Below are 131,782 nucleotides of genomic sequence, written 5' to 3' on the forward strand. Positions count from 1 at the left end.
TCAGATTACAACGGGATCTTGATCAGATGAGCAAATGGGCTGAGGAGTGGCAGATGGAGTTTAATCTAGATAAATACAAGGTGCTGCATTTTGGAAAAACAAATCTGAGCAAGACTTATAAACGTAATGGTAAGGTCCTAGGGAGTGTTGCTGAACAGAGACCTTGGAGTGCAGGTTCATAGCTCCTTGAAAGTGAAGTCACAGGTAGATAGGATAGTGAAGAAGGCATTTGGTATGGTTTCCTTTATTGGTCAGAGTATTAAGTACAGGAGTTGGGAGGTCACGTTGTGGCTGTACAGGACATTGGTTAGGCCACTGTTAGAATATTGCATGCAATTCTGGTCTCCTTCCTATTGGAAGAATGTTGTGAAACTTGAAAAGGTTCAGAAAAGATTTACAAGGATGTTGCCAGGGTTGGAGAATTTGAGCTATAGGGAGAGGTTGTATATTAGGGCTCTTTTCCCTGGAGCACCGAGGCTGACGGGTGACCTTATAGGGGTTTATAAAACCATGAGGGGCATGGATAGGGTAAACAGACAAGGTCTTTTCCCTGGGGTGGAGGAGTCCAGAACTGGAGGACATAGGTTTAGGTGTGACAGAGGAAAGATATAAAAGAGACCTAAGGGGCAATTTTTTTCCCAAGAGTGTGGTGCATGTGTGGAATGGGCTGCCACAGGAAGTGGTGGAGGCTAGTATAATTGCAACATTTAAAAGGTATCTGGATGGGTATATGAATAGGAAGGTTTTGGAGGGATGTATGGGCCATGTGCTAGCAGGTGGGACTAGATTGGCTTGGGATATCTGGTCGGCATGGACGATTTGACCAAAGGCTCTGTTTCAGCGCTGTACATCTCTATAACTCTGTGGTGATAATTGCTTGAAAGCAATGTTGTATGGACTTTAATGATGATGCAATTTATGATCCTGAAATAGCACTGAACTTTGGAAATCTATAGCATGACCAAAAGAAGCTCTGGGGTCTTATTCCAGCAGGTAAGGAATTGTTGTGAGAGTATTTCTTAATCCTTCTCATACGTCTTAGCAGTCTATTGTGCTCTGCTTGCCATTCAAACTCCTGCCAGATTGAGAAGGCAATAAAAATGAAGATTCAAAATGTTTTTACACAGAAGAGGTAATTAGATAGGTTTCTTTCAGTTAATAACATCCTGAAAGACACAATAGTTATAAGTTTAAGACTTAACAAGTTGTACGTGCAAGTTGTACGTAAAGCAGGCCAGAGAGCAACAAATGATTCTGGACCTATAGTCTCCAAGGCTACAGGCATTTCTGGTTTGTTGTCGAATTATTGATTAAGATTGATCTTTTCAGGTTAGTCATCAGCTCTATAACTATGTGAGTATCAGGGTGGTAGAAGATGAACTAAATGGTACAATTTCTTATATTTCTACGATAACAAATCCCTCTCTAATTTGAGTGTGGGTCTACTTATAAAACATGAAGGGCAACAGTTGAAGAAAGCAGCTCACCACCACCTTCTCAAGTATAACTAGGGACAGGCAATAATACCAACGATTCCCATGTCCCATGACAGAATTTAAGAAAATGCACGACCCGTTGCATGTTCCACTGTTCTTAGTAAGAGGTTGAGTTTGTTGGCTCAACATTTCAAGGTGAAAGAGTTTGTGCATTTTGCCCATCTGCCCTGCCACTCCCTCAATAACTGCTCAAGGACCAACATAGAAATTCATAATTACAATTGGCTTACAATTTTGTCTGCTTGCTATTTAATTTTTTTTCTTTTGTCTTGTTTTGTATCTTCTCAATCCACACTTTTATACTATCTCATGTTTTACATTTTATGTTTCTGAATTTTGTTTGACTCTAATTCAACCTACTTATTCTTTCATCATTCGCTCTGTCTCTCTTTAACTGGCTAAGACCAGTGGTTCACTTTGCTCAGTCTTATCTCCTTGACCAGGGAAAGAAATAAGATCATAAAATGCTGCACTGAGGAATTCCTGAAACATTGAGGTTTTTTTTTCACTGATTAAAGCAATAAGACCACTGAGCATGATGCTCGTGAGGCATTATATCATTGATATAACTTGGAGATGCTGGTGTTGGACTGGGGTATACAAAGTTAAAGTCCAACAGGTTTATTCGAAGCTGCACTTTGAAAGCTAGTGCTTCCAAATAACCTGGACTATAACCTGCTGTTGTGTGATTTTTAACTTTATCATTGATATCACTGCACTTGTTTTCAGATCAATATTCCAGCATTTTGCAATGTAAGTGTAGCACAATATAACTGGGGAGCAGAAAAATCTAAGTACTGTTTCTTGCTGCCAAACCCATCACTGCAACAATTTCTGGCCCTTCATCAACATTCCTGTTTACATTGAATTGGTGGATGAAGGCTAACAGATTATCTTAGGGATATCTTACCTTAATATTTAGTGGAATGGCATAGAGAATAGTGAGATAATAGGTGAAGTTGGAGTACAGGAGACAGAAAGGAAGTCCAAAACAGAATAAATGTGTATTCATGTAAATGCATTGAGCATAGTAAGTAAGGTCAGGGAGTTACAGATACAGATTGCAATGTGAAATGCTGATACTGCGTCAGTTATGGTGACCTGGCTCAAGGAAGGACAAGACTGGGCATTAAAGAGAATCAGGAAAAATAGGGAAGGAAGAGGAACAGCAGTAATGGTTCAGGAGAACATTGCATTGCTGGAGAAGAAAGATGCTTCAGAGGGATGAAGTTAATTTGTCCAGAGCTATGGAATAAAACAGGTACAATTACATTGCTTAGTGTGGTCTATACAGCACTAACTATGGAAAGGATGTAGAGGAACAAATCTGCAGGGTCATTACAGAGAAATGCCAACATTAGAGAGTAGCTATAATGGAGGGCTTCAAGTACCCAAATATGGACTGAGGTGCTGATAGTGCAAATGGCAGAAATGGGCAAGTGTTTCTAGGTTGTGTTCAGGAGCGTTTCCTAGCACAGTATGTGTCCAGTCCAACAAGAAAGGATGTGTTATTGGATCTGATCCTTGGAAATTAAGTGATCATTGTATTATAGGTTCAGGATAATGGTGGAGAATGATATGCAACAATCTGGAGTGAGAAACAATCAATTGGCGGAGAGCTGACATTAATGGAATAAGAATAAAGTTGAGCAGGATCGATTGGAATAAGAGGTAGGCAGGAAAAACAGCAAATGAACACCTTCACATACCATATGTTTTAGGTATAGTTGAGATATATTCCATTTAATGGAAAAGATCCAGAGCTCACTGGATGACAAAGGAAGCAGAAATTAACACTAGAAAGAAGTAGCGTGCATATGACAGGCGTAAGACAGGAAATTCAATTGAGAGCCAACAGGAATTCTGAAGGTATGAGGGAAGATGAAAAAGCAAATAAGAGAAACAGAGATAATGTATAAGAACAGACTAGCAACTGAAAAAAAAAAGGTAAATCCTGAAGTCTTCTATAGTCATACGAACAGTTACAGACTGGTTAAAGTAGGACTACAGCCAATCAGAAGAAATGGGATTTTCACATGGAAGTAGAGGCTGTATCTCAAGTGTTAAATGAATACTTTGTGCCTATCTTCACAGAAGAGGATGCTGCCCAGGCCATGATGACAGAAGAAGAAACTCTTACTAGAAGAGATAAAATTAATAAAGAAAGGTACTTAAAGTTGACAAGGCAATGGGACCAGATGAGATATATCTAAGGATTTAGAAGGAAGTGAGAGTAGAAATTGTGGGGACACTGACCATAACCTTTCAGCTTTCCTTGGCTCAGGGAAGGTGCCGAAAGACTAGATGATTGCAAACATTACAGCCTTGTTCAAGAAAAACTGTAACAATTACAATTACAGCAATTACAGACCGGTTAGTTTAACTAAAGTGGTAGGGAAAACCTCCAGAAATAATTATTCAGTAATCACATAGAAAAAGGTGGGTTGAATAGGAAAAGTCAGTACAGGTTTCTAAAGGGGAAATTGTGTTTATTAACTTGCTGGAATTTTTTGAAGAGGTAACATAAAGGATCAATGAGAGTAACGCTGTTGATGTGACATTTATAGACTTCCAGAAGTTCTGATATGGTGTCACACAACAGGCTTGTGAGGAACATTGTAGGTCATAGTATAAAACAGACAGTGGCAAAATGGATACAAAATTGGGTGATTGATAGGAAACAGAGAGTAACAGTCAATGGTTATTTTTCAAATTGGGGGAATGTTTATAGTAGAGTTCCTCAGTACCTTGTATTGCCATATGTATGATCTGAATCATGGTGTACATAGGACATGTGCCAAGTTTGTATATGGCATTTGGACGAATTGTAAATTGTGAGGAGAACAATGTATGGAACTCCCCAAAAAATTGACGAAATTATGGAGTGGGCAGATAGGTGGCAGATGAGGTTCAATGTAGAGAAATATCATATGATGCACTTTGGTGAGAAGAACATTAAAAGACAAAATAAAATACAATTCTAAAGGGGGTGACGGACCAAGGGACTGAGGTATATATGTACACAGATCATTGAAGATGGCAGGACAGGTAGAGAGCACTTCATAAAGTATACAGAGGTCTCAATTTTATTAATAGGGGCATAGAATACAAGAGCAAGGAGATGATGCTGACTTGTGCAAGGTAGTTGTTAGACATCAGAGGGTGTACAGTTCTGGCCACCACATTATGGGAAAGATGAGAATGCACTGGAAAGAATATAGAAGTAATTTATAAGAATGGTTCCAGGATTGAGAAATTTCTGTTATGAGAATTGATTGAAGAAGTTGGGACTGTTCTCCTTGGACAGAAATAGGCTAAAAAATGACAATCTAAATTTTCAAAATCGCGATTGGGTTGGATAGATGGAAAGAGAGAAGCTGTTCCTGTAAAAGAATAAGTTACCCTGAAAAGGTAGTGGGCCTTCTTCTTGAACTACTAAGCAGGTGTATAAAGTTGAGCCACTCACTGTATCAGTTCAGAGAATAGTTTGGTGTGGGGCTATCATTATTTGCGATCTACTGTCAGTACTAACCTCGCTGAACCTGATCCTGTAATAGGCACATACTGGGGATAAAGTGGAAGGGCGAAATTATTGATCATTTGTCTGCTGGATAATAAATGTACATTGAAGCTTGCAAATAATTTAGTTAATGCTCTCTCAAGCATTCTAGAGTATCTAATGGCTTGACACTAGTTAATCAGCTGCAGAGTCATAAAACACAGAAACAGACCTTCCGGTCCAACCAGTCCATGCCGACCATGTTCCCAAACTAAACTAGTGCCACTTGCCTTCATTTGGCCCATATCCATCCAAGATTTTTCTATTCATGTACTTATCCAAATACCTTTTAAATTTTGTAACTCTACCTGCACCCACTACCTTATCTGGCAGTTCATTTCAAAATACTCTCTGTGTCAAAAAGTTGCTCCTTTTCAAGTTTCTCTTCTCTCATCTTAAAACATGCCCCCTAGTATTGAACTTCCCATCCTAGAGAAAAGACCTTCATCATTCACCTTATCTATGCCTCTCATGATTTTATAAACCTCAATAAGGTTACCCCTCAATCTCCTACGCTCCAATGAAAGATGGTCCCAGCCTTTCCTGTCTATTTTTATATCTCAAACCCTCCATTCCGGGCAACATCCTGGTAAATATTTACTGAACCCTCTCTGGTTTAATATCTTCCTGTAACAGGGTGATAGAATGGTACCCAATAGTCTAGGAGAGGCCTCACCAAAGTCCTAACACCTTTACTCTGAGCAATCACAGCAAGCATGCCTTTTTAACCATTCTATCTACCTGTGATGAAGCTGAAAATGTGTTGCTGGAAAAGCACAGCAGGTCAGGCAACATCCAAGGAGCTGGAGAATTGACGTTTCGGGAATGAGCCCTTCTTCAGGAAGGAGGTTTCCTGAAGAAGAGCTCATGCCCGAAACGTCGATTCTCCTGCTCCTTGGATGCTGCCTGACCTGCTGCGCTTTTCCAGCAACACATTTTCAGCTCTGATCTCCAGCATCTGCAATCCTCACTTTCTCCTGTGTACCTGTGATGTGAATTTCAAAGAATTACGTACCTGAAACCCATGACACTCTGCTTCTACAACACTACCCAGGGCCCCATCATAAATTGTATAAGCTCTAGGCTTATTTTTATTACCAAAATGCAATGCATCACATTTATCCAAATTAAACTCCATCTGCCACTCTTCAGTCCATTGATCCAATTGATAAAACTGGATAACCTTCTTTCCATGTTTATCTTTCAATTATTATTGATGAAGCAGTGCCAACTGAATGAAACTGTGGACGTCATTTCCCTTCTCTGGAATACTGAAACCAGTGACAGTCACAAACCAAACAGTGAAGATGGAATCTTTTACTCAATGTTAACCCAGGCAATGTGTCTACCTACCAGATCACTGGAAAAATAGGCTATAGTGGGGGTTTTATTGTAAAATCATACAAGAGGGATAAAGAAAACTTGTATTCTCATCCTAGCAAAGATTCACAAAGTTGCAGTAAGACATGCTGATCTAACAATAAATAACAGGCTAGTTTCCACCCAGATTCCTGAAGCACCATTGAATGTCATCAGGTATAGAAGAAACTGGCTTTGCATATTCTGCTGTTGAGGTTTCGGTGTTGAGCTTGAGGTAATAGCCAGGCATGTAAGCCACCAGACGTCCTGAGACGTTTAAGCATATAAGGTGAGTTGCAGCCACTGTGGAAATAAGGACAGAGTAAACATTAATCCCAGCTGTATGGAACGCAGAGTGCTCAACTGAAAATAACATACAATAAGAATATGAGGAAAGGCAGAGAAGAACACTTCATTTGCACCATCCAACCTTCACCCTGCAATGAAAAATACTCAATATACCAAAACCATCAAGTAAGACTCTAGTGCAGCCGCAATTTTGGTCGCCATACGATAGGGAGGATGTGGAGGCACTGGAACGGGTGCAGAAGACGTTTACCAGGATATTGCCTGGTATGGTAGGAAGATCCCATGAGGAAAGGCTGAGGCACGGGGGCTGTTTTCATTGGAGAAAAGAAGGTTTAGGGGTGACTTGATAGAGGTGTACAAGATGATTAGGGGTTTAGATAGGGTTGACTATGAGAACCTTTTTCCACGTATGGAGTCAGCTATTACAAGGGAGCATAGCTTTAAATTAAGGGGTGGTAGGTATAGGACAGATGTTAGGGGTAGATTCTTTACTCAGCGAGTCGTGAGTTCATGGAATGCCCTGCCAGTAGCAGTGGTGGACTCTCCCTCTTTATGGGCATTTAAACGGGCATTGGATAGGCATATGGAGGATAGTGGGCTAGTGTAGGTTAGGTGGGCTTGGATCGGCGCAACATCGAGGGCCAAAGGGCCTGTACTGCGCTGTATTTTTTCTATGTTTCTATGTTTCTAAAGCTTTCTAAGACGCTCTAAAATGTATCTCATGGTAAAATAATAAATCAAAGGAGCTAACTAATCAGTTAATCCATCAGAAAGATTCACCAAAACATTTTTAATGGAGTTTCTTCTTAACATTCAAAGAATCAGTACCCCTTATCCTAATCCATTTAAATCAACCCCGTTAAGTAGCCAGTCACATTTCACAACCCTGGCACCAGCAGCAGTGTGAACTATTTGACACACTAAGGAGAGAAATTTTAACAACCCACACTTTCAGTTGGATTCCCACCCACTACATTGATTTCACTACAGAATGGCACCTGCAGACGGAGGCTGAGTCACCACCTCCCTAATTAGAAAACACAACTCAACATGTAAAAACTGACATGCCAGAATAACAGTACTAATGGCGACACGGTGGCTCAGTGATTAGTACTGCTACCTCATAGCGGCAGGGGCCTAGGTTCGATTCCAGCCTTGGGCAACTGTGTGGAGTTTGCGCATTCTCCAATGTCTGGATGGGTTTCCTCCAGGTGCTCCAGTTTCCTCCCACAGTCCAAAGATGTGCAGATTAGGTGGATTGGCTATACTGACATTGTCTGTAGTGTTCAGAGATTTATAGGCTAGATGGATCAGCTGTAGTAAATGTGGGGTTATGGGATACGGTAGGAATCTGGCTCTTCAGAGGGTTCGTGCAGACTTGATGGGCTGAACAACCTCCTTCCTCACAGTAGGGTTCTATGATTCCATGATTCTAATAGATAAGGGGAACTGGTGAAAGAGATCTGCCAAATTCATGCTGTTCCCAGACATGGATTGTATGTGCAATGGGCTTCAGTGCTGCTGTGATCACAAGTTAATGATAAATAGGAGCAGCTATTAGTTATTTAGCCCTTTGGGCCTGCACTGCCATTCAAAAATACATGATGGGTTTGATTATCACCATAACTGCTTTTTCCTGCAAGTCCCCAATAACACTGGAATCCATGGTTGACCAATAATCTGTCTAGCTCAGCACTGAATAGCATAAATGATCCAATCTCCCTGCTCTTTGAGGAACAGAAGTCCAAATGCCAACCATCCTCTGACAGAAGAAATTTATTCTCATCATCTTAAATGGGAAATGTCTTATTTTTAAACTGCATTCATAACTCTACATTTCCCCTTGTAGAGAAACATTGTCCCAGGACTTACCCAGCCAACCCCTCTCAGAATTGTATATATTTTAATAAGATTAGCTCTCATTCTTCTTAATGCCAATGTATATGGATCCAACCTACTAACCTTAACCTTTTCATCACAAAACAGCCCTTTTATTTGGGGGATGCAAGGAACCCTCTCTGAACTGCTTCGAATGCAACGACATTGCTCCTCAACTAAGCACACCAAAATGGCACATAGCACTATAGGTGTGGTCTCGCTGTGCTGTGCAACTGTAGGAAGGCTTCCTTACTTTTATATTCTATCCTCCTTATAATGAAGGCCAAAACTGCATTTCCTAATTACTTGCTGTGTCTGCATATTGGCATTTTGTGATTCATGTATGCAAATATACGAATCCTTCAGTATATATCATTTTGCATTCTCTTCCCATTTTAAAAAAAATCTGTTTTCTAATCCTCCTGCCAAAGTAGAAAACTTCACATTTATCTATATCCCTTTACAATCACTTTATATCCTCCTCACAATTCTCCTACTTGTCTTTGCATTGTCAACAAATGTTATTGTGATAAGATTCAAGCCTTCATTCATGACATTCATATAAACTGTAAGTAATCATTATATTTTTTGCACCTGAAAATGATCCACTTGTCTTGAATGCCCATTTCCTATTGGTTATCCTTCATCCATACTGATATATCACCCAATACTGTGAGCCTCCAGCTTCTGCAGTAACCTCTTGTGTGACCCCTTACTGAATGCCTTTGGGAAACCCAAATATACTCCATACACTGGTTTCCCCTTTATCCACCTTATAATGTCCCTCTCACAAAACCATACTGATGCAGCCTGATTGTATTATGATATTCTAATTGTCCTGCTGTTCCACCCTTATTAATGAATGCTAGCATTTTGCCAATGATAGATATTAGGCTAACGAGCTTTAGTTTGTTGTTTACTATTTCCCTCCTTTCTGAAATAGTGTTCCAACCAGCTAGGACTTTTCCAGAACATGGGGAGTTTTGAATGATTATAAAAAATGCAGCTACTGTCTCTGCAGCCATGTAGTTACAAACACTAAAATGCAAATCATCAGGTCCAAGGGCTTTGTCAGCCTTTAATCCCATTAGTTAGCCAATCAGATTTGCTCTAGTAATTGTGTTTATTTCCCTTTTCCCACTTTATTTTCTACTAATCTTAGAATGCTTCGCATATCTTCTACCACGAAGCCAGATACAAATATTTCTTTCAAGTTTCACAAGATTTTGTGCTAAGAACTGTCCCAAATGCGGTGCTCCTTCAGGCACTTTTTCCCAAATTGATTTATCCAATCATGAAAAGTAAAATTGCCCATCAGCATGACAATTCCTTCTTCCAAGCCCTGTTATTTTTTGAATCATACTTTGCCCTAGAGTATAATTGTTGTCAGGAGACCTATAAGCTACTTGCATCCATTACTTTTGTCCTTCACTATTTCTTCTATCCACTAAAACTGATTCTACATTGTGATAGAGACAGTTCTTCTGTAACACGATGATTGCGTTGTTGTGCAATCCTGCATAACAGAAAAGTCTTGCTTTAGAAAGAGCACTTAAAGTGTTGACAATGTAATCGTGCTACAGCCAACACATGTTTTAAAAGTTTGCACTTTAAAACAGTGTCCCCAATTCATCAATCACAATACAGCGAATTTGAGTTAATGAAATGCATGTTATAGCGGACAACCTGTACTCCAAACCAAAGTCATTGCTCTCTGCTGTACTCGTTAATAGGCTTACTCCACCATGATGATGCTGTCACTTTAAAAAAATTATTTTGTCCTTTTTTTTGAAGAGGTCATAAAGACAGAGGTGCCAAGGAGTCTCGGGAGTTTAACAGTTTAACAATGGAAGGAGAGTGGCCAGTTCTCCCACTTCAGTTTCTCTCTAGATTTTTTTTAGCTGCAGCAGTCACAAGATATTAGAGTCCAGAAATGTTGCAAGCTTTGTACATGATTCCTCTAAAATCTCTCTCTAGATGTTGTTCCCTTCTGCCTGTAAGAATCTAAGTGTTTGAATTTAAATTTTTGGCAAGGGGTGTGTTTATGGGATGTTACTATATTGGAATAGTTAATTAGTTAAGTTGCTCTAAATTCTGCTTTATTTTGTTCCTGTTTCAATGGTAGTGTTTAAATAAATTCTGTTTTGCTTAGTCAGTGGTTTGACCAGTTGCATCACACCTAAAACACCACTTCACGTCTGTCTTTAAAATAAGATAAAAATAAAGTGTATGCTCAAAAATATTTTGAGGGGGTTCTGGCCTGGTCCATAGCATCAATCTTTTCTGTCCTTCCAAAATGTCAAATTCTCTTAAATAATCAAGTATCAGCCATGGTCAGTTTGCAAACAACTTGCAGGTGTCATCCACACACCATATTCTGTGATAATTATGAAAGGGAAATGAAGGCAGTGCATAATACCTTAAAAATCTTGAAAAATGTATATCCAAGGATGCATAGGTCAGGATTTAAAATGCCCTAGAAAGCCACAGTATCTTTGTGTCTTTGGTGACTTGATAGAGAAATATACTTGTCATCCGAGTTGCACCTACCTCCAGGACACTGAGTTTAATGATTCCATCTCCATCTTTATCAAAGGCATGAAAGGCTCCTGAAGAACAAAAAGGAGTCAATGAATACATACAAACATATAAATGAGGAAGAACCGTTGGCAACTTGGCCCTTCTTGCTGGTTTCACCATTTGATAAGATTATGGTTTTAACCTCAACTCTACATTTCTGTACATCCCTTGATAATCTGTCATCCTATTAGCAATCAAGATTCTATCTACCTCTGTCCTCAAAATATTTAAAGATTCTGTATCCAGAGAAACCTTTCACGAGAAAAAATGCTTCCTCATTTCTGATTTAAATGGTCAACCCCTTATTTTTATACTATGACATTTAGCTCTAGATCCTCCCACAAGAGGAAACATCCTTTCAATATCCACCCAGTTATATCCCCTCAGAATCTTATATGTTTCAATTCAGTCACTTCTGACTCTTGTAAATTCCAGAGGATACAGGCGTAGACCGACTAGCTTTTTCTCACAAGGTAATCCACTCATTCCAGGTATTAGTCTAGTAACATTCTCTGAACGTCTTTGAATGCATTAATGTCCTTCTGTAAGTATGATGGCACAGTACTCTAGTTGCGGTTTCACCAATGACCTCTATAAATAAAGCATAACCTTCATACTCTTGCATCCAATTCCCCTCGCAATAAACCATAACATTCTATTAGTGATTCATATACTAATGAATCCAGATCTTTCTGCATCTCACACAACACCAGGTTATAGTCCAACAGGTTTATTTAGAAGCACTAGCTTTCAAAGCGCTGCTCCTTCATCAGGTGGTTGTGGAGAATAAGATTGTAAGACACAGAATTTATAGCAGAAGTTTACAGTGTGATGTAACTGAAATTATATATTGAAAAAGACCTGGATTGTTTGTTAAATCTCTCATCTTATACATATGAAAGAACTGAAACCAACTAAAAGATGAGAGACTTAACAAACAATTCAGATCTTTTGCAATATATAATTTCAGTTACATCACACTGTAAACTTCTGCTATAAATTCTGTGTCTTACAATCTTATTCTCCACAACCAACTGATGAAGGAGCAGTGCTCCGAAAGCTAGTGCTTCCAAATAAACCTGTTGGACTATAACCTGGTGTTGTGTGATTTTTAACTTTGTACACCCCAGTCCAACACCGGCGTTTCCAAATCATTTCTGCATCTCAGAACTCTGCAAATTCCCACCATTTAGATTATATTGTGTTTTTTTAATTTTTCTGTCAAAATGAATAATTTCACACTTTCCAACATTGTACTCCATTTGCTAAATCTTTGCCCACTCACTTAACCAATCTACATCCCTTTTGTAGACTCCTTATATTATCTTCAAAACTCAGCTACCGATTTAGTTGACATACTTTTGATCCCTTCATTCAAATCATAAATAAAGACAGTGCTTTTCTTAAGAAACAACATCAGGCATAAACTGATTTTAACATTGGCTAAGCCCAATAATTTTGAGAAAGCAGTGTTAAACATCAAAGTTTAAAATATTGATTAGTCAGAGTTCAGTCATATGCTTTTCTGGTCAGATTTATTTAGCTCACGCACCTCCAACACTATTGGTTCCCCTATGGTCAAGTTCTCACCAATTTACCTTTAAGTAACATGTAACTATCAGATATTCTCTACTTCCACTTAGCCTCAGGCATCTCTTACAGACCCTATTTGATAATATCACAAAGTAATAATCCAGACGCTAAAAAGGGAACCAATCTTGGCCTTTATGTTTTAGAACCAGACCCATATAGACATCATTCAAATATTTAAAAGATGTAAAAAGATCTTCTCTTTGAATGTATAACAGATATAACTTCTGTTCCTTGTCTAATTTGCTCCTCTGACTCCTAATGGAATACGGTCCTATAACTGCAAGTTACAACTACCTATGTATAAGCCTAACCAGTTGTGCTTTGAAAGCTGTTCCTTTATTGAGCACTGAAAGAAGTCATCACAACCAAATCCTAATCTGTCCTCATCCAGGAAACATGATAATGGGAACTTGGGGTCATGGTGGGCAAACTGTTTGGAGGATAAACACAAACATGGACTAATTGGTCAAACTGCCTGCTTCGGGTGTTGTAATTTATTTAATCCTACAGTTTTCGAATTGGAATCTGCTAACTCAGTAGAGATCAAGAATCAACATTATGCCTCATTCATTTTATGGCTCAGTTCCACATGTATCAGTTTAATGAGGACTATAGAATTAGTTAATGCAGGGTAGTTTCAAATGTCACATTGTTCATCACCACCTCACCACTTTGTACCCATTGCTCTCTGGGTCATATGCCGACCCCTAGCTGAGAAGGTCAAACGTGTTGACTCTGAGGTCTTGCTGGCATCATTCAGAATCATGAAAAATGTGACTGCCCAAGGACTGACCTTTCTACGTCTCTACTCATCGTTACCCAAAAATATGTAACCAATGTGAGAAATTATTCTCTGGTGGCTTTGTAATGTGTACATGGTTCATGACTAAACCTGAAGCCTGAAATATAACCCAGAAGGATGTTCCATGTGAGGAGCTGTTTAGAAGCGGGAAAACTAGAAGATCAAATTCTGGAGCAGGCCACAGTATTCTTTTGTATCCTGTTCACAGGCAGCCTGATTGATGGGATAAAGGCCTATAAGAAAAAAGATCATCTGCAGCAAAAAAGCAAACAAAGAGTCCAATGTGTCCAGCAGGGGGACAATACAAGAAATCATAGAGGAGCAGGGAATACTGAAGACAGGGCTATTCTAATTGCTAGATATGGTAAGGCCGGAGTTGGGTTGATTGGTAGTCAGGGAGATACAACTGCTGGTCGGGGGATTTGGATTGAAGCAGGAGAGAGAGCAATGATGGTTGAGTGGTGCAGGTGGTTGAGGATGGGACAAGTAATAGGAATATGAAATGTTGGGTGGAGAGAAGCACACAGATCATGAAGGTGTGGCTGCCTGGGTAGTTTGTTGGCCTTGAATGGTGGAGGAATGTCACCATGAATATCTGGGGGAGGCGGCGGGGTGATGGGGGCATGATTAGGAATGACAGCAACCTCAACACCAGGAACAATATGAGGAGGTCTCCAGGAAAGGTGGATATAATCGATAACAAATGATGGGATATCCTTAGGAATATTAGGGGAACTCACAGAACAAAGTGGAGCTAAATTGGGGATCACTGAATAATGCAACCATAATTATAAATAAAAATTCCAGTTTGCTATATTTTCTGGATCTTGAGAGAAAGGGCTTCAGTCTATCTATGTGGTGCTGATTATAAATCCAGATCATAAAAGTGTTCAACCCAGTGCACCATATAGACTGCAAAGATTCCTTATAACAGAGGAAAATTCATTCCGGATAGTGTTGCACTTACTGAACATTCCCTCCAGTCTCACAAGACAACAGATAAAGCTGTCAAAGTCCAGATTCATATCTTCATTGGCATAGCGCATGGAAATGATCTCGTAAAGTTGGTTGTTCAGGTGGAAACCTGAAGAACAAGACAGAAAAAAAAGTACTAAATTCTCAGGTAGGTCTTACCAAACACTTCCCTCCAGTTCCAGAAAACTGGACCAGCCATGTAAACACTGTGACAAGAGTCGGTCAGAGACTGAGAATGCAGACAGCCTTTCCACATCTACAAAGCAGCAAGGAATCCAGTGATGGAATACTCATCACTTGATGAGTTCAGCTCTAATAGTACTCAATAACCTTGACAGCATCCAAGATAAAATAATTTCTTGATCAGCACCAACATCGGAAATATTTATGCCCACCACCTCCAGTACACAGTGGCAGCAATGTATACCACATGCAAAATCCACTGCAGCAACTCCTCAAGCCTCCTTTAATAGGACATTCTAAATGTGTGATCTTCATCATCCAGAAGGTCAAGGACAGCAGATGCAAGGAAACACCACCAGATGGCCTCTAAGCCACACACTGACCTTATTTGCATATCTGTCACTGTTCCTTCACTGTTACAGGATCAAAACTCTGCAACACCCTTACTATAGGTGTAATACGTAGACAGTACCTTCCAAATCCATGGCCCACTTCCATCTAAAATGACAAGGGTATCAGATACATGAGAATACTATCACCTGGAAGATCCCCTCTGAGCCACTCAACATCCTGACTTGGAAATACATCACTGTTCCTTCACTGTTGTTGAGTTAAAATCTTGGAATTCCCTCCCTAAGGGAATTGTTTTCAATCTACAGCATATGGACTGTAGCAGTTCAAAAAGGCAGCTCACCACCACCTTTTTAAGGCAACTAGTGATAGGCATTCAATGGTGGCTCAGACAGCAAAGCTCACGGCCTATGAATGAACAAAAAAAACCCGTTCATTAGTCAAACTCCCATCGATAAATAAGCCTGATTGACTCCCACTCACCTGCATCATTCACAGCTGTGCGCATTTCATAGCTGTCAATTACGCCAGAATTATCCTTGTCATATTCCTTAAATATTTCCTGCAAAGAATCAGAAATCATAATGAAAACATATCTTTGTGAGCATGAGGCCAGAAATACAGTTACTCGATCATAGCTGATAAATGAGGTTGTGGCACAGTTACTGGCTCTGATTTTCACCATGACAGAAAGCAACCTTCCTGCAGCAATAAATGCCAGAAGGAATCAAAATCCCAAGTCTAGCTCCAAAATCTGGCCTTTCTTATATTTGTAAAGCTGGTATTGGGACTGGGATTGGAGGTAGTACATGCATTCCCAGTTCCTAGGGGCAACTGGCCATTTAATTAGGATTTGGGAGTCCTTGGTGTCTAGACCACAGGGTATAAGGTGGTATTGATGGGGCATGGAGTGAGTGTGCGAGAGCCAGCGGGATATTTTATGTTTTATTAAACAATGAACACAAAACTGAAGCCCCAAAGCAGGCTTTCTGCCCAGCTGAACTAGGGAACTGAGCAGCCTCTTCGGGTTTCTCCTTGTCACCCAGTTCAACGCATTATCCAACATCGTTGTGGGACCAAATGTGGGAACAGCAGGCAGCCATTTCAGAAATCTGGCTTTGCAGAGCTAGGATATCTCTTGCTTCTGCACATCTGGCACAGGGGAAACAAAACAGCTATTGTATCATGTCAACTGACAGTAGGGATAAATGGGGAACTCAGATTGGCAAACTATTATAGAAAGCACAAGAGCAAGTGTTGGGGCCTTAACAAGATACAACATACAGAAATTACTTGGATGGGAAAAGATTAAATATGTGGATACTAAAATTGCTGATGACACAAAAATAAATATAGAAATAAACTGATGTATGCACAAGAAGTGTGCAAAGGGATTTAAATAGGTTAAGTGAGTGGGCTAAAAATTGTTTGATAGAGTGTAATGCAAAAGATGTGAAGTAGTGCTATTTGACAAGAAGAAAAGCAGCATATTATTTAAATAGAGATAGACTGCAAGACCAGGAGGGACAAAGGTGTCCTGGTACATGAATCACAATAAATTAGCATTCAGGTACAGTAAGTGATTACAAGACTAGAACTGGGAGACAGAGCTCAAAAACTAGGGAGTGTCCTATTTAACATGATGACAAGGTGATTTGTTTTCTTTCTCAGAGATTCATTGATCTGTGATATTCTCTTCCCCAGAGAGCAAGGGCTGGTTCATTGAAAATATTAAAAGCTGCGTTTGACAGATTCCTGCCTGATCAGGGAGTAAAAGGATATAGGAGTAAGACAGGAAAATGAAGTTGAAGCCACAAACAGATCACTCAATCTTATCGAGTGGTAGAGTTGAAAGCCTGGAAATACTCAAGCTCCTAATTCATATGTTCATGATGAACCAAGGCTAGAATAGTTACTGGATTATATCTCAGGAACTGAAGCCAGAATATCGTCACAGAATCATAACTGAGAGACTGACGACAGAATACAGTTTCTTAATTATGTCTGAGGAACTGGAGGCAGAATATGTGATGAGATTGAGGTCATGAATATTCACTATCATATTGGGACTGTCACAGTTCAGCGCCAAGGATTAGCCCCTTTGCTCCATATTGAATGACCACAATCCATTTTTAATTTATTCGTGGTTTTAAATTGCAATCGCACCAACTAACAGTTCTAAGTGATGCTAATTTGTAATGATGCTGTACCTTGAATCACCAGCTGATCTGGCTGACAGTGCATGCTTTAAAGGAAGTGGAGTGCAAATCAGACTTTTTTTTGGTATATCTGGTCAGATTGTTTCATACATGGATGAGGCATCAAGGTGTTAATTCTCTCATGCTTTATGTTTTAAACTGTTCACACTATTAGAGAAAGTGTTATCTCAGGTGGACAACCCATTCAACAGCTGAGTGTGTGATCGCGCTACAAAGTGTCATATTGCCCCATTTAAACTTAGAAGGTTGTAGGTTCAATCCCTGATCTGTGCTGTAGGCATGACTACAGATTCAGGCTTGGCTGTGATAATGGAGACAACAGTAGAGACATGTGTGATGGTGGTATTTGAATTGCTGATGTCTGTGAAATAGTATGCTCGTATTATGGAGGGATAAACAAACATCAGGCAGAAAAAAGAAGAGCCTGAGGACAGCCCTGGTTACATGCTGCAGACATTAAATCTAACTCCACTGGAAATCTAAAAGCTAGGTAAATTATTTGCAATTGGCTTTGATCAAGAACTGGCGCACAATGTTGTTTGACCTCAGTGACAGTGAAGAAGGGGCAAGGGTCTTGGCAGGGGAAGACTCGTAAATCTGGACTACTTCCTCCACTGCTGAGTTGCCTGGGTAATGCGATAAATCATTAGAAATGGGTGGCAATGAATTATGACTCCATATAGTTCTACAATTATAGACAGAAGCTTGTCAAATTTTTGCTTAACATTTCTACAAGTCCTGTTAGCCTAAGTGGGCAATACCTGACGGCATTATGCTTTGCAAATACTAATTTTAAAGATGTTGAACCCATTTTAATTCAGACATGATACACCATGATATAAATACCATAAACCCTCCAGCGCTTCATACCTGCCATTTCTTAATCTTATTCCAGAGCTGCTTAAACTCCATCAAATTAAGCTTTCCAGATCCATCTGTCTGCCATCGGTAATGTTAAGGAAGACAATGAAAGATAATACAAAATAGTGGTTGTCCAGCAATGGTAATGAGATCATTCACATTTGACTTCTGATGGAACAGTGTCAATATTACCTCCAAATCAGTACATATTGTTCTTCAGAAAATTGACTCTGCGGCCTATTACATTTACTGCTAGACTTAATTTGTAAGTATGAAAACAAATGAACATAATTAAATAATAGCAGTCGGTATTAGATTGGTGCATCATCAGTTTATTCCTCATGTCTGTAACAAATTGAAAGTGTTAGCCTTATTCCAAAATAATAAATTAATCAGACCTTTACCTGATTACCTCATTATAAGGAAGCTATTATTGTCCTTGACAAGAGGTATAGGGGAGCAATGAAGATATTGAAGAGATCAGGAATTTATCATGCAAGGAAACTGAAAAATTTGGCTTTGGTTTCAGTAGAAAAGAGGAAGCCACATGGTGAACTGATTGACGTTTTCAGGATTATTGACAGAACTGACAAAGCTGACTTTGTTTTCAATGGTAATAACTTTGCATTTCAGTGGATGATGCAAGTCAAAATAAGTTTTCAGGAAGAAGAAATATCTTTGCTGCAAATTTAATTGTGGCTTTTTCAGGTCTAATACTGTAACATGGTCAAGAAAATCATTCAGGCTCCCTGAATCTCAGCAAAGTTACAGTGAGAGATGCCTCAAGAAAATGCTCAGTACTTTAAAAAGACAAAGGAGTTGTGAAATAAGTAACCAGGCAAGATCATTGAAGCCAATTGTTAAAAGTAGGTTTAAAGGACAATGTTTAGATTAGATTAGCTTACCCACAGTGTGCAAACAGGCTCTTCGGCCCAACCAGTCCACAGTGACCCTCCAAAAAGTAACCCACCCAGACCCATTTCCCCTCTGACTAATGCACCTAACACCATGGGCAATTTAGCATGGCCAATTCACCTGCCCTGCACATCTTTGGACTGTGGGAGGAAACCCACGCAGACACAGGGAGAACATGCAAACTCCACACAGACAGTTGCCCAAGGCTGGAATTGAACCTGGGATCCTGGTGCTGTGAGGCAGCAGTGTTAACCACTGAGCCACCATGCTGCCTACTAGAAAGAAAAACAATGGCAAAGGTAGATCAATAAAACTGAATTATTTTAGGGGAATTGTGATATTCTGCCTGCTCTTGTTCCCAAAAGGTTTAACAAACATTTGCAGATTAACTCTACTATTTCAGGTGACTGCATTATCATTAAAAGCTGTATCTCATGAGTACATTTCCAATAACTGCTGGTGCTCTTCAGTAAAGTTATATCTTAGCAAATTTTAAGGCAAAAACTGTTTTAGTGAAAACACAACAAACAGAAACAAAGTTAAAGGCAAGGGATCAGAGAACTTGGTTAAATTTTTGATATGAATATAAATTTAACTTAGCCTTGACTCAGTGCTGAGTTAGTTGATCACAAATAAGCAGTGCAATTAGCTACAATCAGCATCAGTCCTCAGTCGTGGAAATGGGACTGGTTTCTCTTTCTTTCAATTGTCACCCAGTAGTTTCTGCAGTAATTGAATGAATATGGAAATCAGGTGAGGACTGCATCGTGGAGAAAGTGAGGACTGCAGATGCTGGAGATCAGAGCTGAAAATGTGTTGCTGGAAAAACGCAGCAGGTCAGGCAGCATCCAAGGAGCAGGAGAATCGACGTTTCGGGCATAAGCCCTTCTTCAGGAATGAAGAAAGTGTGCCAAGCAGGCTAAGATAAAAGGTAGGGAGGAGGGGGGTTGGAAATGCGATAGGTGGAAGGAGGTTAAGGTGAGGGTGATAGGCCGGAGTGGGGATGAGCACGGAGAGGTCAGGAAGAAGATTGCAGATTAGGAAGGTGATGCTGAGTTTGAGGGTTGGAACTGAGATAAGGTTGGGGGGAGGGGAAATGAGGAAACTGGAGAAATCTGAGTTCATCCCTTGTGGTTGGAGAGTTCCTAGGCAGAAGATGAGGCGCTCTTCCTCCAGCCGTCGTGTTGCTATGGCCTGGCGATGGAGGAACGTGGCTGAAGAGCTTCTGGGCAGAGGAGATGACCTGGGGTGTGCTGTGAGAGAGGGATTCACTGAAATCTTGCTTTGTGTCCTGCTGTGATATGCCCTACAGTTCACCAATTATACAAGACTCACATATGAATAGCAGCCATTTGGCAAGACACTGAAGACTCGTCAGTGCCTATTGAACCAATGCAAGTCAGCTCCATCAGAGTGAAAGAGGAGAAAACAAGACAAACAAAGGCAAACCAAAAAGAAAATTGCGTTGATACATAAGCTAACTCCAAAATTTTGATTTACATGCAAAACTGAGGTCAGCTGATCCCTTCTCCAATAAAATGGTACTGAGAACAATTGTATAGCACCTATGGTTATCCAGCCTGGAAAATAACTGTCTCAATATTGGCCAACAACCTAACACAGAACCTTTGCATTTCAGACTGATCATGCACTGTTCCCTTAAGTCTTCAAAGGAGTTAAAGACACACCTCTAACCAACTTACATCATTGAATCCTCAAGACATTTTGTTGAATTTGAAGTGAAGGTAAACATGCCTTAGACAATCACCTAGAAAAAAAATGAATGTAACAGAGAAGAAGAAAGGATACATCCATGAGGGCAACCATACTACGACAAGACTCAAGACTGAACCCTTCGGTTTTCATTTTGTCTGAGGACAAAGAACATCTATTACTCACAATCAGTGAATTATGCATCAAAAAAAAAATTTAATATTATGGAAAGGAATGAAAGGGGAAAGGAACAGAGAACAGTAGGAGTGCAAACCTCCTCTCATAAAGTCTGGAGTATCCCACTGCCTATATGTATTATAGTGACATTCCTATACAGTTTGCAGGTTCTTTGAACAGTGCACCTTGAACCAATAATACATTAAGAGGCCCCTTTTCAGTCACAAAATGACACATCTCTTAGGCAGTCAGGAACTGAATCCAGACCTATTGGCTCAGAGGTAGGGCACTACCAATGTTCCACGGACTCTTTGGGGGAACCTTAATTGTTCATTTTTTTTCCACTGATCAACTTCTTTGCCCTCTCTTCTCGCCTGTCCAAGTCTTTCTTCAGTCTGCCCACTTCCTCAACACCACCTGTCCACCCACCTATCCCTAGTAACAATGCCCTCTGTTTTTTTTCATTTAGATCGTTAATGTATTACATGAATAATTGTGGTCTCAACATGGACCCCTGCTGAACTCCACTAGTTGTTCACTGCCAAACTGAAAAAAAATCCCTTTGTCCTCACTCTCTGCCTTCTGCCAGTCAGTCAATCCTCTGTCCATGCTAGTACCCTGTGACTGACTGACTGACTTGCTCCCAAATGTTCAAAATATTGATATCTTTTTTATCAAGCTTTCAGTCCAAATATCTGAATGATGAGGCAGAATGACAATACAAAACAAACGGAAACAAATCCCACCCTCTAAATCCCACTGCATCACGAGATTAGATTAGATTCCCTACAAGTGTGGAAACAGGCCTTTCGGCCCAACCAGTTTCCACCGACCCTCTGAAGACCCATTTCCTTCACCCATTTCCTTCTGACTAATGCACCTAACACTATGGGCAAAATGTTCCACCCTATGTGCCTAAAACCCCATAGAAACCCATAACAGCAGTATGAGACATACAATTTTGGTTGCCCTGCTATAGGAAGGATGTTATTAAACTGGAAAGGGTGCAAAAATGATTTGCATGGATGTTGCCGACAATGGAGGGTTTGAGTTATAGGAGAGGTTGGATAGGTTAGAACTATTTTCCCTGGAGCATAAAAGGCTGAAGGGTGGCCTTTCAGAGGTGCATAAAATCACAAGGCATAGGTAAGGTGAATAGCTAGGTCTTTTCCCCAGGGTAGGGCAGTCCAAAACTAAAAGGCATAGATTTAAGGTGAGAGGAGAAAGATTTAAAAGGGACCTGAGGGGCAACCTTTTCACACAGAGTGTGGTGTCGATATGAAATGCGCTGCCAGAGAAAGTGGTAGGAGCAAAATTACAACATTTAAAAGACATTTGAACAAGTACGTGGATAGGAAAGGTTTAGAGGGATTTGGGCCAAACACAGGCAAATGGAAATAGTTCAGTTTAGGAAACCTGGTTGGCATGGATGAATTGGGCCAAAGGGTCTGTTTCCATGCTATACGACTCTATGATGATGTGACTCTAGACTCACAACCCAGAATAGATGTCATCGTTGAAATGAGGGATAGCCTACAGATCCATCACCTGCACTACCTAAATGCATCGGTTCAAGAGGTGGCTCACTAGCCTTTCACAAGGACAGTTTCAATGGGCAATGTCTCCAGTTCCAGCCAGCGCTGACCAGATATAATAGATGAAATAAGTGAATTAGAATGTCACCAAAGCCACCATGCAAATGAAACATAGTTCAACTTCCGAGGTAATGTTGCATACATTTGGTATTATCGCACACAACTTTATTCTACCAATCAGGTTTCTGGTTTAATCGGTACTTACGTTTTTTAACAACACGGTTTAGGATATTCTTCAGTTCCAATGCAGAGATCTGCATGTCCTGTGGCGAACAAAATAAAACACTTACATTTTGTTACAAACTTAAGTTCAGAGTTTGTCTTTCCTCCACTACAACTCTGCAGCATTTCTTGTTACTTTGAAACAATAATAAACTTTCCTTTAGGCCTGTTAGTTATGAAAAACAATAATTTGACAACATCTGCCACTTGGGGGAAATATTCAATAATTCTATCGAGGTAATGACAAGAATATCAGTCGAGTGACAGCAGTAGTACCTCAATCAGTATCATCAACTGATGCAGGGGTGACTGCGGATTTCTGCAACCCCATTAAGATTATGCTGTTAGTTAAGATTGCCTTTCCATTTTATTTCTATCAAGTCTAACACCTCATATTTCATTACATTACATTTCATTAAGCATGTATTTGCCTATTTCACCAGTCTATATCATCCTGAATTCTGTCACTACTTACAACATTTCTGTCTGTCATTTGAAAACTTAGATGCATGCATCACTAATATATATCATAGAACTCAATCAAGTTGGTGAAACATCAATTGTCTTTTTAACAATTCTTAGCCAGATGTTATTTGTCAACACAAAATTTTCCAAGTGATAATCAATTTATCTTGAAATTTTGACTTTAAAATTGCCCCGCCAATGAAATTAGGTTGATTTGTCAATATTTGCCAACTTTAACCTGCTCCTCTTTTCTGAATATGGGTGTAACATTTGCAGTCCCCAGGCCTCTGGGGCCACTTCCATTTTGAGAACCAGGTTCTGGCCCCAACCTCACTGGAAGGAAGTGCTAATAGCAGTCATTATAACTTACATCTCCTGAAATCTGTTCAAAAATACGGCGGAACTGGAGGTCTTCCTCAGTCTCCTTCTGAGCTATTGTCGACAAAGGCTGACAATGGAAAGAAACTTAATCACTTAGCATCTCAGAAAAGACATTTGCATCAAAAGCCAATTGCAGTACGTGTAAAAATAATCAAAGACAGCAACTAGTATGAGCAGTTCTAATATTGTTATAAGCCTGCAGTGTGCCCTGTTGACAAGCCTGTAATGGCTGGTTACTCAAAAGGCCTCTGATGGTCAGATCTGGCAAATGCTGATAGTCAGCATACCAACAGGTAACCCCATAGAAGGCCACTGACAGTTCTATTCAATAATTCTTTTATTGCACTAGTTTTAAGCAGTCAGAAGCACGTTTATAATCTGACAGAAAACATTATTTGCAGTGTAAGGTTAATATTCCAAACCAATCAAAACACTGGGTTAATTTAGCTGCTCATGTTTCTCATTTTTAACTGCGCCATCTACAAAAATCCAGGCTATGCTGCAGATCAGCTTCAAATCACCATGCGCCTGCTCACTGATAGTTTGCTTTCCTCAAGCCGAAGTATAGATAAGCATGTAACCTCTTTCCCAGCATGCACAAGCAGAACTGTTCTAACTGCATTGCCTTAAAGATATTATTTATTCATTGAAATCCAGCTTTTCAGCCATAATAGAAGATTACTATTTGTATTTCTATCACATCTGACTGATAAATTCATAAGAAAGGATTGAAGGATGTGCAGTCAATTCTAAATAAGGAAATCTTTCATTAAAAATTCCCTTTAACAAACATGCCTCATAATCAGGACCATATAAAGGAACATTCTGGCAATAGCCCTTATGTTTAAACTCTAACCACATTTGCTGTCAAATGTGAATGTATCCTATCAGAAGTCAGGTTCTGTTGGTAATATGGTGTGTGTGTGTGTGTGTGTGTCCCTCTTTTCCTAGAATTCAGCTTTATTGCTGTGACTGTCTCTGTAGGAGTCAGATCCTGTGATGAGACTGTCGAGCTGTAGGGGGTAAAGGCCCTTTCATGTGATAGTCTTCCCCTAGGAGTAAGGTCCTACTAGTTATTTCCTCTCTCTCCAAGAATCAGGTTCTCTTGGTGAGGCTGTCACTAACTAGGAATGAGTCCCTGTTGGTGACACTCTATCTAGGAATGAGTTCCTGTTGGTAAGACTATCTAACTAGGAATAGGTTCCTGCTACTGAGACTGTCTCTATCTAGGTAATATATCAAAAGGTGAGACTGAATCTAGAAATGAGTTCCTGCTGGTGAGACTACCTCTCTCCAAGTCAGGTCTCAGTGGTTTAACTGTCCCTCTCTAAGAGACTAACCTGGTGAGATGAATTAATTCCCCCCAGCCCCATTTTCTTCCCATACATCAAGCACCTTCTCATTCTTTCCCATTTGTTCATTCACAGATGCATTTCGAAATCCCCATATTTATTTGGACCACAATTTCTATCCTCAAAGATAATTCAAAGATATGAGTTTACCCTGAGGCTCTTGAAATCTATCATATACCACTTTGTGTGTCAGGATTTTCAGTCTCTCTACTATTTAAAGTCCATTGTAAACGACAAAGAGCAGTGCATAGCATATTTCACTGATTTCAGGCTATTGCAGTCCAAGCCATGCGAGTACATGGAAAAACCTTGGCTTTTCTCATGTCTTCTGCTTTTTTCTCCTTCGCCGTCCTCGAGTCTATAGTGTTCTTACTTCTATCAGAAACAAAGATGATTGGCTAGAGGAAAGAAGGAGTCGTTACATATAATGAAATGGAGATTGCTAGAGATGCAGTATTGTTTTGACAGGTGCCTTGAAGTACAATGACTCGAGTTCTGCTTCAGTTGATTTAGCAGAATGAGCAGATGACCCATAAGAGCAGGAAAGTGCCTTCATTGATCAACATGCATTGAGCTGACTGGTCTTAACCAGGCAGTTCTGGAGTTGACTATCACTAGCTTAGCACTGGGGAAAATTGGGAACCCCTGACAACCCTCATCATCCAAATTCACTTTGGTGAGGTAGTGAAAGGCACCTGATCACTGCAGTACCTGACCCACAGAAGAAAGGATCAAGTACTGAAGGGAAGTGTCAGAAAAAAATTAACTGAAAATAAACATACCCATTTAAGAAAGACAGCCACATTTCAGGTGAGCAAGCGATTTCTTTGAGGTGGTTGAACACCTTTAGAGTTTTCTCTCCTCCTGCCTCTCAATATTGAGACTCAATGCTTCTCCTTCCTAAGCAAGAAGCTATGTTCTAACAGTACTGCATGTGTGCTTAGGCCACAAGACTTATAGGACCAATAGAAAGCTGCTTTAGAGAAACCAAGACTTGACTCCAAATCAGAGATTAAGTGTGTTCCATGAGGAGGGAGGCATTATAGATAAGGTTTTATAAAGATGTGCATGTTATAAAACAAAGACATTTACAAGCATGCACTGCAATCTGGAAACTTCAGCTACTTTCTGAAATATGCTATTAGGTCCCCAGCATAGTTAACATGGAAGTTGACATAAAACTGAGTATTTATTTCCTAGTTCTGATCTCCTTGTAACCACGACTCCATAATGACTATTAGATCATATCTGTAAACTTGTATTTCTGCCGGTAATTAATTAATTTTGTCCCAAATACCATGTGCATTTAAGTAAACAGCCAGTAATTTTGTCTTTTTAACATTTATCCCCCTTTGGACTCTATTAACTTCTGTTTTCTTTATGTGCACTCAGTGTCTCGCTGCCCGACTCTGGGTTTTATTATCCAAATAGCTTCCCTGTAATTCTGCCAGTTCCTTTTGATTTGAAAGCCCATGTTTCCCCTCTCTCAAACCATTCCCCCCCTATCTAACTAGTTTAAAGCCCTCTCTACAGTCCGAGATATTCAATTCACCAGGACATGGTTCCAGCACAATTCAAGCAAAGCCCATCTGACCAGAACAGCTCCATTCTACCCTAGTACGGCTCCATGAACCAAAAGCCATTCCACTCACACTAATCTTTGAGGTACATATTTAACTCCTTGACTTTACTTACCCTCTGCTAGTTTGCCCATGGCTTAGATAGTAATCCAGAGTTTATTACTTTGGAGGTTCTGTTTTTTAAATTTACCTCCTGTTTAAGATCTTTCAGCAATACCTCATTCTAGTCCTACCAATGTCATTGGTACACACATGGATGAGTTGAGAGTGTGGTGCTGGAAAAGCACAGCAGGTCAGGAAGCATCCAAGGAGCAGGAACTTTTGACATTTCAGGCATATGCCCTTCATCAGGAATAAAGAAGGGCTTATGCCCGAAACGTCGATTCTCCCACTCGTCGGATACTGTCTGACCTGCTGTGCTTTTCCAGCACCACACTCTCAACTCTGATCTCCAGCATCTGCAGTGCTCACTTTCTCCACACGTGGATGACGACTACTGGATTCTTTCCTTCGGCCTCAAGGAGATGTCCTTAGTCCTGACACTGAGAAGGCAACACATCATTTGGGAATCCCGTTCACTGCTGAAGAGTATCTATTCTTCTCATTATACTATTACATATCACAACAACATTCCTATTTCCTCCAATCACTTCAATGCTTCCTTGCATGAAGGTGCCGTGGTCAGTTTGCTCATCCTCCCAAATGGCCCAACTCTGGTCTGCACAGTTTGCAAGAATCTCATAACTGTTGGACAACTTCAGGAAATGAAATTCCTTGACAGTCCTGTCCCTGATCACATTACCTAGTCTGAGTGGTGTGATTGCCCTCTGGAGCAGGTAACTTTTCCCTTCCCTGATCTGGCACAATATATGCAGTTTAGATTCCAGCTCCTCAACTCAGATCCAGAGTTCCTCAAGCTGGAAACACAGTGTTCGCTCTGAATCACATCGGTGTTCAGCACTAACACACATTGTAGCAGCAGCACAAAATGGTGGGGGGGGGGGGGGGGTGAATTGTATCAGAAAATGATTTATTAACAAGAATCCTATGAGTCCAACTCCAGAATGAAACCTGTCCAAAACTAATTTGAAACCAGGCTTGAAAGCATACAGCTGGGACTCAATTTCCTAGCAGCATGCAAGGATGTACCACTCAGTGGCACTCATTTCTACTGTTTGCTAGCGAACAGAAAGTCCAAAGTTAGCCATCCATGGGCCAAGTATTTCTAAGCTAGGCCATAAAATGGTATTTGAGGAAGAAAATCATAGTATTTTGAGAGGTAGGGACAAAGTCATATTTTGGGTTTTGGGTTGAGGTGTCTCTAGAGTTAAGGCTCTTTGGGTTTATAGTCAAGGACAGAAAGAGAGTCATGCAGTGAGTGAGGGAGTGAGATAGTTGAAAAGAGTTTCATATCAGGAGAGGGAGGGAGGGAGGGGGATACAGGGAGAAAGAGAGAGAGAGAGAGAGAAGGGAACGAAGGGAAGGAGACAGGAAGACAGAGTTAGACAAAGGAGAGGAAAAGGGGATCAAGCGAGAGAGAGAAAGAGAGAGTCAGACTGTTGGAGAGAGAGGGAAGGAGCGAGAGAGACAGTCAGACAGAGTGAGAGGGAGTGAGGGAGGGAGCGAGATAGCTGGAGAGAGATTCAGACCAGGAGAGGGAGGAAGCAAGAGAGAATCAAACAGAAGGGAATAAAGGGAAAGAAGGAGGAATAGACAGTCAGACAGAGCGTGAGGAAGAGGGGATTGAGCTAGTCAGACAAAAATGGAAGCTGCTTCAAATCACAAAATCAAAAATGTCTTTTGTAGCTGCAGGTTCTTGCACAGGAAAATGCAGGCAGTCTTGCTGTAATCTATGCTTTGATCCCAAGTATGCTGAAGGCAGATTTGTTTCTGTATTGAATGTATCCTATGCTCATGAGGCAAAGGTATCTTACCCAGTTGCAAAGTAGCAACCTCATCCACAAAACTTTCTGTGCTCCTCATGATTAACTGACAGCATTGCCCTCAGTGAACCACACTCTTCTAAAAGCTTTCAGACATCATATTCCAACAAAACATACAACAGCAAAGAATGGGACAGCTCACATACCTGCAGCTGAGCCAACAGAAGATGATTGGGCAGAAACTCTCTCCAACAGTCTGATTCTCTCTTTCTCTCTCTTGCTCGATCCCCTCTTCCTCTCCTTTGTCTGACTCTGTCTTCCTGCCTCCTTCCCTTCGTTCCCTTCTGTCTGACTCACTATCTCTTTCTCTCTCTCTATATCTCTGTCTTCCCCTCCCTCCCCTCTCCTGGTCTGAAACTCTTTCACTCAGAACATGAGAGAAAAAGAACAGGAAAAGGATACTGTAGTTACATTCACACATTCAGCATCGACACAAATCCTGTGCAACTTGAATACTTTTAAAATTGTTGAGGTGCATTATCAGATGAAATACATTTCATGGAGAGTATGGCAGTATTGTTTGAATTTTCAAGCCTGCGGTATTTTCAATCCAAGATTTGATTTATAGGCCACAAATTATCTGTCTAATCGAAACTGGGCCCAACTAAGAAAAGCACCTTACTAGTTTTGGAAACATTTCACTACTTCAGAAAGAGGTTAAAATACTGTTATTGACATTACAGGACCCAGATTAGCACTTCTGTATGAGGTTCCCCATTGAGAGCAGTGGGCACCACATCAGTCACCAATAACAGTCACATTAAATGAGTAGAAGCAAAGTAGGAAATGGAACCAATCCAATTTAAATGCTCACTTCTCCATTCTACAAATAGAGATTTATAATTTTACTGACTGCCACCATGTGTTCAACAAGTTAGTTCTAAAGGAGCTATTTGTGTCAGATTAGAATCCCTACAGAATGGAAACAGGTCCTTCAGCCCAACAAGTCCACACCAACTCTCTGAAGAGTAACCCACCCAGACCCATTCCCCAACCCTATATTTAGCCCTGACCAATGCACCGCACACTATGGGCAATTTTGTGTGGCCAATTCACCTGACCTGCACATCTTTGGATTGTGGAAGGAAACCAGAGCACCCAGAGGAAACCCATGCAGACACAGGGAGAATCCACACAGACAGTGTCCCGAGGCGGAATTGAACCCAGGACCATGGCGCTGTGAGGGAGCAGTGCTAACCACTGAGCCACCATGCCACCCTACCGTGTCTTTGGCATTCAATGTCAAGTCAAGCTTCCACATAAGCTACAGATTGTTAGAATAACTCAGCCTCACCCACTTTGTGTTTCTCAACCCCAGGTACAACATTTACATTTTCCGATGGCTTTGTCGAGTGGGACTGAGCAATCATGTTGATGTTCCATTGGCTTATCCTGAGCCATTGTTGCAGAAACAAATGTGACAAAGAATCCTCACAGCCAGTAAACAGAGGGAATTTTGATCCATCAGTTTGGGCTGTATTCTAACCAAATTCGAGAAATGGTAGCACAGAGAGGAAATAAAGGAGAGTTGCTGTTCAGGAACATAACATACTTGGCAAGCAAATAAGCCATTCAAAGATACATTCCTCAGGCTTCTCCCATTCAACTTCACTGCTGTCACTTCAGAAAAGGTTTGGTGGAAACCACATTGCCATTCATAAACAGTGGAGCAAGAAACACCCCCACAGCATTTTCTGGTTACAAGACCAAATTTTAAAAAAAGTTTTAAAAATGTGATCTTTTGGGACCAAATTTTAAAAAAATTTTTAAAAATGTGATCTTTTGGGAACGAAGAGTTCTTGGAAAACCAGAATACATAAAATGTCACAATAAATATCTGCTAAAGCAAAAAGATGAACACAATTAAAGATGGTACAAACCTCAGGGTTGTCATCTACGATGTGGCTCTCAGTTTCCCTGAAATTAATAAATTACGTATACAGTTATTGTCAAAAATAAAACCTTTACATCTAAATTCTTCAAGCCATAAGTTGCAGTTAACTTCAATGTCCCAAGAATGCATGGTGGGTTTGGCTGGGATTTATAAACAAATGCAGGATCTGGATTGGCAGGAATGGATAAATAATTGTGCACTGCCAACATCTGTGTCAGTTCACCTATCGTCCCAATCTTGAGTAATTTTCATTGTCATGGTGGGCAGCCAGCAGAGGCCAATTATTGATAACAGTGGGCCTCCATTCCTGCCAATAGGGATTTACAATCAGCAATACAGGTGGCCCACAGTGGACTGGATCATGCCTATAACAACTTGACAGGCTCAGGGTGTGAAATGGGGGGGGGGGTGATGAGTCATGAGTCACATAACATTCCATCCAAACCATAATGGCTGGATGTCCCATGATGGTTCTGGATTAGTGGTGCTGGAAGAGCACAGCAGTTCAGGCAGCATCCAAGAAGCAGCGAAATCGATGTTTCGGGCAAAAGCCCTTCATCAGGAATAAAGGCAGTGAGCCTGAACGTGGAGAGATAAGCTAGAGGAGGGTGGGGGTGGGGAGAAAGTAGCATCGAGTACAATGACTGAGTGGGGCAGGGGATGAAGGTGATAGGTCATGGAGGAGAGGGTGGAGTGGATAGGTGGAAAAGGAGATAGGCAGATAGGACAAGTCCGGACAAGTCATGGGGACAGTGCTGAGCTGGAAGTTTGGAACTAGGGTGAGGTGGGGGAAGGAGAAATGAGGAAACAGTTGAAGTCCACATTGATGCCCTGGGATTGAAATGTTCCGAGGCGGAAGATGAGGCGTTCTTCCTCCAGGCATCTGGTGGTGAGGGAGCGGCGGTGAAGGAAGCCCAGGACCTCCATGTCCTCGGCAGAGTGGGAGGGGGAGTTGAAATGTTGGGCTACAGGGCGGTGTGGTTGATTGGTGCGGGTGTCCCGGAGATGTTCCCTAAAGCACTCTGCTAGGAGGCGCCCAGTCTCCCCAATGTAGAGGAGACCGCATCGGGAGCAACGGATACAATAAATGATATTGGTGGATGTGCAAGTAAAGCATTGATGGATGTGGAAGGCTCCTTCAGGGCCTTGGCTAGAGGTGAGGGAGGAGGTGTGGGTGCAGGTTTTACAGTTCCTGTGGTGGCAGGGGAAAGTGCCAGGATGGGAGGGTGTGTTGTAGGGGGGCGTGGACCTGACCAGGTAGTCACGGAGGGAACGGTCTTTGCGGAAGGCGGAAAGGGGTGGGGAAGGAAATATATCCCTGGTAGTGGGGTCTTTTTGGAGGTGGCGGAAATGTCGGCGGATGATTTGGTTTATGCGAAGGTTGGTAGGGTGGGAGCATTCTGTCCTTGTTATGGTTGGAGGGGTGGGGTCTGAGGGCGGAGGTGCAGGATGTGAACGAGATGCGTTGGAGGGCATCTTTAACCACGTGGGAAGGGAAATTGCGGTCTCTAAAGAAGGAGGCCATCTGGTGTGTTCTGTGGTGGAACTGGTCCTCCTGGGAGCAGATATGGCGGAGGCGGAGGAATTGGGAATATGGATAGCATTTTTGCAAGAGGTAGGGTGGGAAGAGGTGTAATCCAGGTAGCTGTGGGAGTCGGTGAGTTTGTAAAAAATGTCAGTGTCAAGTCGGTCGTCATTAATGGAGATGGAGAGGTCCAGGAGGGGGAGGGAGGTGTCAGAGATGGTCCAGGTAAATTTAAGGTCAGGGTGGAATGTGTTGGTGAAGTTGATGAATTGCTCAACCTCCTCGCGGGAGCACGAGGTGGCACCAATGCAGTCATCAATGTAGCGGAGGAAGAGGTGTGGAGTGGTGCCGGTGTAATTACGGAAGATTAACTGCTCTACATAGCCAACAAAGAGACAGGCATAGCTGGGGCCCATACGTGTGCCCATGGCTACGCCTTTGGTCTGGAGGAAGTGGGAGGATTCAAAGGAGAAATTGTTAAGGGTGAGGACCAGTTCAGCCAAGCGAATGAGAGTGTCGGTGTAAGGGTACTGTTGGGGACGTCTGGAAAGGAAAACACAGAGGGCTTGGAGGCCCTGGTCATGGTGGATGGAGGTGTAGAGGGATTGGATATCCACCGATACTCTCATTTGTTTGGTCGAACTGGTCCTCACCCTTAACAATTTAATAATAATGGTGAGACTATCTTGAGACAAGTTGAGAATAATTCTGGCGATATGTAACTTAAGTTTTCACCATGGGGGCACATAGTGTCAAAGACAAAACTTAGGGCAATTTAAATTTGTGATTACGAAATACTGTATCACATTTCTTAGAAACTCTTTAATCCACTTAACAAAAGATAGACCTTTTTATTACTCAGTTGTGAGTGTCTCTGACTAGGCCACCATTTATTGATTTATTAATGTCAAAAGGGCAGTTAAGAGGCAACCACCCATGGCTATGGGTTTACGGTCACATTAACTCCAACCGCGTAAGGAAGGCAGATTTCTTTCCCTGAAGACATTAGTGAACTAGATGGCTTTTTAACAACAATCATCAGCTGCCACCATTAGGCAAGCTTTTTAATTCCATCTTTTTACTGAATTCAAATTTCAATGTCTGATATGGTTGAATTCAAATCCATGTCCCCAGAGCATTAACCTGAGCCTCTGGATTACTAACCTAGTGACAATATACTACTTGGCTACTGCCTTTCACATAGTGAAGCACAAAGTCTGATTTTATATTGCAGACACTGCACCTAATCTGTACATTACAAAACTGCTCAAGTAACAGAAAGGAGAACCATTAGTTGATAATTTTCTTCAGATGGTGCTGACCAGTGAAGGAATGTTTGCCAGGGGATATTGGGAAAAGTCCTTGCTCTCTTTCTGAACATGACAAGTATCACTCTTCTATTGCAGGCCAATGATTCAGGTGAGTGAACTGCTGACAAGACATTCTCTTTGTAACACACTGTTTACAGAGTCGAGAGTGTGGCGCTGAAAAAGCACAGCAGGTCAGGCAGCATCCGAGGAGCAGGAGAATTGACGTTTTGAGCATAAGCCCTTCATCAGGAATAGGTGTTGTTTACAGAGTCACAGACTAACTATGGTGTAGGAAGAGGCCATTTGGCCAACTGTCTGGACACATGCCCAGTGAGAGCTGACTTACTCTGACAGGTTTGGTTTTTCTGAGAAGACCCTCAGGACGAATTCCCCTTCTTGGTGAGGATCATATGTTGAAGGGACAATGACATATTCCCCTGGGGGAAGGCTGAAACGTTGCGATACCTCACGCAGGTTGATATATGACTTAGACCTGCACTTAGACGCCCGGTAGAGGAAGAAATCTTTGGGAAGGTGTTGTTTATTGCCTTGCATCTAGAAAAAAGAAACAAGTGAATAATTCTGGCAGGAATAAGAAGTCCAGTGTCCTTGGTTAGCAGGAATAGTTAGGATTCCAATACAATCCCCATTCAATCCATCCCACCCAAAAACACATTGCAAATACCTGAAGAAATTGGCCAATCAAACATGCATTTCGGTATTTATCTCTATTAAAGATTCTTCTTAGTTTTATCTCCTTAAAATCATATCTGGCAGCATTTCAATAGCCCACGGGTTGCTCTATTTCTGGTGCAGACATTTAAATTGTTAAATATACCACTACTCATAAGGCCTTCTCTAAATATCCTGAATTGAGCCCATTTATCTGTTTATGATAGTCATTCCTCAATCCAATATACATTATTGTCCATTTATCACAGCTTAATTTCATTTTGTTCATATCTGAGCAATTATATTAGTACTCTAAAACTTATTTCATATTTTTTGCTGTACCTTCTGATGCTAGAGCTATCCAAATGTACGTTTTATATTTGTTTGTACAAATGATGTGTTTATAAAATTATTGCTTCACATGATATAAGATTACAAAGCAGGATTTCTCCAGACGCTTGTATGAAGAAATTAACAGAAAATAGTCACTAAAATTAAAACATAATTTCCAAGGATGGTTAGCTAACGTCAACTAGGCTGCAAATGACAAAAAGCACAACCATTTTAGAAAAGGCAACACAGCAAGAAAGAGCAAACCAGGCACAGCAAACCAGGAACTGCAAACAAGACAAGAGAAAACAAGTCACAGAAAATATGTTAAAGCAAATATTCACAACTAATGTTACAACAAGGGGAGTGTCATTAAAATAAAATGGCAAACAATGCATTAAAACATGTTACCCCAATCCATGACTATCATCTGATTGCTCATTTACCTCTTTGGGCACCTTTACAAAGAAAAGAAAAAATGTCAAACGAATCAACTCCACACAAGTCAAAATTTGCACACACTAAGGTTAATTGACAAGTTATTATCCATATGTGTGTGTGTGTGTGCGCGCGCGCGCGCGCGTGCGTGCGTGTGTTGGGGGGGGGGGAATCTGTACATGTGTGGTTGCAAGGAAAAACTGCCCTGAGTCTCTACACTTGATCAACGCCCAGTGACTCAGTTACAAAAAACACGCATGGACTGACAAGTGAGAACAAAATCAACTGAGCTGTGATTTCCTCATCCCAAAGTGAATTGGCCTCTCTTATCACGTTAAGAGTAGAGGGGGTTGATCAGATCAGGTTGAAGTTCTGGGGTAGTTGGTTTAGAATGGGAGTGGTCATGTTGGAAAGTAGTCAGGTCAAGGTAGGAGGTTGTCAGTTTATGTTGGGAATAATCAGGAAATGGTCACATAGAGGGTGGAGAGTGTCTGGAATGGGCTGCCAGAAATAGTGGTGGAAGCAAGTACAATGTTGTCATTTAAGATGCATTTAGACAGGTACATGGACCTGGAGGGATATGGACCAAATGCAAGCAAGTGGGGTTTGTGTAATTCTGAAAACTGGGCAGCAAGGGCAAGTTGGGCCAAAGAGCCTGTTTCCATGCAATAGACCTTGATGACTCTCTGAAATAAAACCTCCGTCTAACCTGCAATAAACCTGGGCCAGTCTGATCCTCCTGAGGTCCTAAGTCTGTATTATAGATCAGTGCTTTCTTATCTGAAGCATGTTTCCAATTATATTTTGTGAACAGAATATTTTGGTTTAGGTTTCTTTATAGTTTAAGGACCATGGTTTTTTTTTTAAGTTGTGGACTGAAGTGAGAAAGAACTGTGTTTTAGAAGGATGGCTGCAAGCTTTGAAATGAAAGTAACTTGACATCCATGGCAAACATATCATACATAACTCTTAGAGCATACAGTAATTAAAGTAGTTGTAGACAAACAAGAGCTGAGGATGCTACTAGGTGGCAATAGAAGTTGATTGATCTATGGACTGGTGACCAGTTACAAATGATAAGGGCTTTTTCCTTGCCAAAACCACATGATTGGTTCTCAGCTAACTAAACTGCTTGAAGCTGGATGCAAGTTACAAAGAAGGGATTTGAACTCCACAAGCTCAGAAGCTGTCTCTCTGTTCTCTGCAGTCAAAACTCACTTTACTTCTGAAGAAAACCAGTTAATGTTTCCTTCAACGTTTTCTGCAGGCTATAATTGATAAATCGAAGACAGTTTACAAGTGAACCAGCCATCCCATGCCTCTTACAAACCAGTGGAAATATTTGGTGGAAGCCAGGAAGAAACCTTCAGATCAGCAAGAACAAAATCAACCATAAAAACAAAGAACTACAGATGCAAAAACAGAAATTGCTGGAGAACTCAGCAGGTCTGGCAGCATTTGTAGGAAGAAAGCAGAGTTAGCATTTCATGTCTTCATTTTCCTTCCCATGTCTCCGTAACTCTTGGTCCCTAAGTAAAACAAAAATATTTCTACCTCAGCCTTGAATATATTCAATGAGCCAGTCTTCACTACTCACTGTGGAAGAAAATTCAAAAGATCTGAGAGAAGAAATTCTGCCTCATCTCCCTCTTATCTCCTTATTTTCAAACTGTGTCCTTTTGAGTGGCAACACCCTCACACTGTTTAACCTGCTAAGCCCATTTAGAATGTTATGATTCAAAAGGATAACCACTCAAAATTCCTCACTCCAGTAAGTAACAGCCCTGCCTGCTCTGCTTTTTGTAATAAGAAATTCCCTTCATCCCAAGAATCAACTAGTGAACCTTCTCTGAATTGCTTCCAATGCAATTATATCCCACCTCAAATAAGGATCGAGCAGATGTGGAAAGAATGTTTCCACTAGTAGGAGAGATTAGGAACATGTGCACAGCTTCACAGTGAAGGGACGACCCCTTAGAACTGAGATGAGGAGGAATTTCTTCAGGCAGAGGATGGTGAATCTGTGGAACTCATTATTGCTGAAGGCTGTGGAGGCCAAGTCATTGAGTGTATTTAATACAGAGAGAGATAGGTTCTTGATTACCATAGGGACCAAGGCAGGAGAATGGGGTTGAGAAACGTATCAGCCATGATCAAATGGCAGAGCAGACTCAATGGTCCGAATGTCTGGGTTCTGCTCCTATACCTGTGGTCTTAAGGGGAGCAAAGTTGTAAACAATACTCAAGGTGTGGTCTCACTAAGGTGTTGCACAGCTGAAGTGAGACCTCCTTTTATATTCCATCTTCCTTATGTTGTAGTTTGTAGGACCTTGCTGTCTGGCAAATATGCTGCTGTTTTTCAAATTACAATAGAGACTGCACTTCAAAAATATTTCAGTGGTTATTCACAACTCTTTGAGGTTATGAAAGATTAAATATAAATGCAATTCTTTTGATGACAGCACATTTTAATCTATGAGAACAGCCACTACCTTCCTCATTCTGCCTGAAATTTAATGAACAATGTTAAATATTTACCAGGTTGATGCAGTGGCATAATACTAGAGTCATAGAGACAGGCCTGTTGGCCCAAACTAGTCCATGCTGACCATAATGTCCATCCATGCTAACCCCATTTCCCTGTACTTTGTCCATATCCTTCTAAACCTTTCCTATCCATGCATTTGTCCAAACATTCAAATGTTGTTAACATACCCGCCTCAACCACTTCCTCTGGCAACTCATTCCATATGCGTACCAACTTCTGTATAAAACAGTGCCCCTCAGGTTCCCTTTGATTCTTTCCCCTCTAACCTTAAACCGGTGCCCTCTAGTCCTTGATTCCCCAATCTTAGGAAAAAGACTGACTGCATTCATCCTATCCATTCACCATCTTATACACCTCTATAAGGTCCCCCCCGCAGTCTCCTATGCTCTGAAGAAAAAAGTCCTAGCTTATCCAACCTTCCCCTATAAATCAGATCATTGAGTCCTGGCAACATCCTTGTAAATTTCTTCTGCACTCTTTCCAGTTTAATAACATCCTTCCTATACAAAGGTGACCAAAATTGAACACAATACTCCAAATGTGGCCTCACCAACATCCTGTACAACTGCAACATAACTTCTCAACTTCTATACTCATTGCCCTGACTGATGAAAGCCAGTGATGCCAGAAGCCTTCCTCACTGTCCACGATACCGCCTACTTTATTGTCATCTACAAACTTACTAATCATGCCTTGTATATTCTCATCCAAATCATTGATATAGATAACAAACACAATTGGTACAACACTGACCCCTGAGGCACTCCACTAGTCATAGGCCTCCAGTCCAATAAGCATCCTTCCCCTATTACCCTCTGCTTCCTACCATCAAGCCAATTGTGTATCCAATTTGCCACTTCTCCCTGGATTCCATGCAATCGAACCTTCTAGAGCAGCCCACTATGTGGAACCTTATCAAAAACCTTATAGAAATCCATACAGACGACATCTACTGCCCTGCTCTCATCAACCTTCCTGGTCACTTCGTCAAAGAACTCATAATAAATTTGTGAGGTATGGTCTCCCACACATAAAGCCATACTGACTACTCCTAATCAAACCCTGTCTTTCCAAATGCATGTATATCGTATCTCTTAGAATCTTCTCAAATAACATACGTACCACACATGTTAGGACTTACTGGTCAACAGTTCCCATGTTTTTCTTTGCAGCCTTTCTCGAATAAGTGCATAACATTCACTAACCTCCAGTCTTCTGGGACCTCACCTGTGACTAACGATAATGCAAACATATCAGCCAGGACCCCTGCAATTTCTTCTCTAGCCTCATGCTATATCTTGGATATATCTGGTCATACATTCAAATACATCCAACACATCCCCTATTGTGATATGGAGTGTTCCCAAGATATCAGCAAGTTCCCAAGTCTTCATATCTTTCTCAACAGTAAACACAGTAGAAATATTCATTAAGGGCCTCGTCCACCTCCTGCAGTTCTACACATATATGTCCACTTTGGTCCTTGAGGGGTCACATTCTCTCTCTAGTTATTCTTTTTCTTTAAATATACTCAAAGACCATCTTAGGATTCACCCTAATCTTCTCAGTCAAGGCTATCTAGTGCCCCCTTTTCATTCTCCTAATTTCCTTCTTCAGTAAACTCCTGAATCCCTTATTTACCTCCAAGGATTCCCTTGATCTCAGCTGCATGTACCTGAGCCATGCCTCCTTTTTTTTTCGGTCAAAGCTTCAATATCTCGTCATCCTAGTTTTGCTCTGTCAACCTACCTCTGAATACTTTATGAATATCCCAAACAGTATCTACCTCATAAATAGCAAATCCAATGGTATGGAAGTTGACACCCATCCTGCGTTCCTTCCGCCGATTCTTTTGCATTAGAGCAACAACAAATGTGCAGAGGACCTCGGCAACTTCAGGATCATCATCCTCCTCACAGAGTTTCAGTCGGTACTGAGGATTCGTCCAGAATGTGTCTTAAAAGAAAGAACAGTATGTGCATTTATAAAATCATCAACAGCATGGATAGGACGACTAGCCTATTTTCATTTTCCTAGAGTGGAGGTGTCAAAAACTAGAGGACACAGGTTTAAGGTGAGAGGGGAAAGGTATATAAGGGTCCCAAGAGGCAACTTTTTCACACAGAGGGTGGTGTGTGCATAGAACAAGCTGCCAGAGAAGATGGTGGAAACAGATATAATTACAACATTTAAATGGCATCTGGATGGGTATATGAATAGGAAGGGTTTAGAAGGATATGGGCCAAATGCTGGCAAATGGGACTAGATCAGCTTAGGATGTCTGGTTGGCACGAACTGAAGCGTCTCTTTCAGTGCTGTATGATTGCATAACTCACTAACAGGCGGGAAAGAGATTGGTCTATGGCTGATCTGTACTTGCAGTGTCTAAAACTAAAGAGAAAAAAGGAAACGAAGGGATAGGAAGCAATAGTAAGCTGAAAGAAAGGGGAGAGTCGACACAACTAGAGAAGACCAAGAAAAAGAAAACAGTAAGATAAAAGAAAATAAATGAAAAAAGGGCATAAACATATTGAGAGAACAAAAGAAGAAGAAACACAAAGAACAAACTCTAAGAGTATGGGAGAAAGACGCCAAAAGTAAAAAGCAATAAACCTGGTAATTTATGAGCAGACACAAAAACAAATCAATGAACACTTTAGACTGCTATAAAACCAAGTATTTTCAGGAGTGGAACAGGTTACAGCCACCCAGGTGGGGGTAACAAGTGCCTCCAGCACATATTTGATTCTGACTAGCGTCTGAAATAAACGGATGAATGATCATTGTATATCATTGCTATGAAGTTCAATAGCAAGATGAATGCCTTCTAAATATGGCTGCAGCATCTTATCAGGATAACCAAGGTTGGGCAATAAATGCTCTCTTGGTCACACCACATCTTAAAATGAAATGGAAGAAGTGATAGATAGATGGAAGAAGAGAAGAGGCAACTATTGATAACAGAAAACATTCAGACCGACCTGGATAATTACGGCAGCCCCCAGCTGAACAGCCTTTTACCCATCGTCCTTCATTGATAGATACTGTCCATTTATGGAGCTTGTCATCACCCAGTGTATCTGGTGTCAGGTTACAAATCTCCAGCTTTGTGAAATTCCTCTTAAAATCATCAAAAGACATCCTGCATATAGCATAATGAAGAAACTATCACAAAAACATGGTTTCTGATCTTTTAGTTACTATGTACAGTTCACAATGTTTTAATGATAACATGAGAAGTAGAGAACATTACTGTCTCCAACTAAACAGATCAGAACTTCCCAAGACTCAAGACTCCCTAAACATTCCCCAATGGAAATTATATATCAGAGGAGGTGGAGGCCCAGTTTAGCTTCTTGGTGAACTCATCTATATTCATCACCTTTGACATCAGTCTTCTCTTCTATATCCAAGTAGCTATATCACACATACCTGATTAATAATAATCAGGGAACAGAACTTGAGTTTAAAGCAAGACAGGACCAGCCAAAGTGGGATCATGGCCAGGGTCTCTAATGGAGGGTTAACATGAAGGCAGGTGAAGCATGATGGAGGGAGGCTCAGCAGGTAGGTCCAGGAGGAGGACAGAATGGTTAAAGGTAATAAGAAATAAGGCAAAAGATCAAAGACTCTAGATAGGGTGGTAGTCAGATATTCTAAGGTGTTTAGATGAAGGAACTGGGTAATGTTAACAGCAATTAATATTAAGGGTCAAAGGCAATGTGAGGAAGCTTGAGAGTAAGCGGGGACAGGGGTGTGGAGGTGGATGAGTTCCAGCTACAGTGTCACTGAATTAGTGTCCATTGACATAATTGCTAAGAAAGTGTTAGCTTGCTAGAGATCAGGTGTTGTCAAGAAATTTTTAACCTGTATCAAGTAGGTTGTTACAGATAAGGTCACTGTGTCACCGGAGGAGTTTTTGATTTGTCCATGGGAGAAACATGTATTCCCTTGGTCAACTGCAGCTTCTCTATGAATGAAAGCCAACTCAATAGAGGTGTTCATATCATTGCTCACTTTTTTCCACAGTTCACTTGTGGATTTGCAATGATGGAGGAGAACAGAGGAGGGCTTTGGTCACATAACAAAGGACCTCAAGGCTGACAGAGGTGGAGGCTAGGAAGAATCAAACTATCCTACTGACGAAGAGTATCAACATGTCAATGTATGCTCAGCTCTTGCATCTCTGCACATCTCAGGACCAATGCCAGAGACTGACCTGGGACTCCTACGAGAAGAGTTTTAACCTCACTGATTTGGAGGGAACCCCATGCCAGTCACTCTGAGATAGCTGTGCCTCTAACCTTTGACAACAGTGGATATGTGACATCTCCAAGGCTGCAACACATCTCCAAGGGGCCAATGAATTTACTTGTGAAATAACTCCACGGAAGCTGGTATCCCATTACCAAGTCATCCTTAACTTACACGTGCACAGTACGTGGGCTCTGATCAGCAAGCTCGGAGCCAGTCCCTCAAGTGAGGAGAATCTCTGAGACTCCTGTTTTTTTTGTTCTTTTTCTTCTCTTTTCTTTTTCTTTTTTACCCCCACACTACCACTTAACTGTGGTAGTGCTTATTTTTTTCCCCCAGCACCCATGGTGTGTGTGTGCAGGTGTGAGACACGGTGAAAGACACAAGGTGCACGAACCTTTATTCGATTTCCACCACCAGGAAGAAAAGAAACACCCAAGTGGCCAGTGACAAGCAGTGCCCTTCACATCAAAGGGTAATGCTGTGTGATCAAACAGTGAAAGGGAGGGAAGGGAGAGACTCCTGTTTATATCTGGCAGCCAGGACTCCCTTACTGGCCCAGGTTAACAGCCTCAATCAGGGAACTCATACTCAATGAAATCCCCTGGCAAACCTGGTTCTAATCAATACAAGGAGAAAGTGAGGACTGCAGATACTGGAGATCAGAGCTGAAAATGTGTTGCTGGAAAAGCACAGCAGGTCAGGCAGCATCCAAGGAGCAGGAGAATCGACGTTTCGGGCATGAGCCCTGAAAAAGGGCGCAAGCCCGAAACGTCGATTCCCCTGCTCCTTGGATGCTGCCTGACCTGCTGCGCTTTTCCAGCAACACATTTTCAGCACTAATCAATACAATTTGATTCACAACACTCTGAGGGCCAGACCATAACAGCAGTTAGCCTCAGGGTTATTATATGGTTTATATTGATAACAGCCATCTGTAATTGTAAATCAGAATGGGTATCACTCCCTTATGGTTCAAGTTATCTGTAGCCACTAGAAAAGAATTATGCAAGGTATGTTTATTTCCCAAGGTGTTCTCATGATTTTAAGGAAATCCCAACTGTCACATCTAATTAAGGTCTCTGTCCATGTGTAAGGTTGGATCTTATTGACAAAAGCTATTCCTTCAGAGTGGCTCATGATACCAATGGGTTATCCCCATAGCCTTGCAAAGTTGAATTACAATACAGTAGAAGGATTGACAAGGGAAATCACAGACCAGAACATAATATTGCTCAAAATGTGAGTCTGATGCCTTTAGCAGTCTGCACAGATTTACAATATGTGCCACAGAGATGTTCAGGATTGACATTGTCAGCTATAACTTGCATAACATGGCACTATAAATGGAAGAAAATTTGCCTCTGATGGGAATGATAGGGAGGAATATGAGGAGGAAATTAGAGATTTCATGACAGTTCTTGTTGGCCATGAATAGATTGTTTTGATCACAAGCATCTACCTGACCACCATTTCCTTGTTTGCAAACCTTTGCCTACTCGGATTGTGTCTTGACCTCTGGAGCTGTATCATTCACTATGTCCTCTACTCCCTAGAAGACCAAGTGGAGTGGACTTGGCCACACAGGACATAAAGAGATGGCAATGACACTCACATTTTCAAAGTCATAATTTCACTACTTGCTTGTATCAGTGACCTTGGCCAATCTCCTTAGTGTGTCATTTATGGAGAGGTCTTCAGATGCTGCATGTTCAACCATTCTGTGCTGCCTTTAAAGTACAAATTGTGCCACATACTACATCTATTAAAGACTGACCTCCAACATGTCACATTATTGCCTACACAGGTAAGCTGTCCCTCAGTTCTCTTTGTTTAGCAATATCTGCCACACATGATGCATAACAGTGCAATATACAAGCTGAGGTGGATGCCCCAACAAATGCACATAATGCATAAAATAGTCTAATGAACAAAATATATTGTGATATATTGTATGTACGTATTATATACATATCCTAACAGGATCTCAGCACTTGTTCCATAATACAAATTTTTTGTATGTCTTGGTGTGACGTCAGCAGCTGATGAGGCAAACTGCTGAGAATAATCTGTCTATTGTATTATTGCACGTGGGAATTGTGCTCAGCTCACATACTTGTAGCTTGCAATGTGATTGGGTGCATGGCAGTTCCTGACATGTAAACAAAAATGGCAATCACTTCTTGTCCTGTTAGGAGCAAAGCTCTGCCTTTTAAATTAAATGGTTTTATCCTCACCAGAACTCTCCATCTTCTTTCATTTGATGCTGAAGTCGTTGCTTTTGTGTCTTCTCAATCTCAGACCACTCCCGGGCCCTGGAACAGAAAAGAAATTCGATCATCAAGCCGGGAAAAGCCATAAACTCAAGAAATCACCGTGTCCACCGCATGCTGTTGAAATGGGAACTAGGAGCTGCCATGTAATGTTGCACGTTCCATGTTAACTCTGGGCAAATATCATTCATGGACTGACGGTGATTGCTTCAAAACCAAGAAAGAGCATCATTGATGAGCCAGATCATGGCTTTCTCCAAATAGGATACACCTGGATTTTTCAACATATGTAATAGGCACTTGACAGCCTTTCCCTTCCCTAGTCAAGGGATATAATGGCAAATATAGTGGCAAAAACTAATCACGACTGCCCGACAAATAGGATTTGTAACCTTATGTTACCAATACTACTCAAAAGAGTTATTTGTTTTTTCTTACATGATCTGAGGTCAAAAAGCACGCGCTGCATTATCTAGTTTTGAGTATTAATCACAGATACTCCAAATACAGTACATTGTACTCACATATACTCGTAGGATTTCTTTAGCTAATACTAATAGATACTTTCAGATTATTTTAAATTGACGGATATTTTCAAATCTTGTTCAATATTAATTTCAAATCCAATAAAAATATCAAGTCCTGTTTAATTATTACTCAAAACTGCATGTTATATAGATCTTTTGAATAGGTTGTGTTGCTGAATCAATTGCAGCTCTCAATTTAGCTCTTCTATACCTATCCCAAACTGGAAGAACAGGAGTACCATATGTGTTGTACAGCACTTGGGCAGGACCTTCCATTTTTACCAGATATTCCAATGGTCAGATAATTTGTGCAGACTAGAATTTTGCGTCAGAACCCTGTAGACTCCCTGAAGCAGTTGACATTGTGAGAATTGCCATGGAAATTGAAACTTCCACAAATCCCCTGTACATCAAACCCTCTGAAAAAGCTATTAAAAGTTGCAGAATTCTGATTCAATTAAGCTTAGTAGCCACTGCAACTTCTAGGAGCTGTTAAACCCTTGAATGAGTGATAGGAAAAGAGGAAAGATGGTGTTTTTTAAGGGATGATTTACAATTATGGAGTAAAGTTGTAACATGCATGACTTTAGGGAGGAAGATCCAGAAAGGTCTAAGGTAACTCAAATCACCGAAGATGAAGGGGATGGGGACTAAAAGGTGTGGAGAGACAAAAGTATATCTGGAACTGGAGGAAGATAGAGGCAATCCGAAGCAAAAGTCCAAAGTAGCATTTTTCTGAATGACTTCAAAGAAAATATATACTTATCACTCCAGGATCCATTCCACTCCACAGCTCCCCATGGATTCCTCAAACGCAGCAACTTCACATTCTGACCCTTATAAGAGACCTTTTGGCAAAATTGTTGTTTATGGAAGAAAGACCAGAGACAAACACAGATGAATAAATATAAACATACAAACCTGCATTGTACACTGTAGCCATTTCCTCTCTAATCAATCTCTTTAACCCAGTGGACCACCAGTAATCCTTTCCTATATCCCTATATTCCGTTGTTATTTTTTCCTGCATCCTAGCATTCCCTCACCATTAATCTCTGCACTCCGGTATCCTGATGTAAGCACTGAATGTGTTCCAATATATTATTCCTAATATCACATTGATTTCCCTCAATTACTCCATGTATCACAATATTCCCTGTAATCACTCTCTGTAACCCCACTATCCCTGTATGTCACTTTTCACAATTCAATGCATCCTTCAACCATTCCTGCACCACAATATTCCCTATAATCACTCCCTGTTATTTGAGTATCCCCCATTTCACTCTCTGTACCCAGTGACTCCCTTCAGTCACTTCCTGTGTGTCTCTGGAATTCCCTCACAAATCATTCCATGGTCTTCTTCTCCTACTACCCTTGTGTGAACCTTCCTATGATATATATTCTGCTCATTTTCATGTCAAATGACTGAAAGTTTGAAAACTTACTTCATCCACATTGGTTACAGAATAGGCGTGTCCTCTGACCAAACCGCTGGCTGTTCGTGTTTCAAACTGCTGAGGTACAAAAGACTGTGAAAACAGGAGAGTCAGTCAGACTGTGCTCATGGTGTGGCACTGACACCTAGCTTCCTCAGAGAAAGGGCAATATAATCTTTCTGCACTGCGACACAGCTCATTGCTCCCCTGCGTCATTTCTAGGTTATGACAGAAATCCAGTCAAAGCTGCCTATTCTTATCAAGATTGGGTTTCCTTCCTCCCCAATACCCCAACTCCCCAAGGAGCTTATCCAATAAGTTGTTAAGTGTACCATGCCAGGAGAGCTGGTATTTTGCTCCTTCCCTGATACTGTGAGATAATGTCAACTGTGACAGATCAAGCTACTCCCTTTTATTCTCTGAGCCCGAGTTGATAACAGGAAATGTTAGTCAGTTTTCCTGACTTACAGTGCGACTTGACGACGATATGTATTAGGTCAGGAAAGGAATGAGCAGTTTTGAAATATTCCAGCCGCTTAACAACTAGTCATCGTTCACAGTCTAGGTTCAAATATAAAACAATCACTGAGGCAGATTCCTGGACAGCAGTCAAGGCTCAAACACCCATACCCTAACTGTTAATACTGTTAGACCTGTCTCCCAGCTACCAACATCGAATGACTTATATTGCAATGTGAATCAATGTGGAGGCAGAAGGAAAGTGGAGGGGAAAACATTTTTCTCTATCCCCACCTAGTTCCGCAACCCCCATGCCCCACCCACTGCCAAACCTCTACACCCTGTGCTGTAGGAAACAAGCTCAAACCAATCATTTGTCTGCACTGAACTGCTGTGTGAGCACACAGTACTCAGACACAGCCTCACAGAAGCTCAGTGATTTGCGCCAAACTGACTGCATGCAAAAAGCAACAAGCCTTGTGCTGACATGCAGGTATTCCCATTCTTCAGCAGGAGATTCAGGGAATGCATGCTCATCACCCTACTATCCACCACACCATCTCTCTCAAATTCCTATTTTATAACAAGCACTTTAATCGAATGGCTGATAGAGTTTAAACTTACCACAAATATTTCAGGACAGCTATGAGCTGTAAAATGGCAACTAGGTACAGATAGATACAAATACAGCATCACATTAGCATCTTTAGCTGTATTTTGGTTATGCAAGGACTGTACCTTTTCATTTTTCTGTATTTTTTATTGTAGACTGAAATGGGAAAATGACTGTTTTAGAAGGCAAGGACTGTTGAAGCAAGCAACCTGAAACGCATTGTAAGCATTAGTTGTACAGCTGCTTGTTCAAATAGTGGGAAAGTCTAGAGCCAAGGGGTGTGTACAAATGAAGCTTCAGCCACCAACAAGTAGCCCATTGGTCTGTGGACTGGTGAACAGTTATCAACGACAAAGAACTTTTGCCTTCCACCGGTTATATGATTGGCTCCCAGGTAGCAGAACATCTTGGAGATGTGAGTGTTTGGGGAGAGGCTATCAGAAGGAGCCTTTCTAAACGGAAGGAGCTGTCCTTTTCACTGCAATAAAAACATCACGAAGCCTGAAGATAGCCAGTTTATTTTCTCTCAGCAGTTGCTGGAAACCTTTTAGCCAGTAAGTCAGAGACTTTACAGCTGTGAACCAACTCTTCTGTGTCTCCTGCAAAGAAAGTCCTGAGAATGGATAATCTCAGCAGACTCTGTGGACAGGGACAATGGAAATGTGTTCCCAGGCTTTCCCTCCACCCATAACACCCATTCTTCAGTTTGTATGTGTGTAGAAGGGACGTTTATAAGGGAGTTATAGTTTTAATTACTTGATATATGTTAACAGTTCATAATTGTTTACCTGTAATTAGAATAAATAGTAATGCTTGTTAAGTGCAGAAACCTGGTCCATGTTTTCTGTCAATGTGGATGTAGAACATGAGTAAATTGGAGAGTTCTGCACACTTTATAAAATCTTAAGCTTTTATGACAACTGTAAGGGGCTTGACTTCTGGTAAACTACCCAGTATTATGCCAGTGGGGCATAGTGATGTGCATGTGCATTCTGCCAGATTAGCTCAGGACAGCACAGAACTCAAGCTGCCATCTGACAGAGTTGGAGGCCTCTGCTGTCATGCTTCTTGTAGTTGCTCTAAGCCCAGTCATGAGAAACACACATTCAAAATGGGGGCAAAATAATGCTAGACTGACAGGAATAAAGGGGTTCTATTGTCCAGTGCGAGTTAGAAAACACTTTTAATTTGGATTCATCAGACACCAATCGAATGTACATCAATCAGCATCAGCACAGTATTTCAGCATTCCAACTCAGAATGCTCCCTTTCATAAAATTCACAGTGATTTCAAATGCTACTACCTTCATCTAACTATGCAATCAAGACCTAGTCAGGAATTTTAGTTTCGCAAATTTGTAAATCAAATATTTTAAGCATAACCACAGTTGAGATGTAAACAGTAGTGACGATGCTTGCTCTGTAACATCGTGGGGTTCTTGGAATAAAATATTCACAAGGATTCCCCCAAGTTCCAAACATAATTGAAACACTTCTCCACCAAACTTCTACAAAAATTATATCACCAGATTTGGACAACTCTAGAAGAAACTTATTTCTTGTTTATTCGGGTAAGGGTAACTCACTGTGTAACTGTAAAGTTCCTGTTTATTCATTAGGGTAAGATTAACTATGTTATTATATGACTTCATATTCAATCGTGTAGATTTACTCACTGTTTCACTGTCCTGGTCATTCAGGAAAATTAGTCAATTATTTTAATCAACTTGCTTCGACTCTTATGACATACATCGAGGGCATATAGGGCTCGAACCTGGACCTTCTGGCCCAGACTTTACCACAGCGCCACAACAGCCTGACAGCAATGTTAGTCATGCCAATTAAACAAATGCATTGTACGGATAGTAATTAATTGCTTCAAATCACAATTGCCTCATTTGCCATACAAACCCTGACAGGAAAGTCATCAAAATTCTTGATCTGATCATCAACTTTGGCCTTAGATCCATCTGCAGCGAATAAACAGCGAGACAGAAACCTCTGGATCTGTGCTTCTTGCATAAAACCAGTCCCATGAAATATACTTTCCTGGAATATCAGACAGCACCACAATGAGTGGTAAGGAACGGAGAAAGCGGGAAAAACAACAGGAGACAGACAGAGATGGGAGAGAGAGATACAAAAAGCAAAAGAATGATAGAGAGAGTGAGACAATATGTGAAAGAAAAGCACATAAGAGCATGAGAGATAAAAATAAGAATGCAATGGAGAGATAACTGATTTGAAATGGATAAACTAGTACAGATAGGATTTATTTTAGTTACTATAACAAACCCAGAATGTCTGGGCAGTAATATTTACTTTTCTTTCATGGAATGTGGACATCAGTGGTAAAGTCAACATTCTGATGTCCAGAAAACAACAAATGCTGGAAATCACAGCAGGTCAGGGAGCATCCATGGAGCGAGAGCAAGCTAATGTTTTAAGTCTAGATGACTCTTCATCAGAGGTGAAGCAAAGTGTGAAGGGGGAACATTTATGCAATAGTTTGGGGGAGTGGTGGTGGGGCAAGTAGGGGTGTAGGGTGCTGGTGGAGAAAAGATGTTAGCAGTTTACATTAAGAGATCAGAATGTGAGAATGGCAGAATATTGGTATGTCTCCTGCCAGGCTTCAAAGAATGGGAAGTGGGGCGGGGGAGGGGAGCACATGATAACAAGCTAAAAGAAATGGTTCACAATTTAAAGATGTTGAACTCAGTGTTAAGTGGGGAAGTCTGTAAAGTTCCCAGCCTGAAGATGAGATGTTGTTCCTCCAGTTTCACTGGTACATTGCAGCAAGCCGAAGACAGTCATGTGGGCATGCAAGCAGGAGACTGTGCTAAAATGACCGGCTACTGGAAGGTTGGGGTCCTGCTTGTGCACAGACTGGAGGTGTTCCACAAAGCAGTCACCTGTTTTGGTTTCTCCAATGTAGAGTAGGCTCCATTGGATGCAGCGAACACAATACACAGTTTGGAGGGGTTACAGGTGAAATGTTGTTTCATCTGGAAAGACTGTTTTGGCACTTGAACGGTAAGCAGGGATAAAGTGAAGAGGCAAGTGTTACATGGGAAGGTGCTGTGGAGCTGTGGGGGGAGGGAGTGTGGGATTGAGGTTATGGGTTGGTGTTGGTGGCTGTGGAATGGGCTAGAGTGTCCCGGAGGGAAAGATCCCTGCCAAATGCATCCCATTTACAGTGTATATATCGCTGGTCAATGGTAACCCCCAAAATGTTGATAGTAGGAGTTTAAGTGATGTTAATGCCTTTGAATTTAAGAACAGGTGGTTAGGTTCTCTCATGATAGAAATGCAAATTGACTGACACAAATATTACAAATGTTTAACTGCCCAAGCCTGAATCTTGACAAAGTCCTCCTGTACATAAACACAGAATATTTCACTGTCTGAAGCATAAGATTCAAAGAGAAAGATGATGGCAAGCCACATAGTCATAGCAAAGAAGACTTCACTGCAGTGAGACAGAAACCAAATGAGTAACTTGGAATTGGGTCAATGAGGGAATTCGGAGCAGAGGGGGTAAGACATGTTTTAATTAAGATATACTGCAAGTAATAAAGCTCCAGAGTAAAAGGTGAGCTGTAGAAGAATGAGGAGTGGATCAAGAGGACGACTGGCACAGCAAGTCATCACAGCATGATGTCACAAGTGCAGGGAAAGATGGTGATTGGTAGTAGGTTGATTAGTCAGTATTTCAGATCTTTAAAGTGAAAGTTAGCATTTAGTTTGTCATTATTCTCAAGAAATGTTTTCAGTTTCTCTGAGAAATACTTTGTCAGGTTTTTATAGTAAGTTCACACTTATTCTATGGGTAACAAATAGATTTTAGAATTACAGGATGGCATATCAGAGGACTAAGTGAAATATATATCCTAAGGGATGTGTGAAATCAAAGACATATATGTCCCAGACAAACACACCTACAGGAAATGTCACCAGGTGCACAGGCTTGAACTCCTAGTTTTGGAATCTGAGCAATGGCTGGAGACATTTGTACCTGTAGGGAGGTGATCACATTGCAGATTAGAAGCGTATGGGGAGAGGGGGAATGGGTGATTACTAGGCAGTCTAAGAGAATCAGGCAAGGTAGTGCAGTGTTCCCTTGACTTTACCATGCTTGCTAAATGATATTTCCTCAGGGAAATGCAGCCAGATCTAAGTCCATGGCACCATGGGCAACTCAGCTGTAAAAGGGAGGAGACAGCAGAAAGGAAGAGCAAACACTTTTGGATTTTCATAGTCAGGGGATCAGACACATGTTTCTGTGGCAGAAAATGTGACTCCGGAATGGAGTGTTGCCTTCTGGTGCCAATTTCAAGGATATCTGGATTGTAAGACATCCTTTTGGGGGAAGCAGATCACCCAAAAGTCATGGTCCACATTGGTACCAATGACATAAGCATGAAAAAGGATGAGATCCTGAAGGCATTTTTCAGGGAGTTAGGAAGGAAATGTAAAATGAGGTATTGCAGAGCATTTATCTCAGGATTGCTCCTAGTGCCACCTCCATGTCAATTTAAGAACAGGAGGATTGTCTGATTGAATACATGGTGGGAGAACTGATATAGGAGAGAAGGCCTTGGATTTCTGAAGACTGTGGCCAATTCTGGGTAGGTAGGACCTGGACAAGCTGGATGGGTTACACCTTAAGAGGACTGGGGCAAATAAACTTGCAGTGAGATTTGCTAGTACTGTTGGGGTGGGTTTAAAATACCTTGTCAGGAAATATGAAATTGGAACGAAGTAAAGTTGGCAACAGGAAGTTGTAAAACAGAGATCAGAAGACAGAAAAAAGAAAGCTAAGTATTGAGTACGTTTCAAAGGCAGAATGATGTCAAAAAGATAGAGTTAAGGGCACTCTACCTAAATGCGCGCAACATTCACTACAAGGTAGATGATCTAGAAATATATGGTTATAATCTAATTGCCATTACTGAGATATGGCTGCATGGTGACCAGGACTTTGAACTGAATATTCAAAAATATTCCACATTTAGGAAAGATGGGCAAGAAAGAAAAGAAGGTGAAGTTGAAATTATAATAAGTACATTGGTACATTAGGAAGGGATGATCTCAGGTCAGAAGAACAATGCGTGCGATGTGTTTGACCTGAATTAAGGTGCAGGAAGGGACAGCACATTGACTGGAGTTATTCATAGGCCACCAAATAGTAGTGGTAATATGGGGCATGGTATTACTCAGGAGATAAGAGAAGCACTTGGCATGGGCAGCACTGTTATCATGGGTAATTTCAATTTGCACATAGACTGGGTAAACCAACTGAGCACTAAAGTTGTGGAAGATGGGTGTCTGGAGGCTTTCCGGAGCAATATATTGAGGTGCCAACTAGTAGACTTGGTATTTTGTATCAAACACAACAGAATGAGAAAAGGGCTAATTAACAATCTTGTTGTAAAAGAACCTTTAGGGATGAGTGATCACAATATGATATAATTCTATATTATGTTTCAAAATGAGCTAGTTTATTCTGAAACAGGGGTGTGAAATTTAAATAAGGGAAATTTGAAGGCATGAGGCACAAATTGAGTTGGATGGTTTGGGAAAATATATTAGAAGGCATGACTGTCCTGAGGCAACAGAATAACCTTTAAAGAACCATTACATAACTTACAGTAACTATAAATTCCATCAAGGTGCAAAAATTCCAAAGGATCAACAGAGTAAGTTCAACATTGCATAAGACCAAAAGAAGAGAAAAGATATAGTTTCCAAAATATAGCAGTAATTCTGAGGATTGGGAGATTTTAGAATACAGCAAAGGAGGGCAAGGAAACTGATTAAGAGAGAATAGAGAGTGAATGCAATCTAGCAAATAGACAAAAAATGGACTGTAAAGACTTCTATGGGTTCATAAAAGGAAACTTTTGTCAAAAAAAACTTACAGGCAGAGTCAGGAGAGCTTATAATGGTAATAGTAAAATGGCAAAGAAGCTAAAGGGCATGGATAGGTTGAATAATCAAGAACATTTCCCCATGGTAGGTGGAGTCAAAACTAGATGGCACAGATTTAAGGTGGGGGGGGGGTGCGGGGAAAGATTTAAAAGGGACCTAAGGGACAACTTTTTCATGCAAAGATTGGCGTTGTATGGAATGAACTGCCAGAGGAAGTGGGGGAGGCTGGTACAATTGCAACATGTGAAAGGCATCTGGATAGGTATGTGAATTGGAAGGGTTTGGCAAGATATGGGCCAAATTCTGGCAAATGGGACGAGATTAGTTTAGGTTATCTGACTGGCATGGATGAGTAGGACCTAAGAGTCTGTTTCCATGCCGTACATCTTTAGAACGCTAAATGATTGCTTCATGTCTGTTTTCAGGCTGTTTATAGAGGAACCAAAGATTCAAGAGTTAGGAAGTGTGAGGAGTTAAAGGAAATTAGTAAGACGATTGTACTGGAGAACTTAATGGCACTGAAATTTGATAAATCCCCAAGACTCGATAGTTTGCATACCAAAGTATTGAACTAGGTGGTTATAGAGATATTCTGGATTAGTGGTGCTGGAAGAGCACAGCAGTTCAGGCAGCATCCAACGAGCAGCGAAATCGACGTTTTGGGCAAAAGCCCTTCATCAAGAATAAAGGCAGTGGCCTGAAGCGTGGAGAGATAAGCAAGAGGAGGGTGGGGGTGGGGAGAGAGTAGCATAGAGTACAATGGGTGAATGGGGGAGGGGATGAAGGTGATAGGTCAAAGAGAAGAGGGTGGAGTGGATGAGTGGAAAAGGACCTAGGCAGGTCGGACAAGTCCAGACAAGTTAAGGGGACTGCGCTGAACTGGAAGTTTGAAACTAGGATGAGGTGGGGGAAGGGGAAATGAGGAAGCTGTTGAAGTCCACATTGATGCCCTGGGGTTGAAGTGTTCCGAGGCGGAAAATGAGGCGTTCTTCCCCCAGGCGTCTGGTGGTGAGGGAGCGGCGGTGGAGGCGGCCCAGGACCTCCATGTCCTCGGCAGAGTGGGAGGGGGAGTTGAAATTTTGGGTCACAGGGCGGTTTAGTTGATTGGTGCGGTTGTCTCGCAGATGTTCCCTAAAGTGCTCTGCTAGGAGGCACCCAGTCTCCCCAATGCAGAGGAGACCACATCAGGAGCAACGGATACAATAAATGATATTAGTGGATGTGCAGGTAAAACTTTGATGGATGTGGAAGGCTCCTTTAGACCTTGGATAGAGGTGAGGGAGGAGGTGTGGGCACAGGTTTTACAGTTCCTGCGGTGGCAGGGGAAAGTGCCAGAATGGGAGGGTGGGTCATAGGGGGGTGTGGACCTGACCAGGTAGTCACAGAGGGAACGGTCTTTGCGGAAGGCGGAAAGGGTTGGGGAGGGAAATATATCGCTGGTGGTGGGGTCTTTTTGGAGGAGGCAGAAATGTCGGCGGATGATTTGGTTTATGCGAAGGTTTCTGGATGGAAGGTGAGCACCAGGGGCGTTCTGTCCTTTTTACAGTTGGAGGGGTGGGGTCTGAGGGCGGAGGTGTGGGATGTGGACAAGATGTGTTGGAGGGCATCTTTAACCACGTGGGAAGGGAAATTGCGGTCTCTAAAGAAGGAGGCCATCTGGTGTGTTCTGTGGTGGAGCAGATACAGCGGAGGCGGAGAAATTTGGAATACGGGATAGCATTTTTGCAAGAGATAGGGTGGGAAGAGGTGTAATCCAGGTAGCTGTGGGAGTCGGTGGCTTTGTAAAAAATGTCAGTGTCAAGTCGGTCATCACTAATGGAGATGGAGAGGTTCAGGAAGGGGAGGGAGGTGTCAGAGATGGTCCAGGTAAATTTAAGGTCAGGGTGGAATGTGTTGGTGAAGTTGATGAATTGCTCAACCTCCTTGCGGGAGCATGAGGTGGCGCCAATGCAGTCATCAATGTAGCGGAGGAAGAGGTGGGGAGTGGTGCCGGTGTAATTATGGAAGATCAACTGTTCTACATAGCCAACAAAGAGACAGGCATAGCTGGGGCCCATACTTTTGCCCATGGCTACCCCTTTGGTCTGGAAGAAGTGGGAGGATTCAAAGGAGAAATTGTTAAGGGTGAGGACCAGTTCGGCCAAACAAATGAGAGTGTCAGTGGAAGGGTACTGTTGGGGACGTCTGGAGAGGAAAAAACGGAGGGTTTGGAGGCCCTGGTCATGGCGGATGGAGGTGTAGAGGGATTGGATATCCATGGTGAAGATGAGGCGTTGGGGGCCGGGGAAACGTAAGTCTTGGAGGAGGTGGAGGGCGTGGGTGATGTCTCGAACATATGTGAGGAATTTCTGGACTGGGGGGGATAGGACAGTGTTGAGGTAGGTAGTGATGAGTTCAGTGGGGCAGGAGCATGCTGAGACAATGGGTCGGCCAGGGTGGTCAGGCTTGTGGATCTTGGGAAGGAGGTCGAACCGGGCAGTGCGGGGTTCCCGGACTATGAGGTTGGAAGCTGTGGGTGGGAGATATCCTGAGGTGATGAGGTTCTGTGTGGTCTGGGAGATGATGGTTTGGTGATGGGGGGGTGGGGTCATGGTCGAGGGGGCAGTAGGAAGAGGTGTCCTCGAGTTGGCGTTTGGCTTCAGCGGTGTAGAGGTCAGTGCACCAGACTACCACTGCGCCCCCTTTATCCGCTGGCTTGAAGGTGAGGTTGGGATTGGAGCAGAGGGATTGGAGGGCTGCGCGTTGTGAGGGTGAGAGGTTGGAGTGGGGGAGGGAGGTAGACAGGTTGAGGCGGTTAATGTCCCGGCGGCAGTTGGAAATGAAGAGGTCGAGGGCAGGTAATAGGCCAGCGTGGGGTGTCCAGGTGGATGCAGTGTGTTGGAGGTGGGCGTAAGGTCCTCGGAAGGTGGGCGGGAGTCCTGATTGTGAAAGTAAGCTCGGAGGCGGAGGCAACGGAAGAATTGTTCGATGTCACGGTGTGTATTAAATTCATTGATGCGTGGACGGAGGGGGATGAAGGTGAGTCCTTTGCTGAGGACTGATCGTTCATCCTCAGTGAGTGGAAGGTCTGGAGGGATGGTGAAAACTCAGCAGGGCTGGGAGCTGGGATCTGGTGTGGGTGTGGAGCTGGGAGTGGGGTCGGAGCCAGTGCCTGGAGTGGGTGTGATGGTGGGGGGAATGGGGGTGGAGGCATGAGCAGGGGTAGTGTTCCCCTCGGGCTTCTGGGGGGTGGGGATAGTAACAGTGGGGTCTGTGGAGGGGCGTGTTAGCAGAATGCAGGTGAGTGGCGCTGGTGGGGGCGGAAGTGGTGGTGATCATGGCAGTAAGGGTGGCGGGAGTCACTGAGCGTGTGGCATCAGAGATGATGTGAGGGGCGGAAGTGGCTGTGGGAGTGGCCATGATGGGGGCGGAAGTGACATCATCACTCAGCGTGGGGGTGGTAGCTGCATCAGCCGCATGGCTAATGGAGTTTCCGAGGCCAGGGGAAGCTTCTGGAATGTTTGAGGAGCGCTGGTTATGGAGGTGGGTTGATAAAAGTTTGCTGTACTTACAGTTTTTGATGTTTGAGATGGAATTGAAATACTGTTTGTTGAGAGTATGAATTCTCCTGAGGATGTAGTACAGAGTGGGTCCTTTGCAATTCTGAGAGAGTGTGGCCCTCAGCTGAGGCAGGGCTGACTGTAGAGAGGTTAGGTGCCGGCACATTGCTGCAAGCGTGGAGCGGAGGATCTTGAAGGAGAACTGTTGCTGGTGTTTTTGAATCTGCAGTCTGTACTGTTTGTCCTGTTCGGGTCCGAACTCTGCTGGTTTGAAGGTGGTCCGGAGTCCGTGTGGGATGAGTTGGTTACAGAGGCATGCACTGAGGAAGCAAATGTGGCTGTGGTAGCGAGTTTGTTTCACGACATGGTTGAAGAGCTTCAGGGCAGAGGAAATGCCCTGGGAGTTGCAGTGGGAGAGAGACTCCCTGAGATTCTTGTAGAGAGAGGAGGAAAACTTCTTCAAGGCAGGCATCCTTGCAAGAGGATTCGCAGTAGGGTTAAAATCAACGAGGTAAAAACAATAACTGCAGATGCTGGAAACCAAGTTCTGGATTAGTGGTGCTGGAAGAGCACAGCAGTTCAGGCAGCATCCAACGAGCAGCGAAATCAACGTTTTGGGCAAAAGCCCTTCATCAGGAATAAAGGCAGTGAGCCTGAAGCGTGGAGAGATAAGCTAGAGGAGGGTGTGGATGGGGAGAGAGTAGCATAGAGTACAATGGGTGAGTGGGGGAGGAGATGAAGGTGATAGGTCAGGGAGGGGAGGGTGGAGTGGATAGGTGGAAAAGGAGCTAGGCAGGTCGGACAAGTCCGGACAAGTCAAGGGGACAGTGCTGAACTAGAGATAATTGATGCATTAGTGATTGTCTTCTAAAATTGTTGAGGTTCTGAGTTATTCCTGTAGATTACAAGATAGCAGATATCACCTCACTATTTAAGTAAGGAGCAAAGAATAAAACAGCAAAATGCAGACTGCCAGCCTTACATCAAGGAGTAGAGAAAATACTAGAATCTGCAGAAAGGATTGTTCAAAATAGAAACCTGGATGATAGTAACTTGATGGGGGATAGTCAGCATAGATTTGTGAATGGTATTTGGTGAATTTGTTAAGAAGTTTTTGAAAATGTCACAAACAAAATTGACAAGGGAGAGCTGATCGATGTGGCATACTTGGACTTTCAGAGGAGGCTGTTTAGAAAAGTTAAGTTAAAGGGATAGGAGATAGTGAACTAGGATTGGCTAACAGACAGAAAACGAAGAATAGGAATCTCATGTAGGCAGGCTATAACTACTGAAAGTGGTATAACAAAGATCAATACTTGGACCTCTGTCCAATATATTTCAATATGATTTGCAGCTGGGGACAAAATATTCCTAAATTTGTGAATGGTACTAAGTTAGTTGTGAATGTGTGCTTTGAGAAAGCTGTAAAGTGGCTTCAAGAGGATTTGGACATACTTGGTCAATGAATACGAACTTGGTCAATGGAAACTAATGAACCATTGGTAGAAGAAATAGATATACAGAGTACTTCTTAAATGGTAAGAGACTATTAGTGTAATAGTGTCATTGTTGGTTAGTCAATGAAGGCTAACATGCAGGTGCAGCAAGCTATTAGGAAGGCTAATGGAATAGCACTTTTTGTTGCGAGAGGATTTGAGTACAGGATCAGGGAAGTCTTGCTTCAATTGCATAGATGCATAGTTAGACCACACTTGGACTAGTGTGTGCAGTTTTGGTTTCCTTAACTCAGGAAAGATATTATTACCATAGAAGGCGTACAATGAAAGTTCGCCAGACTTGCTCCCAGGATGTTAGGACAGCCCTCGAAAGAGAGATTGGGCAAACTGAGACTATATTCTCTGGAGTTTTGAAAAATTATATGTGATATTGAAATTTACAAAATACTGGAAGAGATAGCCAGGTTAGATGTGTCTGTTGGTTCAGGAATTTAAAGGCGGTCAGCAGATATAATTTAAAAAAGGAGATGACACTTAGACTGAAGATGAGGAGGAATTGTTTTACACAGAAGTTTGTGAGCCGTTTGAAGTCTCTACCACAGAGGGTTGTGAAAACTCTGTTTTTGAGTAAGTTTAAAATAATAATTAACAGATTTCTGATTACCAGTGGCATAGTTTGGACAGAATAGGTATAAAGCATTGAAGTGTTCAATTAGATATGACCTTATTGAATGACTGGGCAGGTTTTACAGGCTGAATGTCCTATTCCCATTCCTAGGTTTCAGGATATTGCACAAATGAGAGTGAGTGTGGAAGTTTTGTGAAGGTTTGTAGCTCAGGTTGAGGTTTAGGGTGTAGGTTTGCTCGCTGAGCTGTAGGTTTGATATCCAGACATTTCATTACCTGGCTAGGTAACATCATCAGTGGCGACCTCCAAGTGAAGCAAAGCTGTTGTCTCCTGTTTTCTATTTATATCTTTCTCCTGGATTGGGTTCCTGGGGTTTGTGGTGATGTCATTTCCTGTTAGTTTTCTGAGGGGTTGATAAATGGCATCTAGATCTATGTGTTTGTTTATGGCGTTGTGGTTGGAGTGCCAAGCCTCTAGGAATTCTCTGGCATGTCTTGGCTTAGCCTGTCCCAGAATAGATGTGTTGTCCCAGTCGAAATGGTGGTTTTTTTCATCCGTGTGTAGGGCTACGAGGGAGAGAGGGTTGTGTCTTTTTGTGGCTAGCTGGTGTTCGTATATCCTGGTGGTTAACTCGTCAAAAGAAAGAACAATGGAGAACTACAAACCTGTGAGAAAAACCACCATTTCGACTGGGGCAACACATCTATCCTGGGACAGGCTAAGCCAAGACATGCCAGAGAATTCCTAGAGGCTTGGCCCTCAAACCACAACGCCATAAACAAACACATAGATCTAGATGCCATTTATCAACCCCTCAGAAAACAAACAGGAAATGACATCACCACAAACTCCAGGAACCCCATCCAGGAGAAAGATATAAATAGAAAGCAGGAGACAACAGCTTCGCTTCACTTGGAGGTCGCCACTGATGATGTTACCTAGGTAGGTAATGAAATGTCTGGATATCAAATCTACAGCTCAGCGAGCAAACCTACACCCAAGAGAGTGAGTGTGATAGCTGACGAAAACAGTAGGAGTGAACAAAACTGTGAGATAGAAATAACATCAGCAGTAGTGATAGAGTGGGAGATATTAAAAAAAAAGACTAAGTACAACCTGCTACAGCCAGTGAAAGAGAATGAGACAAAGAAAAAGACACAAGAGAAAGCATGAGTGCGATTAGGATATTAAAAAAGAAGACAGTCAGGGGGAGAAAAGGGAACAAAGAGACAGGGGTTGGATGGACCACAAATTAAACTTGCAAAAAGATGAAGGTGGAGAAATATAAAAAAGGTTAGAAAATCAGGCAAACCAGCTTTATAGCTGGATATATTTAGGGATTGATAAAATTTCTACAACCCTGTGGTAACCCTGGTGAGATCAACTGGTTACGATCATTTTATGCTGCTGTAGGACTGTAATTTGTCAGGAGCACCAGAAAGTGGTAAAGAGATACTAGCAGTCCACTCCACAACAGGTGTTTCTTGCATACTAGGGAAAAGACAGGGAAATCAGGACACAGGACTGGATAGTGATAAAGGAGAGGAATATCAGGATTTCTTTAATTATGACTTCCTCTTCAGCACAAATTCCAAATGTGTGCAACATGACTGTAAATATATTTGTTTGAGTAGATATCAGCAGAAACTGAATGAGCGTTGTAGACACATAGCAATGTTTTTCAACTTGACTTCCAGACTGGGCACCTCAGCTGTGTTAAAGTAGATATGCACTGCTTCTGAATTGTGTTGTTTGTCCACCCAAATAGCTTGTGCATATTCAATCCCCAACACATAATTCACTGTTTCCAAAACTTGCCTCATATTGGTCTGAATAAACATTCCAGTCAATGATCAAATAAATTACCAACTTCACTTCACAACTCCATATTCAACCTTTTCAGGAGAGGATGGCCTAGTCAAAACCATGTTAACTCCTGTTCTAAAATGGTGCATCAAAAATTGCCAGACGATATCAGTAAGTTTTCAGCTATCAATGGTAATACACCAGATTTTACTCACACTTGGGTGCTTTAACACAATTTACCTTAAATCACAAATCACAGTAACACACAGCAAAGGACGTAGTGTCTGAGATATCATATGGAGGGAGGGGCTGATAATAACATGGAGAGAAGAGGGAATGTAATATTACATGTGATATTATATGTGATATCACATATGGGGAAGTCTTATATCACAGGGGAGGAGAGGAGGGTCAGAAATCTCATAGGGAAGGGGGGGGGTCTAATCTCACACGGGATGGGGGTTCTGATATCACATGGGGATTATTGTCTCACATTTATGGAAACCGCTCGCTGTAACTAACCAACAATATCTGTTCGCTTATTGTTTCTAATATCTCTGTTTGAAAGCTGATGACTTGTGATCCAAAGAGTGAAATATTAGCGGGTGTACTGTAATAAAAAATCTCTCAATCAGTCTGTTTTGGCCACTTTACCATCCAAGTAGGCACTTCCAGCTGGAATGATCATTTGGTGTATATATGTAATGACAGAATCATTGAGAAAACAGCAGCACCAAGAACTGGCATGCCAATATTTTACCATTAGAGAGCACACTTACATCAATTGAACAGCCCATAAGGGAGCCTCGCTCTGTTGCCTTCTTTAGGATCTTGAACAGATCCTTAGGGGCATCCTTTATCTCAAAGAATTCAGTAACACCACCAGTGAAATCTTCCATGGCTTCTGTAGTATTGCCACCTTTCAGTGCTTCATAGGATCCATGCAGCCTGGGTGATAGATGAATAGGACAGAATTAGAGTGAAAGCATAGCCTAGTATTTCTTACCAAGTCAAATCCCAATTATCTGACCTTTGCTCTTAATAACACTGATTCCTTGCAGAGGTAGGGTTCCAAGAAAAACCTCCACTCTACAGAAACCTACCCAGTCACCCACGAAATGAGCATTGGCAGGTTAGTAAATAGCACAGTTGATTAATCCTTTTTATTTCAAGCATAGCCTCTGAGACCAGAGAGTTTGGGAGACATTAAACTTGAGTCTGAGCTCAGGCAGCTTTCTTATGAAGTGGGGACAAGGGTATTGGGGACAGTCATTTTAACTGAAGGTCAACATCAGGGAGAATCCGGGTGAAAACCAGCAATGTTCCTGGAAATTCCTGAACAATTATGATAACTCTGAGACAGTTGAACCATAAGGTGCGAGTTTCTCTCAACCAATCAGCAAGTTTTAACCAGCAACACCAACATCAGATATTGTGGCTCACTGTGACCGAGAACGAGCGTGAAGTTCACCCTAGCAACTTGCACTCACTTAGCGTATGCTTTCTCCAACAGAGCACTCCAGAACTCATTTCGCTCAGCAGATTTGGTAAAAACCAACTGGTTATTGAACGTGGGAATTCGGTCATCAACAATGACATCCACCCAGTCACCAAAACGCCAGAACTGCAATGAACAATGAAATAAGGAGAAGAGGAAGATTTAGTAGTTTCACCAAATGGGAAAGAACTTTTACTCCTCGCATCATCAAATATGACATTTAGTCTAATTCGCTCAAAACACCAACAACCTTATTGAGACTATGTTGCAATGGAGAAAGTGAGGACTGCAGATGCTAGAGAGCAGAGTCGAGAGTGAGGTACTGGATAAGCACAGCAGGCCGGGCAGCATCCAAGGAGCAGGAGGAATCTCTCTGATGAAGGGCTAATGCCCGAAATATTGATTCTCCTGCTCTTCAGATGCTGCCTGACCTGCTGTGCTTTTCCAGCACTACGCTCTCAACTATTTTACAATGGATACAAATATAAAACAGTCACTAATAAACCCACTGGGAAATTCAGGAGATCTAGGTAAACATTTGAGGGAGAAAAGAAGAAGGTATATTGAATGTGGAAATGAGAAGGAATGGGGGAGAGGTTAAGTTGGAACTCAAAAAATGGCACATTTCCCCTGTCCTCAGCAACTGTCAGATGGGATGCAGTTCCACGAGTATCTTTGTAGTTATGTCAGTTAAACCCAGGTTTTGTATAATCTGAGTGGCCAACAGCTGCCCCTTTCCACCAGACTCCATCACATGCTTAATGTTGCCAATCCATTTTCATTTCCAATTCATGGCTAGTAAGTGAGGAAGTGACTCCAGTTTCCCATCTTCCAAAAATGGTAAACAGACAGTTTTGACAAGGGATACAATGCAATTTTACATTCGGGCAGCAGAATGGAAACTAACTCAGGAGGCTGACTGCATGAGAAAGTTCTTACTGGAACTGTCTGAGTTTTATAGGAGGTGAGCTGCAGTTTGTTGCAAAATGTCTAGTGAGCTAGCAGTGTTCCTATAGTTATCTGAAAATTCCAGGATACTTAACCAAACCTTTTAGGTAATTTTAATTCAATTTTCTTCAAACCTCAGGTGTCAACTGAAACTTGAGAAGATCTAGACTTAAATTTTCAGCAAAGCCATTGCCACATGGCAGGACAGGAATCTGCCAGGTGAGGAATAGGAGGTGTAAGGGGAAAGTGAAAAAGTGGGGGACCAGTGTGACTATTTAGAACTGCAAAATGCGGAAAATCATAAGTGCATGATTTCAATGACTGGACATTCCTCTTACAGCAATGAAACAAATAATTTGCCCACTGACACAGGCCTTGCCCTTTTAGGTGTCAGCAGTAGCTCCGAGTACTGGAAGATGTTAATGTTTAATCCACACAGTTCTATTCATGCTATAGTGATATTCAGGGTGACTTAGAGTTAGCAGAAGGTCATCTTTCTCGATTGAATTAGTTGTGCAATTTAACTAAATCATCACAAATCTGATGTCCATTTAAACATTTTGATTTCATACGATCATCCTTAGTTCTGAAATTTCAATCGACTCATGACATTAACAGCCTTTTGGTACAAAGTCTTTCAGATTTTCTCAACATGTCGCACAAGTCACTTCCATAATGACAGTTGGAGAAAAACAGACCAGACAACTATGCAACTACCATAAGTACACAGCACCCACAAATATCTTTGGATACCTCATCCTTCTCTAGGGAATATAACCTGTCTAGGGGAAAAATGCCTGGCTTATCACTGTCTGGCTGTAACTCTGTAACAGGCCTGTATGTTCCCTGACCATCTGGATAATGTGCCTGATATTCCATATCTTTCTGTCTATCTAGGAGCTGTGCCTGTGTACACCCATCTTTCTGGAATGATGTGTCGGTTACTTCTCTGTCTGTCTAGAGGGTTATTTTTCTGTGCATTCACCGTTGCCAGGTAGGGATGTGTGTGTACTCTCTGTCTGTTTGTTTTACATTGAGAGATGTGTCTGCCTTCCATGTCTGGGCGCAACATGTGATTGTCATGGACCAGGGACGTCACTAATAGAGGTCAGAGAATGCCATCCTGTGGGAGAGAGACCCATGGAAACGCTGGGAGAGAGGGTAGAGTGTTGTGCTTGACAATTGAAGACTGAGGCAGAGCCTGCCGATGCTGCTCCACTGAATCTAACAGTAACTTGCTTGTTTCTATAAATGTCACCCTAATGGCAAACAACAATACCTGAAAGTGGAAGATCCCAGCATAGTTCTCTGTAAAGTATTGATCGCGAGGGATGACCCGGTACAGCAGCTTCTCATTAAGAGTGAGACATGCAATGGCAGCCAGGAACCAGCAGTCACCTGGTTAGAAACAGAAATCATCACTGTCCATCTGTCCAAACCCAAAATTAGGGCTAAAGCATCAGAGTAAGTTGAGACTTGACATGGAAACTGAAGTATGATTGGGACAAACATGTGACTTTTGCCCTTTGGTTTCCAAGATTCTCTGTCACTGGGGATTTTCTCACATCATATCTGGCTGTGTTGAAGGTTATTTAATAGGGATGGATCATTCTATAAAAGGATGGAAGTCGAAAAGTGTGGCGCTGGAAAAGCACAGCAGGTCAGGCAGCATCTGAGGAGCTGGAGAGTCAATCAGGCATAAGCCCTTCATCAGGAATGGGGGGTGGGGGTGGTGGGGGGGGGGGGGGGGGTGTTTTTAAGGGACAAATAGTGGGGGAGGGGACTGGGGGTAGGTAGCTTGCAAGGCGATAGGTAGATGCAGGTGGAGGTGATAGTGACAGGTCGGAGCAGATAGTTGGGAAGGAAGATGGACAGGCAGGACAGTTCAAGAATGCAGTTCAGAGTTGGAAGGTTGGATCTGCTATGAGATGGGGGGAGGGGAAATGAGGATACTGGTGAAATCGATGTTGATGCCATGTGGTTGGTGCTTCCCAAGGTGGAAAATGAGGCTTTCTTCCTCGAGGTGCCAGGTGGCAAGTATTTGGCGGCAGAGGAGGCCCAGGACTTGCATGTCCTTGTCGGAGTGGGAGTGAGAGTTGAAGTAGTCAACCACAGGAAGCATGTGTCCCAGAACTGTTCTCTGAAACATTCCGTGGATTGGCGTCCTGTCTCGCCAGTGTACAGGAGACTACATCAAGAGCATCAGGTACAGTAGATGAGCTTTTTGGATGTGCAGAAAAATCTCTGCTGGATATGAAAGGATCCTTTGGGGCCTTGGATGAGATGGGGGGGGGGGGGGGGGCGGGGAGACGTGAGAGCAGGTTTTACACCTCTTGCGGAGGCAAGAGAAGGTGCTGGGAGTGAAAGGTGGGTTGGTGGGGGGCATAGACCTAATGAGAGAGTCGTGGAGGGTATGATCTCTGTGGAATGCTGATGGCGTGGGGAGGGGAAATATATCTCTGTTGGTGCCATATGACTGAAGGTGGCAAAAATGGCATTGGATGGTGCATTGTATCCGGAGATTGGTGGGGTGAAAGGTGAGGACCAGGGTGGGAGACAAGGAGTGAGATGACAATAGTCTTTTTTCCAAACTTCCAATCCAACCTGGAGTTCAAACAAACTTATTACTATGATAATCAGTGGTATTATGGTCAGAGTTTCTAGAGACAGTAAAGATATCCCAGTTGTTATCACAGACCCACACTCTAATCAAAAGGGCTATAACAAGATCCTCCCCTGATGTCAAGGCGAGATAAGTGACCGAGGTGCTCACCTTTAGCATTAACGTTAAGGGGAGCCACATTTTACTTTACATTGTCAAGGACGCATTTTAACCTGAGGCACTTCATGATTGAGGCAACATCATTGGAAGGCATGTTGTTATTGCATTGGGAGACAGCAGGTAGAGGGCAACACCAGGCTAGCAACTGAACACCTTTACAGTTGTTGAATCTTAGTGAAGAACCACACAGCCTATAATCTTCAACACCCTTTCTCTTATCATGTAATCTCAAGGGGTTCATGTTCACCCATTCTGAGTTTATACAATTCATTCATTCAAGCTCAGCACAATAACAAAGACAAGTGATGAAACAGGATGAACAGGATACTGAGAATCAAACAAGACAGAAGTCCCTGGAGCATTTTCCTGCCTTCTGTTTTCTGCTCCAAAAGTCATTTGTTTCCACACTTATCAGCTGTGATACTTTCATCTAAAGGAACGGTGGGAAATTCACAGAACACAATGTTGATGGCAAACTGCCAATAGGTGAGAATGCACCACTTACTCACTGGAGTCAAGGGTAAGAACACACAGACCTGAGCAAAATGCTCGCACAGCTTGTACAAACCCTGACACATGAATACTGAAAACGATATTGAAGGAATATTGTAGCTTAATGCAGACCATCTGATCAGTCTCCAAGAATGTGTGGCTTTTGAGTTCTCATTCGCATTAATATAAGGAAAGCTTTTTTCTTCCTTGTAGACATCAGTGGAACATTTAGCAAATATTTTGGAATATGTTGTAGCACACCACTCAAGATATTTTATTTGTTTGTTTGTGGATCGTGAACATCACTGAACACCAGCGTTTAATGTCAATCTCTGACTACTCTTGAGGCAGTGGTGGTGTGCCACCAATTTGAATTGCTGCAGTCCCTGAATGAAGGCACTCCCTCAGGACTGTTAGTAGTGACTTACAGGGTATTGACCCAGTGGCAATAAAGGAGCAACGATATATTTCCAAGATGGATCAGTTAGAATGGATCAAGAAGTGATTGCATGCATCTACAGCCTTGTCTTTCCAAGTGACAGAGATTGTGTTTGCAAATGCTGTCAAATAAGTTACTGTTTGCTGAATTACACCCTCCCTCCACTTTGATTGCCTTTGTCGCAAATAAAACCAACTGTTACCTCTGGTACTTTAAGTCCAAATGATATACACTTGGAAGGATAGGCTCAAAACTAGTTTCAATGCTAGATCTATCAAAAGCAGTATCAGGACTTGATTTATCTGCAAAAACTGACTTTTATTCCAGGCTCATTCTGAAATACAAAGGTAATTATCTAGCTTTGTTTGACTAGTGCAAACTATCCTCCTTAAACCAAAATCCCTTCCCCTCCATTCTTACTTTCAAATCTAAATGTGAGGAGCTTATGAATTTGTTTGTCACTAAGATTCAAACCATCCTCTGCTCCATCCCTCCCTTCCAATAGTCAACCTGACTAAATATCCTCTAAAGCTCTGACCTGCAGTAGTTTGAATTCATATCTTCAACTAGTTCCTGCTGTGGCTCTCCTTATGATCTTCACATGCTCAGTATGTCCAGGAGATCCATATCCTGCTCCTTCGATTCTGATCCCACAGGTAGATAGGATAGTGAAGGCGGCATCTGGTATGCTTTCCTTTATTGGACACAGCATTGTATATAGGAGTTGGGAGGTCATCCTGTGGCTGTACAGGACATTGGTAAGGCCATTTTTGGAATATTGTGTGCAATTCTGGTTTCCCTCCTATCGGAAGGATGTTGTGAAACTTGAAAGGGTTCAGAAAAGATTTACAAGGATTTTGCAAGAATTGGAGGATTTGAACTACAGGGAGAGACTGAATAGGCTGGGACTATTTTCCCTGGAGTGTTGGAAGCTGAGGGGTAACCTTATAGATGTTTATAAAATTATGAGGAGTATGGAATACAGTAAATAGACAAAGTCTATTTGTCTTCGGGTTGGGGGAGTCCAGAACTAGAGGGCACACGTTTAAGGTAAGAAGGGAAAGATTTAAAAGGAATCTAAGGGGGAACTTTTTCACATAGAGTATGGTGTGCATATGGAATGAGCTTCCAGAGAAAGTGGTGGAGGCTAGTACAATTACAACATTTAAAAGGCATCTGGATGGATATATGAATAGGAAGAGTTTAGAGGAGCAAGTGCTGGCAAATAGGACTAGATTAGGTTTGGATATCTAAATGGCATGGATGAGTTGGACCGAAGGGTCTGTTTCCGTGCTCTCCATCTCAATAATTCTATGACTCTAACTGCAGATCAAGCAACTTCCCTGCCTGTATGCATGTTAGTTGATAAGGTAAATGCACTTCTCCATTCAGGACCAAGCCTTTCTCATTTAAAAATGTTATCATCACCCATCTCCTCAGAAATTCAATGGCTTCTCCTCCTGTTCCCACAGTTACCTCTGGTGTGTCCTGAAGATTTATCCTTGGCCCCAACCTATTTTTCCTGCTCCTACATCCTGTTCCTCAGTAACATAATCTGAAAACACAGCATTGGATGTTTCCAATGCCTTCAACTCATTCTACGCCCACTTTGAGCAGAGTTTCGGTGTAGAGGTAACACCTATTCTGACAAGTCCCGACCAAACTATCCCAACAGTCACTACATCAGAGGTCAGATCAGTTTTCCTTTGAGTGAATCCAAGGAAAGCGATGGGACCAGACGGAGTACCAGGCCGTGCACTCAGAGCACGCGTAGATCAACTGGCAGAGGTCTGCTCGGACATTTACAACCTCTCCCTGCCTGTTTCAAGAGATCCAACATAATACCTGTGCCTAAGAAGGCTCATGCAGCGTGTCTCAATGACTACCGCCCAGTGGCCCTAACTTCGGTGATCATGAAGCGTTTTGAAAGGCGGGTCATAGCATTAGTTAACTCTAGCCTCCCCACTACTCTTGACCCACTCCAATTTGCCTATTGGACCAACAGATCAATGTCAGATTCCATATCACTTGCCCTTCACTCCTCCCTAGAATATATTGACACCAAGTACAGCTATGTAAGAATCCTACTCATTGACTACAGTTCAGCCTTCAACACTATTATCCTATCAAGACTAATTACTAAACCGAGTGATCTCAGACTAAGCCCTACACTCTGCAACTGGATCTTCAGTTTCCTGATCCACAGGCCACAATCAGTGAAGATTGGGGACAATATTTCATCCTCACCAACACTCAACACTGGAACCCCCCAGGGATGCATTCTCAGCCCCCTATTGTACTTACTGTGTACCCACAACTGTGTCGCCAAATACCAGACTAATGCCATTTACAAGTTCACTGATGACACCACCATAGTCGGTCAAACCTCAGATAGCGATGAAACAGACTACATACTTAAGGTGAAAGACCTGGAAAAATGCTGCACTGAGAACAAACTAGCTCTCAATGCCAGCAAAAGCAAGGAACTCATTATTAACTTTTGACAAGATGTTACTCATGTCCCCTTACACATTAACAGCACAGAGGTGGAAAGAGTGGGGAGTGTCAAGCTCCTAGGAGTCGTCATCCACAACAAGCTTTCTTGGACTCTTCATGTGGACACACTGGTTACAAAGGCCCAACGACGTCTCTTCTTCCTCAGGCAGCTGAGGTAATTTGGCATGATGGTGAATACCCTTGCCAACGAGAGCATTCTGTCTGGATGTATCACTACCTGGTAAGGCAACAGTACCATTCAAAATTGGAGATGGTTACAGAGAGTGGTGAACTCGGCCTGAACAATCACAATGGCCAACCTCCCATCTACAGAATCTATCTACCAGGCCCGCTGTCAAGGAAAGGCTGCCAGCATTCTCAAAGATCCATCCCACCCTGGCAATGTTCTTCTACAACCTCTACCATCAGGGAGGAGGTACAGAAGCCTGAACACATGCACCAGCCAGTTTTGAAACCGTTTCTACCCTACTGTTGTTAGAATACTGAGTGGACTCATAAACCTGTGTTTTTGTTTTGCCGCTGTTTGCCTATTATTTACTATCTACATGACTTAACTCTGTGATCTGCCTGTGTAAGCTTGCAAGACAAAGCTTTTCACTGTGCCTCGGTACACGTGACAATAAATTCAAATGAATTCAATTCAATTCCACGTGTGCACTGACAACACACAATTCTATCTCTAATATGGTTGGCCTTTAGTTCAACCTGTTAATGAGGGTGGTACTGTTGTCATCTGGAATACTGACCTCTACCTTGCAGAGGCTGAGGGCAAACTCTCTCACACTTCTTCCTGTCTCCCATGGACCTAGACCCCATCAGTGAACTTCAACACATTGTTTCCAGAAGTGTAATTGGCCTCACCTCCTTCTGGAAATCCTTCATCTTGGAAATTATCACCTTGGAGTTGTCCGAATATGACACAGTCAACTTTTAACTTCTTCCCAAATTCCACAAACAGAATCCTCTAGTAGACCCATCATATTGGCCTGGGCCTGCCCCAGTGAACTTCTTCCTGCTTATCTGCATTCGACTTTATCACCTCATCTACAATTGGTCTCCCTCATACACCAGGACAGTTTGAGATGCTCTCTGCTTTCTTCTTGAACTGAGGTCAGAATAGTCCAGTTGGTTGATTTTGTTCTTTCAATAAGCAATTTTCTTTAATCTGTCTTACCTCCTCCAAATAAAAGGTTCAGTCATGAGTATTTCCATGGTCCTCAGAAATGTTTCTCTTTTTTATGGAGTTTGTGAAACATACCTTACTTCAGTCTTCATGCCACTGTCTTATTTTGTCCAGGACTAAAAAAAACGTCAATTTTCTCTTCCAGTTTCCATCTTTCTCTCACTTTCACATAATCCATTTCTGACCCTTTGCTTTTCCTTGACTTTTCTGTCTCCATTTTCAGGGATACTAATATTCCTTCTGAGCCTATTGACTCTTGCAGCTATCTCTACTCTCTTCCTTATACTCTGCTTCCAATAAATGTTCTATTTTATTCTCCAAGTTTCTATGTTGCATTTGTACCTGCCACATCAGTGTTTGCTATATGTCCTTGTTATTAACCCAACTGACAACTTACTCCCAGATTGCAACCCCACACTGCTTGGCAGAGCTCAAATGTGTCCGACCTATTCTCTTCTGCCATTATCCCTTGCTTTCCCTACCAGAACAATGACAGAATTCCCCTCATCCTCACTCTCCACCTCCACATTCAAAAGGTCATCCCTTTCAGTATGATGCCATCACCAAACACAACTCCCCCCGCCACCCCCCCCAACTTTCCTGTCAGCATTTCCTCCATTGATATTCTGGGCCACTCCTGCATCTTTCCCAGCACTTTGTCCCCCTCTTCTATCTCTTTCCTAAGCAATTACATGAGATATAATCCTTACTTCTTTATGTCCTGACTCGTCATTGTCAATGGCCCCAAACTCTCCTTCCAGATCAAACAATGATTTCTCTGGGGATACCAACTCCATATTCATTTGGACAGAAGAAGGTGGATAATAAACTTCCCTGAATATCTGGTCACTAAGTTGCCAAATTACATAATTAGTTCTGGAAAACTAATGCTTGGTAATGTAAATTTTTCAGTAGAAACATCCTTTGAATTTTGACAAAGGTCAATAAAAGCCAATGTAAAGTGTATTATTCTGTTTTTAATATTTTGGCATTTTGCGGTATGTTATGTGAAATGTGGCAGGAAATCTCCTTATTTGGCTATAAATTGATTTGCAGGATTGGCCAATTAAGTTAGAGGTTATGAAGATCATTTCTTAGAAAAACAATACTTCCTTTAACATTTATTTGTTTTATTAAAGAACCAGCATGGATTGAATCATCAACATAACTTGAGTTTTTAAATCGACAAGAAAGCTCTCAATTTTGATGTTTCAGCTGATTTCAGGCAGAAATAAACATAGAACATTACAATGCAGCACAGGCCCTTTGGCCCTCAATGTTGCGCCGCCCTGTTATACTAATGTGAAGCCCATCCCACCTACACTATTCCACGTACGTCCATATACCTGTCCAATGACGACTTAAATGCACTTTAACTTGGCGAATCTACTACCGTTGCAGGCAAAGCATTTCATACACTTACTATTCGGAAAAGAAAGCATCACAGGATTCCAATACCTGATCATTATCTCATTGTAACAGTGATGAGAGACTTCAGTTATATGGACAGACGAGAGAAGTTCATATTATTTCTTTTTCTGAAAAGGAAGGTTTAAAAAGCTGTTCAAAGTTATGAGACATTTTGATATGATAGATCGGAATAGTCTTTTCATTGGCAAAAGGATCAAGTAATCTCATGGTGCAGATTTTCAGTATTTGGCAACAAAATTTTGGAAAGATGAGGAATTCTTTCTTACTCAGCAAGTCATCATGATCTGGAGTGCAAAGTTTGAGAGGGTGTGAAAGCAGATTTAAGTATAACTTTAAAAACAGACGCATATAAAATTTTAAAAAGAAATGGAGTAATTATACCCCTCATTTAGAAAACCAGCACTGGCAGAATTGGCGAAATGGTCTCCTTATGTGTTGTATCATTCTATGACTGTAGTAGCTTTTGCTGAAGATCCTGCTGATGTCTCTGGCCAAGTGCTTCTCTTTTCTGGCTTCAGTCCTAATCCTGAATGTGCTGATATGAAGTATGCACAGAATGGAGCTCAGATGTCAAATGGAGCTCAAGTAAAATAATCCACCAATGCTCACTGTCTGCCCTCACACATGAGGAATAGCCACTTGCACCACATTTAGAAAGACATTAATTACTCAAGAATAATACGCCAGTAAGTGAAAAACCTATAAGATAAAGTCAGAGATACCAGAAGGAATCTATGTAATTTGCGAAATTCTGAACTTGGTGAAGGTGCTCAACACTGAAATGGAAGAGTGAAACCAAAGTCAAGGAATGCAAGTGGGTAATGAGGGTAAGTCATATCTTCAGATTTATCCCACAATCAATGGGAAACTATTGTCTCTCATACTCTCGCAGGATGTGAAACAGGACACTTGCTCATCAAATTGCTGTGACATTTTAACTCAGTAAGAGGCACCATCTGTTGGATTTTCCAGAGCTAATCATTCTTCTAATATTAGCAGCAACATGCAATAGGCTGACACAGGGAGCTAAAAGGATAAAATGAATGTGTGGACTCCTTCAAGTTTCACAGGCAGAAAACATCCCAACAACCTTTGAAATGTCGACATAGTCTCTTCAATCACTAACTATTAGTTCATTTAGACTTTCACAATCTCTGCTGATAACAAAATCTCTTGTTCTCTGCCTTACAATTCTTATTTAGTCTTATATATCCTGTCCCTTGCTCTATGGCCTACACTCCATAAATACATGATGTGGAGGTGCTGGTGTTGGACTGGGGTGGACAAAGTCAAAAAACACACAACACTGGGTTATAGTCTAACAGATTTATTTGAAACCGCAAGCTTTCAGAGCCCTGCTCCTTCCTCAGGCAGCTAGTGCAAGAGAATACATCACACACAGAATTTATACATAGAAAAATCAACTTATGCTAATGTATTGAACAAAGCTAGATAACTATTAAGTGTCTAATCAGTAAGAGTGGTAATGCAGGTTTCAATTGAGTCGTCTGTAATTCCCAGAATTTCTTTCAAGTTACTACCCCAAGATAACTTGAGATTTTATCAGTATTAAGGGGATATCTCAGATCAGACAATGCATTTTAGGTGTGAAGCTCTGTTTCAAATCTGTTTGTGTCTGAATCTGGAGTCAGACTGGTTTTATTTCCAAAGCAGGAATTTATAAAATGCCACATTGACTGACTGTCTACAGATCGTGGGCTTTTTGAACAAAATAGAATATAGCTGCAAATACAAATCTGTAAATGCAAATTCACTCCATTGATTTATATGTTTGTGCACATATGTGTGTGTGTGAGGAAGAGAGAATGCGTGGGTGCAAGTGGTGTGTGAGAGAGTGTGAGGGAGTATATGTGTGTGAGCGTGTGTGTGTTTGAGATAGTGCACACTAGTATGAGGGAGTATATGCCTGTGACAAAGTGTGCGTGAGTATCTGTGAGTAGGTGTATGAGAGAAGGTCTGTGTGTGTTAGACAGAAACACACACACACACATACCCATATACTCACATCCACTCCCTCTCAAGCATACAAACACACATGCACAGACACATATATAAATTTATGGGTTGAATTTGCATTTGCAGATGCATTCCATTTTGTTGAAAAAGCACACGATCTGTAGACAGTCAATGTGGCATTTTATAAATTCCTACTCTGGAAATAAAACCAGTCTGACTCCAGGTTGAGACGCAAACACCTAAAATGCATTGTCTAACCTGAGATGTCACCTTTACACTGATAAAATCTTAAGTTATCTTGGGACAGTGACTTGGAAGAAATTCGGGGATTTACATATTAATCAATCTAAACCTCATCTCCATTCTTACTGAATGGAGATTTAATAGCCATCTAGATATTTTCGATATATTAGCATGAGTTGTATGACCCTTTGATCTTTTACTATAAATTGTGTCTGATGTATTCTCTCTCACTAGTTGCCTGAGGAAGGAGTGGAGCTCTGAAAGCTTGCAGTTTCAAATGGATCTGTTGGATGATAATTCATGTGGGTCTTGACTCTGTCCATAATTACAACTATAAGTCCTTTTCTACCTACACTCTCTCAACAGTAATCAAATTGTTCAGAAAGCCCATTAATTTTTCCCAATTCAATGAAACCTGGAAATGAAAACAGAAATGACAGAAACTTTCCACGGGTCAGATAACATCTGAGAAGTGTAAAAGAGTTACACATAGTTGCAAAAGAGAGTTATGAGTGATTCTTGTGGAGTTGTAAAGATTTTGTGAATTTTAAAAATGATGGGATCAGGGACATCGAGGTAGGCAGCTAGTGCAGGAATGTTTGTGGATATACCCATTTCAAACAAGTATGCTGTTTTGGAAAATGTAGGGGGTGATGGATTCTCAGGGGAACGTAGCACGAACAGCCAAGCTTCTGGTATTGAGACTGGCTCTAATGCAACAAGGGGTATGTTGGGTTCCAAGAGATCAATTGTGTTAGGGGATTCTCTACACCCAGGTACAGATAGACGTATCTGTGACCAGCAGCGAAAAAGCAGAATGGTGTGTTGCTTCCCTGGTGCCAGGATCAAGGATGTCTCAGAGAGGATGCAGAATGTTCTCAAGGGGGAGAGGGGCCAGCAAGAGGTCATTGTCCACATTGGAACCAATGACATAGGAAGGGAAAAGGTTGAGATTCTGAAGGGATATTACAGAGAGTTAGGCAGGAATTTAAAAAGGTCCTCGAGAGTAGTAATATCTGGATTACTCCTGGTGCTCCAACTAGTGAGGGGAGGAATAGGAGGATACAGCAGGTGAATGCATGGCTGAGGAGCTGGTGTATGGAAGAAGGATTCACATTTTTGGATCATTGGAATCTCTTTTAGGGTAGAAGTGACCTGTACAATAAGGACGGATTGCACCTAAATTGGAAGGGGACGAATATGATGGCAGGGAAATTTGTGAGAGCTGCTTGGGAGGATTTAAACTAGTAAGGTGGGGGTGGGGGTGGAACCCAGGGAGATAGTGAGGAAAGAGATCAATCTGAGACTGGTACAGTTGAGAACAGAAGCGACTCAAACAGTCAGGGCAGGCAGGGACAAAGTAGGGCTAATAAATTAAACTGCATTTATTTCAATGCAAGGGGCCTAACAGGGAAGGCAGATGAACTCAGGGCATGGTTAGGAACATGGGACTGGGATATCATAGCAATCACAGAAACATGGCTCAGGGATGGACAGGACTGGCAGCTTAATGTTCCAGGATACAAATGCTACAGGAGGGATAGAAAGGGAGGCAAGAGAGGAGGGCGAGTGGCATTTTTGATAAGGGATAGCATTACAGCTGTGCTGAGGGAGGATATTCCTAGAAATACATCCAGGGAAGTTATTTGGGTGAAACTGAGAAATAAGAAAGGTATGAAACCTTATTGGGATTGTATTATACACCCCCTAATAGTCAGAGGGAAATTGAGAAACAAATTTGCAAAGAGATCTCAGCTATCTGTAAGAATAATAAGGTGGTTATGATAGGGGATTTTAACTTTCCAAACATAGACTGGGACTGCCATATTGTTAAGGGTTTAGATGGAGAGAAATTTGTCAAGTGTGTACATGACACTTTTCTGATTTAGTATGTCAATGTACCTACTGGAGAAGGTGCAAAACTTGACCTACTCTTGAGAAATAAGGCAGGGCAGGTGACTGAGGTGTCAGTGGGGGAGCACTTTAATTCTATTAGAGACCATAATTCTATTAGATTTAAAATAATAGAACATAGAACATAGAAGAATACAGCGCAGTACAGGCCCTTCGGCCCTCGATGTTGCGCCGATCAAAGCCCACCTAACCTACACTAACCCACTATCCTCCATATACCTATCCAATGCCCGCTTAAATACCCAGAAAGAGGGAGAGTCCACTACTGCTACTGGCAGGGCATTCCATGAACTTACGACTCGCTGAGTGAAGAACCTACCCCTAACATCAGTCCTATATCTACCCCCCCTTAATTTAAAGCTATGCCCCCTTGTAATAGCTGACTCCATACGTGGGAAAAGGTTCTCACTGTCAACCCTATCTAACCCCCTAATCATCTTGTACACCTCTATCAAGTCACCCCTAAACCTTCTTTTCTCCAATGAAAACAACCCCAAGTGCCTCAGCCTTTCCTCATAGGATCTTCCTACCATACCAGGCAACATCCTGGTAAACTTCCTCTGCACCCGTTCCAGTGCCTCCACATCCTTCCTATAGTATGGCGACCAAAACTGCACACAATATTCCAGATGCGGCCGCACCAGAGTATGGATGGAAAAGGATAGATCAGATCTAAAAGTTGAAGTTTTAAATTGGAGAAAGGCCAATTTTGATGATATTAGGCAAGAACTTTCAAAAGTTGATTGGGGACAGACGTTCACAGGTAAAGGGACGGCTGAAAAATGGGAAGCCTTCAGAAGTGAGGTAACGAGAATCCAGAGAAAGTATATTCCTGTCAGGGTGAAAGGAAAGGCTGGTAGGTATAGGGAATGCTGGATGACTAAAGATATTGAGGGTTTGGTTAAGAAAAAGAAGGAAGCATATGTAAGGTATAGACAGGATAGATTGAGTGAATCCTTAGAAGAGTATAAAGGAAGTAGGAGTATACTTAAGAGGGAAACCAGGAGGGCAAAAAGGGGACACAAGATAGCTTTGGCAAATAGAATTAAGGAGAATCCAAAGAGTTTTTACAAATACATTAAAGGACAAAAGGGTAACAAGGGAGAGAATAGGGCCCCTCAAAGATCAGCAAGGTGGCCTTTGTGTGGAGCAGCAGAAAATTTGGGAGACACTAAATGAGTATTTTGCATGAGTATTTATTGTGGAAAAGGATATTGAAGATATAAACTGTCATGAAATAGATGTGACATCTTGAAAAATGTCCATATTACAGAGGACGAAGTGCTGGATGTCTTGAAACGGGTAAAGGTGGATAAATCCCCTGTACCTGATCAGGTGTATCCTAGAATTCTGTGGGAAGCTAGAGAAGTGATTGCTGGGCCTCTTGCTGAGATATTTGTATCATCGATAGTCACAGGTGAGGTCCCGGAAGACTGGAGGTTGGCAAACGTGATGCCACTGTTTAAGAAGGGTGGTAAGGACAAGCCAGGGACCTAAAGACCAGTGAGCCTGACGTCGGTGGTGGGCAAGTTGTTGGAGGGAAACCTGAGGGACAGGATGTACATGTATTTGGAAAGGCAAGGACTGATTAGGAATAGTCAACATGGCTTTGTGCAAGGGAAATCATGTCTCACAAACTTGATTGAGTTTTTTTGAGGAAGTATCAAAGAGGATTGATGAGAGTAGAGCAGTAGATGTAATCTATATGGACTTCAGAAAAGCGCTCAACAAGGTTCCCCATGGGAGACTGATTAGCAAGGTTAGATCTCATGGAATACAGCGAGAACTAGCCATTTGGATTTAGAGCTGACTCAAAGGTAGAAGACAGAGGGTGGTGGTGGAGGGTTGGTTTTCAGACTGGAGGCCTGTGACCAGTGGAGTGCCACAAGTATGGGTGCTGGGCCCTCTCCTTTTTGTAATTTATATAAATGATTTGGGTGTGAGCATAAGAGGTACAGTTAGTAAGTTTGCAGATGACACCAAAATTGGAGTGTAGTGGACAGCGAAGAAAGCTGAAAATGTGTTGCTAGAAAAGCGCAGCAGGTCAGGCAGCATCCAAGGAGCAGGAGAATCGACGTTTCGGGCATGAGCCCTTCTTCAGGAATGAGAAAGGTGTGTCCAGCAGGCTAAGATAAAAGGTAGGGACAGGGACTTGGGGGAGGGGCGTTGGAAATGCGATAGGTGGAAGGAGGTCAAGGTGAGGGTGATAGGCCGGAGTGGGGGTGGGGGCGGAGAGGTCAGGAAGAAGATTGCAGGTTAGGAAGGCGGTGCTGAGTTCGAGGGATTTGACTGAGACAAGGTGGGGGGAGGGGAAATGAGGAAACTGGAGAAATCCGAGTTCATCCCTTGTGGTTGGAAGGTTCCTAGGCGGAAGATGAGGCGCTCTTCCTCCAATCGTCGTGTTGCTATGGTCTGGCGATGGAGGAGTCCAAGGACCTGCATGTCCTTGGTGGAGTGGGAGGGGGGGTTGAAGTGTTGAGCCACGGGGTGGTTGGGTTGGTTAGTCCAGGTGTCCCAGAGGTGTTCTCTGAAACGTTCCACAAGTAGGCGGCCAGTCTCCCCAATATAGAGGCGGCCATATCGGGTGCAGCGGATGCAGTAAATGATGTGTGTGCAGGTGCAGGTGAATTTGTGGCAGATATGGAAGGATCCCATGGGGCCTTGGACGGAAGTAAGGGGGGAATGTGGGCGCAAGTTTTGCTTTTCTTGCGGTTGCAGGGGAAGGTGCCGGGAGGGGAGGTTGGGTTGGTGGCGGGTGTGGACCTGACGAGGGAGTCATGGAGGGAGTGGTCTTTTCAGAACGCTGATAGGGGAGGGGAGGGAAATATATCCCTGGTGGTGGGGTCCGTTTGGAGGTGGCGGAAATGACGACGGATGATACGATATATATGAAGGTTTGTTGGGTGGTAGGTGAGGGCCAGTGGAGTTCTGTCCTGGTGGCAATTGGAAGGGCGTGGCTCAAGGGCGGAGGAGCGGGAAGTGGAGGAGAAGCGGTGGAGGGCATCATCAATCACGTCTGGAGGGAAATTGGGGTCTTTGAAGAAGGAGGCCATCTGGGTTGTACGGTATTGGAACTGGTCCTCCTGGGAGCAGATGAAGCAGAGACGAAGGAATTAGGAATATGGGATGGCATTTTTACAGGGGGCAGGGTGGGAGGAGGTGTAGTCTAGGTAGCTGTGGGAGTCGGTCGGTTAATTGTAAATGTCCGTGTTGATTCGGTCGCCCGAGATAGAAATGGAAAGGTCTAGGAAGGGGAGGGAGGAGTCTGAGACGGTCCAGGTGAGTTTGAGGTCAGGGTGGAAGGTGTTGGTAAAGTGGATGAACTGTTCAACCTCCTCGTGGGAGCACGAGGCAGCGGCGATACAGTCATCGATGTAGTGGAGGAAAAGGTGGGGGGTGGTTGCCAGTGTAGCTGCGGAAGATGGACTGTTCCACATATCCTACGAAGAGGCAGGCATAGCTGGGGCCCATGCGGGTGCCCATGGCTAATCGTTTGGTTTGGAGGAAGTGGGAGGATTGGAAAGAGAAGTTGTTCAGGGTGAGGACCAGTTCAGTCAGTCGAAGGAGGGTGTCAGTGGAAGGGTACTGGTTGGAACGGCGGGAAAGGAAGAAGCGGAGGGCTTTGAGTCCTTCGTGATGGGGGATGGAGGTGTACAGGGACTGGATGTCCATGGTGAAGATAAGGCGTTGGGGACCGGGGAAACGAAAATCATGGAGGAGGTGGAGGGCGTGGGTGGTGTCCCGAATGTAGGTGGGGTGTTCTTGGACTAAGGGGGACAGGACCGTGTTGAGATATGCAGAGATGGGTTCGGTGGGGCAGGAGCAGGCTGAGACAGTGGGTTGGCCGGGGCAGTCAGGTTTGTGGATTTTGGGCAGAAGGTAGAAACGGGTGGTGTGAAGTTGTGGGACCATGAGGTTGGAGGCGGTGGATGGGAGATCCCCTGAGGTGATGAGGTTATGGATGGTCTGGGAGATGATGGTTTGGTGGTGGGAGGTGGGGTCATGGTCAAGGGGGCAGTAGGAGGAGTTGTCCGCGAGCTGCCGTTTAGCCTCAACGGTGTAAAGGTCGGTATGCCAAACTACTACCACGCCTCCCTTGTCTGTTGGTTTGATACTGAGGTTGGGGTTGGAACGGAGGGAGTGGAGGGCTGCACGTTTCGAGGGTGAGAGGTTGGAGTGGGTGAGAGGGGTGGAGAGGTTGAGGCAGTTAATGTCGCGGCGGCAGTTGGCTATGAAGAGATCGAGGGCGGGTAAGAGGCCAGCACAGGGTGTCCAGATGGATGGGGTGTGTTGGAGGCGGGAGAAGGGGTCATCAGAGGGTGGGCGAGAATCCTGGCTGAAGAAGTAGGTGCGGAGGCGAAGGTAGCGGAAGAATTGTTTGACGTCTCGCCGTGTGTTTTCTCGTTAATCTGAGAGCGTAGGGGAATGAAGGGGAATGTACCTGTAGGATATGTGGAATAGTCCATCTTTCGCAGCTACACTGGCACCACCCCCACCTTTTCCTCCACTACATCGATGACTGTATCGTCACTGCCTCGTGCTCCCACGAGGAGGTTTAACAGTTCGTCCACTTTACCAACGCCTTCCACCCCACCTCAAATTCACCTGGACCGTCTCAGACTCCTCCCTCCCCTTCCTAGACCTTTCCATTTCTATCTCAGACGACCAAATCAACACGGACATTTACTATAAACCGACCGACTCCCACAGCTACCTAGACTACACCTCCTCCCACCCAGCCCCCTGTAAAAACGCCATCCCATCTTCCCAATTCCTTCGTCTCCGCCGCATCTGATCCCAGGAGGACCAGTTCCAACACCATACAACCCAAATGGCCTCCTTTTTCAAAGACCGCAATTTCCCCCCAGACGTGATCGACGATGCCCTCCACCTCCTCTACTTCCTGCTCCTCCGCCCTTGAGCCACGCCCCTCCAATCGCCACCTGGACAGAACCCCACTGGTCCTCACCTACCACCCGACAAACCTGCATATACATCAGATCATCCGTCGTCATTTCCACCACCGGCAAACGGACCCCATCACCAGGGATATATTCCCCTCCCCTCCCTTATCAGCGTTCCGAAAAGACCATTCCCTCCGTGACTCCCTCGTCAGGTCCACACCCCCCCACCAACCCAACCTCCATTCCCGGCACCTTCCCCTGCAACCTCAAGAAATGCAAAACCTGCGCCCACACCTCCCTCCTTACTTCTCTCCAAGGCCCCAAGGGATCCTTCCATATCCGTCACAAATTCACCTGCACCTCCACACACATCATCTATTGCATCCGCTGTACCCGATGTGGCCTCCTCTATATTGGGGAGTCAGGCCGCCTACTTGAAGAACGTTTCAGAGAACACCTCTGGGACACCCGGACCAACCAACCCAACCACCCCGTGGCTCAACACTTCAACTCCCCCTCCCACTCCACCAAGGACATGCAGGTCCTTGGACTCCTCCATTGCCAGACCATGGCAACACGACGATTGGAGGAAGAGCGCCTCATTTTCCGCCTAGGAACCTTCCAACCACAAGGGATGAACTCGGATTTCTCCAGTTTCCTCATTTCCCCTCCCCCCACCTTGTCTCAGTCAAATCCCTCGAACTTAGCACCGCATTCCTAACCTGCAATCTTCTTCCTGACCTCTCCGCCCCCGCCCCCACCCCCACTCCGGCCTATCACCCTCACCATAACCTCCTTCCACCTATCGCATTTCCAACACCCTTCCCCCAAGTCCCTCCTCCCTACCTTTTATCTTAGCCTGCTGGACACACTTTCCTCATACCTGAAGAAGGGCTCATGCCCGAAACGTCAATTCTCCTGTTCCTTGGATGCTGCCTGACCTGCTGCGCTTTTCCAGCAACACATTTTCAGCTCTGGTCTCCAGCATCTGCAATCCTCACTTTTCCCAGCGAAGAAAGTTACCTCAGATTACAAAAGGATCTTGACCAGATGGGCCAATGGGCTGAGAAGCGGCAGATGGAGTTTAATTCAGATAAATGCGAGGTGCTGCATTTTGGGAAAGCCAATCTTAGTAGGACTTATACACTTAATGGTAAGGTCTTAGGGAGTGTTGCTGAACAAAGAGACCTTGGAGTACAGGTTCAATGGTCCTTGAAAGTGGAGTCGCAGGTAGATAGGATAGTGAAGAAGGCTTTTGGTATGCTTTCCTTTATTAGTCAAGAGTATTGAGTACAGGAATTGTGAGGTCATGTTGTGGCTGTACTGGACATTGGTTAGGCCACTGTTGGAATATTGCGTGCAATTCTGGTCTCCTACTTATCAGAAAAATGTTGTGAAAGTACTACCACCTGATGAAGGAACGTCGCTCCGAAAGCTAGTGTGCTTCCAATTAAGCCTGTTGGACTATAACCTGGTGTTGTGTGATTTTTAACTTTGTACACCCCAGTCCAACACCTGCATCTCCAAATTGTGAAACTTGAAAGGGTTCAGAAAAGATTTACAAGGATGTTGCCAGGGTTGGAGGATTTGAGCTATGGGGAGAGGCTGAACAGACTGGTGCTGTTTTCCCTGGAGCTGAGGGGTGACTTTATAGAGGTTTACAAAATTATGAGGGGCATGGATAGGGTAAATAGACAAAGTCTTTTCCCTGGGATCGGGGAGTCCAGAACTAGATGGCATTGGTTTAGAGTGAGAGGGGAAAGATATAAAAGAGACCTAAAGGGCAACTTTTTCACACAGAGGGTGGTACGTGTATGAAATGAGCTGCCAGAGGATGTGGTGGAGGCTGGTACAATTACAACATTTAAAAGGCATTTGAATGGGTATATGAATAGGAAGGGTTTGGAGGGATATGGGCCAGATGTGGGAAACCTGAACTCATCAGCCTCATTTGTACTCAGTGCTTAGTTCAAACAGACCCCATGTTTTATTCAAGCAAGGACCTTATCTCAAAGTGTGGGAATTTCAGATTTTTAGAATAGATGTACATACTCATGAATGGTGCTTAAGGTAAACAAAACTATCTAAACTCCAAATTTGTTTTAAACTCCTGTATTTTAACAATTGAAAATAAGTAGACTGCCCAAGTCAATGAGTTTTTTAAAAAAAATCTGTGCAAGCAGGTTCAATCGCAGTTTGTTGATATAATCCCAACTGCTCTAATTATAACTTTATTACTGCTTGATTGTCTTCCTCAATTAATGGAGAGGGGTTGTAAGTTCACAGTTTGATTGACAGCTGAAAGATGCTAAAGGATTAGCTAGCTGTCTTTGGTGTGAAATATTGATTATAAATTTTTTATTTTATAATGGCTTTAATATTTGAGTAGGTTTAAGAACATTTAATGGCCTTTTATTGAAGGTGAGCTTTTCTTTATATAGTGACTTCTGTTAATAGTTATTTAGAACTTCAGTTTACTTCATCTTTGCATGCCTCCCAAGGATACTAAATTGGCATGGGTGTAAGTGCAAAGGGTGGTGTTTAACAGCATGGATTAACACTTGTTGGCACCAAAACACAAAGGGCTAAAAGAGACCATATCGCTGGATGGAAGTTTGTTGTCATTAAATTGGAAGAGGGTTATGAGTGGGCAAAGGGAGTAGGTGAGTCGAAAGGTTTGACATGGGTTAGCATGGATGAGATGGGCAGTGGGTGGAGGTGATGGGGAGTGAGGTGTGAGATTTAAAGAATGTAATATTTAATAAAATGAAAGGTGAAGACAGGAAAGCCACTCACTGGCTTCATCAAGACATAAGCCACATGATAATAGGGTCCCAAACATTCACCGTTTAACCAAAGTAAATTCCCTATAGCTCTGAACATGTCTTGAGGAACAGTTTTAAGTTTAGCCCACTGTGTCAAAAAGTCATTAGGGCACAAAAGAAGGTCAATAAAGTGCACACCAGCTATCTGAACAGCAATCCAATCAGATCCATTTCACAGTTCTATCCCCTCAACCCTGCAACCTTTACTCCCCCCAAGCACATATTCCAAGAATAAAATGTTCTAGTTGCGACCTAATCAGGACCTTAAAAAGGGTTCAATATAACTTTCCAGATCAATATATCCAGCTATGAAACCAAAGATCCTATTTGCTTTGCTAACAACTCTCTCAATACTTTCTGCAACGTTCAAAGATATATGCACATGAACTCCTCCTCTCCCTACCTCCCTTGTATGTCCTTCCTCACCAGTGCCTCATCCAATTGGTCTTCTGTCAATGTGCATCACCTTTTAGACTTCTCTTTATAAAATTCTATTACCATTTGACTGTCAATTCTGCTAACCTACCTGTTCTATTGCAGTTGACTGGTGTCATCCTCATGATCTGAAACACCTTCAAATTTGGCATCATTACCAAACTGCATCATTTCACTCCATATTCCAGTATCCAACTCACTTATATGTATATTTTGAACACGCTGTGTTCCCAGCACTAACGTTTGGAGAGCACTATTATCCAATTTTCTAGTCTGAAAAACTACGACAGAAGTTTTAGTCTCCATTCACATTTGAAAATATTCGTTTGAATGTTTGTTCCTGTTACATTTTCACACCAATGAATTTGATCCTGATGTTTTAAACTTAAATTCAGCACACAGTAGTCTGATCGGATAATTGTCTAAAATGTCAATCCGCTAGGCAGACTTGGTTTACTGGCAGCGATGTCTGATGGGTGATGCTTGTTGAGTTAAAGGAATTGCGTCGAAATACAGAATAATACTGAAGCCAACCCCCTTTTGCTTCTGAAGTACTGACAACTGGGCTCTTTCACTTAATGAATTTCATTGCCATTTCTATGCCCAACTCTCCAATCCATCTATATTCTGCTGCACTCTCTGATAGTCCCCTTCACTATTTGCTACTCCACCAATCTTAGTGTCTTCTGCAAACTTGCTAATCAGACCACCTATACCTTCCTCCAGATCATTTATGTGTATTACAAGCAACAGTGCTCCCAACACAGATCCCTGTCGAACACCACTGGTCACAGTTCTCCATCTTGAGAAACTCTCTTCCACTACTACTCTCTGTTTCCTGTTGTCCAGCCAGTTCTCTATCCATCTAGTTAGTACACCCTGGACCCCATGCAACTTCACTTTCTCCATCAGCCTACCATGGGGAACCTTATCAAATGCCTTACTGAAGTCCATGTATCTGATATCTACCCTTCCCTCATCAATCAACTTCATCACTTCTTCAAAGAATTATATTAAATTGGTAAGACATGACCTTCCCTGCACAAAACCATGTTGCCTATCACTGCTAAGCCCATTTTCTTCCAAACGTAAATAGATCATATTTCCCGTATCTTCCCCAGCAGCTTCCCTATCACTGACATCAGACTCACTGGTATATAATTACCTGGATTATTCCTGCTACCCTTCTTAAACAAGGGGACAACATTAGCAATTCCCCAGTCCTCCAGCACCTCATCTGTGTTCAAGGATGCTGCAGAGATATCTGTTAAGGCCTCAGCTATTTCCCCTCTCTCCTCAGTTACCTGGCATAGATCTCATCAGGACCTGGGGACCTGTCCAACCTAATGCCTTTTAGAATATCCAACACTTTCTCGCTCCGTATGCCGACTTGACCTAGAGTATTCAAACATCTATCCCTAACCTCAGCATCCGTCATGTCCATCTCCTCGGTGAACACCGATGCAAAGTACTCATTAACAATCTCACCCATTTTCTCTGATACCATGCATAACTTTCCTCCTTCGTCCTTGAGTGAGCCAACCCTTTCTCTAGTTACCCAAGTGCTCGTTACATATGAATAAAAGGCTTTGAGATTTTCCTTAACCCTGTTTGCTAAAGATACTTTATGACCCCCTTTAGCCCTCTTAATTCAAACAATAAACAAACCCAAGGCATTTCTTAATTATGTAAGACTATATTTACATACATTTGAGCACCGGGATAATCTGATAACTGAACGGACCCTCATTGTATTTCACTAGAAAGAGCTTAGATGATGATCTCTCTCCACTACGCCTTTTGGCAGCTGCCCCAAGCTTTAGTGTGACCCTTAGCACGTTGTCCTGGACCTTGGAATGTGCCAGTCTGCAACACTCGGTCGAAGTCAACTCCTTGCTCTGGAAGACCAACAAGTTTCAGGCCGACCAAAGAGCATCTTTTATCAAGTTGATGGTCCTTCAGGCGCAGTCAATATTTGTCTCAATCTGTGTCCTAGGGAAGCAGATCAGGCTCATACTGGCTCTCTGTCAAGTGGATTAAATTCAGTTCTTGATTTAGTAAATCCCAGAGGGATGTGTGCCAGCATTTCACATTGTTTTTTGATGTAGACAAGTGCAACAACCAGTTGGCCTAGTACAGTATTGAACAATTGATTAATCTGATTCATTTGTATTGACTAGTCAAAAGGGAGGGCTCCCTTATTCCCTCAAAAAATGTAGAGGGACAGAATGCCTTCAAGGGCTGTCCTGATTACACTTAGTGTTGGAAATCCTACTCCAGATCTTTAAAGTATCTTCAGTTAAATATTCCAGCCCTCTACCAATGCTGTTTTGCTCTAATTATCCACCTTGTTTCTGAAATTAATGCAGAAACTTGAGAAAAAGCATGAGCAAGCCTGTTTAGCAGATCACATGTGAAAATTCACACCCTATATATCTCCCAGTCTTTTCCCTTTCCTATTCCTCTCCTGCAGGCACTCATTTGCATTACAGTATGTGACCCACAGGTTAAACCACCACCAGCCATGGTCTGGCAGGACTATGACAACTTTTCCTTTACCTATAGTAAAGCTCTCCCAGAAACCTTGCCCATGATGCCTTGTGTAAACGCTGGCTGGTTATGTGACTGAGGCAAAAGAGTCAAGCACAATCAGTTTAACCCATTGTCACAGCTTATCAAATGTGGAAACCCTGGCTGCTCCTTCATTCTCAAATCCAGAAGCATCCAAATTAACTGTATCTATCCTCCTACCCCATTTATGATCACCTAAATTGAACCAGGACTTTCCTATTCTGTATGTTTCAGTGCCAATTCATAATTATTCCCCTACTTGGTCAGTAGAACACACACAAATTATTTACAATTAAATTGTTATTGAACTAGCAATCCAGAGGTCTGAATCAATGCTCTGAAGTTATGAGTTCGAACCCACATTCAATTCATTAATCTGGAATAAAATGTTAGCCTCATTAATACTGACATGGAACAACTGGATTGTCATTAAAATCCCAGCTGGTTAACTAATGTCCTTCAGGGAGGAAATCTGCTGTTCTTCCATAGTGTGGCATATGTGTGACTCCAGATGTGGTTAACATTAACTTCTCTCTGAAATGGTCCAGCCAGTTATAAAGGGTAATTAGAAATGGACAATAAATGCTGGCCTATATAAAATTCATAAACCAAAAAAAAACTCTCTCACATTGCCTTAAATCTCTTCCACAGGCACTGACTCTTATTGGGGTCTGATTCTGTGGGTACCTGCCACTGACCTTACCATCATGGTTTCAAATTCCTGGTTTCCATAGCCCCTAGTGAAATTTAAGATTGATTAATTAATAAATATGGAGTTGATCATGAAATTATTATCAACTGTCTCAAAAACCCATCTGGTTCTCTAACATCCTTTCGGGAAGGCAGTACGTTGTCCTTACCCGATCTGGCCTATATGTGACGTCTGAACCACAGTAATGTGATTACGCTTAACTGCACTCCGACAGGTCATTCAGTTCAACGGTGATTTGGGATGGGTAGTATAAACAATCAGCACAAGCCTGAACATTTTCCAGGTTTTTCCTAGTCCCTGCTCTTCAGCTAATTCAGGCTACTTTCAATTATCAACAAGTGACAGTGCTGAAAACCAAAAATATTCATTAACAAGCTGCTCACCAATGTACAGCTGGGGTTTGAAGAATCGGCTCAAAACTCTGTTGTAGCTTTGGTCAAAACATGAAGAATAAGAGCTGAAATTCAGAGGGGAGGTGATAGTGACTGGTGTTGCCATCTATGACTACTTTTCCACTTCTGTTCTTGGAAGGTATACAGGCGTCACTAGTCAATGAGAATTGTCCATGAGAAGATGACATCAAAGATCCCTTAGGAGACTGAAGTCAATAGGAAGTAAGGGGGAAACTCCCCACCCAACACAAAGGTTGTGTAGTTGATCGTGGCCAATGATTTCAGCCCAGGACATCACTGCAGGAGTTCCTCAGAGTCATATTTGAGGGAGAATCCCCTTCACCTACTTCATTAATGACCTTCCCTCCAATATTTGGTCTGAACTGAGATGTTTGCTGGTGACTACACAATGTTCAGTCCCAACCACAACTCCTCAGATACTGAACCTGTCTGTGACTGCAGGCAGCAACACCTGAACAACATTCAGGCTTGGGCTGATAAGTGACACTTCCCCATGATATCCAGTGACATTACCATCGCCGAATCCCTCACCATCAACATTCCAGGAATTACCATTAACTAGAAACTGAACTGGACCAGTCAAATAAATACTGCGGTAACAAGAGCAGGTCAGCGACCAAATTCTGTGATAATTAATTCAGTTCCTGTCTACCCAAAGCTTATCCAACATGTTCAAGGCTTGTCACCATGCAAAGCAGCCAACTTGATCAGCAACCAACATTCGTTCTCTTCACCACCAATTCACAATGGCAACAGAGTATGCTATCTACTAAATGTGTTGTAGCATCTTACCAAGGCCGCTTCAACAAATCTAAACTCATGAACTCTATGACTTTGAAGAACAAGGGCAGCAGATACACAGGAACATCACTGCCTGCACGTTTTCCTTCTAACCAACACCCCATCCTGCTGAACAATACTGCTGTTCCTTTATTGACATTGGTCAAAATCCTGAAATTCCCTTCCTCACAGCACTGTGGGTGTCCCTACATTCCAAGGACTGTAGCAGCTCGAGAAGGATAATTTGGTAGTAAATGCTGCCCATGCTAGTGAAGCATATATCCCATGATTTTTTTCTGAAAAAAAGATGGATTGCAATGGTTTAGAAAGATAGCTCGCAGCCGTGTTCTCAAGGGCAATTAGAGAAGGGCAATAAATTGATCGTCCAACTAGTGATACCCCCATCATGAGAATGATTGCAAGAAAGAAATATTCTGCTGCTGATGGACAGAGCATGTTCAATCTGAACACAGAGAATCCAACTGGCAGCACATCTTATTGTTAGGACATGGTCTGCTGAAACAATAGCCTGTACAAAGGTCGGCAGCTTGCTGGGATGCAGCTCCTAATGGGCATTGTTCCAAAGCACTGACCCGCGGCTCAGCACCTATCTCACACAATGTTATTTTATGCTCGTCAGCATTCAACAGCTCTATGGATTAGTCTATGGAGAATGAAAGAACTCCTCTGCTCTTATATCACACATTAACCCTTCAAAAACTGTCCTATTTTTCTTAATTGATTCCTCCAGGATACCTTCTACAGGGGGGCTGCTGCTCAGATATCAATGGCCAGTGTTGAAGTGTGAATCTTCATCCCAGTTTTGCTTCTGTTAACACAGCATGTTAAGGAATGACCTCGAGTAGACTTTGCACAAGCAATTGCAAGCAATCTCTGCAAGATTAAAAATCACACAACACCAGGTTATAGTCCAACAGGTTTAATTGGAAGCACACTCGCTTTCGGAGCGACGTTCCTTCATCAGGTGATTATGGAGGGCTCGATCGTAACAGAATTTATAGCAAAAATTTGCACTGTGATGTAACTGAAATTATACATTGAAGAATTGATTGTCTGTTCAGCCTTTCATCTGTTAGAATACAGTGATAGTTTCACTTCTTTCATGTGTAAATCACAAAACCCTTTTTTTTAAAGTTGCATTCTCGGGTTAGCTGTTAACAATGGTGATAGCTAGACAATATGTTGAAGGTGTTAGCCCCCTGTGTTCTCTGTCTATGACCTGATGTTTAGATTGATTCTAATCTAAAAAGTGAGATAACAGAGTTTTACATAAATTCATGCAGTTTTTGAGCTCAGAGTTCTACATGAATGTATGCAGTTTAAACTAGGATACTTGCATTTCCTTGAAGCAGTACTTGGGGGATATTTTACAATCATCTAAGAGGACAGACAGGGATTTGGTTTAATGTTTCAACTGAAAGACAAAATCTTTGATAATGCAGTACTCCTTAAGTTATTCTCTGGATTGTCACCCTTGATTTTGTACTTAAATTTTACAGAAAAGCCTGATACCAGAATCTCTGACTCAGAGACAAATGTGTCACCCAATGAACCCAGTTAAAAATCTAGATGAAACCTCTAATTATAGACTAATATCACTGCATCAAGTTCTAATAAGGTAAGTATTAAAACATCAGTGGAGAGAAATCACGGTTAATGTTAACTCTCATTTCGCTCCACAGATACTGCCAAACCTGCCGAGTTTTTCCAGCAATTTCTGTTTTTGTTTCTGATCAACAACATTCGCAGATCTTTCTGTTTTTATTAAGTGTTAACTTCCTGACTATTAAACCAGACAGGCTGCTGCCAGCCGCTATTCTCCACTATCTACCCTCATCATTACCTGAAATCATCCAAATAACCCATGTCATTCTGTACAACTACGGTCACTCCTCTTCTGATTCCCCCCATGCTCACCATTCATCCTCTTGGTCCTGCATCCTCTTTCAATCTTCCTGACTCCCTGTACTTTTTGATGACTCATTCAAGGCAAGTGCTACAATTGAAATTGCCCAATCTTCAAAGTTGTTCCTCTGTGAGCTGCCAGAATATATAATTTAGCTGTCATTAGTTCACTGGTTAAACTGTAATGAGGCCTGAGGTTTAACATAAAGTGGTCCCTGGCCTATCTGTGCCATTTTGGATTCGGGTAAATTTCTAAATGTGTTTTAAATCCGCATATTCCTGCAATTTCATCAACTAACTGCTGATTACACACATTTCCATGAAAAGAGGATCTCAAACTACCAGCTCCTAGTAATTTATCAAAACTAATTAGTAACCACATGTAAGTGGCTTCCAAGTGGATATCGAGAAAATAGCCTGCAAGGGGCTACTTGGAAATGTAAAAGAAGAATTGCATAATAAGACAACTAATCAGTAAGCTGATTATACCCATTCAAAACTTGATCTCAGCTACCAATATAAAGGATCATTTCATGGAAAACGTAATATATTTTATCATATGACAGTTCTTGGTCAGAAGTGGATTTTTGGAGCAAGGAACATGGGGAGAAGACCAGCAGAGCAAACTGTATCTCCATCTTCTAAGGAATCCAGAAGAAGGGGAAGAATTGTTATCACAAAGTGACAAAGTGGGAAATCATGTCTCACAACCTTGATTGAGTTTTTTGAAGAAGTAACAAAGAAGACTGATGAGCGCAGAGCAGTAGATGTGATCTATATGGACTTCAGTAAGGCATTCGACAAGGTTCCCCACGGGAGACTAATTAGCAAGGTTAGATCTCATGGAATACAGGGAGAACTAGCCATTTGGATACAGAACTGGCTCAAAGTTAGAAGACAGAGGGTGGTGGTGGAGGGTTGTTTTTCAGACTGGAGGCCTGTGACCAGTGCAGTGCCACAAGGATCGGTACTGGGCCCTCTACTTTTTGTCATTTACACAAATGATTTGGATGCGAGCAGAACGTTCAGAACATTCAAAACGTTCAGAACGTTTCAGAGAACACCTCTGGGACACCCGGACCAACCAACCCAACCACCCCGTGGCTCAACACTTCAACTCTCTCTCCCACTTCACCAAGGACATGCAGGTCCATGGACTCCTCCATCGCCAGACCATAGCTACACGACAGTTGGAGGAAGAGCGCCTCATCTTCCGCCTAGAAACCCTCCAACAACAAGGGATGAACTTAAATTTCTCCAGTTTCCTCATTTCCCCTCCCCCCACCTTGTCTCAGTCCCAACCCTCAAACTCAGCACCACCTTCCTAACTTGCAATCTTCTTCCTGACCTCTCCGCCCCACCCCCACTCTGGCCTATCACCCTCACCTTAACCTCCTTCCACCTATCGCATTTCCAACACCCTTCCCCCAAGTCCTTCCTCCCTACCTTTTATCTTAGCCTGCTGGACACACTTTCCTCATTCCTGAAGAAGGGTTCCTGCATGAAACATCGATTCTCCTGCTCCATGGATGCTGCCTGACCTGCTGCGCTTTTCCAGCAAAACACTTTTTCAGCTCTGATCTCCAGCATCTGCAGTCCTCACTTTCCCCCAGGACATTGGTTAGGCCACTGTTGGAATATTGCGTGAATTCTGGTCTCCTTCCTATCGGAAAGATGTTGTGAAACTTAAAAGGGTTCAGAAAAGATTTACAAGGATATTGCCAGGGTTGGAGGGTCTGAGCTACACGGACAGGCTGAACAGGCTGGGGCTGTTTTCCCTAGAGCGTCGGAGGCTGAGGGGTGACCTTATAGAGGTTTACAAAATTATGAGGGTCATGGCTAGGATAAATAAATAAAGTATTTTCCCTGGGGTCAGGGAATCCAGAACTAGATGGCATAGGTTTAGGGTGAGAGGGGAAAGATATAAAAGAGACTTAAGGGGCAACTTTTTCACGCAGAAGATAGTACGTGTATGGAATGAGCTGCCAGAGGATGTGGTGGAGGCTGGTACAATTGCAACATTTAAGAGGCATTTGGATGTGTATATGATTAGGAAGGGTTTGGAGGGATATGGGCCGGTTGCTGGCAGGTGGGACTAGATTGGGTCGGCATGGACAGGTTGGACCGAAGGGTCTGTTTCCATGCTGTACATCTCTATGACTCTATGGCCACACAGTGAAAATTTAGCTTCCATCACCACGACATGAGCCAGACCTCAGTTGATTGGGCCATAGCCATGCACTCTTATGTGTAAGAACAAAAAGACCTGAAGGGACCCGAGTGGAAACAGCAGCCAAAATGATCACGTCAGCCAACAAATTGGTAAATGTCTTCCTTTTCAACTAAATCTTGTAACAAAATTTAATAATCTATAACCACCAGCTTCATTTAATTACCTGCCTTTCAGTAGCAACATATGAATAATGTGCAACTTTATCAGACATCTTATCTTTGTGATGTACAGCTAACATTGGTATCTTTGTTGTCTCTACAGAGATTCTTGGTAACATGGTGATGCTGGAGAGAGGACTTTCCATTCTGGCCATTTTGATTGTACCACATTGGCAGAAGAGATGTTTCCATCGACTGGGTATCTTTTTTTTTTAGCCATTACTATTCTCTTTGGTCTGCGTACTTGGCTCCCCACATGTCAAAGTCCTTCCTTTGAATTGTTTGACACATTGGATCCCTGAATAGAATGCACTGCTGTTTTGGTTTTAACCCCTTACCCGGCAAAGATGAGTTAATTCGTCTTCACCCAATTTGTCTTTTTCAGAGTGTGACAAGTAAGCTCGTCCAAAACATATAATTCCAAAAAACAGCCACAGACGAGTTTATATGTCAATTCTTGGCATTTCTGGGCCCTTCTCAGCTAGAAACGAGTATACTCGGTGACTCATACGTCTGGTAGCTGTCACTATCCCCACCCCCCAGAACCCCAAGGGGAACACTACCCCTGCTGATGACTCCACCCCCATTCCCCCCACCATCACACCACTCCAGTTACAGGTTCCGCCCCCACTCCCAGCTCTACACCCACACCAGATCCCAGCTCCCAGCCCTGCCGAGTTTTCACCATCCCCCCAGACCTCCCCCTCACTGATGATCAGTCCTCAGCAAAGGACTCACCTTCATCCCCCACCGTCCACGCATCGAACAATTCTTCCGTCGCCTCCGCCTCCAAGCTTACTTTCACAATCAGGACTCCCGCCCACCTTCCGAGGGCCCCTTCGCCCACCTCCCAACACACTGCATCCACCTGGACACCCCGCGCTGGCCTATTACCTGCCCTCGACCTCTTCATTTCCAACTGCCGCCGGGACATTGACCGCCTCAACCTGTCGTCCCCCCTCCCCCACTCCAACCTCTCACCCTCACAACACACAGCCCTCCAATCCCTCTGCTCCAATCTCAACCTCACCATCAAGCCAGCGGATAAAGGGAGCGCAGTGGTAGTCCGGCGCACTGACCTCTACATCACTGAAGCCAAACGTCAACTCGAGGACACCTCTTCCTACTGCCCTCTCGACCATGACCCCACCCCCCATCACCAAACCATCATCTCCCAGACCATACAGAACCTCATCACCTCAGGAGATCTCCCACCCACAGCTTCCAACCTCATAGTCCGGGAACCCCGCACTGCCCGGTTCTACCTCCTTCCCAAGATCCACAAGGCTGACCACCCTGGCCGACCCATTGTCTCAGCATGCTCCTGCCCTACTGAACTCATCTCTACCTACCTCGACACTGTCCTATCCCCCCTAGTCCAGGAACTCCCCACATACGTTCGAGACACCACCCACGCCCTCCACCTGCTCCAAGACTTCCACTTCCCTGGCCCTCAACGCCTCATCCTCACCATGGATATCCAATCCCTCTACACCTCCATCCACCATGACCAGGGCCTCCAAGCCCTCCGTTTTTTCCTCTCCAGACGTCCCCAACAGTACCCTTCCACTGACACTCTCATTCGTTTGGCCGAACTGGTCCTCACCCTTAACAATTTCTCCTTTGAATCCTCCCACTTCCTCCAGACCAAAGGGGTAGCCATGGGCACACGTATGGGCCCCAGCTATGCCTGTCTCTTTGTTGGCTACGTAGAGCAGTTGATCTTCCATAATTACACCGGCACCACTCCCCACCTCTTCCTCCGCTACATTGATGACTGCATTGGCGCCACCTCGTGCTCCCGCGAGGAGGTTGAGCAATTCATCAACTTCACCAACACATTCCACCCTGACCTTAAATTTACCTGGACCATCTCTGACACCTCCCTCCCCTTCCTGGACCTCTCCATCTCCATTAATGACGACCGACTTGACAGTGACATTTTTTACAAACTCACCGACTCCCACAGCTACCTGGATTACACCTCTTCCCACCCTACCTCTTGCAAAAATGCTATCCCATATTCCCAATTCCTCCGCCTCTGCCGTATCTGCTCCCAGGTGGACCGGTTCCATCACAGAACACACCAGATGGCCTCCTTCTTTAGAGACCGCAATTTCCCATCCCACGTGGTTAAAGATGCCCTCCAACACATCTCGTCCACATCCCGCACCTCTGCCCTCAGACCCCACCCCTCTAACCGTAACAAGGACAGAACGCCCCTGGTGCTCACCTTCCACCCTACCAATCTTCGCATAAACCAAATCATCCGCCGACATTTCCGCCACCTCCAAACGGACCCCACCACCAGGGATATATTTCCCTCCCCACCCCTTTCCGCCTTCCACAAAGACTGTTCCCTCCGTGACTACCTGGTCAGGTCCACGCCCCCCTACAACCCACCCTCCAATCCTGGCACTTTCCCCTGCTACCGCAGGAACTGTAAAACCTGTGCCCACACCTCCTCCCTCACCTCTATCCAAGGCCCTAAAGGAGCCTTCCACATCCATCAATGTTTTACCTACACATCCACTAATATCATTTATTGTATCCGTTGCTCCCGATGTGGTCTCCTCTACATTGGGGAGACTGGGCGCCTCCTAGCAGACCGCTTTAGGGAACATCTCTGGGACACCTGCACCAATCAACCACACCGCCCCGTGGCCCAACATTTCAACTCCCCCTCCCACTCTGCCGAGGACATGGAGGTCCTGGGCCTCCTTCACCGCCGCTCCCTCACCACCAGATGCCTGGAGGAAGAACGCTTCATCTTCCTCCTCGGAACCCTTCAACCCCAGGGCATCAATGTGGACTTCAACAGTTTCCTCATTTCCCCTTCCCCCACCTCACCCTAGTTCCAAACTTCCAGCTCAGCACTGTCCCCATGACTTGTCCGGACTTGTCCTACCTGCCTATCTCCTTTTCCACCTATCCACTCCACCCTCTCCTCCCTGACCTATCACCTTCATCCCCTCCCCCACTCACTCATTGTACTCTATGCTACTTTCTCCCTACCCCCACCCTCCTCTAGCTTATCTCTCTCGCTTCAGGCTCACTGCATTTATTCCTGATGAAGGTTTTTTGCCTGACACGTCGATTTCAAAGCTACCTGAACTGCTGTGCTCTTCTAGCACCACTAATCCAGAGTCTGGTAGCTGTGTCTCTTCTGCCTCAGGCATTGCAAGAAGCGTCGATGCACCCCTTTTGGGCACACACTGTCATTCGGTTTTTTCTGTTTCTTTTTTACAAATTATGCCCAGATGTCGAGATCAGAAGATGACAATGAGTATGTACCTTCTATTAGAAGCTGGATACATCAGATGAGAGTGCAAGCTTGTCTGATAAGTTATTTCCATAATCAGCATTAAAAATACTATAAAAAAAGCAATAAAAAAACTCGTCTGAAAATGAAACGTTTTCTCCAAAAAAAGTCGCCGGGGAAGGGGTTAAAGTATTCATGCAATATTCCTACATTCACTTTTCTAACCAAGCTTTTCATCTGTTTAACTTGAAACAGCAGATGAGTGGTGCTGTAAAAGATATTGTGTTTTGGTTTCATACTATCCGCAAAGTAATTTCAGGTATTCGAAATCTTGAAGCAAGAGCTTACCCAAATCTCCTTGACAGATATCAGTTCTTGAGGCTCCGCCAATGATGAACTTTGGATTCTCACAGATTTCCTGACAAGACAAGACACGACACAATTAGCTGAGCTGGTCAACAACTGAAAATGGTTTCTTAGTTCAAATACTTCACTCTCCACTTTGGTAAAATTTCATGCTTATTAATAACATGGCCACCAAATATATTTATTTCCTGTCATATGTTCTTTGTTTCTCACTGAGACACAAATTTAAGCATAATTGGCACTGAGATTGTTACTAAAAAATATCATGAGTTGCGTCTAAAGGCATTTTTAAATACCCTAAAATCACTAGGTATATCAACATGATTGGTGTTCTTGATGAATGCAACTAACATTTGTAGAATAAACTCAGTCTGTCAGTAAGAGGACCAATATCATCAATGTCAATGATCAGTCCAAAGATGTTATGACCCCTTGTAAATAAAGATCATTGAAATGACCAAAAGGACCAGCTTTTTTGGACTCAACAGTTCACATAAAAAAATTCATCATGTCAAAAAATACATATGTGTCCATTAAGGCCAATGCTATAATCAGCCAATAGTCAATAATTTAGCAATAAGTTTAATGGACATAAATTTAAGCTAGACCCAAAAAATGTTATCCATGGTTTAGAGTATGCTTGAAAAAAGTACCTGAAGGGTTAGCTGATTTAATTTCCAAGTTTATTATGGTAGAAACAGGTACCACAATTACTTTAGTTAAAATGAAAAGATACTTTTTATCAAATGTATGAACAGGTGAATTAAGGAGGTGAAGGACGCCATTTGGTCCTGAATCTAGTCTACCATTCAATAACATTAGCGTTGATCTGATTGTAACCTCAACTCCATATTCTCGCCTATCTCCGATAATTTTTCACCCCCTTGCTTATGGTAGATTCTACCTCTGCCACAAATTTATGCAAAGACTCTGCTTTCACCATATTTTGAGAAACAGAGTTCCAAAAACTCATGACCCTCTAAAAGAAAATAAATTATCATCTCAATCCTAAATGAATGAACCATTATTCTTAATTGGTGGTCCCCTAGTTCTAGGAAATATCCTTTCCACAGACCCCTCAGGATTTTGCAAGTTTCAATCAAGTTTCCTCTCACTCTTCTAAACTCCAGTGGTCACAAAGCTAGCCTGTCCAACGTTTTCCCCAACGTCCACTTAGGGTACTAGTCTCGCGAAACATCTCTGAGCTGCTTCCAATGGATTTGCATTCTTCCTTAAATAAGGAGACCAATACCATTCACACAGTATGTGGTTTCATCTTATATGGCTGAAGCAGAACAAAGACATTCAATGGCCCTTGCAATAAACAACAGCATTCTATTAGCTTTCCTAATTTCTTACTATACTTGTACACTATCCTTTAGTGATTCTTTCACTTTGACACCCAGACCCCTCTGTATCTTAGAGCTCTGCAATCTTTCACAATATACTTGTTTTATTCTTCCTGCCAAAGTAGACAATTTCACATTTTCACACTCTTACTGCATATTCCAGATTGCTGCCCACTCACACAATTTAGCTACATACCTTTGTAGCCTCCTTTCATTTTCTTCATGACTGACTTACCTTTGCATCATCAACAAATTTAGTAACTATGCATTCAGTCCCTTCCTCCAAGAAATTTTTATAAATTGTAAAATGTTGAGGTCCCAGCACTGATCCCCATGGCACACCAATCATTACATCTTGCCAAACAAAAAAATATAATTTCCTGTTAATTAGCCAAATCCATGTCTTCTTCAGTCAAGCTACGCCAAAATATTACCCCTCTACTTCATGAGTCTTTAGTTTGTAACAAAATTGGTGTGATGCCTTATCAAATGCCTTCTGGAAATCTAACTGCAGTATTTGTTTCCTGTATTCACATGTTCCTTCTTCAAAGAACTCCAATAAATTGATTAAACATGATTTCCCTTTCATTTCACTCTGCATCATTACCTTGAATTTTCTTAAGTGCCCTGCTAATAATAACAAGTTCTAAATTTTCTGTATTACAAATGTTCAGCTAACGGATTCACAGTCTTTCTTCCTTGAGACCAACATCACCATCTTCTCTCGGCTGTATTTAAAATGAACCTGACAATCATTTCCTTCACTAAACAGTGCTACACATAGGTGTGCCATGTCAGGGGCTTATTTCCATCAAGGTTTTGAACAGTGAGGGATGGATTGATTTGAAGTGTGTACATCCTGAATGGTCTTGGCAGGCTGGACATGAAAAGGGGTGAGTTACTAGAACTAGGGAACATTGTTTAAAGCAGCTATGTCAACCTCCTTTTAGGATATGTTGAACATTCCTTGTTCCAGTTCTACATGGACAACCTCCCTCACTTCCTTTTCTGGTCCATTGATGACCATATTGGTGCTGTTTTCAGTGCTTGCTAAACAAGTTAAGCCATGAGCTCCAAGTTCCTGCAAGTCATCTGACCTGGAAAAATACTGCCATTCCATCCATATTGTGGCACCCAAACTCAGAACTCCCTTATAGCCAACGTAACAGTTCAAGAAGATAGTTCATTGCCTCTTCCCTAAGCCAATTAAGGATGCTGGCCTTTACAGAAGCATTCGCATTCAGTGAACTAAGTTTTCTTAAAAGTTGTGGTATTAAAACATGAAGTGCTAGAGATGCTCAGGAAATCCAGCAGCATCTTTGGAGAGAGACACAGTAAAGCTTTTCAGAGTAATGATTCTTCTTCAGCGTCTGCAGCATTTTGCTTTTATCCAAAAATTATATCTTCCCAGATGATCGTGTCGGATATCTTGTGAGATTTGCCACCATTATTAGTATGTGATATTGGGTAATGGTCATTTGCTGCCAATAATCCCTGTTTGTGTTTGTGCAGTTTCGAGCCTATGAAGTGATTAATGGTGGTTAATGGTGGCGATTACACCGCCATAAAATATATTCAGAAGAGACACTGTTCTTAGATAACAAGGTGTATTGCACAATGAGTACAACCCCATCTAGTTTGGCATGATTACAGGATGCTAGGGTGCTGTCACAGATACATCTGTCTCCTCTGAAAATGAGTCTGGAACTCCTTGACTCCAACCACAGTTTATATGTGATCTGCGTGGCATGGGTACAACCACCATACTAACAATAACCCCTTCAGAACCATTACATTACACAGGAGTAACAGTGAGTGGTCCCACTTGTATACAGTGTGAGACTGTATTATACAGACTGTCTTTCACTTACAATAACTGTGAGTATTTGCATCCCATCACAGCACTGCCCGCCATTCACTTATAGTATCTCTAGCACTCCCAGCCTTACTCCCCTATCACGGTGCACGGATATTTATAGTACTCATGCTTTCACCCTCCTATCACAGAATACAGATTTCCCTTTACCTCCAGTGTGAGTGCTCCCACTTGCATGAATTCTCAGACCACATAGATTGCTCTTCAATTATAGTAAACGCAAGCTCTCTCACCCTCACTTACCCATCATCGTGCATGCTGGACTTCACATACTGTAACACCCAATCACCCATCACAGAGCACCGACGCACTCTCACAATAACTTTAGGGACTCCACCTCACAAATCCTATCAGGCAGGCTACATACACGAGAAAGTACATTTGCTTGGATCCCTACCTTTGGTCGTTTCCACAGTATGTTCTTCACTTTTGTGGACTTTTGTCCCAGTTCTTTATACCCGAGGGACTCCACTGAGGCTGGAAACGTATCATCTTCAAACAGAATATTTTTCTGCAGGCAGTCCCGTTTCAGTGTTACAAAGTTCTGCTCATTAAATTTGATGGGTTTGTGAATCGACCCTTCCCCCTCCCGCCTCTGCCTTTCACGTACTAGGCGGTCACAAAAATGCCCGGATGGTGTGTATGGCATGGTTTCTAGCAAAAGGTGTTTACTTGGATCTCTATGAGCAGACAGAGGGCTAATGAGGCAGCAACTACCACACTCAGCAGCAAATGATATCAGCTGGTACGTTACAATACCTTCAGAGGACACACACTCCTGGCATAAATCCAGGCTGCTCATTCCTGATTGGATGGGTTTCAAAAAACGTCACACCTGCAGAATCTACACAAAAGACAATGTCCCTCAGGCCATTGGCCGAGGTACAATAGAGAAATAACAAAAAAAAAACACACTGAGGGACTGCTGAGTTACAACAGCCAGAAGGGTTGTGTCGATAATGTTAGTGAAGAATAGGAAGAAAAATAGAGATAAACATCTTTTTTCTGTGTCCATAGAGCTGAAAGAGGCCCTACCTCAGCAAATGGCATTCACATTTAAAGCTGCATTCAACAGGCTGTGTGTGTGATTTTAATATAATTGAGATGCAAGTCCATTGAATCATGATCTTATGGGCCTGGCTGGGCTGTTATGACCTCAAGTGGTGCAGTATTTCTCCCCCATAATTCTAGTCCATACATTTCTCAATTCCTGTGGAGAGTTTCTCTCTCTGATCTCATTGAATTACTTTGCAAGACTTAACACTTGTGCTGAGAAAACAGGCTATATTTAATTGCAAGAATGTATCTCGAATACTGTATCCAGCTCCTTATTTAAGAATAGATGTGAAAAGCATTTGAGGCAGTTCAGAGAAGGTTTATTCAGTTGAAAGCTGGAATAAGCGGGTTTTCTCATGAGGAAGAATTGGACAGGCTTGTTTCCACCAGAGCTTAGGACTGCAAGAAATGACTTGATGCCTTTAAATAAGGGGAAAGTGAGGACTGCAGATGCTGGAGATCAGAGTCAAAAAATGTAGTGCTGGAAAAGCACAGCTGGTCAGGCAGCATCTGAGGAACAAGAGAGTCGACATCTCGAGCATTAGCTCTTCATCAGGAATGAAGTCCAGTTCGATGATCACTATTAATTATTTCATTATCCTTAGTGGCCAGTCTCTTCTCAGCAGGGGAAATATTCTGATGAAACTGAATATTGCCTCCTATGTGCCCCTGCAGCCTTCAGTCATTTGAATAGAATATTTGATAAGAGACCTCAAATCCAACACTATACTACATGGCAAACAGTCCACCTGTACGTGTTGGAAACATGGACAGTGGATAGCAGACACCTCAAGTTCCTACGGAGAAATTACCAGGGACACCTCTACAAAATCCTCCAAAACTACTGGCAGGATAGATGCTACAAAGTCGGTGTACTTTCTCAGGCCAACTCTGCTAGTATCAAGGCACTGGTTATGATCAACCAATTGCATTGAGAAGGCACATTGTCCGAATGCTTGCTATCATATAATCATAGACTTTACTTCGAGCTGCATCATGGTAAACAGTCACCAGAAAATGCTGCAATTCAACAAGGCAGCTCACCACAACGTTCCCAACGGCAACTAAGAATAGGCAATCAATGCTGTCCAGCCAGCTTCTGCATAACTAAGACATCCTGTAGTTCCTCCTTATGGAGGCATTGAAGATTATTTCAAAGAAACATTGCCCCTCACAGATGTAAAGTATAGCCTTACTACTTTACTGACATGCCTGGTGTCCTCGAACCAGATTCCAGCTATGGGTCAACTATTACCCACTGCTTTATGTGTCTGTCTCAAGACAGTCAAATGCGCTGAGGTAGGTCATGTTGATAGTTGGTGGTCCCTTTAAGGGTCATTCAGCTACTGTTGCATCTGAGTGCTTTCCACAAGTTTTTCCTCGGTATTTAGTTTATAATGCCAAGAGGTGATGAAACACTGGGCAAGGCTGAGTCCCTAGGTCAGGCCTGGGCTATGCAGTGAAAAATCAAATGGAGAAGAAACTTCAACTATATGCACATTACATCATTTAATCTCACTGAAGTTCTGTAGCTGCATTTCACCATCTTACGCTGATGGAAGCATGCTAATTACACGGCTCATTACTCAATTAAACGTGGTTGACTCAAAAAGGTAAAACTGATTTCTTGTACTTTAAAATTCCCTGGTCCATGCCAAAGTATAATTCTAAAATATTTTGGAAACACTGTTGTTAGTCTTTCAGTAATTCATACGCTACATTGTTATATTTTAACTACCATAAATTACTTTGGTGTTATTCACTTTAAAAGTGTCATTATGGAACAAACTTAGCCTCTGAAGCATTACATTCTAAGGACAGCTGGACTGGTGTGCATCAATTTGCGGAGGAATTGCCTGACCCAGCGCATTGGAGACAATGAAAAGAAAGTTTGACTTTCCAGTTATCATTCACACTCATTGCTGCTGCAAAATTTCTACTCATTAGGAGGCATCATTATCAAGTGAAGTTTTTGAATTCTGTTCAGCAGGGGATGGAGATAGATGGTCTGACAATGAACAGTAACGTTGTGCTTTTAAAGAAGAAAACTGGAAAACAAGGTAGAAGCAGTCATAAAGTAAGCGTCTGCGAGAGTGATGCAATATGTATGTGTTGTATTAATGCTTGGTTTCAGACCAGGCAGGTAGTTTACCTTTAAGATAGTCAAATAATACAACGACACGTGGTGTTCCAGTATTAAGGTTCTCATTGTTGGCCTCATTAGCAATTACGGTTGTAGAGGTGTTGTTGTAGTTGCAGTAACAGTAGTACACATGGTCTAGGTCCTTTGCTTAAGTCTGAGAGCATACTGCAATATAACAAAACTCTCTCTGAATCTTGTATATTTAAATAAGATCACCCTTAATTCTTCTAAATTGTAATGAGGAATGTCCTTAACCTGTTCAGCATTCTCAATAAATCAACCTCTTTCTCCCATGTATCAGCCTGATGAATCTCTTCTGAACTAACTCCATTGCTACTGTCTTTACTTAAATACACGGACCAAAACCATACACAGTATTCCAGATGCAGCCTCACGAATACTCTGTGTAGTTGCAACAAGACTTCCCTACTTTTAAACTCCAAAAACCGAGCAACAAAGGCCAATAATGTTCAAACCAGCAGCAGAGTGAGACAACTCCTGTCAGAGCTCCTCTGCTCAACCAGTTCCTTTTCCCTTTCCTTTCATTTTTTTACCCTCTTTGCAGCAGTTTTGCTCCCCCACTCCCCAACGTTTTAAACTACCCTAACTGGAGAATGGAAGGGAGATGAGTTGCTGCCGGAGCCCAGAGCAGCAGGACAGTGAGCACAGCCTGAGTCCTGGAGTGGGCAGCAAAGTGAGCCCCGAGTGGAGCAGGGCAAGCTGGGGCCGAGTCCCAGGCTCAGAGCTCAGAGTGGCAGCAGATTGAGTCCTGGCTGGAGGCCAGTGCATGGAGGCAGCATGGCCTTGTGTTCTGAGGTCCAGTGGGCACAGACTCATGTTGGTAAATGACGATAACATGAGTACTTTAAAGACACTTTATTCTCATTCTGGACTTTTAAACTCTGTATTCCCATGCTAATTCTCTTTTTACTATTCCAATTCTGTGACGATACTTAAAGTATCTGTACCTGGGTACCTTGTACCTAAGGTGGCGTTGAGAAGCAACATTACAAACTTTTCACTGCACTCATTCGAGTCCACATGATAATAAAGGCTATTCTATTCTAACATTCCATTTGCTTTCTTACTTACTTCCTGACCTACATGCTAACTTTTTTGTATTTCTCGCATAAAAACACCCAGACCCCTCTGTGCTGTAATTTCTTTTAAATATCTCTTCAATTAAGTAACAATCTGCCTTTTGATTATTCCTGAATGAATGATTTATTTGTTGTCATATATATCTAGGGAGATACAGTGAAAAGTATTCTGTCACCACAATCCAGCCCCATTTTGAGGTAGAAGAAGAATAAAAGAAAGTACTTAAATAGAGTTCACTTTCATTGGCCAGCGTCCCAAACAAATTTTCTGAGCTCACACCTTCCTACACTATCTGCCATGTTTTTGCCTCCTGACAATATCCCCTTATTGATTCCTTATGTCCTCATCACAATGTCCTCTCTCTCACCAATTTTTGTAACGTCAGCAAACTGAGATGCATAATCCCCTCCCCCAATTCATCAATATAAAGTGTGAATCAACTCCTACAAAAGTATGATTCTCAGATCATTTAAGGACAGTGACTAATGAAACAAAGTGCAAAATGGTATGCACAATCAGAGCTAAAATTTGTAACGTTAATATAGGGCGCAGCCTACAAATGTCACATTCCAAATTTTCAATGCCAACTTGTTTTCTCGCTTTCTCGGAAATATTCAACTTTGGAAAATGTCAGTGGTCTGATTACTATGTTTGCAGATGACACCAAAATTGGCAGAGTTGCAGATAGTGATGAAGACTGTCAAAGAACATAGCGGGATATAGATTGCAGATTTGGGCAGTGAAATGGCATGTGGAGTTTAATCCAAACAAATGCAAGTTGATGCATTTTGGAAGATCAAACTCAGGTGCGTTTTATACAAAAAATGGCAGAACCCTTTGGAGCATTAATATACAGAGGGACCTGGGTGTACAGGTCCACAGATCCCTGAAAGTGGCAACACAGGTGAATAAGGTGGTCAAGAACGCATACAGTATGCTTGCCTTCATCGGCTGGAACATCGAATAAAGAAGTTGGTAAGGTATGTTATAGGTGAATAAAACTTTAGTTAGGCCACATTTGGAATATTCCATGGTGTTCTGGTCACTACAGTATCAGATGGATGCATTGGAGAGAGCTCAGAGAAGGTTTACCAGTATGTTGCCTGGTCTGGAGGGTTTTAGTTATGAAGAGAGGTTGCTAAACTCGAATTGTTTTCACTGGAAAGACAGAGGCTGAGAAGTAACCTGATAGAGGCCTAGAAAATTATGAGAGGCATTGATAGGGTGGATAATCAGAGGCTTTTTCCCCAGGGTGGACAGGTCAACTACAAGAGGGCAACAGTTTCAATGTGAGAATGGGGGAAGGTTTCGGGGAAAATTGGCACAGGTTTGGTGGGCCAAAGGGCTGCTCCTGTGCTGTATTGTTTTTTGTTCTCTCAAATTTCAAAAGTGTTTGTGCAGTTTCGAGCCTAAGTAATAAACCATATAGTGGAATAGAACTTGGGAACAACCTCACACCACTGTAGCAATCATCCTGGTTACAGAGGATGCTGGCTTCAAGAGGAAATTCTGAGCTTAACATTACATATATATCAGAAATTTTAAAACACAGTTAAAGCAAAATTGGCAATGGCTACTGAGGTGATGCACTAGAAAACCTGTAAAATCATGTTCCCTATTCCAGAGAGAGTCACCATTTCATTCAAGAAGTACAGTAGAACACCAGTATCCACAACAGTATGACACATATCAAATTATCTGTGTCTTTTTTAAAATTAATTCTTCGAATGTGAGTGCCAATCGATAGGTCAGTATTTATTGTCCATCCCTAGTTGCTCTTGAGAATTTAAAGCATTCATAAATGAAGTGAGGCAACTCTCAAGGTTACAAGACAGCAATCATCTCCAAACTTATACTCTCAAAAGGCTGAATGCTGCTTGGAGAGATATAGTGATGATCTTTCAGAGACTTTAGAAATGACAACCAGGACGCTCTTCCCTCACAGTACTGAAGAAAAGTGAAGAGCAGTCACAAGTATTAGATCTTGTGACAGCTGGACGTGGGGTCCCATTCTTTTCTCACAAGAATCCTGAGAGATCTGTCAGTCATTGGCCAGCTCCAGTTCTTGCAGTTCAGTGCACCTGTCATTTTCCTCATCTATCAGTGACACAACATAGAATAACGCCTGGGTCGTTTTTATGGGGTTTTACAACTTCTAATACTTCTGTCAGGTTCAATTCAAAATTTCCTCTCTATCTGCAACCAGGGCCTTTACTAAAAAGATTTAGAGTATTAATAAGCTATTCAAATCGGGGATCATTGAATACAATCTCAAATATTTCAGGCCATTGTAAGAGGAACACTTTTCAAATGCTTGAGTTGTAAAACAAAAATACTTTCTATTTGAATAGCTGGATAGACAATTGGGAACTATCTGCTCACATAATAGTGATTAACAGCTTGGTGGGATAAGCTCCTCCCTTTCTCACAGGCTTAAGGGAGCTCTCTCTGTTTCTGTCTTGCTGACTGTCCAGTGGTAAGTGGGTTGTGCCTGAGAAAGCAACAATGGTTACCACTTTCATTGAAACCAATCATTTTTAAGAGAGAGATTCAAATTTCCAATTATTATCTAAAAGGTATACCAAAATCTTACATGTAAATTTTTTTGTAAAAATTAGTGATAAAACACTGTTAACTAAATACTATCACCCTTTCACAGAATCATAGGAGTTGTTATGATGTAGAAGAAGGCTATTCAGCCCATTGTGCCTGCACTGGCTGGTTAAATAAATATCATTACCTCATGCAAATCTCCTGCTTCCTCCCCATAAGGTTGCACAATATTTTCACCCAATAATAATCACCCAATGTCCCCCTGAATGTCTTAATTGAAGCTGCTTCTACCACACATCCAGGCAGTGCATTCCTTAACTATTCATGAATAAGAAAAGGATTTTTTTTCACATTATCTTTGTTTCTTTTGCAGATCACTTTAAATTTACGTCCTCTTCTTCTTATTCATTTTATGAGCAGGAACAATTTCTCCCTATCCTATCCAGTCCGCTCATGATTTTGGAAACCTCTATCAGATCTCCTTTTAGACTTCTTCTCTCCAAGGAGAACAGTTCCAACTTCTTCAGTCTACCCTTTTAATTTATAGACTCCACATAGTGTGGAAGCAGGCCATTCAGCCCATCGAGCCCACACCAACATTCTGAAGAGCAAACCCAGGCTCTCCCTCCCTATCCCCAAAACCACACATTTTCAATGACTGCGTATCCATAGACACTCTGAGCAATTTAGCACAGCCAACTACGCAACCTGCACATTTTTGGACTGTGAGAGGAAACCGAAGCACCCAGACGATACCCACACAGACACGGGGGAATGTGCAAACTCCATACCTGAAGGAGGAATCGATCCCGGGTCCCTGGTGTTGTGAGGCATGTGTTAACCACCGTGCCACCTCAATTGACATGACTCATTCCTGGAACCAGTCTAGTAATTTGCTTCTGCACTTTTTCCAATGCATTCACATCCTTCATATAATTTTGTTCTCACAACTGCTAACAATACTACAGCTGAGATCTAACAAATATTTTGTTAAAAGATAAGATTGGAAGAATTGCTTGTCAAAACTGACCATGAAAGTTAATTCTGGGATTCAAAGTTATCCAACTAGGAAAGCAGAAGGGAAGTAACCCAAAAGAAACCAGAACCAACTGTGGACTCTTCCCTACTTTTTCTGTGGACAGTGCTTTCTGTGACAAATATAAAGGAGAAGGCCCGTTGTCTCCTCGTGTAAATACGTCTTCTTTTTGGTAAAAAAAGTCTTCTTTTTGATTCAAAACCATCCAAACTATGTTTAGGAAGACAGCAGAACAGGTCACATGACCTCCATAACTTAACCTAAATTTAGAAAAGAAGTCTCAAAAATTACCAAACAAAATTCAATTTTTAACCATATTTTAGAAGTCAGAGCAATGACTTGAATAGTTTAAATGATTATTTAATGACTTCAAAGCTACAAAAATGAACTTATTTAGTTCCATTGTTACTATTTTTCATAACCAGGAAATATGGTAGATTGATAAATTTCACTGTCAAAATCTTAAGCTACCGAATAATTAGTTGTTGCCTGGACATTGTACCCTGTGTTTATACTGTACTTCTCAGTTTATTTTCTCTAAAGAGTAATGAACAAACATGGTGCCATGTGGAATTTAGATTATCTCCACCAAGTGAAAGCTAGATTATGATCACCTTTTGCAACAGTCAATGACTTGTAACTATAATAAGAATCACAATGATCTCCTGCACTAGCTAAAACAAGCCATTACATGGGATATGTTTGGGGTAGGCTAATTAGATCAGCCTATCTTTTTCTGCCTATCTTCTATGTACAGTAAATTGACTGTTATCATCCCCAGGTCATTATCATTCAAACTGAAACTGGGCAGTCAAAGGTACCTTTTGGATTATGGTGGGGAGATGTGAGTTCCATTTCTCAGACCGGCTGGTGAAACTAAAGCTGAAAGGATATGCAAAAACCTTAAAGCCACGTCATTAACATTCAATGTAATGCCACCAATGACAGCACACATTTTAAGTTATTATTATTGTCTCTCTTTCATTAGTAGAACTGGAAATGGCACAAATGATGCCTGGCTTTTTCCACTTTCCATTGTGCTCAAGAACAAGAAGGCATGCCCCCTTTAATGCAGCAGTTCTAACGTAAATTCTATTGAGGTTAGTGTGTGCGTGTTGACAATGGACAGAATTAGACTCAGCTGTTAATACTCCCACAGCTGAGTATCCTCCTGGCACTAGCTGCTTGAATTCAGCTGTGAAGAATGGCACACTTCCAGGAAAACTTACACTTTGGGAAATGATAGAGAAAAACTTACATAAAAAAGTATTGCCAATGCTGAATTAAAATCAGAAAACGGTGGAGAAACTTGGCAGATCCGGCAACAGCTGTGGACAGAGGACCAGAGTTAATGTTTTGAGTCCGGTATGATTCTTCTTCTTCCTGTTTGGGAGAAAAGTCATGTCAGACTCAAAATGTTAACTTTGAAATAACTTACCCAGGGAGTCGAAGTCTTGTGCAGATTGCCACTCTGGTGCTTTTTCTTTCAAAAGAAGTGAGCTCTGCATTTCTGAAAGAAGATTCTGTTTAGGTCTCCCTCAGAAATGCGAAGTAATATTTCCAAGTCTGCCAGTTCTTTTGTAGTGTCAACTTTCAGAGGAATACAAAGTGTGCCACCTTTTCAAAGCAGTTAGCTGCCGCATTCTGAAATGTAATGGTCCTGAAGGCCATTTTGACAGATGCATTCAAATTGTATGTACATAAGGTAAGTGTGATGTTGGGTTCTGGGAGGGTAGGATGCCAGATGGGTAGGAGTAAAAGATGCAAGGTGACAAAAGGGAGCAGGTAAGTGATGCGGTATCAGGGTCGGTGAAAGAAAAAGGAGCTGGTTTGGGGGTGAGGGTGATGGGTTCCAGCCTGGGGGTTTTGAGTTTGGTGATAGGAGGGGAATGGTTGGTTGGGTCTAGCAGGTGGCAGTCAGTTAACGGTCTAGGGTGTCTACGTGGTTCAGATTTGGTGTAGTTGGGGTGTGAGGTAGGTATGGGGTCCATTTAATATTTACTCAAGAGTTAGACTGTGAATTAAGATTTCTGGAGGAACCTTATTGGCAAGGCATTGCCAGCAGAAAATTCAATCTCCTGGGCAATGCTTTGAAGTACACTATGATGCCTGGCTTTTTCAACTCTTCATTGCGCCACATTCTCACAGGGTCCCCATGCACAACTCCCATCAACACTGGAATAACAGGCATCTGTCCAGGAGAATATTTGTCACTTTGTTTCCCTCTCCAAAGATGGTCCCAGATCTGCAGAGATACTCCAACACTTTCTGATTTTATTCCAAACCTATAAATGACTCCCAAAGATTGAAATCAATCAGAATAAGCAATCTTCAAAACAGCAACTGAAGGAATTGCAAAATACTCTCCAACTCAATGTCCTATTTTTGTGGTTGTAAATACAACATAATGGTTAGTGAGGTTATTGATAATTTCTAATTCCTCCTTTTATGGATCTTTTACATTCTAAATGCTCTAGGTACATTGACTGGAGTGCAGGGGATGGGAGATTTTTTTGGGAGGGTCAGCAATTCTTCTCTGCAAATATTATCATGTAATCAGATTCAGTATTGAACTTGGACCATTGAATCCTTTAAAACAATGTAAGCAGAAATATTCAGAAAAAGGAAGTTAAGAGGCTGACTTGGCTGTTTGACAACAAAAACATTCCATGTTCCGTTACTGGCCAAAGGTCAGGTTTTTGCCCTCACTGAAAGACAAGTGATTTAATTTTGTGTCCCTAATATACTATAAGGCCCTCTTTGTCAAACACAGAATGGCTATTGTGCTTATGTATTCACATTAGGGATGTCATTTTTCACTTTTACTTTGCTGTCCTCCTTTTCAAACTTCCATGGCACAATGAGAAGTGCATTTACCATCTGAATATTGGCCTCATAATGATAACCATGGTAGATATCATCAATTGTAGTAAAAAAAAACCCATCTGGTTTACTCATAATCTTTACAGAAAGAAATCTGCCGTCCTTACTTGGTCTAGCCTGCATATGACTCCAGACCCAAGTAACATGGTCAACTCTTACCTGCCCTCTTAAAAGACTCAACAAGCCATACCCACATCCCACAAAAGAATAAGAAAATAAATGAGTTAGTGCTGATTGTAGGTAAACTAGGCTTCTAAGGTAGCTTAGAACGGATCCAGACATTGATTGATGCATGGTGGTTCAGTGAGTGAGGAAGTGAGATACCCAATAACATTGCATGGACTCTGCGCCAACTCATTACTCCATCAGTTTGTACAGCCTCACATTTTAAGTACAGGATGGAAAACGCAGGCTTAAAATAACTCAAGGGGGAGATTTCTGGATGCTATGGGTGCCTTGACTGATGGATGGAAGGCTATGTTATGAACCAATCAGTTGGTTAAATGGATATTAGTGCAGCTTTCACACTATCAGGATGTCGGCTATAAGTGGGAGGAGGTGGTTTCACCTCTCATGAGCAACGAGTAATCAGAAGCTGCCAACTTTTTGCTCAATAGTGCCATAAGAATTAATCGTACATTTGAAGGCCTCATTTAGGGTCAGGGTAAAAAGGCTGTCCATGGGCCAGAGACATAAATGGGATGAAAGTGAGAATGTGAGAGGGAACAACCCCTAATGCCCCACCCCACCTCCCATCACCCAACTGCCACCCTGTCCGACTAAATGTTCTCCCTTCCTCCAAACATGCAACAGGGCAGGGTATAACTATCCAAAGTATAGAGTACTGAGCGTGTGGATCAGGCTCCCACAAACAGCAACTAAGGTTGAAACTACTTCAGAAAAGAAGTTGGATTCAATGTCTGATGGGGATGGGACTGGCAGTTACAAGGATAGGTGCTGCACTGCCCAATGGAATTAATGGGTAAGGCAAATGTATTTGTAGAGGGCAACAAGCCAATACAATTTATAGTAGTTAAAGCCTTATTCAGAATACTGCTGGTCATTGAGTATTCTGGTATCCTCCACATGGCCAATACAAGCCCTTCAGCTTCACCACTCCATGACACCTGACAATACAAATGTGCATCGAAAATTATGAATAAACTTAATGTGGACTGAATTATAAATAAAACATAGTTTATCATATTTTATTACAATTGAACAATAACTGTTCTTCATGTGCTCAAAATAGTGGCTTATAAATTTTCCCAATTGTATCACAGCAATCTACTCTCAGTACATAAATACCAAAACAGTGAATAGTTCAATTGGAGTATTTTCTCAGCAAAAGCAATCTGAGCTGGCTTTACACACCATCTGAATGTTTTTGTCATTATATTCTTATTTCCACGCTAACATTCAAAAATATTGGTTGAGGTGTTAGCTCTTAAAGTGTTAATGCTGAGGAGGGCAACACAAAAGATTACATGGACATGAGTGGGAAGTCAGCTCTGGATCGCAAAGGAAGTGGGCCTAACATCTAAGTTTCATGATGAGTAACAACGTTGATGATACCACTGTAACTCATATGGGAAATAATTTGTATAAAACTCCTAAAGACGTGTGTGAGACATTCATAGAGCGAGTAAGCCAGACTGCAGATACTGAGAGTCTATATGGGCACTATGGTACAAGAAAACCTCACAGGTACAAGCACTGCACAGCTATTAAAGAGGAATGTCCAATCTGTAAAATAATAGGTCACTGGTAGAAGATATACAGATAGACCGTATATGACAAAGGTACAGAACAGCAACTCAAATAGGTACTCACACTAAGATGTTGATGATATAGGACAAGTACAAGAAAATCCAAAGGTTCTCCTAGTGAAACTAGGCAATCTAAGTCAAGCTTTTTGATAAGAAGTTATTTGTATCAAACGGCATCTCACTAATTTTAAGCTGGATTACAGGAGTGAATGTCAGCATATTATCAGATAATGTACCATGAGTGAGGAAAGTGTAAATAGTGAAACTAAATGGTCCAGAGGTGTAACTCTCAAGATTAAAGATATACAATAAGCAGCTCTGCAGCATGAGGTATGTCAGACAGTAGAGAAAGCATATGTACTTTACAATCAAGAATTATCACCCCTAAACATGTCTTGATCTCAATCTTATTCAAATAGCAAAAGGAGTTAAACTTGTTACAGTTAACCAAGAACTGGCAGAGAAACAGCTAGTTATGTCAAAGCCATTCAAAATGTCGACAGTCCTACTACCATTGTTCAAGGAAAAGCCAGTTATGTAACCAAGGATCAAAGAAAGAGTTACTATTGAGCAGACAGTCATCCAACAACTGATCATAGGTCAAATGGTAGTAGATTTCATAGGACTTCCTGATCTCATGGTGGAACTCGATAGAGTTGGTAGAAGTGCTTTACATGCCTATCAACGCTTGTGGGAATTTGTGGCAAGAGTCATCAGAGTGTGTGAAGAGATGCAAAGAAGAGAAAGATAATCAGCAGTGCAACCCACTTCAGCTCATTGATGAATCCTTTTATGGATTTGCTCAGCCTAGGTCGAAGATAGGGTCGAATTTGATATCAGATGCTGAGAAGGAACATTTCACTTCTTCATCTTTGAAAGAGGAATCAACAGTATGAGTGATAGCAATCAAGACAAGTAAGCAACAACTTTCAAGTAGTATGGCTGAGGAAGTGAAGACGTTGGTTCACTAACATTGCAATCGCCTAGGACAACTAAAAGTTTCCACTTAATCAACAAGGTTGAGGTACATTGTCAATGTATTTCAGCACAGATTTGCTTGCATAGGTAAAGATGGGCTGCAAGTAACTCCATGAAAACCACCACTGAGGTGAGTTGACCAGAGCGCACAGAGTCTGGATAGGGTCAAGGAGAAATCACCTAGGATACTGTCGAGATATAAGTATCTGGTTTAGAGGTTCAAAACACTGTCAAAGAAAAATGAACTGACCTAGAAATCCAGGATACCTCAAAAACAAAAGTTGCCTGGTCCAAGCATCCATGATATAGCCAGAAAAGAGCATGCTTCAATGTGGGAACTCTCTTCCACAAAGGAAATTCAAGAGGTTCTGAAAATGATGGAATGAAGCAGTGGCCTGCCTCAGCAGGACATGCTCCACAAACGAAATCCAGGAGCAAGGTTCTCATGTAAAGGGTCTTTACAGATCACACGCTGTCAACAGCAGAACCAAGGTCAACAGCCTTCAAGCCAAAAGCCCCCAAATCTTCTCAACCAAATGAGAACATGTTTTAGCAGAGTAGTGAAACAACCAAACTGTCTGAATTTGTAGGAAGAAAGTGAAGACTGCAGATGCTGAAGATCAGAGTCAAAAAATGTGGTGCTGGAAAAGCACAGCCAGTCAGGCAGCATCCCAGCAGCAGGAGAGTCAGCGTTTCAAGCACAAACTCTACATTGGGAATGTGGGGGGCCCAAGAGGGCTGAGATAAGTTTGTAGTCAGAGACTTTAGAGCAGTTGGTGTACTAATAATGTAACTCTATGTGTTTTTATAAATAGCACAGATGGAAAACATCTTGGGCGTAGGATCTGAAAGGATTCATTGAGGAATGTATTAAGGATTGCCATTAGAATGATGCAATATGGAGTGGGATAGCAAAATAGCTCTGAATCTCAAAGGAGACAGACCGATCATGTGGGGTTCTTGATAGTCTTAGTAACAATGTACTTATATCAATGTAACCTGTTTGCCATCAAGCTACAAACTACATGGTGTTTTAAATATGACAGTCTCTCCTCATTAGACCACCAAGTGGTTTCCTGCTATCACACTAAATTAAGCTAAAAGGAGCATGGTGGCAATAAATCTATGAAACGGAACCAATACTCCAGAGAACTGACACAACATGATGAGCAGTGGTGATGATCAATCACACAACAAAGACAAAAACATGCTGTTTTTAAGGACTGAATGACAATAAACTACTGGGGAGTGTTTATTCCCATTTCAATGGGAATCCATCAACTGATAAGAAGTTGATTTTTGTGATCCTGACTACAATTTATCAACAACTCAAATGGATCAATTTTAGCTGCTGCTTTCTGAATCCTAACAAGTGGGAGAATATTTCATAGATTCCCTATGGTGTGAAAGCAGGCCATTTGACCCATCAAATCCACACTGACCCTCTGAAGATCAGTGCATAAAGACCTAGCCCCATACCCAAAAAACCCCTGCATTTCCCAAGGCTAACCCATCTAGCCTGTACATCCCTGAACACTTCAGGACAATTTAGCATGGCCAATCCACCTAACCTGTATATCTTTGGACTGCGGGAGGAAACCGGAGCACCCAATGGAAACTCACACAGACACAGGGAGAATGTGCAAATTCCACACAGTCAGTCATCCAAGGATAGAATCAACCGAGGTTCCTGGCACCATGAAGCAGCAGTGCTAGCCACTGAGCCACCGTGCCACCTGAATGGAGAGATTAAAATTTCACACCCTAACCCTATTTTTAAATAGGGTCCTTTTCGTGTTTAAAGCACAGAATTCAGGTATAGAGTGGGCTCCCACAAAAGGCAAGCAGGAACCTATTTGATGTACTGTACTTAAATTTTACTGGCAAAGGCCTGTGTAGTGGGATTTTCAGCCACTGAGCCAAGGCAGAAGTTTCTAGCTGCCCAAAGTAAGCAGTCTTATTGGCGTTCTTGGGGGCCAGGAAGTGAATGAGTACTCGAACCAAACTACTCAAGGAACTCCCCTAGCTTTCCCTGCTCTCAGTCACTACCTGAAGCTGGTGCTCTCTTCCTGACAGTAATCCCAACAAACCAGTCAAAGTGGCCTGGTGCCAGAGAGAATCAGTCCTGTAGCATATCAATTATGAGTCAGTCACTAGCAGGGACTCTATATCGAGCCACACAGTCTGACCATAAAAACAGATGGGTGTTAAAATGTGGAACCACAATGTAGCTGACTGCCGAGCTTACAAGGTTGCATGGTGATCACTTTGAGACATTTAAGATCCTGACAGAGCTTGACAGATTAGATGCTGAAAGAATATTTCCCCTGTGGGAGAAGCTATAACTAGGGGACACTAGATTTCCAATCTAAGATGAGATGAAGATTTTTTTTCTCTGAAAGGAAAGTACATCTTCAGAACTCTCTTTCCCAGAGAACAGTCAAAGTAGGGTCCATTGAATATTTTTCAGGTAAAGCTAGAGACATCCTTCATTAACAAGGGAGTTAGTAGTTATCAGGTGTTGTGGAAATGTTGAGTTGAGGCCACAATCATAGTCATAGAGATGTACAGCATGGAAACGGTCCAACCCGTCCATGCCGACCAGATATCCCAACCCAGTCTAGTCCCACGTGCCAGCACCCGGCCCATATCCCTCTAAACCCTTCCTATTCATATACCCATCCAAATGCCTCTTAAATGTTGCAATTGTACCAGCCTCCATCACTTCCTCTGGCAGCTCATTCCATACACGGACCACCTTCCATGTGAAAAAGTTGCCTCATAGGTCTCTTTTATATCTTTCCCCTCTCACCCTAAACCTTTGCCCTCCAGTTCTAGACTCCCCAACCCCAGGGAAAAGATTTTGCCTATTTACCCTATCCATGAAACCCGATCAGACATGACCTTATTGAATGGCAAAGCAGGCTCAAATGGCCAATCCCTACTCCTAATTTATATGCTTGTAACAAGCCAGCACAAAATTTCACACCTATCATACTGCAAATCATTCAAATACATTAAAAAGAATGAAAAAAGAGAACAGGAGTAATAGACCAGGGAAATATTGCAAACCAGTACAAGGAAAGATCATAAGAAATAGGAACAGGAGACTGGCTGATCCAATATTCCTCACTCCACTTTCCCCACATTCCCCATATCTCTTGATTCCCTACTTGATCAACAACCTATCAATCTCAGTCGTAAACATACACAAGGAGCATGAATCCCAAAGCTCCATCACACAACAATCAGCCAGTCTCAATGTAACCCACAGCCTGAGCTACTATATAATAAACAGTATGTCACTCACTGGGGGTCTTTTCCACTCCAGCTTGAAAGGGAGAGCCACAGAGTAAAAAAGTGAGGACTCGTTAGCAGGGAATTCGTCGTCTTCAAACAAGACACCTTTTCTCAGGCACTCATCCTTCACCTGCTGAAAGACTTCGCTCTTGTCACATTTAATGTGCTTGTTACGGTTGATGATAGGATACAAAGCAGCTTTGCCAAACATTTTGGATTGACTCTGGACTGGTGGTGATTACTGCACTGAATTGATGACATGAAGCATGGTAACAATCACACTGTTTCAAAACTGCAGTAAAAAAGAGTTCTATTAATAAGAGAAAAATACACAGGCTGCAGACACAGGAAGGAAACTATTTGATTTCATAGAACAGGGAAACAGGTTCCTTTTACAGCTTATACACATAAGCAAAACATTTCAATCAGTTTCTTTGAGGTAAAAGGCAGAAGTCGTTTGGATAGGCTGCTCCACCAAACAACACCTCTGCGTGGCACAGGGACTTCCAGATTCCTCACAAGGTTCAATGCTGTTTTGTATAATCACAATAAGTCTTCTTCACAGTTTTCCACATTGAAATAAAAACCAATCATCGACTCGTAGAACGATACCTCTGTTGAACTTTCCAGAATTGGTCTTGGCTCTCTCCCCGTGTCATTCTCTCTCAGCCTTCCCGACTGTTCTGGTCTCAATGCAGAAGTGAAACCAACAAGATCAAACACTAAAAATAGTCTTAGACAGGCTGTAGCTTGTGGCCACTATATTTGTTTCTGCAGGCTCCTTATACAGGGACACAAATACTCAGACACATACTCAGTGTTCATTTATCATTTTTTTCCTGTTTTTAACAACCTTTCTTCTTCCTCATGAATGTGTTGTGGTTACAATATAACAGTAACTGCCAACTGCACAACATTTCTTTTAAGCAAGGATCAGTTAGGAACCCTTTCACTTTACTCAGTAATTGACCTTAATAGTGGGATGGATGAGAGGATAAGTGTAGTGGAAAAGAGGGTATGAGCATGAATGGGGAGGTAGTAGGGTGAGCAATACAGTTACGAGAATAATGGGTGATGGATGAGTGCAGTGGGTAAGAGGTTGGGTGGAATAGATGAGAGGTCAAAGGTTAAAGGGGTGAGTGATGGATAAAAGGGGTGAAAGGAATGCCTGAGGGTGAGCCCACTCAGCACAGGGTGGAAGGGTGTCAGAGTATGATATTGGTGGTGACAGGGGATTAAGACAGCTATCAAAGGGTGAGCGGGATGAGTGAGGAGAGATTGAATAGGTTAGTCAAATGGGCAGGGGATTAGACAGGTGGACTGGAATGTGTAGGTTGGGCTTGGAGGATGTGTGTAGTGGGTAGAAATAGGAATCAGGTGGGTAAAAGAGTGAATGCAGAAGTTCAAATCAGCTGCCAAGTTCTGTTAGTTCAGTGGAATCTCACATAGTGTCACTCACTGAGGCATATCAGCCACACGTTTACACTTGATCATTGATTCCCACTCTGACTTATTTTATTCACTGACTCAGACTTTCACTTAGTGTCTCTCATTGTCATTCAGTAACTTATTCTCCTACCATCACACTATTATTCTCATGTTAACTTACTCTCAATCTCACGTAATTGCAATTTCACTCACTCATGTCTTCAGTCGCTACTCATATTCTCAGTCACTTTCACAGAATCATTTACTCACTCCTGCTCAGTATCTCAGTATCTCATCACTTTTAGAATCACAGTAATTTACTCCTTTATTGTTGTTCGCCCATTCTCCACAGTCTCATTGTCTCTCAGTCACTCCCATATTCAATCACTCAGTCTGGCCAGGGTGGAAAGAGGCTCTCGCCCACTGGTAGCAGAATTAGTGGGGATCTCTGCCAGTTCAGTATGGGAAGCCCAATAGAATCAAGTATCCTTCAGGCACTTACATGGCAATAGATAAGCCTTGTCTGCATTTGACGATCCTGATGGCGGAAGTCCCAGAGAGAGCTGCACAGCTCCTGATGCCACCAGCATCAGCACGAGTGGTGGCTGCTGCTGGAACTGCACCCACCCGGACAAAAAGTGAGAGAAGGTAGAATGGGGTTTGCCAGGATGGAGGAGTGTTGCAGACAAGGCAGGGTTTGGCTTTCAGTGACTGGTATCCTCAATATGGCACAAAATGGGTTCTCAAGAAAGAGATAGATATAGTTCTTAGGACCAAAGGGATCAAGAGATATATGGAGAAAGCAGAAAATAGGGTACTGAGTTGGATAATCAACCATAATCATTTTGAATGACAGAGCAGGCCAAATAGCTGATTCGTGCTCCTGCTTTGTTTCTATGGTGCCCCTTTTTCTATGTGGCCCAAAATTTCATTAGGTTGGCTGGGTGGCCTTCGCATGTTCTGGGAAACTAATGCAACGTCCATGTAATCTCTGAGCCACTATTAAACTGCAGTAGGCTTAGGGGTAATGGATACTAATTGGCTTATTAATTAGGAAAAGTGACATTTTGCCACTGATGGCCAGGAATGCTGCACTTTCAACCCCTCACTTAAATGGGGGAAGATTCTGCCATTGTCTAGAGACTGACATGGGGCTCTTCAAACATTAAGTGGGCTTTACTATTATGTTTCTCACCTTGATGCACAGCATTAAATCCAGCCCATACTGAGTCATGTGTTCTTTAGTACTCACTCTTAATAAGTGACTCATTGCACTTATCTCTGGAAAATGTGAATGATACCTAGATTCCAGGGTGTGAACAAAATTGGGAACAGAGAACTGAGCTGGTCTAGATGGTTTCATCCTCCATGCTTGCTCTGCCATTCAAGTCCATGGTTGACCTTTCATCTAAATCTCACCTTCCCACACTATTCCCATATCACGTAATTCCCTCAGTACACAAAAATCCATCACTATCCCTCTTGAAGATACTAATATTATCTGAGTCAGTTATGTGCTATACCTCAGCAAAACAAAGAACTGCAGATGCTCGAATTCTAAATCAACATAAATTGCTGGAGAAACTCAGCAGGTCTGGCAGCATCTTCGGACAGAAAGCACACCAGTTAATGTTTTGACTCCAGTGACCTGTTCCAAAGAAGGGTTGCTGGATCAAATTGCGAACACGGCTTTCTTTCCACAGATCCTGCCAGACCTGCTGAGTTTCTCCAGCAATTTCTGTATGAGTTACACTTCACCACAGCATAGTCACACAGGTTACAGATTTGAACAAGTAAGTAGAATTCCCCAATTTACCTGTCTTTAGACCCAGATTGACAGACCAGGTTTCTGTACTTAACAATCTATTTATTATAAAAAAAAGATACTATAAACAAATAGATATTAACAATAGATAAACAACTCAGAATCATCAGCATATAACTCTATATTTAAAATTATATCCTTTTTATAAACCTTCCCCCAATCCACATATACAGACATAAAGAAAGATATTATGGGCATAGGGAAAAGTTGGGAAGGAAGTTTATTGATTTCTGTCCACTTAGAGTTAGAGGGATGTATAGCACAGAAACAGACCTTTCAATCCAACTCATCCATGCCGACCCAATCTAGTCCCATTTGCCAGTACTTGGCTCATTTCCCTCTAAACCCTTCCTATTCATATACTCATCCAGATGTCTTTTAAATGTTGTAATTGTACCAGCCTCCAACACTTGTCTGGCAGCTCATTCCATACATGTACCACCCTCTGCATGAAAATGATGCCCCTTAAGTTCCTTTCAAATCTTTCCCCTCTCGCCCTAAACCTATGCCCTTTAGTTCTGGACTTGCCCACTCCAGGGAAAAGACCTTGTCTATTTAAACTATCCATGCCCCTCAAGATTTCATGAACATCATCCACTTCTCCAGGCATGTTTTCTTGTTTGCAGGATTTGGAGATGCCGGTGTTGAACTAGGGTGTACCAAGTTAAAAATCACACCACCAGGTTATAGTCCAACAGATTTATTTGGAAGAACTAGCTTTTGCAACGCTGCTCCTTCATCAGATGGTTGTCAAAGCTAGTGCTTCCAAATAATCCTGTTGGACTATAACCTGGTGCAGTGTGAATTTTAACCTTGTTTGCAGGAGACACACTTTTAAAGGTCTCTGATTTATTTTTTAAAACTCCCAGCTCAGATCAATGGACCAGGGAAGATAAACTGGCTATCTTCAGTCTTGAGATGCTTTTTACTCCAGAGTGAAAGCAATCATCTTTCAGATGTCTGATAATTTTTGACCTGCACAAACTGTTCAGCTATTTGGCAGCCAATTGCATAGTTATTGGCAGTCAGGAGGCCTCTGTCATCAATAACTGGTCAATATTCCACAGACCAATCAGCTACTTGTTGCCAGACAAATCGCCATTCATAAAAAGCACAGTGGTTCCAGCTTATCTGCAGACTTGTACACTGTTTGAACAGTATAAACAGCAAGTACAAAGAGTGTCAGGTAACTTGCATTCTAAACGCGTTGTAAAACTTCAACAATTCTTGGATTTTCAAACAGACCTTTTTCTATTTCAGTCCATGATCCAAACTATAGAAAAATGTAAATATGTAGCCTTTATGTATGGAATTTGTTGCTCATTCCTAAATTTCCTTGAGAAGGTGATGAGCTGCCTTCTTGAACTGCTGCAGTCCACCCAGTGTTGGTCCACTGATAGTGCTATGAGAAAGCAGGTTCCAGGATTTTAAACTAGGAAAAGTGAAGGTTGGGTGATGTAGTTCTTTGTTAAACTGTCAGGTGATATGGAGGAGAGCTTGCAGGTTGTAGTGTTCCCATGTTTGCTGCCCTCACCATTCTAGGTGGCACAGGTGATAGTTTGGAAAGTGTGACAGAGAAGTGTTGGCAGGTTGTTGCAGTGTATGGTCCTACTATCACTGTTCGTCGTTGGTGAAGGGTGAAAATGTTTAAGGTAGTGGATGGGGTATTAATTAGTCTGGCTGCTTTCCCCTAGATTGTGTCAAGTTTCCTAACTGCTTTGGAACCACACTTACTAAGGCAAGTGGAGAGAGCCAGCAGCAGGAAGAGCGGGAGCGACATCCAGGGGGCTGCCGGGAAGGTGAATCACTAAGTTAAAAACTTACCTCGTGAATAGGCAGAGTGCACGCTGAGCAGGAGCGGACCTGGGCCTCCTGTGTCAATGAAGTCATATATTTGGGTGGTTGCATTACCCGAAACACTTCTTAGGTAGTGTCTTCCACTCATCCTCCTCTGTACTGTACACCAGATTGGTAAGGTAACTAGTTTTTTTTTGTTCTTTATTTTTCAATAGTCTCTTTGGGAATTTAGAATATTGGGAATGGAGGTGAGGGCAGTGGAATGTTCCGCCTGCAGGATATGGGAGATAAGGTCACCACAAGGTGTCCCTGTTGACTTCATCTGTGAGAAGTGCACCCAACGCCAGTTCCTCAAAAACCGCATTAAGGAACTGGAGCTGGATGAACTTCAGATCATTCGGGAGGCGGAGAGGGATTCTGAGAGGAATTACAGGGAGATAGTCACACTTCAGGTACAACACAAAGACGGATGAGTTACAGTCAGGGGACGAAAAGAGAACTGGCAGACAGTGCAGGTAGATGGTCCTACTATCACTGTTCATCGTTGGTGAAGGGTGAAAATGTTTAAGGGAGTGTTTTGGGGCCATTGCTGTTTGTCATTTTTATAAATGATCTGGATGAGGGCATAGAAGGATGGGTTAGTAAATTTGTGGATGACGCTAAGGTAGATGGAGTTGTGGGTAGTGCCGAAGGACGTTGCAGGTTACAGAGGGACATAGATAAGCTGTAGACCTGGACTGAGAGGTGTCAAATGAAGTTTAATGCAGAAAAGTGTGAGCTGATTCACTTTGGAGGAAGTAACAGGGGTAAAGAGTAATGGGCTAATGGTAAGATTCTTGGCAGTGTAGATAAGCAGAGAGGTCTTGGTGGTCATATACACGGATCCCTGAAAGTTGTCAGCCAGGTTGAAAGGGTTGTTAAGAAGGCATACGGTGTGTTAGCTTTTATTGGTAGAGGGATTGAGTTTCGGAGTCATGTGGTCATCTTGCGAAACTCTGGTGTTGCATATGGTTCTGGTCACCACATTACAGGAAGGATGCGGAAATGTTGGAAAGGGTTCATGGGAGTTAGTGGGATGTCACCGGGTATGGACGGAAAGTCTTATGAGGAAAGGCTGAGGGACTTGAGACTATTTTCATTCGAGAGAAGAAGTTGAGAGTTGACTTAATTGAGATATATAAGATAATCAGAGGGTTAGATAGGGTGGACAGTGAGAGCCTTTTTCGTCAGACGGTGATCACGAGCATGAGGGGACATAGCTATAAATTGAAGGGTGATAGACATAGGAAAGATATCAGAGATAGTTTCTTTACTCAGAGAGTAGTTGGGGCATGGAACACCCTGCCTGCAACAGTAGTAGACTCGCCAAGTTTAAGGGCATTTAAATGGTAAATGGATAAGCATATGGATTAAAATGGAATAGTGTAGGTTAAATGGGCTTTAGATTAATTTCACATGTTGATGCAACATTGAGGGCCGAAGGGCCTGTACTGCACAGTAATGCTCTATTTTCAATATATTATGTTTGTGGCTCACTGGAAGCATAAATAGAACACAAAGTAGGCGGAGGGTAAACTTGAACAGGGAATATTTTATTTTAGGTCTCTCAGATTCACAGTTGGTTTCAGACATCCCCACAACTCTCACTTACGAGTCATCTGACCTATTCTCTTAAAGGGGCAGCACACACCCCCATACATAACACGCACCCCCACCTTTATTTCAGTACTCTCCTTCACTATTGTATATATACAATTACAACGATTATTCAGGCATTGTAGCTAACGTATGTACATTGTCAGGAATATATAAGGAAAAGACAAAAAAAGTAAATGACCTTTCTGTAATTTACCTGAACATGATCAGTCTCTCGGGGGTTGGCAATTCCTAGAAGACCATCTCTTTGCCTCAGGAACCTTTTCTAATATCATCTCCTGGGCTTCTGGAAGCTCCTGTAGTTCCACAGATACACCCCTCTCTGATGGGCTGCTGCTGCCCTGTGACGCTGCTGTGGTCTCCGCCATGGCTATGGTCAACCCTGGCGCAGAGACAGATGACTGGTTGACACCACTGGTCTCATCTGGACCAGCTCCATATTCTGAGGGACCTCCTCTCATTGGTGAGATGTGGCAACCAGCTTGTCTGCATATCTCCTGCAGACCAGTTCATCCTTAGTTTGCACCACATATGACAATGGTCCTGTTTGAGCCATCACTGCTGTTGGGACCCATTTTCCCCCAGGCATATAATTTTGGGCCAACATGCTCTCTCCTCTTAGGAATACCCTTCTGACCATCTGTCATTCTTAATTTCACTCTACCACCTCTCTGGTCCCTTGTGGGCTCAACAAATCCAGCATGGTTCTCAGCTGGCAGTTGACTATTAAGGACATGAAGGCGAGCAAAAATATTGCTGTTGGCAGCAAAAAAAGTGTGTGTGTGGGAGAGGGAATTCAGGACTGAACAGCATCAAGAGTTTCTTGAGTTAAGAAAGTTCTGTCTGGTAACAGTTCTCTGATTGGTTAGCCTGCCAAAGTGTTGAAAAAAAGCTGTAAGTGCGAAGAGCAGCAGAAAGTGTCCCAGAAAAAAAGACAGGAAACCCAACAAAGCTTAAAAGGGTTCACAATTTAAACATAAATGAAACTACAACACTCAGCATCTCAGTGAATTTCTTTTCACAACTAGGAGAAACTACACATTTGATAGGTTTGCGTGGTACAAGTGCACAATCCCAAAAGATGACTTTAGGTTGAACACCTCTCAGGTATCACAAACACACACACCACAGAATACTTTTGTGTCATTCACCAGCTGTTTAACAATACTGGATCACCTTATATTCGAAACTCTTCAGCACCTAACTTCCCACATATCACATTTAGGATATCTGGTCGGCATGACGGGTCTGTTTCCATGTTGTACATCTCTATGACTCTGTTTTCCCGAGTGCAAAAAACTTTATTCATATTCCGCCTCCAGCAAGAAAAAACACCCCAGTGGCCAGTGACAAGCAGTGCCATTCTCTTTAGAGGCAATACCTTTGAGATCGAAAAAGTGAAGGGGAGGGTAGGGATTAATTGGAGGGGGAAATAAAACACTTTATGTCCCGCGTGACTCACCTCTCCCTGAAAACCTCAAGACTGTTGGTAGACACCACGTGCTCCTTCTCCAGGACACCTGGTCCCGAACTTAACCGCGAAAGATGACAGACGTGGAGCAGACCCACAAGAAGATCTCTATGACTCTACGACATTGAAGTCTCTTGGGGACAACCTTCTCTACAACATGATACTTGGAACAAACTCAGCACTTTACCACAGTCCTGTGATTTCATATTAAGGCTTCTGAAAATTTAGAACATAGAACATTACAATGCAGTATAGGCCCTTCGGCCCTCAATGTTGCGCCAACCTTTGGAACCAATCTGAAGCCCATCTAACCTACACTATTCCATTATCATCCATATATCCAATGACCATTTAAATGCCCTCAAAGTTGCTGAGTCTACTACTGTTGCAGGCAGTGCTTTCCACACCCCAATTACTCTCTGAGTAAAGAAACTATCTCTGACATCTGTCTTATATCCATCACCGTTCAATTTAAAGCTATGTCCACTCTTGCTAGCCATCGCCATCTGAGGGAAAAGGGTCTCACTGTCCAACCTATCTAACCGTCTGATTATCTTACATGTCTCAATTAAGTCAGCTCTCAACCTTCTTCTCCAACAAAAACAGTCTCAAGTCCCTCAGCGTTTCCTCGTAAGACCTTACCTCCATTCCAGGAAACATCCTAACCACACCAGAATTTTGCACAGCTGCAGCATCATCCGAAACTCAATCCCTCTACCAATAAAAGCAAACACATCGTATGCCTTCTTAACAACCTATCAACCTGGGTGGCAACTTTCAAGGATCTATAGCAGGACACTGAGATCTCTCTGCTCATCTACAGTACCAAGAATCTTACCATTAGCCCAGTACTCTGCATTCCTGTTACTCCTTCCAAAGTGAATCACCCCACACTTTTCCACATTAAACTCTATTTGCCACCTCTCAGCCCAGCTTGGTAACTTATCTATGTCTCTCTGTAGCCTACAACATCCTTCGTCACTATCCACAACTCTACCTACCTTACTGTCATCTGTAAGTTTACTAACCCATCCTTCTATGCCCTCATCCAGGTCATTTATATAAATGACAAACAGAAGTGGCCCCAAAACAGATCCTTGCAGTATCCCACTAGTAGCTGAATGCCAGGAGGAATATTTCCCATTGACCACCACCCTCTGTCTTCTTTCAGCTAGCCAATTTCTGATCTAAAATGCGAAATCACCCTCAATCCCATGCCTCCATATTTTGTACAATAGCCTGCTGTGGGCAACCTTATCAAACGCCTTACTGAAATCCATATAAACCATCCATATTCACTTCCCCTCATCGACCTGTTTGGTCACCTTCTCAAAGTATTCAATAAGGTTTGTGAGGTACGACCTACCCTTCACAAAACTGTGTTGACTCTCCCTAATCAACTTATTCCTCTCTAGATGATTATAAATCCTATCTCTTATAACTCTTTCCAACACTTGACCCACAACCAAAGTAATGCTCACTGGTCTATAATTTCCAGGGTTGTGCTTACTCCCCTTCTTGTACAGGGGAACACCATTTGCTATCCTCCAGTCTTCTGGCACTATTACTGTAGACAATGATAACATAAAGATTAAAGCCAAAGGCTCTGCAATCTCCTCCCTGGCTTCCCAGAGAATCATACGATAAATCCCATCCGGCCGAGGGGACTTATCCATTTTTACACTTTCCAGAATTGCTAACACCTCCTCCTAGTGCACCTCAATCCCATCCAGTCTGGTAGCCTGTATCTCAGGATTCTCCTCGACAACATTGTTTTTTCTCATGTGAATACTGACAAGGAGTATTCATTTAGCACTTCCCTACCTCCTCTGACTCCACGCACAACTTCCCACTCCTATGCTTGATTGGCACTAATCTTATTCCAGTCATTCTTTTATTCCTGATATAGCTATAGAAAACCTTATGGTTTTCTTTGATCCTATCCGCCAATGACTTCTCATATCCTGTCCTGGCTCTTCTTAGCTCTCTCTTTGGGTCTTTGCTGGCTAACTTGTAACACTCAAGCGCCCTAACTGAGCCATGACATCTCAAACTAACACAAGCCTTCTTCTTCCTCTTGACAAGGGACTCAACTTACTTTGTAAACCATGGCTCCCACGCTTGACAACTTCCTCCTGGCCTGACTGGTACATACTTATCAAGGACCCGCAGTAGCTGGTCCTTGAATAAGCTCCACATTTCAATTGTGCCCATCCCCTGCAGTTTACTTCCCCATCTTATGCATCCTAAATCTTGCCTGATCACATTGTAATTGCCTTTTCCGCATCTATAATTCTTGCCCTGCAGTAAATACCTATCCCTTTTCATCATTAAAGTAAACATAACCGTTTTGTGGTCACTATCATCAAAGTGCTAACCTACCTCCAAATCTAACAGGTTCATTACCCAGTACCAAATCGAACATTGCCTCGTCCCTTGTTGACCTGTCAACTTACTGTGTCAGGAAACCCTCCTGCACACATTGGAAAAAAACTGACCGATATAAAGTACTTGAACTATCGTATTCCCAATCAATATTTGGAAAGTTAAAGTCCCCCATAATAACTACAGGGTAACCCAAGAGGGTAACCTCTCTTTTGCTGTTTCTAATCTCAGCCCATACTATCTCAGTACATCCTTTCTGCAACTGTAATACTGTCCTTGACTAACAGTGCCACACCACCTTTTTTTTACCATTTTCTCTGTTCTTACTGAAACATCTAATTCTCGGAACCTGCAATAACCATTCCTGTCCCTGCTCTACGCATGTCTCTGAAATGACCTAAACTTAATTTTATTTGCTAACTATACACTCACATGCGCATCAATGTGTAAAGAGTGTTGAGGCTGACGTTTACTGCTGCCCTCTGGAAAATGGGAGCTATAAAGACCACATTGTTTTATTTCCTTTCTTTTAGGACTGTGAGCCAAAAAAAGGAAGATACTGCTTTAATCAAATAAATGGCTGAAGTTTGAAAAACTTTGTCTGCTGGAGTGCACTTTGAGTTGCATACAATGGTGCTTGCCACTGGAATAGTAAGAACAAAATACCATTAAAGTTGTGAACAAAGCAGAATAATTGCTTGGCAACAACTTTTTGTTTGGCTCCTGACTGAGTGACCATGGCTTGTATGCAGTAGCGAATCATGTAGTCTACACATCGCAAGTATCAAAACATCTCTCTTGTGGAGGGACCAGAAAGTCTCCAGTAAGCAGCTGTATTCCACTCATTTTTCTCCGCAATTTCCCGACTGTTTGATGAATAAAAGGTACTTTAAAGACACTGGAATGATGAAGACAGAGTAAAGGAGAGCAGGAATGTTTGAGTATTATTTTCTTTCTCTTCAACAGCCAAGCCTCAAAAAACTGATTTAAAAGGAACAGAAAAAAACCCTCTAAGTCCTGTAGTTCAGACTAATGTTTTTGAACTGTTTCCCTATTTTTTCTTTTCTTTAATTTGCTTCTTTTCTGTCTCAGTGTGTCTATCTGTTTGTGAAATGGGAGGGAGTTTAAAGAATAGATAGAATTTCAGGTTAAGAGATATAATTTAGCAATATAATGTTTCGCAATTGCCATTTGCTAAAGACAATTTGTTCATAATAAGTTACTTTCTTGTTAAGTGCAGGAACCTGGTGAATGTTCAGGCTCTGCCCCAGAAGGCAGTGGAGGCCAAGTCTCTGGATACTTTCAAGAAAGAGATGGATAGAGCTCTTAAAGATACATAATCGAGGGTTATGTGGATAAGAGAGGAACAGGATACTGATTGTGGATGATCAGCCATGATCATAATGAACGGTGATGCTGGCTCGAAGGGGCCGAGTGGCCTACTGCTGCACCTATCGTCATGTTTTAACCTGAATTCATCAATTAGGCAAATTGGGGACTTTAGATCGTTGGCTCACAGAATATAGAACGTAGAACATTACAGCACAGTACACGTCCTTCAGCTCTTAATGTTGTGCTAACCTCTGGAATCAATCTGGAGCCTATCTACCCTACACTATTCCATTTTCATCCATATCTTTATCCAATGTTGGTGAGTCCACTACTGTTGCAGGCAGTGCGTTCCACATCCCTACTACTCTCTGAGTAAACAAACTACCTCTGACACCTGTCCTGTATCTATCACCCCTCAATTTATAGCTAAGTCCCCTCATGCTAGCAATCACCATCCAAGGAAAAAGGCTCTCACTATCCACCCTATCTAACCCTCTGATTATCTTATATGTCTCAATTAAGTCACCCCTCAACCTTCTTACCTCTAACAAAAACAGCTCAAGTCCCTCAGCCTTTCCTCATGAGATCATCCCTCCATACCAGGTAACATCCTAATACCTGAACCCTTTCCAAAGCTTCCACATCCTTCCTATAATGCAGTGACCAGGACTATACACAATACTCCAAATGTGGCTGCAGCAGCATTTTACACAGCTGCAGCATAATCTCGTCGCTCCAAAACTCAGTCCCACTACCAATAAAAGCTAACACACCCTATATCTTCTTAACATCCATATCAACCTGGGTTGCAACTTTCAGAGATCTATGCACCTGGACACTGAGATCTCTCTGCCTTTCTACACTACAAAGAAGCTGACCATTAGCCAAGTGCTCTTTATTCCTGTTACTCCTTCAAAAGTGAATCACCTCACAATTTTCCACATTAAATTCCATTTTCCACCTCTCAGCCCAGCTCTGCAGCTTATCTATAATCTGCAACATCCTTCAGCACTATCCACAACTTCATCAACCGTAGTGTCATCTGCAAATGTATTAATCCATCCTTCTACACCCTCATCCAAGTCTCATAAAAATGACAAACAGCAGTGACCCCAAAATAGATCCTTGCGGTACATCACTAGTAACTGAACTCCAAGATGAATATTTTCCATCAACCAACACTCTCTGTCTTCTTTCACCTAGCCAATTTCTGATCCAAACCCCAAAATCACCCTCAATCCCATGCCTCCGTATTTTGTGCAATAGCCTACCATGGGGAACCTTATCAATTGCCACATCAACCACCTAACTCTCATCTGCCTGTTTCATGACCTTCTCAAAGAACTCAGTAAGGTTTGTGAGGCACGACCTACCCTTCACAAAACCATGTTGAGTATCCCTAATCAAATTATTCCTTTCTAGATGATATAAATCCTATCTCTTAATTTCTTTCAGGCACTTTACCACAACCGAAGTAAAGCTCACTGGTCTATAATTACCAGGGTTGTGTCTACTCCCTTTCTTGAACAAGGGGACAACATTTGTTATCCTCCAGTTTTCTGGCACTGTTGCTGTAGACAATGAAGACATAAAGATCAAAGCCAAAGGCTCTGCAATCTTGTCCCTAACTTCCAAGAGAATCCTAGGATGAATCTCATCCAGAGAAGTTGTTGAGGGTGAGGACAAGCTCGGGCAAGTGGAGGAGGGTGGTGCTGGGTACGTAGAGTTCAGGCCTTTGCTCCAGGAAGAAAGGGAGACAATCCTGGTGAGGGATGGGCATGTAAAGAGATTACATGTGCATGGCACTCAACCTCTGCAAAATCAGGATTGGATCTAGCACACGGAGCGGGTCATTTTGGAGGGTGATAGGTTGCATTTGGTGAAGGGGAGGCAGAGGAATTGTGGCAACCAATTTCATGTTAACAGTTCTCAATGAACAGATCAAATGCAGGTAAAAGGCCAGAGGGAAGGCTTCAGCAGGAGGGAGAGTGTTGGAGCTGGGTACCTGTGGGACATGGAGAGGACTCTTATCCAAAGATCGGTGTGGACTTGTTGGGCCGAAGGGCCTGTTTCCACACTATAAGTAATCTAATCTAAAAAAAATGGGCACAGAGTTTGAATGGGTTTATAGTGGATATAAATGACCAGTCTATCTCTGTGCCCATTCCTTTGGACAAAAGTCCTCTCTCCCATGCCATAAAAACCTTTGCTCACCTCAATACACTCCCTCCACCTGGACTCCTCTGTTTAGCCTTGTCACCTGCACTTGATCTGTTTATTGAGAACTGTCAGTGTGACATTAGTTGCCTCAATTTCTCTGCTCCCTCACCCAATGAAATGTATCATCCGTGTGACTATACAGCTCCTTTAACAAGGTAAAAACAATGGCTGCAGATGCTGGAAACCAGATTAGTTGTGCTGGAAGAGCACAGCAGTTCAGGCAGCATCCAAGTAGCTTAGAAATCGATGTTTCGGGCAAAAGCCCTTCATCAGGAATAAAGACAGTGAGCCTGAAGTGTGGAGAGATAAGCCAGAGGAGGGTGGGGGTGGGGAGAAAGTAGCATAGAGTACAATGGGTGAGTGGGGGAGGGGATGAAGGTGATAGGTCAGGGAGGAGAGGGTGGAGTGGATGGGTGGAAAAGGAGATAGGCAGGTAGGACAAGTCTGGACAAGTCATGGGGACAGTGCTGAGCTGGAAGTTTAGAACTAGGGTGAGGTGGGGGAAGGGGAAATGAGGAAACTGCTGAAGTCCACATTGATGCCCTGGGGTTGAAGTGTTCCAAGGCGGAAGATGAGGCGTTCTTCCTCCAGGCGTCTGGTGGTGAGGGAGCAGCGGGGAAGGAGGCCCAGGACCTCCATGTCCTCGGCAGAGAGGGAGGGGAAGTTGAAATGTTGGGCCACGGGGTGGTGTGGTTGATTGTTGCGGGTGTCCCAGAGATGTTCCCTTAAGCGCTCTGCTAGGAGGCACCCAGTCTCCCCAATGTAGAGGAGACCGCATCGGGAGCAACGGATACAATAAATTATATTAGTGGATGTGCAAGTAAAACTTTGATGGATGTGGAAGGCTCCTTTAGGACCTTGGATAGAGGTGAGGGAGGAGGTGTGGGCGCAGGTTTTACAGTTCCTGCAGTGGCAGGGGAAAGTGCCAGGATTGGAGGGTGGGTTGAGGGGGGGGCAAAGACCTGACCAGGTAGTCACGGAGGGAACGGTCTTTGTGGAAGGCGGAAAGGGGTGGGGAGGGAAATATATCCCTGGTGGTGGGGTCCGTTTGGAAGTGGCGGAAATGTCGGCGGATTATTTGGTTTATGCGAAGGTTGGTAGGGTGGAAGGTGAGCACCAGGGGTGTTCTGTCCTTGTTACGGTTGGAGGGGTGGGGTCTGAGGGCGGAGGTGCGGGATGTAGATGAGATGCGTTGGAGGGCATCTTTAACCACGTGGGAAGGGAAATTGCGGTCTCTAAAGGAGGAGGCTATTTGGTGTGTTCTGTGGTGGAACTGGTCCTCCTGGGAGCAGATCCGGCGGAGGCGGAGGAATTGGGAATACAGGATAGCATTTTTGCAAGAGGTAGGGTGGGAAGAGGTGTAATCCAGGTAGCTGTGGGAGTCGGAGGGTTTGTAAAAAATGTCAGTGTCAAGTCGGTCGTCATTAATGGAGATGGAGAGGTCCAGGAAGGGGAGGGAGGTGT

The 131,782-nt window shown here is 42.5% G+C and overlaps 1 protein-coding gene across 3 annotated transcripts; it reads right to left on the bottom strand.

The window, feature by feature from the left end:
• Positions 1-6,424: 6,424 nt before the first annotated feature.
• LOC140476551 (calpain-3-like) lies at positions 6,425-116,893 on the bottom strand. Of its 3 annotated transcripts, XM_072569331.1 has the most exons (24): positions 116,817-116,889; positions 116,215-116,450; positions 96,143-96,212; positions 63,877-63,995; positions 61,642-61,775; positions 60,931-61,099; positions 48,702-48,839; positions 45,728-45,811; positions 45,042-45,127; positions 43,717-43,794; positions 40,207-40,367; positions 39,012-39,181; positions 34,686-34,697; positions 33,584-33,792; positions 30,389-30,425; positions 25,294-25,383; positions 23,623-23,700; positions 22,771-22,828; positions 20,890-20,951; positions 18,175-18,243; positions 15,569-15,647; positions 14,544-14,660; positions 11,152-11,210; positions 6,425-6,717 (listed from the first exon to the last, which is right to left on the bottom strand). In XM_072569331.1, the coding sequence occupies exons 2-24, from the start codon at positions 116,413-116,415 to the stop codon at positions 6,691-6,693; spliced, it is 2,307 nt and encodes a 768-aa protein (XP_072425432.1). In that variant the 5' UTR covers positions 116,416-116,450; positions 116,817-116,889; the 3' UTR covers positions 6,425-6,690. The 3 variants fall into 3 exon arrangements, with proteins under 3 accessions (XP_072425432.1, XP_072425433.1, XP_072425434.1); XM_072569332.1 differs by lacking the exon at positions 48,702-48,839 and having other exon boundaries at positions 116,215-116,893; XM_072569333.1 differs by lacking the exons at positions 40,207-40,367; positions 43,717-43,794; positions 45,042-45,127; ... (6 more) ...; positions 116,215-116,450; positions 116,817-116,889 and having other exon boundaries at positions 34,651-34,697; positions 39,012-39,108.
• Positions 116,894-131,782: the final 14,889 nt, after the last annotated feature.

This window comes from Chiloscyllium punctatum, chromosome 4, assembly GCF_047496795.1.
Source record: "Chiloscyllium punctatum isolate Juve2018m chromosome 4, sChiPun1.3, whole genome shotgun sequence".
In the NCBI taxonomy this organism is placed as follows: Eukaryota; Metazoa; Chordata; class Chondrichthyes; order Orectolobiformes; family Hemiscylliidae; genus Chiloscyllium; species Chiloscyllium punctatum.

What these genes read in the sequence shown, in the direction of transcription:
- LOC140476551 (XM_072569331.1), bottom strand. Translation starts at nt 116,415, where the DNA reads ATGTTTGGCAAAGCTGCTTTGTATCCTATCATCAACCGTAACAAGCAC. An exon ending in AATGGATCCTGGAGTGATAA is followed by an intron (nt 43,795 to 45,041) that starts GTATATATTTTC and finishes TTTCTGTTCCAG; the next exon opens with GGCCCGGGAGTGGTCTGAGA. An exon ending in GGGCTGCCGTAATTATCCAG is followed by an intron (nt 39,182 to 40,206) that starts GTCGGTCTGAAT and finishes CTTTCTTTTAAG; the next exon opens with ACACATTCTGGACGAATCCT.